We start from the raw sequence: 103,410 nt of genomic DNA, 5'->3' as shown, positions 1-103,410 counted from the left end.
TGAAAAAACCCTAAGGCTATAGCCTTTCCGTTTTTTCGATTTTTGGGGGTCAAAAAATCGAAGAAAAATCCGGTTTTCGGTGGGTTTTCGCCGGAATATTCCAGTTTCAAACTGGTTTTGACCGGTTTCTGCCTCCTACCGAACCTCCAAACCGGTTTAAACCGGTTTTGAAAATCGAAAATTTTGACCCGATTTTTGAAAAAACCCTAAGGCTATAGCCTTTCCGTTTTTTCGATTTTTGGGGGTCAAAAAATCGAAGAAAAATCCGGTTTTCGGTGGGTTTTCACCGGAATATTTTGGGGGTCAAAAAATCGAAGAAAAATCCGGTTTTCGGTGGGTTTTCGCCGGAATATTCCAGTTTCAAACTGGTTTTGACCGGTTTTTGCCTCCTACCGAACCTCCAAACCGGTTTAAACCGGTTTTGAAAATCGAAAATTTTGACCCGATTTTTGAAAAAACCCTAAGGCTATAGCCTTTCCGTTTTTTCGATTTTTGGGGGTCAAAAAATCGAAGAAAAATCCGGTTTTCGGTGGGTTTTCGCCGGAATATTCCAGTTTCAAACTGGTTTTGACCGGTTTCTGCCTCCTACCGAACCTCCAAACCGGTTTAAACCGGTTTTGAAAATCGAAAATTTTGACCCGATTTTTGAAAAAACCCTAAGGCTATAGCCTTTCCGTTTCTTCGATTTTTGGGGGTCAAAAAATCGAAGAAAAATCCGGTTTTCGGTTGGTTTTCGCCGGAATATTCCAGTTTCAAACTGGTTTTGACCGGTTTCTGCCTCCTACCGAACCTCCAAACCGGTTTAAACCGGTTTTGAAAATCGAAAATTTGACCCGATTTTTGAAAAAAACCTAAGGCTATAGCCTTTCCGTTTCTTCGATTTTTGGGGGTCAAAAAATCGAAGAAAAATCCGGTTTTCGGTGGGTTTTCGCCGGAATATTCCAGTTTCAAACTGGTTTTGACCGGTTTTTGCCTCCTACCGAACCTCCAAACCGGTTTAAACCGGTTTTGAAAATCGAAAATTTTGACCCGATTTTTGAAAAAACCCTAAGGCTATAGCCTTTCCGTTTTTTCGATTTTTGGGGGTCAAAAAATCGAAGAAAAATCCGGTTTTCGGTGGGTTTTCGCCGGAATATTCCAGTTTCAAACTGGTTTTGACCGGTTTCTGCCTCCTACCGAACCTCCAAACCGGTTTAAACCGGTTTTGAAAATCGAAAATTTTGACCCGATTTTTGAAAAAAACCTAAGGCTATAGCCTTTCCGTTTCTTCGATTTTTGGGGGTCAAAAAATCGAAGAAAAATCCGGTTTTCGGTGGGTTTTCGCCGGAATATTCCAGTTTCAAACTGGTTTTGACCGGTTTCTGCCTCCTACCGAACCTCCAAACCGGTTTAAACCGGTTTTGAAAATCGAAAATTTTGACCCGATTTTTGAAAAAACCCTAAGGCTATAGCCTTTCCGTTTTTTCGATTTTTGGGGGTCAAAATATCGAAGAAAAATCCGGTTTTCGGTGGGTTTTCGCCGGAATATTCCAGTTTCAAACTGGTTTTGACCGGTTTTTGCCTCCTACCGAACCTCCAAACCGGTTTAAACCGGTTTTGAAAATCGAAAATTTTGACCCGATTTTTGAAAAAACCCTAAGGCTATAGCCTTTCCGTTTCTTCGATTTTTGGGGGTCAAAAAATCGAAGAAAAATCCGGTTTTCGGTTGGTTTTCGCCGGAATATTCCAGTTTCAAACTGGTTTTGACCGGTTTCTGCCTCCTACCGAACCTCCAAACCGGTTTAAACCGGTTTTGAAAATCGAAAATTTGACCCGATTTTTGAAAAAAACCTAAGGCTATAGCCTTTCCGTTTCTTCGATTTTTGGGGGTCAAAAAATCGAAGAAAAATCCGGTTTTCGGTGGGTTTTCGCCGGAATATTCCAGTTTCAAACTGGTTTTGACCGGTTTTTGCCTCCTACCGAACCTCCAAACCGGTTTAAACCGGTTTTGAAAATCGAAAATTTTAACCCGATTTTTGAAAAAACCCTAAGGCTATAGCCTTTCCGTTTCTTCGATTTTTGGGGGTCAAAAAATCGAAGAAAAATCCGGTTTTCGGTTGGTTTTCGCCGGAATATTCCAGTTTCAAACTGGTTTTGACCGGTTTCTGCCTCCTACCGAACCTCCAAACCGGTTTAAACCGGTTTTGAAAATCGAAAATTTTGACCCGATTTTTGAAAAAACCCTAAGGCTATTGCCTTTCCGTTTCTTCGATTTTTGGGGGTCAAAAAATCGAAGAAAAATCCGGTTTTCGGTGGGTTTTCGCCGGAATATTCCAGTTTCAAACTGGTTTTGACCGGTTTTTGCCTCCTACCGAACCTCCAAACCGGTTTAAACCGGTTTTGAAAATCGAAAATTTTGACCCGATTTTTGAAAAAACCCTAAGGCTATAGCCTTTCCGTTTTTTCGATTTTTGGGGGTCAAAAAATCGAAGAAAAATCCGGTTTTCGGTGGGTTTTCGCCGGAATATTCTAGCTTCAAACTGGTTATGACCGGTTTCTGCCTCCTACCGAACCTCCAAACCGGTTCAAACCGGTTTTGAAAATCGAAAATTTTGACCCGATTTTTGAAAAAAACCTAAGGCTATAGCCTTTCCGTTTTTTCGATTTTTGGGGGTCAAAAAATCGAAGAAAAATCCGGTTTTCGGTGGGTTTTCGCCGGAATATTCCAGTTTCAAACTGGTTTTGACCGGTTTCTGCCTCCTACCGAACCTCCAAACCGGTTTAAACCGGTTTTGAAAATCGAAAATTTGACCCGATTTTTGAAAAAACCCTAAGGCTATAGCCTTTCCGTTTCTTCGATTTTTGGGGGTCAAAAAATCGAAGAAAAATCCGGTTTTCGGTGGGTTTTCGCCGGAATATTCCAGTTTCAAACTGGTTTTGACCGGTTTCTGCCTCCTACCGAACCTCCAAACCGGTTTAAACCGGTTTTGAAAATCGAAAATTTTGACCCGATTTTTGAAAAAACCCTAAGGCTATAGCCTTTCCGTTTTTTCGATTTTTGGGGGTCAAAAAATCGAAGAAAAATCCGGTTTTCGGTGGGTTTTCGCCGGAATATTCCAGTTTCAAACTGGTTTTGACCGGTTTTTGCCTCCTACCGAACCTCCAAACCGGTTTAAACCGGTTTTGAAAATCGAAAATTTTGACCCGATTTTTGAAAAAACCCTAAGGCTATAGCCTTTCCGTTTTTTCGATTTTTGGGGGTCAAAATATCGAAGAAAAATCCGGTTTTCAGTGGGTTTTCGCCGGAATATTCCAGTTTCAAACTGGTTTTGACCGGTTTCTGCCTCCTACCGAACCTCCAAACCGGTTTAAACCGGTTTTGAAAATCGAAAATTTGACCCGATTTTCGAAAAAAACCTAAGGCTATAGCCTTTCCGTTTCTTCGATTTTTGGGGGTCAAAAAATCGAAGAAAAATCCGGTTTTCGGTGGGTTTTCGCCGGAATATTCCAGTTTCAAACTGGTTTTGACCGGTTTCTGCCTCCTACCGAACCTCCAAACCGGTTTAAACCGGTTTTGAAAATCGAAAATTTTGACCCGATTTTTGAAAAAACCCTAAGGCTATAGCCTTTCCGTTTTTTCGATTTTTGGGGGTCAAAATATCGAAGAAAAATCCGGTTTTCGGTGGGTTTTCGCCGGAATATTCCAGTTTCAAACTGGTTTTGACCGGTTTTTGCCTCCTACCGAACCTCCAAACCGGTTTAAACCGGTTTTGAAAATCGAAAATTTTGACCCGATTTTTGAAAAAACCCTAAGGCTATAGCCTTTCCGTTTCTTCGATTTTTGGGGGTCAAAAAATCGAAGAAAAATCCGGTTTTCGGTTGGTTTTCGCCGGAATATTCCAGTTTCAAACTGGTTTTGACCGGTTTCTGCCTCCTACCGAACCTCCAAACCGGTTTAAACCGGTTTTGAAAATCGAAAATTTGACCCGATTTTTGAAAAAAACCTAAGGCTATAGCCTTTCCGTTTCTTCGATTTTTGGGGGTCAAAAAATCGAAGAAAAATCCGGTTTTCGGTGGGTTTTCGCCGGAATATTCCAGTTTCAAACTGGTTTTGACCGGTTTTTGCCTCCTACCGAACCTCCAAACCGGTTTAAACCGGTTTTGAAAATCGAAAATTTTGACCCGATTTTTGAAAAAACCCTAAGGCTATAGCCTTTCCGTTTTTTCGATTTTTGGGGGTCAAAAAATCGAAGAAAAATCCGGTTTTCGGTGGGTTTTCGCCGGAATATTCCAGTTTCAAACTGGTTTTGACCGGTTTCTGCCTCCTACCGAACCTCCAAACCGGTTTAAACCGGTTTTGAAAATCGAAAATTTGACCCGATTTTTGAAAAAAACCTAAGGCTATAGCCTTTCCGTTTCTTCGATTTTTGGGGGTCAAAAAATCGAAGAAAAATCCGGTTTTCGGTGGGTTTTCGCCGGAATATTCCAGTTTCAAACTGGTTTTGACCGGTTTCTGCCTCCTACCGAACCTCCAAACCGGTTTAAACCGGTTTTGAAAATCGAAAATTTTGACCCGATTTTTGAAAAAACCCTAAGGCTATAGCCTTTCCGTTTTTTCGATTTTTGGGGGTCAAAATATCGAAGAAAAATCCGGTTTTCGGTGGGTTTTCGCCGGAATATTCCAGTTTCAAACTGGTTTTGACCGGTTTTTGCCTCCTACCGAACCTCCAAACCGGTTTAAACCGGTTTTGAAAATCGAAAATTTTGACCCGATTTTTGAAAAAACCCTAAGGCTATAGCCTTTCCGTTTCTTCGATTTTTGGGGGTCAAAAAATCGAAGAAAAATCCGGTTTTCGGTTGGTTTTCGCCGGAATATTCCAGTTTCAAACTGGTTTTGACCGGTTTCTGCCTCCTACCGAACCTCCAAACCGGTTTAAACCGGTTTTGAAAATCGAAAATTTGACCCGATTTTTGAAAAAAACCTAAGGCTATAGCCTTTCCGTTTCTTCGATTTTTGGGGGTCAAAAAATCGAAGAAAAATCCGGTTTTCGGTGGGTTTTCGCCGGAATATTCCAGTTTCAAACTGGTTTTGACCGGTTTTTGCCTCCTACCGAACCTCCAAACCGGTTTAAACCGGTTTTGAAAATCGAAAATTTTAACCCGATTTTTGAAAAAACCCTAAGGCTATAGCCTTTCCGTTTCTTCGATTTTTGGGGGTCAAAAAATCGAAGAAAAATCCGGTTTTCGGTTGGTTTTCGCCGGAATATTCCAGTTTCAAACTGGTTTTGACCGGTTTCTGCCTCCTACCGAACCTCCAAACCGGTTTAAACCGGTTTTGAAAATCGAAAATTTTGACCCGATTTTTGAAAAAACCCTAAGGCTATTGCCTTTCCGTTTCTTCGATTTTTGGGGGTCAAAAAATCGAAGAAAAATCCGGTTTTCGGTGGGTTTTCGCCGGAATATTCCAGTTTCAAACTGGTTTTGACCGGTTTTTGCCTCCTACCGAACCTCCAAACCGGTTTAAACCGGTTTTGAAAATCGAAAATTTTGACCCGATTTTTGAAAAAACCCTAAGGCTATAGCCTTTCCGTTTTTTCGATTTTTGGGGGTCAAAAAATCGAAGAAAAATCCGGTTTTCGGTGGGTTTTCGCCGGAATATTCTAGCTTCAAACTGGTTATGACCGGTTTCTGCCTCCTACCGAACCTCCAAACCGGTTCAAACCGGTTTTGAAAATCGAAAATTTTGACCCGATTTTTGAAAAAACCCTAAGGCTATAGCCTTTCCGTTTTTTCGATTTTTGGGGGTCAAAAAATCGAAGAAAAATCCGGTTTTCGGTGGGTTTTCGCCGGAATATTCCAGTTTCAAACTGGTTTTGACCGGTTTCTGCCTCCTACCGAACCTCCAAACCGGTTTAAACCGGTTTTGAAAATCGAAAATTTGACCCGATTTTTGAAAAAACCCTAAGGCTATAGCCTTTCCGTTTCTTCGATTTTTGGGGGTCAAAAAATCGAAGAAAAATCCGGTTTTCGGTGGGTTTTCGCCGGAATATTCCAGTTTCAAACTGGTTTTGACCGGTTTCTGCCTCCTACCGAACCTCCAAACCGGTTTAAACCGGTTTTGAAAATCGAAAATTTTGACCCGATTTTTGAAAAAACCCTAAGGCTATAGCCTTTCCGTTTTTTCGATTTTTGGGGGTCAAAATATCGAAGAAAAATCCGGTTTTCGGTGGGTTTTCGCCGGAATATTCCAGTTTCAAACTGGTTTTGACCGGTTTTTGCCTCCTACCGAACCTCCAAACCGGTTTAAACCGGTTTTGAAAATCGAAAATTTTGACCCGATTTTTGAAAAAACCCTAAGGCTATAGCCTTTCCGTTTTTTCGATTTTTGGGGGTCAAAAAATCGAAGAAAAATCCGGTTTTCGGTGGGTTTTCGCCGGAATATTCCAGTTTCAAACTGGTTTTGACCGGTTTCTGCCTCCTACCGAACCTCCAAACCGGTTTAAACCGGTTTTGAAAATCGAAAATTTTGACCCGATTTTTGAAAAAACCCTAAGGCTATAGCCTTTCCGTTTTTTCGATTTTTGGGGGTCAAAATATCGAAGAAAAATCCGGTTTTCAGTGGGTTTTCGCCGGAATATTCCAGTTTCAAACTGGTTTTGACCGGTTTCTGCCTCCTACCGAACCTCCAAACCGGTTTAAACCGGTTTTGAAAATCGAAAATTTGACCCGATTTTCGAAAAAAACCTAAGGCTATAGCCTTTCCGTTTCTTCGATTTTTGGGGGTCAAAAAATCGAAGAAAAATCCGGTTTTCGGTGGGTTTTCGCCGGAATATTCCAGTTTCAAACTGGTTTTGACCGGTTTTTGCCTCCTACCGAACCTCCAAACCGGTTTAAACCGGTTTTGAAAATCGAAAATTTTAACCCGATTTTTGAAAAAACCCTAAGGCTATAGCCTTTCCGTTTCTTCGATTTTTGGGGGTCAAAAAATCGAAGAAAAATCCGGTTTTCGGTTGGTTTTCGCCGGAATATTCCAGTTTCAAACTGGTTTTGACCGGTTTCTGCCTCCTACCGAACCTCCAAACCGGTTTAAACCGGTTTTGAAAATCGAAAATTTTGACCCGATTTTTGAAAAAACCCTAAGGCTATTGCCTTTCCGTTTCTTCGATTTTTGGGGGTCAAAAAATCGAAGAAAAATCCGGTTTTCGGTGGGTTTTCGCCGGAATATTCCAGTTTCAAACTGGTTTTGACCGGTTTTTGCCTCCTACCGAACCTCCAAACCGGTTTAAACCGGTTTTGAAAATCGAAAATTTTGACCCGATTTTTGAAAAAACCCTAAGGCTATAGCCTTTCCGTTTTACCGATTTTGGGGGTCAAAAAATCGAAGAAAAATCCGGTTTTCGGTGGGTTTTCGCCGGAATATTCTAGTTTCAAACTGGTTATGACCGGTTTCTGCCTCCTACCGAACCTCCAAACCGGTTCAAACCGGTTTTGAAAATCGAAAATTTTGACCCGATTTTTGAAAAAACCCTAAGGCTATAGCCTTTCCGTTTTTTCGATTTTTGGGGGTCAAAAAATCGAAGAAAAATCCGGTTTTCGGTGGGTTTTCGCCGGAATATTCCAGTTTCAAACTGGTTTTGACCGGTTTCTGCATCCTACCGAACCTCCAAACCGGTTTAAACCGGTTTTGAAAATCGAAAATTTTGACCCGATTTTTGAAAAAACCCTAAGGCTATAGCCTTTCCGTTTTTTCGATTTTTGGGGGTCAAAATATCGAAGAAAAATCCGGTTTTCGGTGGGTTTTCGCCGGAATATTCCAGTTTCAAACTGGTTTTGACCGGTTTTTGCCTCCTACCGAACCTCCAAACCGGTTTAAACCGGTTTTGAAAATCGAAAATTTTGACCCGATTTTTGAAAAAACCCTAAGGCTATAGCCTTTCCGTTTTTTCGATTTTTGGGGGTCAAAAAATCGAAGAAAAATCCGGTTTTCGGTTGGTTTTCGCCGGAATATTCCAGTTTCAAACTGGTTTTGACCGGTTTCTGCCTCCTACCGAACCTCCAAACCGGTTTAAACCGGTTTTGAAAATCGAAAATTTTGACCCGATTTTTGAAAAAACCCTAAGGCAATAGCCTTTCTGTTTTTTCGATTTTTGGGGGTCAAAATATCGAAGAAAAATCCGGTTTTCGGTGGGTTTTCGCCGGAATATTCCAGTTTCAAACTGGTTTTGACCGGTTTCTGCCTCCTACCGAACCTCCAAACCGGTTTAAACCGGTTTTGAAAATCGAAAATTTGACCCGATTTTTGAAAAAAACCTAAGGCTATAGCCTTTCAGTTTCTTCGATTTTTGGGGGTCAAAAAATCGAAGAAAAATTCGGTTTTCGGTGGGTTTTCGCCGGAATATTCCAGTTTCAAACTGGTTTTGACCGGTTTCTGCCTCCTACCGAACCTCCAAACCGGTTTAAACCGGTTTTGAAAATCGAAAATTTTGACCCGATTTTTGAAAAAACCCTAAGGCTATAGCCTTTCCGTTTTTTCGATTTTTGGGGGTCAAAATATCGAAGAAAAATCCGGTTTTCGGTGGGTTTTCGCCGGAATATTCCAGTTTCAAACTGGTTTTGACCGGTTTTTGCCTCCTACCGAACCTCCAAACCGGTTTAAACCGGTTTTGAAAATCGAAAATTTTGACCCGATTTTTGAAAAAACCCTAAGGCTATAGCCTTTCCGTTTTTTCGATTTTTGGGGGTCAAAAAATCGAAGAAAAATCCGGTTTTCGGTTGGTTTTCGCCGGAATATTCCAGTTTCAAACTGGTTTTGACCGGTTTCTGCCTCCTACCGAACCTCCAAACCGGTTTAAACCGGTTTTGAAAATCGAAAATTTTGACCCGATTTTTGAAAAAACCCTAAGGCAATAGCCTTTCTGTTTTTTCGATTTTTGGGGGTCAAAATATCGAAGAAAAATCCGGTTTTCGGTGGGTTTTCGCCGGAATATTCCAGTTTCAAACTGGTTTTGACCGGTTTCTGCCTCCTACCGAACCTCCAAACCGGTTTAAACCGGTTTTGAAAATCGAAAATTTGACCCGATTTTTGAAAAAAACCTAAGGCTATAGCCTTTCAGTTTCTTCGATTTTTGGGGGTCAAAAAATCGAAGAAAAATCCGGTTTTCGGTGGGTTTTCGCCGGAATATTCCAGTTTCAAACTGGTTTTGACCGGTTTCTGCCTCCTACCGAACCTCCAAACCGGTTTAAACCGGTTTTGAAAATCGAAAATTTTGACCCGATTTTTGAAAAAACCCTAAGGCTATAGCCTTTCCGTTTTTTCGATTTTTGGGGGTCAAAATATCGAAGAAAAATCCGGTTTTCGGTGGGTTTTCGCCGGAATATTCCAGTTTCAAACTGGTTTTGACCGGTTTTTGCCTCCTACCGAACCTCCAAACCGGTTTAAACCGGTTTTGAAAATCGAAAATTTTGACCCGATTTTTGAAAAAACCCTAAGGCTATAGCCTTTCCGTTTTTTCGATTTTTGGGGGTCAAAAAATCGAAGAAAAATCCGGTTTTCGGTTGGTTTTCGCCGGAATATTCCAGTTTCAAACTGGTTTTGACCGGTTTCTGCCTCCTACCGAACCTCCAAACCGGTTTAAACCGGTTTTGAAAATCGAAAATTTTGACCCGATTTTTGAAAAAACCCTAAGGCAATAGCCTTTCTGTTTTTTCGATTTTTGGGGGTCAAAATATCGAAGAAAAATCCGGTTTTCGGTGGGTTTTCGCCGGAATATTCCAGTTTCAAACTGGTTTTGACCGGTTTCTGCCTCCTACCGAACCTCCAAACCGGTTTAAACCGGTTTTGAAAATCGAAAATTTGACCCGATTTTTGAAAAAAACCTAAGGCTATAGCCTTTCAGTTTCTTCGATTTTTGGGGGTCAAAAAATCGAAGAAAAATCCGGTTTTCGGTGGGTTTTCGCCGGAATATTCCAGTTTCAAACTGGTTTTGACCGGTTTCTGCCTCCTACCGAACCTCCAAACCGGTTTAAACCGGTTTTGAAAATCGAAAATTTTGACCCGATTTTTGAAAAAACCCTAAGGCTATAGCCTTTCCGTTTTTTCGATTTTTGGGGGTCAAAAAATCGAAGAAAAATCCGGTTTTCGGTTGGTTTTCGCCGGAATATTCCAGTTTCAAACTGGTTTTGACCGGTTTCTGCCTCCTACCGAACCTCCAAACCGGTTTAAACCGGTTTTGAAAATCGAAAATTTTGACCCGATTTTTGAAAAAACCCTAAGGCAATAGCCTTTCTGTTTTTTCGATTTTTGGGGGTCAAAATATCGAAGAAAAATCCGGTTTTCGGTGGGTTTTCGCCGGAATATTCCAGTTTCAAACTGGTTTTGACCGGTTTCTGCCTCCTACCGAACCTCCAAACCGGTTTAAACCGGTTTTGAAAATCGAAAATTTGACCCGATTTTTGAAAAAAACCTAAGGCTATAGCCTTTCAGTTTCTTCGATTTTTGGGGGTCAAAAAATCGAAGAAAAATCCGGTTTTCGGTGGGTTTTCGCCGGAATATTCCAGTTTCAAACTGGTTTTGACCGGTTTCTGCCTCCTACCGAACCTCCAAACCGGTTTAAACCGGTTTTGAAAATCGAAAATTTTGACCCGATTTTTGAAAAAACCCTAAGGCTATAGCCTTTCCGTTTTTTCGATTTTTGGGGGTCAAAATATCGAAGAAAAATCCGGTTTTCGGTGGGTTTTCGCCGGAATATTCCAGTTTCAAACTGGTTTTGACCGGTTTTTGCCTCCTACCGAACCTCCAAACCGGTTTAAACCGGTTTTGAAAATCGAAAATTTTGACCCGATTTTTGAAAAAACCCTAAGGCTATAGCCTTTCCGTTTTTTCGATTTTTGGGGGTCAAAAAATCGAAGAAAAATCCGGTTTTCGGTTGGTTTTCGCCGGAATATTCCAGTTTCAAACTGGTTTTGACCGGTTTCTGCCTCCTACCGAACCTCCAAACCGGTTTAAACCGGTTTTGAAAATCGAAAATTTTGACCCGATTTTTGAAAAAACCCTAAGGCAATAGCCTTTCTGTTTTTTCGATTTTTGGGGGTCAAAATATCGAAGAAAAATCCGGTTTTCGGTGGGTTTTCGCCGGAATATTCCAGTTTCAAACTGGTTTTGACCGGTTTCTGCCTCCTACCGAACCTCCAAACCGGTTTAAACCGGTTTTGAAAATCGAAAATTTGACCCGATTTTTGAAAAAAACCTAAGGCTATAGCCTTTCAGTTTCTTCGATTTTTGGGGGTCAAAAAATCGAAGAAAAATCCGGTTTTCGGTGGGTTTTCGCCGGAATATTCCAGTTTCAAACTGGTTTTGACCGGTTTCTGCCTCCTACCGAACCTCCAAACCGGTTTAAACCGGTTTTGAAAATCGAAAATTTTGACCCGATTTTTGAAAAAACCCTAAGGCTATAGCCTTTCCGTTTTTTCGATTTTTGGGGGTCAAAAAATCGAAGAAAAATCCGGTTTTCGGTGGGTTTTCGCCGGAATATTCCAGTTTCAAACTGGTTTTGACCGGTTTCTGCCTCCTACCGAACCTCCAAACCGGTTTAAACCGGTTTTGAAAATCGAAAATTTTGACCCGATTTTTGAAAAAACCCTAAGGCTATAGCCTTTCCGTTTTTTCGATTTTTGGGGGTCAAAATATCGAAGAAAAATCCGGTTTTCGGTTGGTTTTCGCCGGAATATTCCAGTTTCAAACTGGTTTTGACCGGTTTCTGCCTCCTACCGAACCTCCAAACCGGTTTAAACCGGTTTTGAAAATCGAAAATTTGACCCGATTTTTGAAAAAAACCTAAGGCTATAGCCTTTCCGTTTCTTCGATTTTTGGGGGTCAAAAAATCGAAGAAAAATCCGGTTTTCGGTGGGTTTTCGCCGGAATATTCCAGTTTCAAACTGGTTTTGACCGGTTTTTGCCTCCTACCGAACCTCCAAACCGGTTTAAACCGGTTTTGAAAATCGAAAATTTTGACCTGATTTTTGAAAAAACCCTAAGGCTATAGCCTTTCCGTTTTTTCGATTTTGGGGGGTCAAAATATCGAAGAAAAATCCGGTTTTCGGTGGGTTTTCGCCGGAATATTCCAGTTTCAAACTGGTTTTGACCGGTTTCTGCCTCCTGCCGAACCTCCAAACCGGTTTAAACCGGTTTTGAATATCGAAAATTTTGACCCGATTTTTGAAAAAAACCTAAGGCTATAGCCTTTCCGTTTTTTCGATTTTTGGGGGTCAAAAAATCGAAGAAAAATCCGGTTTTCGGTGGGTTTTCGCCGGAATATTCCAGTTTCAAACTGGTTTTGACCGGTTTCTGCCTCCTACCGAACCTCCGAACCTGTTTTGAAAATCGGAAATTTTGACCCGATTTTTGAAAAAAACCTAAGGCTTTCCGTTTTTTGGGGGTCAAAAAATCGAAGAAAAATCCGGTTTTTTTCAGTTTCAAGCTGGTTCTAGCCGGTATGGATCGAACTGCACAAGATCACCGATTTCGTTTATGGTTAAAGCTATTTGAATTGGTGTGAGATATTGTCATAAAAAATTGATTGTAAGTAACTGGAAATCTGTGCTAAACCTGCTAAGTTAAGAGTTTAGCTCTTTCCGCCACCCAGTGTTTTTTTAAGGTGACCGAAACGGTCCCACAAATTTCTCCAGCGGTTTCCCAAAATTTGGGTTTAAGCAAATATGGCTATTTTTTGGTATTTAAATGAAACACTTGCGGTCTCTTAAAACTACTTAGCGGTCACCCAAACCAAACCTTAAAAAAAACCTGCCGCCACCTACCAAAATTTAGCTAAATATGGAGCTGTCGTGAGGTACGGTGTTATGCGTCTATTTGAAAAGGTATTACCCCGTGATTTACAATCACAAGTATGTTTTTGGCAATGTAATGACGCAAAACAAGAAGACAAGCATTACAATCACTTGCTTCGAAACAAAATTCCCCAATTGGGGATTTCCCGACAAAACAAAACCGATTTATTGAAAAAAATTGACGTTGGCGTAAAACAAAAAACACAGTAAAAAAACGATTCTTTTTGACAAAATGATAAATTCGATGTCAAAAGCCAGCAACATGGGAAGTGATGCATAACAATAATAAAGCCAGCTGTTCGATAAAAAATGAAACAAAAATGGCGTTTCACACTTTTTACAATTAAATTATTTTAAACCAAAAATCAGTTTGTTGCAACAGGAGAAGAATGGAGAAAAGTACCAAGGTCGTACAAAAATCAGCAAAAACATTAAATGACCAATTACAAACCGTTATTGTACTCCTACAGTTCAGGTCAATGCAGCAAACTAATAATGCAGTTAAACAATAAATCGACTCAGAGTCAATGGTCGATATTTATGGAAATTATACAAGTTTGTAACATTTCATTCAACTGTTCAAATAAATTTTGAATTTGTTTATAATTGTTTAAGCTAAAATCATAACACCATTTAATTGTGTGGAAAACATTTTGAATTAGGAACAACAAAACACAGGAGCAAAATTCGTACATAATCCTTGCACCACCCACAATATACACTGGGCAACCCCACAAAATCCGCAAAAAATCTTTGGCACACAGATGGAAATTAGGAAGGGTTGACAAACAAATACGAGTCATGTAAATTATGAAGAATTTTTTAGGCGTATGCACGATTGAGGTGATTTTTTTTAATTTACAAACAAGTTTCTATTCGTTAAAGAACGGTACAAAATTTGAGCTGTACATTTTTCAAAGAAAAGTATCCTAGAAAGCAAATTTAACTGAAAATTTATGAGGTCTTTATGTTTCCTAAAAATTTTTGCCAGTAAAAGGTATTCGACACTAGAGCAACTAATTCTTGGAATTTAAAGTAACGCTTTTGAAAATTGATCGAAAATTTTAGGTTTTGGATCCGGTTTAAACCGGTTGTGAGGTTCCGAAAAAGATTACGACACTAGAGGAACTATATCTTTTCATTCAAAGGGACACTTTCATCCCCGGAAGAACGTCGTGGATAACCGGACGTCTTGAGGTGACGCCAAAAGAGCGCGGTCACCACGAACGAAAAGAGAGCAAAGCAGATGAGGAGCACAAACTGGATGTAGAGAGCAACCTGGGCTTCAGATGTGTCAAGCGACATTCCAAGGAATTCTGTAGCGATAATTGAGAGGGGGTTTTGCGTTGATTCCGAGTTGGCTGTTTCTGCAGAGTTGCTGTCATCGGATTCAGTGCAGTGATCACCCGATGTCTCGTCACCCAAACATGATGCGTATCTAAACATAGACATATATTCATAACTGGAACCAGCCCTGAAGCGTATGTGTAGACCAGCAATCACGGCACTTTCATATGTACATCACAGTACGCCATGACTTTCGACGGGTTTCCCGCTAAACCGTTGGTAGAGCGCGAGTCCCTTAAAGACTGCTGTCGTGGGTTCGAATCCCACCGCAGGCTAGATTTTTCTATCCTGTGTCTTGTCACATAGAAATGCTTGGTAACCGCTGAATCGGTATAACGTCTTTAATAGGCCTGGCGTACTGTGATTTAGTTAGTTTAAAATGTGAATATATAGTTGTATACCCGTTATATGTGTATTACAAGAGTTCCAAGCAGGTGTAAAATCAGCATTCAAAACCCTGTGGTACAAACCTGAATTTTGTCCGAATAAAAGATTAGACCGACCAATACGAAATTATAATACAAATGAGGCCGAAAATAACTGAGGGTGGTATATCTTATATCACGAGTCACCAGAGACTCAGTATGAGGGATTACGACAGTCGCCTATAATAACAGATACATGTGGCTCAGTGTTTTTTCAGTCAACTGATGCAAAGTGTGAACCCGAATTAGGCCCATGTTAATGAAACTTAGGTCTAAAACCCAACCAGAAACGCTCGCCCCAACATTTAACTCTATATGTATCATGTAATTGGAATGCATTATACAAAAATGTTATATTCAGTTGCATAAGATTTTGGTCTTTCATAAGATTACTTTGTAAAGGTAAGCATAACGTCACAACTGCAGTGCAACCATTCACCGAGCCAGAAATTATTTCATAGCGATTTTTTATGCTTTGGAAAAAACAGTCAGAGACTTAAAGAAGGTTTAGAAACACTGTACTATGACGATTCTAGCGATTCTTACCTCATAACCCTGGCAATATAGGTCTGGTCGTGAGTTCCATGGAAAAGATGAGCCATTGGCCCGAGAGCATAAACAGCCACATCTTCTCCTCCGTGTGATTCGGAATCAAGTGGAACTGCTGTCTGTTGAAGATATTCGGGCGATTCTGAAAAACAGTTTTGATTTTAAGGTGACATTCAAGCGGCCAGATTAGAATCACATGCTTAAGATTAAACCGACCGACCCTAAAACTTGGATGTGCAATCTGTCAATCTGTGGGCCAATTGTGGCTATTTTAGAGCTGACGAAATTCTAATCCAGTTTGGATTCTAAAAAGACTCGCAGTTACATATCGTTGGGTTATTTATATTTTCGCACGACCCTATCCTAAAACAATGACTAATACGATTTTCGTAAAAACTCTGTAAATGGGCCGGTCCTTCTTATTAAATTTAATTTTGTGGGTTTATTGTACTACAATAAACCTCCATTCGGTTTATCCGGATCTTTGTTTAATTCGGACAAAACTTGAGATACAAATGATTTGTAATGTGGTAAGGCTTTAACTAATCGAATCGGTCAATCCACGTCTTCGCCTAATCCGGACAAAACTAACACTTTCACTTCCTTTTAGTCACAAGCTTAATCACGAAATAATTGTACGTAGTTGTAACACCATGTGGAATTTCCCCCCAAAACGTCAAGAGCAATACCTAACACAGACGAATCTACTTAATCGCATAATCCGTTTAATTGCATAGAGATCATAAATCTTAATCATAAAGCCATTTGTTGCGAAAATCATCTAGTTAATCGCATAATCCGGATAATTGCATGAAAAGCCTGACAAGTTGGTAATGCCAGTGGTTCCCACCCAGTAAGGAATTGAAAACTTGGAGGAATTTACTGTAATTTTTTTTGTATTTTTCGACAATCAGGCGGCAGTCCGAGAACTGAAAATTGCCCTTTGTCGTTCACGGGGTTCGAACCCAGGACACTCCCGTGAGCGAATCCCGATCAGGTGTATTAGGTCAGGCGCGCCAGGCCATTCGGCCAAGTTCCCGCCCCATTTACTGTAATTTGTACATGTTTAAGCTTCCGGAACCTGTAAAATTGCTAAAATACCCAATTTTAAATGAAGTGTGGTTTAGCATCTACTATGTGGGAAGGAATGAAAATATTTTGAACTGCTAAGTGAGGAATTCGTCGAAAATGGTTTGAAACCGCTGGATTATGTGAATAATCGGATTGGTCAGTATATATACATCAACATTTGTGATCAAAACTTTCTAAAAAACTTTTTTAAACCTTACCAGTGATTTCTGTTGTTAGATTTTCCCTTCCTTGGCAACTTTCGTTGGTTTTTCCGCGAAAACCTGGTCCGTTTCCATACAACAACGTTGTGAAGGTTTTCCCGTCTTCAGCCAGTTGGATCATATGGTCGTTTTTACTAGAGGGCGCCAAACCTGCAAGATATTTATGAGCGGGGTATTTTTTAAAAAAAGAGTGCATTAAAAACGGCTAAAAATCTTTTTTTTTTCGAGTATACTAGTGGTTGTTTCATGCTGTTTTATTCTGATAATAATAATTAAATAAATAACTTTAATATCATGTTTCGAATTTGTAAAGTAAATTAGTATTCAACAGAATAAAGTTTCCAGCGCATGAAATATTATTTGAAACAGAGGTCGGCAATCTTTTAAACGCCGATTTACTTGTTACGTTAAGTGGTAATAAACTCGCGTGCTATTGCTGGTGTAATTTGTACCAGCTAATTAGAATAGCACTCAGAAATGAGACATATTCGTACGTATATAGGCTGCGTTTTAAGAGTATGAAATTATAACAAACTAGAAACAAGCGGTGCTATTTTTATAATTATGTGGAAAAGTATCAAATCGTCAATCACTTGCATGTCATGAACAGCCACAAATTGCCACTGATTTAGAAAATTAATGTTTTAATTGTTAATTTCACGGAATGGGCTCAATACTAAAGTAAGGGTGGAGCTACTAACACAAAAACTCACAGGTCAGGCCTGTTAATTTCCAAAAGGTGGCGCAACGGAGCATAGACTTTTGCTATGGCCATAATTGCTCAGTCAGACTCAACCGTTTACCAACTCACCCAGGATGGGGTTTCCCCTTTCACTGTAGCCACCCATCGTGAACACGTGACTGTGGTCGGCCGTCACAATCAGCAATGTGTCGGTTTGTGACGTCATCTTCAATGCTTGCGCGACCGCGTCATCAAAAGCCAAAGTATCGTGCAACGCGTCGTAGGCGCTGGTAGCGTGGTGGGCGTGATCTGAAACAAAAGATTATGTCAGAGGTTACTATAGGTCAACGTGAGTTAAAAAGGTCATTAAGAGTCAACGTAAAAAGGTCACTAAGGGTCAACGTAAAAAAGTCATTAAGAGTCAACGTAAAAAGGTAACTAAGGGTCAACGTAAAAAGGTCACTAAGGGTCAACGTGAATTAAAAAGGTCACTCAGGGTTAACGTGAAACCTAAGAAGTCATTGAGGATCATTGGAAAGCAATAAAGTTCACCTGATGAAAATCGGTTAAAACCGGTCTTAAGTGTGGCTGGTCGCCTAATTAAAATTTTTTTTTATTAAATTATAAATACAAAAAAGAAAAAGATTTTATTGAGCAAACGTTTCGACACAAACAATTTTATCATCAAAACCTGTTTTTTTTTCGAAACGTTTGCTCAGTAAAATGTCTACGTTTATTGAACATCTCTGGCAAAAAAGGTAATATTATCAAGAATAAAAATGTGAGATTATTGCTTTTATTTAAAAAAAAACAATTCAACCAACCGATTCTGCCTCCCTCCACAAGCAAGGCGAATCCATTCTCGTTTTTTTGTAGCATCTTAATGGCGGTTTCTGTCATTTCTGCAAGCGAAGGTTCTTTCGAATCTCCGGTTTTCTCCAACTTCCGGTCAGCATCGTATTTCATGTCTTCCGGCTCAAACATTCCTGAGAGTAAAACAGTGACGTCACAATACAGTTCTAGTGACGTAACAATACAGTGTTCTGTGACATAACCACAAACTTCAAAATTAGTTTGCAGGTTTTGGGAAGTAACACACTTTTCAGGTTCCCAAACACGGCAATGTTGACGTCATTAATAAGCGACGTCACAGTACAGTGACATCACGACAAAAAATGATGTGTGGCGCAGTGACGTGTTAACATTATTAAAGCCTCACAATTTTTTGTCGGTAATAGTAAGCATCACATTTTTCGATTCAAATCAACCCCACGTACCATTAAAGTTCATGAATTCGATGGTTAGATTATTAAGCAAGTAAACAAATGTGCTTACATGAAGCGTTGGGTTAAAGCGGATGAAACGTTTCCTGGTAATTGGTATCTATTACATGAAGCATTTAGTTAGGACTCCCTATATTGTGGAATGCCGATGCTCAGTGTGGGGAGACTTTTTACCGCAATGCATTGGACTTTGTTATGCTCGATTCAAGATTGCTACACAAATGCAATTATGAGCATACGTGAAATTTTGTGTTATTTCGCTTATTGTTCAAAATACACCTTTTGATGCACATAAAACGGTTTAAGTAAAACTAGGTATTTTCGAACTTAAATATAGGTGAACATGAGTTATAAGACAGCGAAACTGTTTATGACATAACTTTTACCATTTACGAACTATTTGTGGCAATGGCAAATAATGCCAAAAACACACAACCACTCAAAAAAATAAAAAAAATATTTCAAATGTTTTTTTTCACCTAGCAAAGTGTCTGTGCTTGCAAGATCGATTGCGTCAAGTCGGGTTTTGTTCCACACATACTGCGCTGATTTTCCCGCTGTTTCCTGCTTTTCCCGCCATTCCGCAATTAAATCTTTTCCGTCTTGTCGAACACCTAATTGATCCGGATATTCCGCATCAGATGTTGAGTTGGACCGGAAATATTTTCTTCCACCACCAAGCATAACCTGTTTACAAAAACATAAAGTTAAAATTTTAAAGCATAATTAAAACTAGTAAAGGGTCTTAAGAAAAATGAAAATTGAATCAACGGACTTGCAATAAAACAGGCACCTCGACGGCGGATTTATTGTGAGCATAACGCGTGCCGGTGTTGTCCGCCCACCAAGAATAAAAATGAAACATATAAAGTACGAAACAGACAGAGTTCTCAGTCGGGCCTAAGTTTGCATAAAACAAGCTTGATTTGGGCCTCAATTCACACTCGGCACTATATTTCTGTCGTGTATTTCAACAATTTTTGGTCCTAACCCTAGCCTATTTTATAAAAAACGAGTATGGCAAGGTTTGGGCTTATACTTTGGAGTTCGGGTCCACTTACAAATTGGGTATTAACTTTGAATTATGTACAAGTAAACAACTAATTACAACTAAATCGTGCATATGTAAGCTATTTTTATTCAATCAGTGTCTTATACAAAATTACATCAATTCGAAAGTCGGAAAATGTGTTTAATACACGATTATTAGTTGTTTAAAACCAGTTCTTGCAAGACGAAACTTCTTTTATGGCTAAAGTACGGGTTACCGTTTTTTTAATTACCAGCAATTTATTAATAGGCGGAGAAGAGTTTATGTTTTGTAAATTATAACATTAAACTGACATTACTATTTTTTCGTCCATTTCTAGGCAATCAAGCTTATGAAATTTAATGTGTTTAGACAACCACAGAGTATTAGGAGAGCTTCCACATTAAACAAAGAACTTTTCGACTGTTTGCCGTCGACAAACTCAGGTACACATTATTCCAATGCCGCCCAGTGGGAAGTATTAACCCAAGGACCGATTCCAGGAAAGGTAAAAGTTGCTCCTGAGTTTATCAAGCGATAAATTATCTGTCTGGCCTTGTGTTTGCAAAAAAAGCTTGCGCTATGGAGCTACAACATGGAAACCTCACTGCGGTGAAGATATACGAATCATGAATATCTTTAGAAAACACACAAACTCTAGACCAGTTTGACCACAAGCGTGTTCATTGCTTTTTAGCACTACAGAGAAGATCTTGTTTAAACATTAGAGTTGGAAATCGGGCCGGGTTCGGGCTTAGGTTTTTTTTTAAAAAGGCTTGATTCGGGCCTGACTTTACACTTTGTGTCAGTATTTTTTTTTTGAGTAAACTTAACTAGCTAAGGAGCTGGTTGTTGGACCTGAAGTAATGTCAAACAGCTTAGAACGCCTTGTTTAAGACCAATCGTCTATTATTGTCTATTGTCTGTCAATGAAACTTTTGGGATTTTAAAAAAAGATTCGGGCGTGGGCATGTACTTTCGGATTGGGGCCCGGTTCGGGCTCTGATTCCAGGCCCGTTTATAACTCTGCAGTGGCCACATAGGCGCCGTTCAACCGCAATAAAAGGGTTATTATCTTACCGTAAACTTGTGTGAATGGTCGACCAGTTGCTGAGCGATGTCTTTACATCCCAGGGTTTTAGCGTCTTCAGGCATATCAGCATCACTATACCACCTCCTCTGGGGGCAGTGAGCATAAGCTGCACTCGGTGTTGCGTGATTGAGACGAGTTGTCGTCACCACACCACTCGATTTACCTGCGAAAATGAATAGATTTTTATTCCGCAATTGTGTGCTGCTAAATTATTAGGGTATTTCAGCCTGTGTAGCTCAGTTGGTGGAGCGCAAGTCCCCGAAAGGCTGTTGTCGTGGGTTCGAATCCCACCGCAGGCTGGTTTTTGATAGAACACGCCTTGCCATACGTGGGAATGTTTAGTGATTTGGTATTACACCTTCAAAAGGCCTACCGTACTCTGCCTTTCTAGCTTATGCCTTGCTGCATAGAACTTTTTGGAAGATTGACTTGATTCGTTACTGCGCCGGTGTCTAGCATACTGTGAATATTTTATACCATTAAGGTTATTTAATTAAACAAATCAGAGGAACAACGTTTGTGAAAAACAGAAAGAAAGGGTGTTTTAATCTACCTCTTTTTGTCTAGTTCGAAACAATGTCATATTATACAGTTATCAAGTTGAACCATTTTCTTACAAAAATGCAGTTTGCGATAGCCAGTAGTAAACAGTTAAGTGTCCATTAATTGATTTGGAATATATCAGTGGAGAAAAATTTTGTGCAGCATGAGATTCTGCCTACCTAACTATTGGGCTCATGACTAAAAATGGTGTGAAACACTGGATTTTCCTAGTACACACCACAATTGTGCTTGTCGACGAAATTTTGTGAAACACTGGATTGTAAATACTTACCACTTTTGTATGCGTCGACGAAAATGGAATCAACAGATCTTTCAGGAGGCAAAGCACTGCTGCAGTTGCCCAGTTTAGCTGCAGCTGTGAGGCCCACAGTGAAGAAATTTGCCTTTACCCCACTAAGCATGGCTGTTGCTGTCGCCGCTGAATCCGATATCTGCCTGTCCACTGCATATGTCTGCAAAGTATGGTGATCGTTTTGTGAATTATATTGTGGAAAAGCATGTTCTAGTAAGGCTTAAAGTTGTACAATGACAAGATAAATCTGTTTTGGTCACAATATAACTGGAATTAAAGTAACAAAAATAACATATTGAAACATTTATTGTACTGTCATGTTAATATAGGCCAGTGGTTCTTAACCGGTGGGAAATGTATTCGGAGGGAAATTAGGTAAGCTTTCAATGAGCAGACTCGGGCATGAGGGTCAAATCCGGCTTTAAATTAACCGTTGAAAGTTACTTAGATTGATTTTATCAAGGTTTACAAGACACATTCAAATTCAAAGGCCGTTTGTTACATCACAGAGAAGACTAAAACCATCAATGACTTTGCTATTGTGCGTGAACAAAAGCCTTTCCTTTGTTGATTGTGATGCAACAAATGACTAATGCAAGCAGAGCAGACTCTTCAATATTCCAAAAAGTTTAATCTCTCACAGAAGCACTTTTTAAACTAACAAAATTATTTCATTTAAAGAATTTTTTTGTTAACGTAGGGCACAAAACATGATTATAAAAATAACAGAGGGTGAACTTCGAAGTTGGTAATTAACTTTAGTGGGAAACCACAGCAAAAAGGTTAAGAACCACTGATATAGGCTCACTGTTTGTAGTTTAGGTTGGCCAATTTAAATTTATAAAAGGTTAACCTAACTAACAATGAGTGTTTTCTATTAGTTTACTTTTTTACTGAAATGTTTGCTTAGAACAGAAAGTTCTGACATAGATACAAAAATTAGGTTTTTTTCTGCTGTAGCTGTAATTTTTAAAATTTCAAATCTGGCGTACATTAGTTGTTTGTAAAAAATTAAAATGTCTGGCATAATTGACAATGTCAATATCATTTATTTTAGTAAACAAATTTCATGCAACAAATTTGTCAGACCTTTAAACAGTTAAGGTCAATGCGTACAGATTTGCTCATAAATTTTATCAAGATTGCGTTTATCATTAACTTTCTTTTACCGACGATGATAAAAGTTTAAAAAAACAGACCCATGCTATTCGTAACGCAATATAGACCAGTTTATTTTCACTAAAACTGTTTTCTTTTGAAACAGCCTTTATTGTGGTTGACAGAAATAAGAGTCATTACACCAGAGGCAAAAAAATTGTTTGTTCTTTGCATCATTGTTAATTTCGTTCCCCCAGGAGTTAAACCAGCAGCAGACGGGATTAAAAAGCCGATTATGACCAACAATGAGTCAAGCGACAATCGCGACACCAAGGTTCTAAAAATCTTAGCGACTTTTCCCTGTTGGGTTTGATTGTCGACGACAAATGAATAACTTGGAAGACCGTTGGTGGTCGTTTCAAAGTAAAGTTAAGCATATGTTTTCAAAACGGGTTTTCACGACTCTTAATCTATTTTAAGCCACCGTTTGCGAGGCCTTTACGTGCTCACACATAGTAAATCTATATTATTTTACGGGTTTTGGAATAAATTTCCTATTGAAAAGGGGCATTTTTGCCTTCGAATTGGAAATCATTTGTTCCTATGCCCTTACTTTCAACCGGGCCATGTTTTGGGTTGTTGTTTCAAATAAAACTAAGTTGCCCATCATATTTAATGCTGGTTAACAACTCAATTCCGCTTCTTTCAGGACCTTAATGACTGTTATTAACCACAGTAACTAAAATATTACAATAAATAGTAAAGTTATGTATCATACTTAAACGAAAAAAACATTGACCATCGTTTTACCTTTATCAAAGCGGCGTTTGGAAACTTGTCAAATTCCAGAAGGGCTTCCTCCCCAGGTTGACCTTGGACTTGACCTTTCATGATTCTTCCCGCCGTTACCGTGGAAACGCCCATGCCGTCACCTGTTAAGAACAAAGTCAGTTACACGAGTGTAAGCTATGTTGAACAAAAATTATTACTGTGTTAAAAAAAATCTGTTTTATAAAAAAAGACACTGTTTCACATGTACAAGCAGAACGCCAAGAAAGATTGTACTTTCGTGAGGGGTTGGATACGTCAGAAATCGTTTAGGAAACTCCAAACAAGTGTATCATCCAGAAACAGTCCATCTTTTAGTTGTTAGTTAGAGTTGTACACAAGCTTAAGACTGGAACCCGAACCCCCAAGTTTAAGCCCGAAACCCGGCCCGAATTACACAAGCCTGATTGCAGTGGTCTGGTTTATTACCTATCATAATAATCACATTCTTGGCCTTGTTCAAGTTTTTCTTCACATTCAGCGCTGTATTCAGTTCCGTCTTGGTCGACTTTTCCCAAAATTCCGCCGTTTCCTCTACAAAATACATAACCCGTGGTTACTTTGTTTTTCGATATGTCTCGCCAAACCTGAAATTGTCCAGAGTCATTTAAATCGCTATCGTGCCATTTACTGTGGAAATCGTCTTGAAGTGATTGTGTACAATTTTTGTAACGCATTATTTAGTATCACAATAATACATGTGGACTGTAAAGGCTATGACATGAATTCCAAATAGGCCTGTTTTAATTTGCTTTAAAATCTCTTTTTCATGTCTTCTACATTAACTACATAAGATGTATTATGCTGTTAAATTCACAAAGTATTAACGGTTTATAAAATTTTCATATAAAACATATTGTCCAGTCAACAAATGAAACTTTGGTCCAAATGGACCCGAATAAATATTAACTAGTCTTACGGCCGTTTCAAATTCCTACCTGCCAAATCCCATACTGCGGCACTTGTAAAGCTAAAGCAAATAATTATAGCTACAAGCCGCAACATGCTTTCCGTTGTAATTACTAGTCAATGAAATTCTTATCTCAAGGACAATACCTGTACCTGCATGAAAAAAGTAGTGATTAGTTTTTTAAACAGCCACCGGCTTAGAAACGCAATTAGAATTGATTAGAAAGGTACATAATGCCAATACTACACCCTGTAGCTAATGTTCTGTAACTTATACATTAATGAAGTACTACTGCTGTTTTTGTTGCAGTTCTACATTAGTAAACATGCTTTGCATTCAATAGACTCTTTTTTTATTTACTTTGCAACAATAGCCATTGCAACGTCTGCGTTGACTAAATCGCACATAGTAATTGTCCGCGTTAATTGCAAAAGTTCCTTTTTTGACTTGGCGTTTCTGTTTTTCTAACTTACATGTCATTAGGCCTAGCTCATGATTTGTTGTGCCAAACTGAAAATGTGCAACAATACAGTGATTGTTTCGTGGTTAATATGTCACTAACTTTAAACAAACACAAACGACGTTTTTAGAACATTTTATCAAAACAAGTGTCTACCTACCAAACAACACTACAAACATAGCTGCTTTCTAAGCACTTATAAACAGAACACCTTTTAAACTTGTAACAACACAGCCTAAAAAACCAACTACACTTTGCAGCAAGCACTAGTCCTTCATACTACCTCAAGGCCTTTTTACGTTCAAATAAATTCCAACCTTTTTGCGCCAGGCCGTGTGCTGTAGGCGGGACCCGTAGCCTTTCAAAACACGTGCTTCTATCAAGCCGCAGTTTCCCGCTATTGTAACCTTACACCTTCGGTTTACTATAAGTTGGGAAGGAAAAATGAACGCACACAGTGTTTTATAAGTGAGTAATTAATGACTTAGAGATGAAATCAATTTCTTTTTAGCGGTGCAGCAGTTACATTGGAAAATTGTAAACAGTTATTGCAAAACGCATAATCTTTGTGGCGCAGTACCGCGAATTAGTTATTGTGCCTTTTTCCTGAAAAATTGATTTGACCCGAGAAAAACTTCGTAGTTTTTCGCGCTACTATTTGTTTAATATCACGTATTGAGAAAGTAACCTCGATTCAAGTGCAGTCATCTGTATCATAGCAAGTTCCTTTGCCACAATAAAATTTCTCATCTTGGCTAGTAGCCTATTACCATTTTCTTTTGTTCAGAGTAAGTTAAGTAAAAACAACTGTTAACACATCTGGTTATCAAGTTTAATCCAGTTATTATTCTGTGTTCTGCATATAAATGACCTTGAATCGACCTTCCTACAAATATGATCTTCAAAAAAGGTCTTGCTTATAAGTCACCGCCAAACTAGTATCCTGCTCTGCGGCGTTGCTTATATACCTTTGAAACTTTTTCATCTGGCATTTGACTTTCATTGACCTTGTCCGCCCATCACAAGCAAAACACGAACAATAACGTGCCCCTGATCTGGCCTGCCACGTTGTTTGTCAAACCAGTCCACGCGAAAGCCTTGTTCTGGAACACGCGGGTTTTTTGCGTAAAGTAAACAATACCTTCTGCCGGTTAGACATAAAATTGGACAGAAAAAAGGTTTTACAACATCGGCAAAAGTTCCAAAATAGTTTTTTGACTAAGTACACAGTGTGCACTATCTGCAGCCTGCTTATCAATCATTGGCTTTATGTTTTTTTAGGTTTTGACTGATTTGGTAGTCATAAAAAGACTTAAATAGATTCAAATATAATACTTTTTTTCCAGTCACAATTGATATTATATGACAACATAATTCTGTAGGCTATTCAAGAGTCCAAGAAATCAAGAAAATTACCTTTATGACCGAGCCACTGTATCCAGACTGTCTGATCAGAGCTATGAAACCTGATGTTTGCCATAATTTGACCACAAGGTTGTAAAAAAACTTTACGAGGTTAAAGGTAAATACGACTGCTCTGCTAGGTTGGATACGTAGAAGTAAATTTAATACAAAAGATCCAACACTGTACATCTTAGACCTGTGGTTCTCAACCTTTTAGCCTTCGCGGACCCTTTTCGGTGCTGTAATCTAATTGCGGGCCCCTTGGAAGTATTAGGTATTTTTGTCTTTTTTTATTTACAAGCAACCAAAACATGGTGCATAAAATAACAACCACATTCGGTCCAGGACCAACATTTTAATCGCTTTTTCTGGGTTGCGACATCGGGAATCAACAAGAAAGAGCCATTACAGTGTAATGTGACGTTGTTCTCCACTGACAATTTACGTCTGTTGCATCACAATGGGGTTTAGATGTCATAATGCACTGTGGTTGGTCGCCTACGAAGAATGTTTTCAAACAAGTTTCATGTTTTAAACGCCAAAGCGTTTTTTTTGTCAAATCGCGATTTATTAATCTCGTTTTGCGAGAAATAAGAAGTTGTCGCGGACCCCCGGTTGAGAACCACTGTCTTAGACTACCCCTGCCTCGTTTAACTGATAACATTCGATTTTTAAAATGTCTAATAAAGCATCATTATGACCTAACAATAGGTAAAACAAACCAATGTCAGATTATTTTCTTAAGGTCTCTGCGTGTTTTGAGCCGGTAGCAACTTCTTTTAAAGTTAAATAACTAGAAATGTCAGCTACCTAAACTCGTATCTTTGCAATTACAAGGGAAAATTTTCTATGTTCTTCCTGTTAATCTAATGTAAATGTAAAATTTTGCTCTAAAATGCCACTGGTACAGCTGACCAACTACTAGCAGACTGGTCTTGATAACAGATATACTTAATTTCGCTCTAATCGCTGTCTAATGTCAAAACCACAATATTTTCAGAACGTAACTGTGTTCACATCACGCTGTAGACGAGCAGGGTAACATAAAGGCAAAAAGAAATCGCCCAATTTCTCCCAAACATCACGCAACACAAATGAAGAATCAAGATTCGTCTGCAACACCACTGTGACGTAACACATACGGTGTGTGACGTTCAACTACGACACAAACAAAGCGATACTACTACTGCTAAAGGATTCTTGGGGGCAGTTTTGTGGAGTTTAGAGGGTAACAATTAAACCCCTTAGTTAATTATTCAAGTTGCCCTAATTATGCACGGTTGCTTCGTTATAAAAGTATCATTTAATTTCAAGCATGAGAATAAATTCCTCGATTTGGTAATTTTCCAAAAAAACTGCAACGAAATGTGATGTCATTTCAAAATTGCCGAAACTGCATAAACTCGAGTAAAAAATGTAATACTTCTTAATGCAGCGCAGTTCCTTAGTGAAGTTCATCTAAAGACGTTTCAAAAAAGTATGAAGCTCGAAAAATCCGCACTACATAGTGATAAGTAAGAAACTAAAAAACATTACAGCATTTTTTCTACTCATGCCTTATTAAAAGATAAAGTACAAATGAAAAGCTTAAAGCGGGTTCACCAACGAGCTTTATGCAGTCAAGTAAAGCTTTATATTCAGTCATTAAAAGTGCTTGAAAATCCGGTTTCAGCCTAAACTCTTCACGTTTTTGAAAAAAAAGGCGGGAAACGTATGAACCGATCACACAGCGCAAATGTGATTGGTCGTTAGGTAATTGTATAACCCGCTAGCCGTTACGAATCGAAAGCGTTTGGACAACAGCGATCGCCTTTGCGACAGAAAGCACTACAAACGTACAACAACAAGAACAACATACAGTACAATAAAAGAACACGATTCTTTGACTGATGTCCGGAAAAATCTACATAGAAACAAATATAGTGATACAAAAATTCAATACAAAAGGCGCAGAAACTATCAGAAGAAATTCCATTCGTAAAACTTGGACCTAAAAGTTGCTTTAAGTTCCATAGAAACAATAAAGAAGATGTTCCGTTGCTGAAATTGCCATTTTTAATATATGTTCCCTCTTACGTATTTATGAATGAAGATAAAATCATATGATGGGAAAAATATTATATTAATGGTGGAGGTCTTATTTTGTGAAAACCAAATATGTTTTTGTCACGAGAACCATGTTTTCTAGGGTTCAAACAGGCTTCATTTACTGCTATAATTATCAGTATTTCATGCAACTAATTTATTATTTATAAGTCAATTTGTCAGATATAGCGAAGAGAACAGAAAAAAAAATTTAAAGACCCTAAAATTCGGTTGTCATTTTGAGAAATTCATGATTTGCCAAAGTTTGGAACAATTTCAAAAATCCCACAATTTGGAGGTTTAATCACCTAAACCGAGACAAATCCGCAAAAAAATATCGTTTTGTGACAAAAACAGCAGCAAAATTTCGGCCGTTAGGTATCAGAGACGAGCCCTGGTGCGACATAAAGATAATTGTGACGTCACAAGTTTGTCAAAGTGTGTGTATGTGTTAACGTCATCATGGAACGTCGACTCGCGGAAATACAACAAAGGTGCTGAGTCATCATCAAACCTCCATGAATCGCTGAGTCACCGCTTTGAATGGGGTGTTCCACATTTGCTTCAGGTCGCCCTGCCGAAAAAAATACTTTTTTGTTGACAGACATAAAGCATTTGTTTGCTTTTGAAAGGTCTTGATAGTATTTATTAAGTTTATCACTTTAAAACACATCTTGCGCTTTAAAATGTCTTAAATGGGAAGCAGTTGTCATGTGAATTCGCTATATGATAAGCCTAAACTTGGTAAAGGTCTTTTATCAAAGGCGGTATTGCTGAGTTTAGAAGGATTTAGGTAACGTTTTTTTAACCGGGTCCAATACCCCCGCCCCTTCAATATCATACGCCTCAAGTACTGGCCAAAATCGAAAAACAGCAATTTTGGCCTCAATGTTTTGGCCCAGTGGACGACAACCGTCGGTCCGCGAGGAGTTCGTTACCGGACCGTATACTTTTTCTGGTTAAATGCCTTTAAACATTTTGTCCATGTATCCCGGGGATGATAAACTAATTTATGTGTTTTCATTGCTAAATATTTGTAGTTTTCTTAAGACCGGACCGGGACAAAATTTCACTTTCAAAAATGGTCCGCAGTGCCAAAAAGGTTGCCGATCCCTGTTTTAGCCAACTTAGACTTCAGTGTGTCACTAATTTAAGCCTTCGTTTTAAAGAAATTATTACTAACTATTACTAATATTACTTAGAAAATATATATGTATATATACCTAATACCTGTAGGTTATGCATTGTCGATTATGTACGTAACAATAGCAATCACCAAAATGAAGCTTGATCAAGATCGCTCCTGCAATGGTATTTAACTCGAGTTAACTCACCTTTATATAAGCCATAGTGATGAGCGGCAGTAATGTGAAGGGCACCAGATACAGCAGGGCAGGTTGGGCACTGCTGTTCACCTCTGATGCTATCGTGGCAGTCACCAAACCTGCACGAAAAAGTGACACGTGATTAAAAGTGACATCACAAATGTTGTTTATGACGTCACCATCTACAAACAATTGCAGTTTACAATTTACCAAAAAAAATTTGAAAACCAAATTGAAAAAAGGGGGTTTATACGGATTTTTATCTGAATTACGTCACAAGTTATGACGTGATTCGAACGTCACACATACGAAAAGCGATAGCGCTGGACTAATAGTGACGTGAGAATCAATATTTCTATTTTTAAAAATGCGTAAACCCTAACATACATAGATTGGGTGGTTTATTGCTTGGCGTGAAAAAATACATTAATGTGAACTGTGAACTTTTTGGAACGAAAGGTCGACGGATCGAATCCCATCCTTGTCAATAATTCGTTTTGTCCTTGTACTGGCAGTGGTAGCATGTAATCCGCGTATCGATTGCATGTTATTTCACGGTTAAACAAGACATTGCTTTTTGCACTGAGCGACGGCTTAATCAATACTTGAAACCGTTCACAGTAGCCAGTAATGCAATGTATAGGAAACTTTAAAAGTAGATCAATGTGTTGGAAACAAATTCGTTTTTGCCAAGAGTGTCCCAACGTGCCAGACGATATTACTTATAGCAAAACAATAATAACTTGGATTAAAATGTAAAACAACGCACAAAGTAGTTATGGGTGAAACTGCCAGCGGTATGGCAGCAATTTTTTTTCTTTGGTGGCCTATATTGATTAATACAACACAAAAATATTATGTGAAAAGGTATACTTAGTGTTGTAAAGCAGTGGTTCTGAAACTTTTCAAACATGCTGTGCATTACCTAACTAAATATTCATTCTGCTGCAGGCAAACAATATAAAGTTGTTTAAAGAAAGTTAATGTACAACTCTATTGTGATGGGAAAAGGTTACTTTTTATGACCAATAACAAAACTTTGTGCTTTCAAACATTGTCATGTACACTTGCATTTTGTCATTAAGTCCTAAAACACCAGATGTATATGTTTGCATTTTCAACAGCAAATGTTACGCATCACACATTTGGAAATCTCTCGTAGTGCACTAGGGCACACTGTTTGAAAACCACTGCTGTAAAGTGATAACATTACAAATCGAGGTAGGACTATTGTCCCCCTTGGTTACGTGAAGCTATTTCATAAGGATATGATTTTGGCATCTAAAACCACCACATAATATACCTAGCACTGTATGGAGCTTACAGTATAGAAAGTGTGCTTCTATTAATCAACTGACAAAACCATTTCCACCTGCTATATTGCATTTACTTGTCATAATCTATATCATATCATGTGGGGTTTTTGCTCAGATGTGTGTGTCATTTTAAAATGCATAATGAATGTCATTTAAGTTTAAAATAGTTGGATTGATGATATTTGACTTGCTAATTTCCTTTAAAGGGAAGTAAGAACTTTGGTCTTTATTCAGTAGTGAACTGCAATTATTGTGCACCACACAACTACTGGTATACTGGCATACAATTGCAATAGCAAAGCATACAATAACTGATGTATGAACCTAATAGAATAATATGACAATTTTCAAGTGTTTACACTTCAAACCATAAATCCAGAAAAACAATGTTTTTGTCAAAAGCCACTATTTCATAGCATACATATATTCGGTTTATGTAAATAGTAGAAAATTCAAAGAAAAACTAGAATAGTGGTTTTCCTATATATTGCCGGGTTATATATACTACATCATATTTAATGATGTATCACATATTCCATTTACTATATTTATAATGGATATATATTTGGCACCTACATTTTATTGGGTCCCTATCTTTTTCCTGGCACTTTATAACCTAATTGTTTCTGCAAGCATAATCTAATGGGTCCCCATACATATGCATATGCGATTTGGTAACAGTAAAAATAGGGCACAATCACTGTTAGATATTTACCAATTTACTATACACATCATTTGATCTACACATATGATTGTTTTTGCAAGCAAAAACGAATGGGTCCCCACACGCGCGTTTGTGTGGATTTATGGTAAACAAACACCCTGGTTATTTTTAGATTCGTAAGGACAAACTTAACCAACTTTAGCCTTAACCCAAAAAGTTAAAATGTGCTTGATAACTTAATAAAACGACATAGCATAGCTGCGCAAAAACAGCTGATTTCTAATCACCGACACGACGGCCTCATAAAACGTCGGTCCGGACGTCAAGCTGAGCACTCCCGCTGCATTCACTCGCCTTAATCGTAAACAAGTGAATTACTCCCTTGAGAGTTGAGACTTCTATCTGACTGAGAAAATGGTCACGTAACGACTGCGTTCATGCGTGAAGCAGAGGCATTTTTTTCTATGAGCCACTATGGTCAATCACTCCCATTGCGTCAGCTGTGCACTGAACGACAGGCAAATACGGTCATGACGTCATACGCATCGCCTGTCCCTGCCGTGACCCCGCAGCGTTTACAGCGCAATATCACTAACACCATATCATCTTAATTCCAACCAGTGAGAAAATGGTCAAGTGACGACTGCGTTCATGCGTGAAGCAGAGGCATTTTTTCCAAGTGCCACTATCGTCAATCACTCCCATTGCGTCAGCTGTGCACTGAGCGAGCACAAATATGACATAAGACAGCATGTAAAAACATATTTTTACCATTACTGAGCCGATTGCACTGAAATTTTTACCAGCCAACAAGGAGCACCCTATCCACAGCTGTTAAAAATTTCAGCAGGTTAAATCTTGTATTTCTGGCCTCATTAACATGTGAACAAACAAACAAATACTTGGGGGTAAAGGGGTGAAAATGGATATGTACAACTTCAAGTTACAAAATAGTTTAAAATACGCTGCAATGTACCAATCAAAAACTCCAGAAACATCTGCTTTAGCAAGTATAGCCGTTTTAAAAATTTCACGTTTTGGGGGGCTGTGGGTGAACCGAGGGGTCAAACGGGGCCAAAATTCACATGGACCATCTTTAGACCAATATCTATAATGTGTGTAAATTTGAAAAAGTTTGAACCATTCTTTCTTGACCAAAACGTGGGAACAAATGCGCGTTAGAAAGAAAAAAAGAAAAAAGAAAAAAAATATAGACAAAAACAATATGTGTCCCCTTCAGGGAAGGGGACCCACAAAAACATGCAACGATATGTAATATTTTCAGCACCATAAAAATGTTGCTGTAATGATAAAACAGTGTTGTAACAATGCATTTTCAGTTTCTATTGGTCATAGATGTAAGTGCCCATTTAAGCTGTTGCTATGCCTTGTAATTAAAAAAAACATTAGATAAAGCTTGTAATTCAATGAGCTTTAACTTTAGTAGAAGGAATATGCAAATAGTAAATGTACTCTACAAATTCACAAAATACTTATATTCGACAAACTTTCTTTGACAGTTTGCATTAAGTAAAAAAGCAAAACAATCACTTACCAATAAAATATCCAATCAGTGTACAGTGAAAGTATCGGACTCTGTAGATAAGATTACCGGGTGACGAAGGTGCGTACATCTCTCCCTCCAGTTTTCTCTTTTTGTAGTTGTCATAGCGAAGCACGAAGCACAACAGGAGTCCGGGCATTACTATGTCACCCAAACCCAGCATGGAAAAATGTTCGGACCCAAAACCTGACTCCATGCTGCTATAAGAGAAAAAATCATTAGCTCAAAAAAAGATATTTAATTGTAAAACAATACCAGGTCTTCCTAGAAAGGATACAAACAACTAGATGTTAAATACAAAGAAAATAGTTTGTTTTTACTGTGTTGAAAATGTATATAACTGTATTAGGAAAGGTTTGTGTATTTTGTCATTGAAGTTATACTAGTCACTAGTATAACCCTGTAGGTAGAACCGCCAAACCCTAGTAAACTAATTCTGAGCATTATTTCCCATTCTATTGCACTATTTATAATGATTTCCATCTATTGTACCTTCGCCCATAACAAGACGCCTTTGTAGCAAAATATATTTGTCTTTACCATGAAAGCTAACATATTTTAACCTGCTTGTTGAGAAAAACACCTCATTGCAGTAAAACATATTATTATTACTATGCTACTTTGATTTTGAGAAATGATTTGAAATAAACTTGCATTAACCTAACATTTTGTTGTTGATTTATCCAAAGTCAGTTTGTAGTACAGTTTATGTATTGCTGTAATGTACCCTTAACATTAGTACCATACATAATTTGTGGTACAGCTCTGTTAAAAATGACTTCCAAGCACACAATCCCTTATGTGTTTGTATAGCACTGCCAGCACAATAGCTGACAAATGAACAATGAGTTTAAACTGCCAAAACAAAACATACAACACATTCATTTCGTTCATTGTGGTACGAAAAGCATTTGGTACTAGAAAATGATTTATATTTAGTTTCATAAAGTCTCATTTTCTAGTGTTTTAGTGGAATTAACAAACTGGTTAAGGCAGGGGTGCAAAAATGTTTTCGGAGTTTGGTAGCGTGCCGTAATTTTTAGTAGCGCATTTGTTTTGGCCTTATCTACACCATCAGTGTGGAGCCTAATATAACATACATATATGTCCTTACCACTTCATATTAACAATATTGTTAGATTGTGTGCTGGCTGTATATTTAGCATTGTTTGCACACACATATTAACAATTAAATCAACTCACAGCCACCAGCACATTCGAATCCCACAGTGCCTTGCTATGTGGGAATGTTTGATGATCGGCTAAATCGGTATGCCGCCTTCAACATGCCTAGCATAAACTATTACACACCAAACCGTCGGCATAGACAAAAATTTCCTCTACACACGTTCATTGCGACCGAACAAAAATGTCTGCAATACGACAACAACGTATGATCTGTGTTTTTTTCCGACGCACCACACGAGGACTGGAAAAAAGGGACTTTAGCTTGTTTGTTGTGGTATACGCGATGTTCTGTTAACTTAGCATTTACTGGATAAAACACAAGTGTAAGTTAAACAAACGTAAAAACGATCAAAGCGAACCATTGTAGCTTGATACGAGAAAGGTACTTTTCACAGGTTGCCGAAAAATTGCGCTGTGAGCCACGAATCCGTAAGATATGTATGTGCGGCGTGTGTGACGTTTTGTTAAGTGGATGCGCGTTGCAAACCATTTTAAAAACACGTGACCGATTGCGCCAACGGCGCTTAGCATGGGTGACGCCACATTCTTCGCCTGAGGTGTGGGAATGGATTTTGTTCTGAGAGATTAAATATTCTCGGTTATAAAAGAGAGGAAGTAAGTCACTTCTTATTACGACGGTCACTACTGTTAAGCTACGTCAATTGATGATTGCAGAATCAGCACTTTATGCGCAGTTTGCATAGCATCGCGACAGTGCCTCAAAAGTGTGGCAAATTTAAAAGTTCTACATGCGACCAACCTATTGTAGTAGCGGGCTGATCCATGCGTGTTTTTATGGAAAAGGCAATATTGGTTGATCGTTGTCGGAAAGTTATTTTTTTTCTCAAGTGGGGCTATTCCTTCAGTGTTTTAGCACTATCTTAGTAAATTAGTTCTAAAAATATATACCACATCCAAGTAGGTGGCAAGAAATTACAGTCGCACTCGCCGATTTTATGGTCGCGCGGCGCGACCACGCTACCGCATTTTTGCACCCCTGGGTTAAGGAAGTCAGTGTCTTATGCACCTTTTACACATTCAAAACAAGCTTGGATGCGCTAATGATTTTAAAAGCAACTTCATGGTCAGCTGGGACTCAATACATGACATGGTGGCACTCCTAAAACATTTTCTGCCTTATGAACGGGTAACAAAAGACGGTCAATTGTTTCTTTAGAGCAGGTTTTAGTGGTGAATTGTCCATATTAATGTGGATTAAATCAAGTGGGTAAATAAGTAAAGGAGTGTGTTTGTGTTGTTTAAACATTCAAGGAGGTCATATTTTAATAAGACCTTTTAAATGTCATTCATAGTACGCTTGGCAAACAACTTTGGGTTATTTAAGAAACCAAACAATGCTATGATGGTATAAACCAGTGGTGGACAACTTACATAGATCTGACTGTGAGCCAAAATTTCTAGTACATTCTTGCAATGGGCCAGACTATGTCCATGTAATTGCATGTACACAAGAAAAGTCTTTTTGGCATGTCCTTTTAACAAACCGCTATTTTTTGTCTGAGCACAATGAACAAACTGTAAAATGCATTTTAAGGGATATGTAGAGATTTCAAAATATTGTTAGTACGTTACAGTTACTGACAGACCTAATACATGCCATTTTCAACCTATAGATACCCCAGTTTAAAAGCATTTTGCATGTTGACATGCACAATAAAACTTTTCCCTAAGGTCTAAATCCGTAAATCTCAACCGGGGCTTTCAGGGCCGCATGCGGCTCCCAACTACTTATTTTGCGGCTCGCACCAGACCTCAGAAAACCACCAAAGATTGCTATTTTAGCTTTTAAGGTAATAAGGTAATCTTTAGTGATTGGTTTGTTTTTTGTGGCTTCTTACACACTGAAAAAACTACCATTTGGCCCCGTAAATAAAAAAGTTTGAGAACCACTGGTCTTAATAAAGACATTTAGACTGTTCAAATGATAGATTTACTAAAATGGTAAAGTAGTTTAATGAAATACTAATCAAGTAGGGATACAGCTCAGTTTTTAAAATAAAACTTCTAATATTTCATGCAAATTAAAGTTACAGCCAGACTTTTCCTGTTTGTAGTCAAACTTATGAGAAAAAAGCCCATTCACAGACGTTTCTTTTCCTAGAGTGAATTAAGTGCCAATGGTTGCTTCTGGAATGATTTGCAAAAATAGGGAGAAACTCTTAAACAAGGGGAAATGACCCATTTTCAAAAAGAATTGCCAAATCAATACGAAGCAATTCTTTGTATTTTTGAAGTAAGTAAGGAAAAAGGGGTGATGATTTTCTGTTTAATTTCGAATTGCTGAAAAGTGCCCTAATTATCTTGAATATGCTAATAAAAAGTAAACAAGTGACAGATTGGTTTAAACCAACATAGATCCCTAGAGTTGCATTATCATCAAAACACTGTCAAACTGAATTACACTTTACTGATATGTACAGCAGCTGCAGATAGTTCTTAAAATCAAATCTGATAACAGAAATTGACAGCAACATAAAACAAACGAATATTTACAAGCAAACATAAAAAAACATTTCCAGCTTTGCTATATATATGTTTATAAAATTTAAAAAAACAAAAAAAACATTAAAAATATAATTTTCCACAATTCGTTTAATGCATAAAAGAGTTTTAATCAGGAATTTAAGAGCCTTAATACATATAAGAAAAAACATGACTCATTGTTCAGACATTTCTGTAATAAAGTATGCCTCTTCTATGCAAATTTGGTCATTATATTACTCATTAAACTTTGAACAGATCAGTGTTCAGCCTAAAAAAGTTTCCTTACTTGGGAAAAACAAGTTTTCCTGGCAGGGACAACTGAGGCGCATCTTTTGCTACTGCAAAGTTGAACTTTCGTGCGAGGACTCCAACCTAAACAGTAAGAAGTAATGTCGGCAACTCTTTATTTATTGTATTACAACTTAGGATCTTTTTTATGCAATGAAGGGCTGTTGCGATTTTGTACTCCATAATATAACTTTTGGCCATAGTAATAAAGTTAAAATTGCTTGAACATCACCAGTTAAGAGATTCACTACATAAATTTGCTGTTTCAATTTATATTTTACAGATTTTATTTTACATGTATTTAAACTTTAAACAATCCTAGAAACCTTGTAAACTTTAAGTACACAACTGCAAAAATGTTCAAAAACTTGTGTGAGTTAAGCAAAGTCCTGTTTAACGATCAAACAGTCTGCATTAATAAATAGTCGGTCATTAATCAACAGGCATTGAGTTCGGCGACAGTGTGTAGCAAATCGTGCAATGACACTCCATCCTCTATGTATCAGGCATAATAAGTGGAAAAGCGGCAACACTACACTCTACATGCCAACTATTGTGGGAAACAACTTTATGTGGAAATAAGAGGACAGGATATTTGACACCAACTTAAGCACCCTGCAAAATGTTAACCATTAACCAATATTAGTAGTATAGCAAATCTTTGTGTGGCATTTAAAGCTGGGTGTTATATATAACAGAAGGCTTTCATGTACAAAATACAGTAAACCTTGGTTAAACCGCATTGGGCTATTAAGGATCTTTGCCTCGTACGAACAAAGGTTGAGTGACAAATGACTTGTAATGTGGTAAAGTTTTAACAAAATGACATCAGTTAATCCAGATCGTTGCCTTATCTGGAATATGAACATTTTTTTGGGTCCAAATGGGTCCGAAGAGGTTTAGCGTAGTTTATTTTTGTCAATTTCTATCTTAAAACGATAAATTTTAATAGAAATCATAGTGTAACAAAACTCAAAATTTAAAGTTGGTCTACTTACAGGGTTTTCTGCTTGAGCTGTGGCAACCTGTACCATGACGTTCGCATTGAATATGTACGATGAGAAGAACACCCAAAACACATCATATATGAGGAGGCCAGACAAAAGCAGGCATGAAACTTTAAGACTGGGTAATCTCAGCAGGGCAATCATCGAGACACATAATCCCATACTGAGAGCTGTAAATAAAAGTGTACAGTTAGTAAACATGGTTTAGTTGTTTTGGGGGGCTGGTAACTTTACTTGATGCTTGTAGCTTATATTTGCACATTTTATCACAAAAATTTTAACTTTGTCTATTCAAAGCTGCCCCCGAATAAAGTTAGCATGTTGCAATTAAGTAAGTTTACATCAAAACCCAATATTTGTTATCTGGGTTTTTGGATGACTTAGGCTGTCATTGCCTGCTTGCAAATGAGTTACATCAGTGATTTTGACCAGTGTTCAAAACATAGTGTTGCATGAAAGATTGTCAGGCGTTCCGTAAAAAAATATTTTGTTTGACTAGTGTTCTGTGTAATACTGGTAGAAAGTCACTGGTTTAACACAATGGGCATAAATAGCTTTTCTTTTATGAAAGTATTACTATCACCAGTTTGAATACTTCATTGAGATTTGCTTCATTTATTGTCTAACAACAAGAACATAATTTGGTTGGACATATTGCTGCTAAGTACAATACAGTAGTTGAATGTCAGCTTGTTTAGTTTATTGCATCATTATCAAATTTTATTTGGTGCTCCGCAAATTTTTTTAAAAAGTATTCCATGGCTCAAAAACTAGTTCATATCCTGGACAATGTTTAAAATGCATTTAAGGATTCATTTTTTAACTTTATTTGAGTTTTTTTATTGAAGTCAAATAGATAACCTAATCATAACATAACCTTGTCATTTGTAACCTATTGTACACTTATATATAAACACAGTTTAACTAAATATTTATGTTGAGAACATGTAGAGCAAAGTACAAAGCCCTTTAGTGAAGCAAAAGGCAGACGGTTGCTTAAATAAATAATGTGTGGTAGTGTTCGTGTTACAATGTGTAACCTTTCAGCACAACTACAAATGAAGGCTATGATGCCACCCACGTTACTACTGTTGTAAGAATATAAATAGACCAGGCACAAATCATAGTTTACAGAAAATTATGAATAAATGTGTTTTTTTACAAGAAAAAGATATAATTGCCAAAATTGTAGGCTATAGAACAATTTTTTAGTCAGTGTGGAAATTCATTTGCATTTTATAGTTACAATGCCATATGTGTAATAAAACACTTAAAATTTAAATAATTTACATCTAGGTAGTAAAGTGCCTAATTTTGTACTAGGCCATGTTTTTCGTGTATGTTACAATGATGGATAATTCTGTAATCAGGGTAAACAAACAAACGTAGAGCAGGAAAAAGCTATATAAATAGACGAAACTTTTTTAAATTCAAATGTAAAAAGTAATGATACTTAATGTACAAACGCAAGTTACATGTCATGTTTAAAGTCAATTCATTCACTTACCGTCCATAAGCAGCCAATGGCCTGTGAATACCCATATTGAAACAAACAGAATGGACAGGGAAAGTGAAAGAAGCTCAGCGGGAGTGAAACGGCCACAGAAACCTAACGACAACCTGCGAAGTACACAAATATCTTGCACTCCATTGACCTGACATCCACATCCTCTTTCATTGTTCAACTTTGGTGCATAATAAGCTTTACATAACCATCAATACAGTACTAGCTTTTCGAATACAGACTTTACTACATATTTTTACAGGGCTTAAAACTGGATAGTAATACTATCATACAATTTTGCTACTAAGACATTTTACTCGTTATTAATTAGGGTTGGGCATTTGACCGGTCAAATAAAATCTGGTCAATTGACCGGTCAAATACTTGTCAAATAGGTCAAATATCGGTCAAATACTATTCCCAGTGTTAAATTGCAATTTTAGTTAAAAGTTGGAAGTTTAATCTTCTTCTAAACCATAAGTAATGGAAATGAAGGTTTCAACTCATGTAAATTTGTTTGTGAAATAGGAAATGTTCAGTTTATATTATATTACAGACTTTTCCGACTGCATTGCATGCTTCATTTCATCAATGGCCCCACCTGTGTGTCTGTAATTTTCATTCAGTAATCACATTTGTGAACTGGATTCTCATAATATTCTATATACATCAGATTAAAGTCTAATTTTGACTGAGATTTAACTGCAAAACTCGCTTATCCTGCTTAAAATCGTAATTTATGCTGTTAAGCTGTTGTCCATTCATGACAAAAAAGGAATATACAAAAGCTTGATATGTACGTACTTTATCCCAATAAGTACTGAACAGTAACTTATCTACAAAAATCTATTCTGGGCAATTATAAGCTAAATATATAGCTACAAACAATTTTTGGATCAACTATAGAAAAAAGGACTGTGGGCCTACAAGTTTACACAGATGGTTTAAATTACTTAGATTTTTTATCTGTCAGTAAAAATGTGCAACATTTGCAAAATGCCTAAGTAAATACCAATGAACTAACTTCCCCTCATGGACCTATCACACTCAAATTTATTAAGATAAAACTGTGCTAGAAGTGATCCATGTTTTTTAATTGCATTGGAAACCTTGCAAAGTTTGCCATAACGTAAATCAGATCTTAATTTCAAATGTAAAGTATATCCTAATTGTTATGGGATTTTTTTCAAATGAACAAAACACATCTACATTAGCTTAAAAATCACTTATTAATACAAGAGTATGTCCTAAACTGTTCTACCTGAGGGTTATTAGAAATAAATTACCCTTTTCAACAACCAAAAAGCAAGTCCAAGAAAATTTACCAAATTTTATTTTTGAAATTAAAAATAGTATTTGACCGGTTAAATAAAGTGCTGTCAATTGACCGGTCAATTGACCGTATTTGACCGGTCAATTGACCGGCTTGCCAACCCTATTATTAATGTATACATATATAACCAATAAGGTGTTTTTGTTGTAAACACTAGTGCAGTGTTTCTTGACCACAAAGCTAGGTACAAATCAGAGTCAAAAAACTGGTTAAATGTGTTCATTTGCAAGTTTTTTAGCTGAACTGATTCACTGCAAAAATAAAACTTGATAACAATGTACAACAAGATTAAAATGAGGAAGCATGTTATGTTTGCAAAATAGTAAGTCACAAGATTTTAAACTGACATTATCTGGACCACAACAGAATAAATGTTGGAAACACTGCACTTGTGTAGTGACTTACTTGTTAGGAGATGAACAGGGTCGCATAATATACTGACACATGGGCAGCATCAAAAAAGCAAAAGCAGAAGCAGCAAGCACTGTAACAAAATGGGAATATTTCAGTTTTATATTATATTTAACAAAGAAAAAGATATGCAATGACAACATTTTTCTCATGTCTGTATAAAATATGGTTGTCTAACTGCTAGTGATGGGACGGGTACCCGGTACTCGGTACTCGGTATCGATGGTATCGAACGATTTCAGTGGTATCGATACTCGTACTCGGTATCGAAATTTTTTGTCTCAGTTTTCGATACCAACGTGCGAGTACCGAAGGTCCATTTACACCATAAGAATACGGGCAACTTTATGCCAATATTTGCTTCGGACAGCATAAAATTGGAAAAAAGTTCCGCCAGGTTACGTATATTTTTTTTCAATATCGTATGGAGATTACATTTTTCTGCATGTGTGTGTGCACGCCTGTACCCCGGCCATGACAGATAAATTAGTCAGTGATATACAACTAAGTACAACACTGTACTTAAGTACTCGGTAATCGTACTCGGTACTCGGTATCGAAGGTATATACATGTGGTACTCGTACTCGGTATCGGTACTCGCTTCAAAAACTGGTATCGTCCCATCACTACTAACTGCATCAATAAAATGTATTTATTTACTACTTAAAATTGGCCCTATAAAGTTGGTAAATTTATTACATCTTTGGGCAGCCTCAGTGAAAAGGTAAATAGATGACACTAGAAATGTGACTGAAAGATTAAGGTATTTAAACTTTTATTACTCAGAGCTCTGTGGTAATTAGGATCACTTTTCTTACCAGCAGTACAAATGGCAAAAACAAGTTGCATGGAATCAAAAAAGAAGAACATAATAAGAAGAGAAACAGACGCTCCGATGGGAAGGCAAACAGCCTGTGTTGAGTTGATCATTTGAAACGTTGCTGAAAAAAAAGGTAAAATATTTACATGTCAAAAAAGTGTAATGCTTGGTTTGCAAGTCAGATTAAACCAGCGATTACTATTCTTCCTACTTGTCAAAACACATTTAAGCGACTCAACCAGATCATGCACCTCCTGTAGTATTTTTCTTGAAGTCAAAAAAATCCATTACTCTATTTGATTAGCATTATAACACACCCTAGAATTAGGCCTCTTTCCCCCCTTAAACAAGCAGTATGTATAGAAATTGCTATGTCAAACTAATATGCAGGGCAATTAAACACATTGCAGCTAAAAATAGCACAATATCCTATAGCCAGAAATATTACTGGAAGATTCTTTTTTAGATTTTTAATTGCTTGAACATTCCATACAGACAGAATCGTTTTAAGTAGCAGACTGAATAAACAACTAAATTGCTAGGTAATTTTCAGGTCAATCACATCACAAAACAAGTGTTCATTGTACATACATTGGTCACTATTTGTTCCATCCACCGATTTGTCCTTGCCTCCTACTTCATTTTCCATGTTTAGGGACCTAAAAAGTGCAAAATATTTTGTCAGGTTTGCAAAAAAAACAAAAAACAAAACTTTTCAAACACAAAATTTTGCACTTGTTTACCAACAGAGCAGAATATAGATTAGAGCAATAGAGTGATCTAAGTTATTTACTTGCATAGTTTGGGAAATGTGAATATTTGGACTCGTGTAAGGTAAATGTATGTGACAAAACCCACAAGCAGTATTAAATGTTAAGCATGACATTTGATAATGCTATTGTTTGAACAATGCCTGTACAATGCAAGAGCAATATTACAGGTTGCATTTCCTGTTTAGTGTTTACATACAACAATGAAAAGCGCACGCCTTGTCATTTATGTAAACAATTTAGTACTGTTCTTTACTAAGTGAACAGTGCTACAGCATAAGTTAGCACAAACCAATGATTACACCAAGAGACTCGTCTACCATTTAATTTAAACTACAGCAAATGTCATGAACACACACTTAAATATGCACACAAAACATTGTACCAAAGAATTTATGTGATTCTAAAAGGCACGGACGTATGATAAAACCATAGTCCTACCCTCAATTACATAGTAAAGCCCACATCCAAAATCAAATTGTTTTATCAACACAACATTTTGTTATGTTACAGTTGTGCCAAGTTTATCAACACAATAAATCATACAAATTATATATGGAACTTACTGATTGCAGAGGCTTTAACAGTTACTATTTTAGACATCAACATATAGTGCTAGTGGAGTTTAAACATATTCACTTGCAAAAAGCATCAGTTACCTGAAACTGCCATAAACAATCAGCAGAATAGCAATCACAAAGGTGGAGATTCTTGATGAATCCATCAAGGAGAAAGCCCTAAAAAACAAACACAAGTTAAAACAGTGTTGCCATGTTATTTTAACATTGCATCTAGCATAGATCCATAAAACAATCTTTCCTGAACTTTAATGAATTCCTTACATGCCGTGATGTGCCGAATTATTTGGATCATAATCAAGTCTGATTTGGTTTGATGCATATAATGTGACAGTTTAATGCTGTTGGAAATTAAAAGGCAACAAAAACAAAGTCCAAAGCAGCTCTTACTAAAACAGGCAACCCAAAAGAGTTTTAAGGTGCCATGACCCATATCACTGCTTTAAACACAGGACATGCTTGGGGATCTGTAATTGTTGTATTTCATAGAATTAGTATATTAGGTTATTTACGTAGAATGCTTTGCTTTTTTTCACTTGTTAAAGTTTGGCTTTTCAAAACATATGTCATACAAAAAACCTACCATTGGTAGTCGCCTTTTGGAAATGAAACAGACACAGGGATTCCTTTTACATTATTCCCATTTATCTGTTTTGCTCTCAGATTGTTTTGCTGTTGTGGCGGTATTCGGCCAATTTCATCCACAGCCAGTGCTTGGACATCGTCTTGTGCAGATGCTTGTTGTATCAAAAGTAGTACAAAAATCAAACACAGCAAATAGCCAACGCATCGCATATTGAAAAATGATGATGAGCGACGTTGCCTTGAACACCGACAACAACTTTCATGTACAGGTTTAAAAGACATTGTCTTCTTGTACGCAACACAGCTAGCTAAATTTGCAATAACTGAGCCTACAACACAAAGGCTTCACCCTAGTGCTGTTAGGTTCCTGTTGAAAGAGTTATTAGTCAGATTATATGGTAACACAAACACACAGCACCAGTAAATATATATGACAAGTATGAGCTGGCCATAAACTGTACATAAACATTATGTCTCACTCTAGCTGGGTAAAAACGGAAACAAACAATGGGTTTAGTATCAACATGAAAGAGTTGTTTGTACACAATGTAACTGGAGCATAAACAAACACAAAACTTCGTTAAGTACTCAAACTTGTTTTCAACATACTGCAACTTTTTACTAATTTAAACAGCTTATGTCCTCAACAACTTTAACAACTAAACCCAGTTAAAACATGTACAATTTGCCTTTCCCAATTTCAAAAGCCCTATTTAGTTAAACCAACCACTAAAAACAGCGTTTTAATGAACTGGACTATTCAACGCTATTACCATTGATAACTGACAATCTATCTGCTTCAGTCAAGCTCCGGAAACAAAACTACGGTAGGCAAACAAAGTTAAAACAACAAAAGAACTGCATAATTCATGGCCCATAGGCATGCCAGTGGTGGTATTCAGCTTTGCATTAAATATTAAGGAACATGCTTTATAAGACCATCATTTGACTAATGCCAAAACCTGATACATACACAGCTGCATTTAGAGGAAACTGAATTGGATTGGACTTTAAAATTAATATTGCAAAACACAGGAAACGGTGGCTGCTATTAAGTGCAGGGGAATTTGAACAGATGTCTATGAATGATTTGAACTGCCATTTGCTTAACTCTGGTCCTTAACTTTTGCCTGATGAAGCAAACCATTTTATTTACCGAATATGTTTTTTATTAACCAAGATATAAAACCGTCCGTTGTTGTAAAATAAACAGTACACATCTGTTCGAAGGTGCACATACTAAATCACTTTGCCAAAACACAGATAAGATAAAAAACATTAGAGTGGAGCACTCCATTTTGTTTTCTTTGAGCACACAGTATTTTAATTTTTAAAAGTACTAACAAGTAGAAACAAACATCAGGTTTAAATTCTAACAACATCTTCTATTTGTAGCCTGACAACTGATATTTATAGAAATAAGTAGGATATATTTAGATTAAGAGGAAAATTAGGCAAAAAGGCTATTTAATTAAATAGTGAATATCTTAAGACTGGGAAAAAACTTGAAAATCAGCAACACAATACAAAAATACATGTTGATCATCATTTTGTTAATTTGAGTTAAATTAGCTTTGGTAAAAAATAACTACCCAACATTTCACTGTTAACATCATTAAATGAAAGTAAATTTATGAAAAAGGGTTTTAGGTGCAGATTAATTGTGGTTTTTAAGGTCACATGGTAAAATATCGATCTATGTTTTTAGTTTATTAGCACAGCAGCTCCAGCACCCGAATCGAAATTACTTAAGAAACAGCTTTTAGTAAAACTGTTAAAATGTGTTGCACTACTTGCACACAGCAATTAAATTTTAATTTAAGAATATTTGCATGTGGCTTTTTTATTTCATTTACTTAGGGCAGCAGAATTGGTTTAGAATAAATACAAAAAATGTTGGGGTATTGTTGTTAATACTATACTGCCACAACCGGTAAATATTATTATTACACTTTAAAATGTCTACCAATGTCATCATATTATTTGGTTTAATACTTTAGGCAGCTTGGATAGCTTTGCCTTTTGATACAGACAAAATGAAATGCACCAAAAATAAAATCTCTGCAACTGCTACAAAAGTTATTAAAACATCCTAAAATTGAGGGATTTAGTAATGATTTCATCTTTTCACAGTTGCAACAAAATCCACAAAAGCTTTTTCAAAATAAAAAAACACAATAAAAAACTTAAATACCAATAATATTGCAAAACAAACATTTCAGATTATATAATATTACAAAAGACTTTCAATGCTTTACCCAAATACGTTTATGCTAAACTGCGTGCAATAATATACGCTTTCGAAATGTCTTAAAACGCAAGTTAGCACACTAGAGTTAATGGGAAAAAGTTAAATACTCGGCAATAGCTTGGCGCACTTGACAAATATTTTTCTTCCTTCGCCGTCATGTTGGTAAACAGAAAGACATTATTACTCCGCCTCAGCCAATCAAAATGCGCGAATTTTTTTACAAAAAGGGGCACATCTTTTTACGCAAAACTTGGCTTACGTGCTAAATTATGTAAAACAAATATTCGAAATCAATGTTATAAACAAATATAAATTATGTAAAATAAATATTCGAAATCATTTGTTGTTTATAACCAGAAATTTCAATTGCAGCAAACCTTTTTGGAAATTATACATAATTTCTAAACAAAAGGAATTCAGAAAATGTGTAGCATGAAAACGTACGCTATTGACTTGTTTATTAAATTATAACATAAGCAACAGTGGCAATTAATCAAAACAAATGTTAGCGTTGCATGCAAACAAAACTTGCCAGCAGCAGCAGGTAACAACAACATACATTTGTATTGCCGTGTTTGGATTTATTACTCATCGCTTGCACATTCACTGCAATGAGATCAGACAATTAAAAACCATACCAAGATGTCATGGGACTTGATGATTAGGTCTCATTACGGAACTTCAAATTATCTTGCAACATACTTGGATGGTAGGACGAAGGCTGTTATAAAATAAAGTGTTGTGAATGTATGTAAGTCTTTAAAATTTGTCGTGACACAGGAATAAAAACTATGCAGTCTCCAAGAGGTCCTACAAACTAATCACCCCTTGTGTATTTACACCAATCATTTGGTATTATTTGGCAAATTAGACTAATTATGTGACTGTAAATAGTTTGGTTAGCGAGCTTGAAGGGACATTAGACAATAAAAAACAAAACATTAACTGCTGTTGTTTTATGCAAGCGTTTTGGCACGTGTTTTTCAGTAACACTTTTAGTTTTTTTTGCTTGATTAATGTGATTCTAAAATTTCAAGTCCCAGATCAAGACCAGTTGGATAATTTCCAGCAAAGTCCAGCTCAAGAAGCCAAGGCCAAAAGTATGAAGAAGATATTACGTAGACTCGGGGTAAGTGTAGCCTACACATAGCGCTGGTTTAATGGGCTCAGAAATTAGAAATAACTGAAAGAGATACATATTTAAAGCGTTAAAAACAATGTTTTGTTTATTAAATCATATTGCTGAAAACTTTGCTGGGTGCAAAAACAAAGCCATAAAAATATATTCAGGTAATTAATTCTATTGTATGTTTTTGCTGCAACACTTATTACGTTTTTAGTGTTTTAACGTGGAACAAAATAACTGGTTTCCGAACCTAATTTTTTGTACACTGACAGATAACTGAAGCAATTATTGGAATGATATGCTGCGTCATGGGAATTTTGCTGATGGCGAATGTTTTTGGTCAACCACATTACCGCAATGATCTCAACGTCAATACTGGGTAGGCTACCCGTATAACGGACCAAAGTTTGTCTTAGTGCCGGAAAGAGTCTACTTGTTTAATTTGGGTGAAGGGTGGTGGGCAGGAATTCGGGTGAGTCTTATGATTAAGCTGCGGTATAATAACTCATTTAATGTTTTTTTGGAACCATTTATTCACGTTTTTGGTATATGTTTGTTTATTGATTTTGCTCTCTTTGCAATGGGGTTCTCGTGAATGAATGGCAACAATGTTTGCTTACTGTTGCATTATTGACTGCAACAGCGAGAAACAGTCGATGGTTTCGAAACTTTCGATTTTGCACTGACTAGATGCGAGCTTTTTCAAAAAACTATGCATTGTTCCAAAGAAAACAAGGTTCGATAACGTCAAAGCACATGAAACCTCATAGTTCCTAACCATTGCGTTTTTATATTTTTTATGTGGCGGATAGGTCAGAACATAACTTCATTTAGAAAAAGCTTTACTCGAAAAACAACTAATATGTTTGCTTGTTTTAGATCTTTATAGCTGGAGTTATAGGGATCGCTTGTGGCAAGAAGACAGTCACGCCGTGTTTGGTGAGAACAAATTAGAACTGTACATGATTTATCTACCTAAACAACAACACTTTGTCTCATTTTTGCAGCTCAACTCATACTTGGCTTTCTCCATCGTAGGATCTATATTCGCTGCAGCCATGTTTGGAACCAACGTCCCCTTCGCACTGATATACACCAATCGTTTTCAAGTAGGCCCTTGCGCACAATTTCATTACCTAAACGTGACTTACATTGGTGTTTCGAGGACACATGTTGGAAATCTAAAAAGAAACAGCCCAAACAACCTGTAATCATGAATAAAAACTTTAACGCCTTGTCATAAAACTGATATTTTGCAGTGGTATCCGTTTGGTGTCGGTGTTGAGGCAACATTAGCTTTCCTGAGCTTCACGGCGTTCGTTACATGCATTGTGAGCGCCTGTTACTGTTGCTGTGCTTCAGTGGTTTTCACCAATTTGCCTGCTTGCTGCGGAAGCTGTTGTGGGGTGAGAATGAACCAAACATAACCAGTCTTGGCCCGACTTTTTAAATCTGCTTTATATGGTACCCACAAAATACAACACTAGGTTCCAGGTCAAAATATTTTAAGAAGTTTTTATATAAAGTTGCTTTATTTTTTACACACCAGATACAACCAACCGGATGGTACGTGGTTTCAACTGCTGGAACAAACGCTGGAATGCAACCAGTTGTTCAAGGAAGTCCAATGATTGTGCAAGGTTAGACACTGTATAGATCACCAAGTAGTTTTTCGTCCAGCTGATGTAAAGTTATACAGTATTTTGTGTGTCTTTACAGCAGCTGAAAGACAAATTACCAAACACAAACTTCATGTGTTTCTTTACAAATATAGAGATCAACTTTATTTGACATGAAATAAAACAGACTTGATTAAATCTATTTTAGGGCAAGTTAGTCCACAACAAGACACAATAATCTACGTGAACCAACCACTACCGATGACAACCCATGAGCACCCTCAAGTGGTAATGCAACAACCTTCATCAAGCCACGACGTGGCGCAACAGAGTCCTTTACCTAAACACGATCAAGAAAAACAGACCAATGGACCTCCAGCATATGAAATATATCAAAATTAGTAATTTTTTTTTGAAAGTTTGTGCCCTAGTACATTAGTGATTTTCTTATTTATTTTTTTCTGTTAAAAATGCCTGTGACAAAAGAGCAAGGTCTGTATTATACCTTTTTGAGTTTTGCTTGATGACGTGTCGTTCTTATAGAAACGTAACACAAATTACAAAACCCTATATACACCCAAAACCTTAATATACACCCAGTGAGAATCACACTTTCAACCATTTTACATATAAATTGTAGCTTAGCTTTGTAGTCAAACGTTTCTGTGAATTTGTGTTGTAGTGATGCCCTATTAAGGTGGCGACTTGGCAGCAAGTTCTTGCGAACAATCGGTTTTTGTTATATTTCAACTTTCTTCGTGTGTGTTTGTTGCCTGTTTTTTATCAACTTCATTTGTTTCGAAAATGAATTATCTTTTTTAACGGCGTCGTTTTTATCGCAAAAAATAACTGAAAAAGTTGATTCGAAGTAAAATTGTCCGTATATGCAAACAACTTGAATGAAAAACTACAAGTTCAATAGATACAACAATAACGCAGTCACACAAAAATTTACATTAAAAATAGTAGATAGTTTTGGAAACTTTAGTATTTAGCCTTAAACATGATTTGAAACCAAAGACAATTTTATTTTAAGTTGAATTGTTGTTGTTTTAATCTAAATGAATCTGATTTGTTTTGGCAATTTTTCGGTTTATTTAATTAAGTGTAAGCAAGGGACGTAATTAGTCAAAACAAGTGTTACAGTTGAATCAAAACAAGACTTGCTAGCAGATAACAACCACATAGCTTTGTGGTGCCTTGTTTGTATTCGGTATTTGGTGCTTACGCATTCAATGGTAGAATATAGACAAGGATGATTATTAAGTAAAGTTAGTCACATCGTCTAGTTTGGATTGGATGATTAGGAACCTCAACTCGTCTTGCGATATTACGTGGATGATAGCTGACGATAAGCTGTTAAAGAATTGCAAGTCGGGTCGAGGTTTTCGGTTTGTGTTCGTACTTGGTTTCTTCATAAAAACGGGCGTGATTCGGGCATGACTTTACACTCTGTGTCAGTATTGTTTTGCATAAATTTAACTAGCTAAGTACCTCGTTACTGAAACAGACCTAAGTCCAATTGTCTATTGTTTATTGTGTCTAGGTATTTCCAGGGGCTTCAATGTATGGGCCTGTCAGCCATACTTTCGGGCCTAAACGGCTTCTCAAAAACGATTCGGGTTCGGGCCGGGTTTCGGGCTCCCATTATAGGTTAGTTTACAACACTGGGCTGTTACGGCTGCAAAACAAATATTGTATGCTCATTGAAATTTTGTGGTGATATTTTTCAGAACATACTTTGAGTGATCTTTTCATTCCCGGGTTCCACTTGTTTGAATTAATGAATAACCCTCACATACAATCACCCGCTGTATACACCGGAAATAATCGTCAATGCATTCACCGGATATGATGGTTTGTTTGTTGTTTAAATCCACATAGACTATGGGATATGGAAGGCCTTCGTGTCTTAGTCGACATCGTTATATATATTCAGTATTACCACAAACAGTTTGTTCAGCTTTATTTTAATGTGGGCTTTAATTTGTTGGTAAAAGTTGTCAAATCGTTGTATTCAGTGGTGGGATTCAGCTGATTCGCAACGGTACGATATTTTATGAGATCAGCGAATCGGTTAGCATTACTGGTCACTGTCAATGGACTTTTTGTAACAGAACCGGCTAAAAATATGACTTTTGTAATAGAACCAGCTAAAAAAAAAAATTAAAAAAAAAAATTTGAATCCCGCCACTGGTCGCATTGTTTACAAAACGTACAAACCCAAAGCGTACCGACACTTCTGCGTTCAAGATTGTTTGTCAGTTGTATATAGGTACATTTCAGGTGAACTGAAAAATCATAAAAACTTGGGCGGCTTTTAAAACTAGCTGATTTTTACAGTGAAGACACTTATTTTGGACGAAACTTACGTCGTTGGTAAAAATGCCACTATGTTTATTAAACTTTTTTGCAGTTCGGAGTTTTGTTTGTAATTGTGAAGTTAGTTGTGTGAAAGATGCAGACCCAAGTTCAAGTTCAGTCGTTCAATGTCCAGCAAACTTCACCTCAAGAAGGAAGAGAAGCGGCAAAAATGAAAAAGATTCTGCGTGGATTTGGGGTAAGAGTTGATGAGTTTAACACTTATTGCGACAAATTTAATGCACATTTCGAAATTCTTTTAATTTTTAAGGGTTGACAAAATGTTGTTTGTCAGGCGTATTTCTAAACACTTTTTTTATACCGACAGATAACTGAAGCAGTTATTGGACTGATTTGCTGCGTCATGGGAATTTTGCTGATGGCGAATGTTTATGGCCAACCAATTTATTACAAATACAATGACTACTATTACAGTGGCAGCTCATATTCTTCTTCAAGTTCCCGCACAAGCCTAGGAAGATTGTATCTGTTCAATCTGGGTGAAGGATTATGGTGTGGGATTTGGGTAGGATCTTGTGATTTGTCAATATGTAAAACACAAATTTGTTAAATTTGTAAATCCAAGATCAATATCAAGTTGAATGTTATACAAATCTTAAGAATAGCAGACGCGAAAAAACGTTGTAATGGAATTTTTATGTAAACTAAATTTTTCGTTATGAACAAACAAAAAAAATCTACAAAACCCAAAACATGCCATGATAAACAAGGAAAAAACAAGAAGTAATGTAATAAACAACTAATGTGTGTGACAGGTTTTTATAGCGGGATGTTTAGGGGCGGCTTGTGGCAAAAAGACAGTGACACCATGTTTGGTAAGAACAATTAAAAGTAAAAATTAACTTTGTTTACTCCAATAACAATATGTTTTCAATTACAGCTGAACGCATACTTGGCTTTTTCCATTGTAGCGTCTGTATTCGCTATAACGATGTTTGGAATCAATGTTCCCTTCGCATTGATATACAGAGTAAGTGATCCTAACATTAGATTCACCTCCATGGCACGCGTAAAGTGTGTTCTGTGACCAATAACTGCTAAAAATCACAAAGTCCAAGCCACATAACGCTTGTAGTGAGGTGTAGCTGCAGTTCGTTTACACATCTATCTACAAATTAAGTACCATACTTTGTCGCGCTTTAGAAAGTGTTAACGTTGCGCAGCTGTTTTCAGCTTGTTGAATGTTTAGCGCAATTGTTCTGCGATTCGTTTCATCGGGAGAAATAAACTCAACTTAAAATAATGAATTTATGTTGCATTTTGATGAAATATATTCCTTTGTTGACTTAAGAAGCCCCACCGTCCTGGTGGGTGAAACGTCAACAAATATACAAGTTCTTGAAAAACAACCAGTAATTTTGTTTGACATTATACCAGTTGGATGACAATTAGCATAACACCAGTTGAATATGTTAAAAAATATGCAATCGATATTTTGCAGAGATATTCGTTTGGTGTCGGTGTTGAGGGTACATTGGCTTTCCTGAGCTTCACAGCGTTCGTTATATGCATTGTGAGCGCCTGCTACTGTTGCTGTGCTTCAGTTGTTATCACCAAATCACCTTCTTGTTGTGGAACCTGCTGTGAATCTGGGGTAAGGACTATAGTAATAGCCCTGTGGTAGTAATATAGGCTATGGGTTTAACGCACGAGTCAAAATAGGCCATTTTTCTCCGGTTCCGTCAAAAGTAAGAAAGAAGCGCTGGATTAGACAAAGAATTACGAGTTATGCCAGGGTAGCGATTTTTACTCAATCGGGTCAGTTCGTAAAGTTGCGCGTATTTAGGATTGTATAGGTTGCCGCTGTTTGAGAATTGCTTTATTTCGTTAGCTGTTTTCTATGTGGATTGTGTACTGAATTTTTTAAAGTTCATGAAAACGATATAAAATCACAGCAAACAAACAAAAAATAACTGTTTTTATTCACCTTAATTAGGCGTTTCGGGTGGTCATTAAAAATGTGTTTAGCATTCCAGAAAATAAGTCACTCAGGAACAAAAATGACTGAAAACAATATGTAAGTTAGGTTTACAAATTTGAAAAAAGTTAGTTCGCCAATGTTCATCATACGAATCAACTTATCCAACCTGTTTTGATTTGGTAACATTGCTATCTTCAAAACAATATGCTTGCGACAGGGTATACAAGTCAAAAAGTAGCAAATTACTTATTTCTACATTTTTTAACATACCAGATACAACCAACCGGAGGGTACGTGGTTTCAACTGTTGGAACAAATGCTGGAATGCAACCAGTTGTTCAAGGAAGTCCAATGTTTGTGCAAGGTTCGATTTTTTAATAAATCACCAACTTCGAAAATAGACAATGACATAATTCACAGTACGCTTCGGTGCAACGCCTTCATAGGGCCTGACGTACTGTGATTTATATTTGGGTGTGCCTTGATTGCTGGTCGGCATAGACGCTTCAGGTCTGATTTAGTTTAATGATATGCTTAAATATATTCAAACAAATACTAAACAAACAGTAGGTTGAAAGTTTACGATACTCGTTTTTAGTTTCAAATCTTGTGTTTTTGGTAAAAAGATTTTGTATACTTTTAAACCAGTGGGACGGAAAACTTATAAGCAAACACTAAAATAGCCATATTCATACTTGATTACTTTTATTTGAAAAAAAAAACAGACTTGATTAATTATATTTTAGGGCAAGTTAGTCCACAACAAGGTACAACGATGTACATGAACCACACACCACAGATGACGACTCATCAGTGTCCTCAAGTGGCAATGCAACAACCGTCATCCAGCCACGGTGTGGCGCAACAGAGTCCACAGGGAGCAGGACCCAGATGCGATCAAAAAAAACAGGCCGATGGGCCTCCAGCATATGAAATATATCAAAATTAAAAACTTCTATTTGAAAAGTTTGTTCCCTAGGGCCTAGACGAGTTCGTTAGCGCGAGTTGTATAATTTTTCAGTTTAAATGCTTTAAAACAATTTGCCCATGTATCCCGGGCATGATAAACCAATTTATGCGTTTTCATTTTTTAATATTTGTAGTTTTTTGAAGACCGGTCCGCGATAAAATTTCAGTTTCAAAAACGGCCCGCAGAAGAAAAAAGGTTGCGACCACTGCCTCAGTAGTTGCATCAGTAGTTTTCTAATTTAATTTTCTGTTGAAAATGCCTGTGACAAAAGTGTAAGGCCTGCGTAATATCTTTTTCAGTGTTATTTGTAAGCATGTTCCTTCAGCAACGTAACGCTTCACAGAACTGTGATACACCCAATGAGAACCACACTTTCAACATGTAAAGTGCAAACGACATAAAAGCTACCATTGTTTGAATTTGTGTTTTAATGATCTATTGTAAACGTATTGGATTTAAAACTTATGCAAACAATGTGAAACTTTTTTAGGGTGGCAGGCGTTTTTCAATGGTACAACAAACCAAGGCACCTAATATTTGTTTCGTTAAAATTCAGTTACATTTTGTTTGTTTTTATGGTTATACTTTGCCAGTTGGTTTTCAAAAATAAATTATACTTGGATTTACACGCGTGGTTTCAATAACAAAGATTTGTAATATTATGGGAAAGATCGGCTGAAATTAAGTGGAATTTTCCTCACTTAAAACAAAATATTTAAGAAACTGCTACTGAACAAGAACCGAAAAAAACATGAGTACTCCAAAACCGCTTAAATAGATTATCCAACAAACAATGCAATGATAAAAAAATATACATATCTTTCAGCTTAAAACACCTTAAATTACACACAAATGACAAGTTTTTTCACAGAAACTGATCTATTTTGTCAAGCTAATACTATGAAACACCTGTTTATTTCCGGATTCTAATCGGTTCGTCTTAATGGATGATCATCTCATACGCCCACCTGTACACAAAGGATGACATCGTCATCACATTTACCGGAACATGTCGGTGCTGGTTTGTTGTTTTCATTGAGAATGCAAAGAGGCTTTATTTTTTTAGTCCACAACGCTAGATGTGTTCGATATGACTACAGACAGCTTACTCAGCAAGCTTTATTTTGATACGTGCTCCAAATTGTTTATAAAAGGTGTGAAGTCAATGCACTGTTTACTATATCTACAAACCCAAATAGATGGATTGTTGCTTAGGGATTTGTAAGTTGTTTTAGATACATTTCAGTTGGATTGCAATCATATAGGAACATCAGGGGTTTTGAAACTGGCTGATCTGATACAAAAGCAAAATGTTTCGCGGTTTTATGAAGACAAAGGCTCAACATCAATGGTACCCAACAGGAGAGAAAGGTCTAGGAATATAACCTGTGAAGTTGATAAAGGACCTTTTTCTAACTGAGTTTTGTGTGGTTATCATTTACTATATGATGTATTAGGGAGGACTGATTTTTTTAGATATTTAAGTGAGGAACTCGTCAAAGAAGGTTGGGAACCATTGCTATACATCGTATGGCAATATTGTATGTCTGTTTGTTACACTTTTTTCATTAAGGAGTTTTGTTTGTAATTGTGAAGTTAGTTGTGTAAAAGATGCAGACCCAAGTTCAAGTTCAGTCGTTCAATGTCCAGCAAACTTCACCTCAAGAAGGAAGAGAAGCGGCAAAAATGAAAAAGATTCTACGTGGACTCGGGGTAAGAATTAATCAGTTCAACACTTCTTGTAAACAGAAATCATAGTACGTTAGACCCATTCAAGGCGTTTAGCGGGTCACCAAGCATTCACCATATTGCAAGGCGTAGGCTAGAAAAATCTAGTCTGCGGTGAGATTCGAACCCACGATACGAGTCTTTTGTTATAAACTGGCCCTTTAAAACTGAAATATAACTGTAGGAATCGGAAACCATGCGAGGCGTTGACAAAAAGTTTGTTTATGTAAGATTTGGATTTAAATGTAAACTACGACACAAAAGTGTGAATTCAGACCCGAATACACCCTTTTTTAATAAACTGGAGCCCGAACCAGAGTCCGGCCCGATTTACAACTCATAAGCGGAAAACTCCTTAAAAAGCTCAGCCATCCTGAAATAAGCTCAGCCTGAAAATAAAAACTAAGAGAAACGCTTCTTTAAAAAGAGACAGAAGTTTTACGTTTTTTTGCAATATCATTTCCAATAGTGCATAACCACCCCGAACAAATTTATGGCATTCTTTAGGGAATTTGTTACAGAGCATCAGAGCTGGTTTCTAAACACTTTTTACATGACAGATAACTGAAGCAGTTATTGGAATGATTTGCTGCATCATGGGTATTTTGCTGATGGCGAATGTTTATAGTCAACCACATTATGCATACGTCTCCAGCTACTATTATGGTAGCTACCCATCTTATACTTCAGGCTACCGCTCAAGTCTTAAGAGATTGTATTTGGTCAATCTGGGTGAAGGATTATGGTCAGGAATTTGGGTAAGTCAATTTGAAACCCTAAAGTGATATTTGTTTGATGTAATATTTGAAATTAGCAACCCGTTAAGTTAAGAAGTGGGGTGTATAGTATTGTTTATGCGGTTTATTACTGGAGTAAAGGCAAAACAGCAACTGCTGGAGTTTTTAAAATTGCAATTCACATATTGATGCGAATCAAAATTGTTATCTGCGCTAAAGAACGCTTAATAAGATTAAAACTAATTTGTTTGTTTCAGATTCTTATAGCGGGGATTTTATGGGCGGCTTGTGGCAAAAAGACAGTGACACCATGTTTGGTAAGAACAAATTAAAACTTACATGATTTTTTACTCCAACAACAATCTTTCTTTATTTCCAGCTGAACTCATACTTGGCTTTTTCCATTGTAGCATCTATTTTTGCCATTAACATGTTTGGAATCAATCTTCCTTTTGCAATGATATACTCTAGCCCATATCAAGTAAGTGTGAGGTTTGTTTTAAACATTGGGTTTTAGGCTTATAGATGTAATTTTTTTTAAATAAACAGCCGACTTTTCATTTTCTGTAATAATTCTTTCTTTACAACTGATGGTTTGCAGAGATATTCGTTTGGTGTCGGTGTTGAGGCAACATTGGCTATCCTCAGTTTTTCGTCGTTTGTTATATGCATTGTGAGCGCCTGCTACTGTTGCTGTGCTTCAATGGTTATCACCAAATCACCTTCATGCTGTGGAACCTGCTGTGGATCTGGGGTAAGGACTAGCATTAGTTTTGCATTTATGGTTGGATATTTAGGTCAAACCGAACAACTAAAGCCTTATTCAAAGTTAGAAACAATCGAGCTAAGCTTAATAGTAATATTAGAAGGAAGTGGCGTTAAAAATGTGACAGTTTTCTCGCCCATGGGTCAGTCCCACCGGGCATCCTGGCATATAAATTACTCATAGTAAACTTATTAGAAACGTTTTGTTAAGGCATTTAGGGACTTTGGGAAATCTTATGATATTTTGTAAAATCTCGGCTTGATGCAATATTGACACTGTTAGAACAAAAGTTTTGAATTGTTACGATTCATACTATTATACAAAACTATACTATAAGCTTCTAAATTCTGCTGTTTTTTTTTTCACATACCAGATACAACCAACCGGAGGGTACGTGGTTTCAACTGTTGGAACAAATGCAGGAATGCAACCAGTTGTTCAAGGAAGTCCAATGTTCGTGCAAGGTTAGACTTCTAACTAGATCAACAAAGAAAACAGACAATAGATCAACAACATAAACCACAATACGTTTCGGTGGGAACGCCTTTAATGGGCCTGGCGTACTGTGATTTATGTATGAGTGTGCCGTGATTGCTGGTCGGTTCAGACTCTTCAGGATTGATCTAGTTGAGTGATATGCTTAAATATACTCAAAACAATTCTGAACAAACGTGTCGTCCATCAGGTTGCAAATTTACAATACTCGTTTTCAGTTTCAAATTTTGTGTTTTTGTTGAACAGATTTTGAAAACTTTTAAACCAGTGGGACGGAAAACTTATAAGCAAACACTAAAATAGCCATATGCATACGTGATTACTTTTATTTGGAGTAAAAACAGACTTGATTAATTATACTTTAGGGCAAGTTAGTCCACAACAAGGTACAACAATGTACGTTAACCACACACCACAGATGACAACTCATCAGCACCCTCAAGTGTCAATACAACAACCATCATCCAGCCACGGTGTAGCGCAACAGAGTCCACAGCAAGCAGGGCCCAAATATAATCAAGAAAAACTGGCTGATGGACCTCCAGCATATGAAATATATCAAAATTAATAACTTTTATTTGAAAAGTTTGAGTTCGTTAACGGACCGTGTATTTTTCAGGTTAAATGCTATGAAACATTTTGCCCATGTATCCCGGGGATGATAAACTAATTCATACATTTTCATTGTTAAATATTTGTAGTGTTTTGAAGCCCGGTCCGCGATAAAATTTCAGATTCAAGAACGGTCCGCAGAAGAAAAAAGGTTGCGACCACTGCCTCAGTAGTTGCATTCGTAGTTTTCTTATTTAATTTTCCGTCAAAACTGCCTGTGACAAAAAGGTAAGGTCTGGGTAATATCTTTTTCAGTGTTATTTGTAATGTTCCTTCAGCAACGTAACTCGATTCACAAAACCCTTATACACCCAGTGAGAACCACACTTTCAACATTTAAAGTGCAAACGGCATGGAAGCTACCATTGTTTGAATTTGTGTTTTAATGATGTATTGTAAACGTATTGGATTTAAAACTTATGCAAACAATGTGAAACTTTTTTAGGGTGGCAGGCGTTTTTCAATGGTACAACAAACCAAGGCACCTAATATTTGTTTCGTTAAAATTCAGTTACATTTTGTTTGTTTTTATGGTTATACTTTGCGAGTTGGTTTTCAAAAATAAATTATACTTGGATTTACACGCGTGGTTTCAATAACAAAGATTTGTAATATTATGGGAAAGATCGGCTGAAATTAAATGGAATTTTTCTCACTTAAAACAAAATATTTAAGAAACTGCTACTGAAGGACCGAAAAACTATGAGTAATAGCCTACTCCAAAACCGCTTGAATATATTATCCAACATACAACGCAATGATAAAAAAAATATATCTTTCAGCTTAAAACACCTTAAAATGACACACAAATGACAAGTTTTTTACAGAAACTGATCTATTTTTTCAAGCTAATACTATGAAACACCTGTTTATTTCAGGGTTCTAATAGGTTCGTCTTAACAGATGATCATCTCATACGCCTACCTGTACACAAGGGATGTCATCGTCATCAGATTCACCGGAACATGTCGGTGGTTTGTTGTTTCAAAATCCACACAGACTCGATAATGCAAAGAAGTTTTATTTTTTTAGTACACAACGCTAGATGCGTTCGATATGACTACAGACAGCTTACTCAGCAAGCTTTATTTTGATACGGGAGCCAAATTGTTTATAAAAGGCGTGAAGTCATTGCACAGTTTACTATACTTACAAACCCAAATAGATGGATTGTTGCTTAAGGATTCGTAAGTTGTTTTGGATACTTTTCAGTTGGATTGCAATCATATAGGAACATCAGGGGTTTTGAAACTAGCTGATTTGATACAAAAGCAAAATGTTCCGCGGTTTTATGAAAACAATGACTCAACAGGGAAGAAAGCTCTGGAAATATAAACTTTGAAGTTGACAAAAGATCCATTGCTTAATGAGATTTGCGTAGTTATCATTTACTATGTAATTTATTAGGGAGGAATAATTTTTTTTAATTTTTGTAAGTACAAGAAAGTCGTTAGAAAGGTTGGGAATCATTTCTATATATCGCGTGGCAACACTGTATGTCTGTTTGTTAAACTTTTTTCATTAAGGAGTTTTGTTTGTAATTGTGAAGTTAGTTGTGTGAAAGATGCAGACCGAAGTCCACGTTCAGTCGTTCAATGTCCAGCAAACTTCACCTCAAGAAGGAAGAGAAGCGGCAAAAATGAAAAAGATTCTACGTGGACTCGGGGTAAGAATTCATGAGTTCAAACTTCTAATACAGAAATCATAGTACGCTAGGCCCGTTGAAGGCGTTTAGTCGGTGATCAAGCATTCGCCATCTGGAACAGCATAAGCTAGAAAAATCTAGCCTGCGATGGGATTCGAACCCACGATACGAGTCTTTTCTTATAAACAGGTTCAATGCACTCTTTGAAACTGAAATATAACTGTAGGAATCGGAAACAATATTAGCCGTTGACAAAATGTTTGCATATTGAAGACTTAGATTTACATGAAAACACAAAAGAAAAGTGACCAAGTGAGAAATCAGGCCCGAACACATCTTTTTTAATAAACTGGAGCCCGCACCGGGAAAGTCCGTCCCGATTTACAACTCATGAGCAAAAAACTCCGTAAAAGAGAAACAATGCCTGAATGAGATATAGAAATTTTGCTTTTGCAATATCATTCCCATAGTTTATATAACGACCTCAAAATTGACGGCATTCTTTAAGGAATTTGTTACAGAGCATCAGAGCCAGTTTCTTAACATTGTTTTTATACATGACAGATAACTGAAGCAGTTATTGGAATGATTTGCTGCATCATGGGTATCTTACTGATGGCGAATGTTTATGGTCAACCACATTACGGATATTTATATGGCTACTATTCCAGCAGTAGCTACCCTTATACTTCAAGTTATGGCTCAAGCCTAAGAAGATTGTATGTATTCAATCTGGGTGAAGGATTATGGTCAGGAATTTGGGTAAGATCTTGTGTTTTGTAAAAAAGTCAAAATCAAAACTTAATGACATTTGTGCCTTATTATACCCCTTTGCAAACTTTAAAAACGGAAAACAATAAATACATTATGGAGTTATGGCATGTTGGCTTATTTGAGTCTACGTAATTGGGAAAAATATGGTAAGTTATAAATTCTTAATTTATACAACGACGGAATTACAATTACCCCGAAATTAGCACCCGTTAAGTGGGGTGTATATGATTGGTTATGTTGTTTAGCACCATAGTAAAGTCAAAACAGCAACTGCTGGACTTTATAAAATTTACATATTGACGTGAATCGAGATTATCATATTTGCACTAAACGACACCTAATGAGATAAATTTGTTTGTTTCAGATTCTTATAGCGGGATGTTTGGGGGCGGCTTGTGGCAAAAAAACTGTGACACCATGTTTGGTAAGAACAAATTAAAACTTACATGATTTTTTACCCCAACAAATTTTTTTGTTTCATTACAGCTGAATTCCTACTTGGCTTTCTCCATTGTAGCGTCTATTTTTGCTATTAACATGTTCGGAATCAATGTTCCTTTTGCAATTATATACTCCAGTCCTTATCAAGTAAGAGTGAGGTCTGCTTTAAACACCACAACTAAGTTAAGTTTATGCAGAACACAAAATTACGTGCCGAGCCTGACTGGAATTTGAACAAAATTGGCTTTGGTTTTGTAACACAATGACACATTATTAAATCAATTTTTTTTTAAATCGAGTTTGGGTTGGGTTTGGGCTTGTACTTTTGCTGCCCGTTGCCACCAGAGTTTTTCGGGTCGTGACAGGTTAAATAAAACGCTTGCGACAAGCTGCTTGCATATATGCATTTATAAATGTATTTTTTGCAAAAACAGCCAACTACCCATTCTCTGTGGTGATTATTTTTTACAACTCACGGTTTGCAGAGCTATCCGTTTGGTGTCGGTGTTGAGGCAACCTTGGCTTTCCTGAGCTTCACAGCGTTCGTAATATGCATTGTGAGCGCCTGCTACTGTTGCTGTGCTTCAATGGTTATCACCAAATCACCTTCTTGTTGTGGAACCTGCTGCGGATCAGGGGTAAGAACTGTATTAGTTTTACGTTTAAGGTAGAATATTTCCATCAAACCGAACGACTGAAGCTTGATTTAAAGTTACAACCAATCGAGCTAAGCTTAGCACTAATATTAGAAGGAAGTGACGTTAAAATGTGGCAGTTTTCTCGCCCACAGGTCGGTTCTACCATGCATCCTGACAATTAAACCTCCATAGTAAATTCACAAGTGAAAAGAAAAAGAACCGTTTTGTTTCACCTTGTTGAAACCTTTTCGGGTCTTTTATGGCATAAAATTAGTGGTAGGATTCAACCGGTTCTATAAAACCGTCTCGCGAAATTTTATGAGATCAGCGAACCGGTTAGCATTATGGTTACTGTCAATGGACTTTTTGTATCAGAACCGGCTGAAAAATATGACTTTTGTGATAGAACCGGCAGACAAAAATTTTGATAAAATAAATTTATAAAATTTAGACTTGATGTAATATCGACACGGTTAGAACACAACTTGTTTAACGTTATGAGTCAAAACATCATACAAAACTACTAACTTATAAGCATCTGAATTCTGCTGATTTTTTCACACACCAGATACAACCAACCGGAGGGTACGTGGTTTCAACTGTTGGAACAAATGCTGGAATGCAACCAGTTGTTCAAGGAAGTCCCATGTTTGTGCAAGGTTAGACTTTAAATCAGCTGTTGCAAAGCAGAATGTTACTTGCGTTTTCCAAGAGTGTTGCTAAGCACTTTTCCATTTCCGCAATAATTGTTAACTGAACTGTTATCAACAACCCACTGTAATCGAAAACAACCAAAAAAAGTTACTCTAAGTCAGTGGTTCTTAACCTTTTTATAACGGCTGAACCCCTACGATATTCTTCAGCCGTTGGTCGAACCCCAAAGTTACATCCTAGGTTTTTAACCCATTATGTTTGGTGGGTCGTAATTAGTTTTTGCTTCAACGTGCTGTGGCAACAGTTACTGTTTGTCATTTTTGTCAACAAAGAGCACGCGCACAGTAGTCTTTGTTACGTCAAAAAAAGAAAATAACACCTTAGTGCAGGGGTGCACAACATTATGCCAGGACGGCCGCATTGCAGATTCTTATTTCACCAACGTCCGCCATTTACCCGCTTTTTTTGTATTAAAATACTTGGTTTATGCCATATATATTAGCTATATTAGAATATAGCCCAAAAAACCCAGATTAATATCTAGCTTGGTGCACAGATTGAGCTGCACAGCGTGGAGTTCAGTCTTAAGTGTTTATGATGTCATAATCTATATTGTGATGCTTGCGGTACCTGTTTTGTTCGCATTGTTTGCACACAATAGGCGTACAAAAAGTGTGACGCATATGGTTATTAGGCTGGTAATCTTCTTTTTAGTACCACAAAAACTGTCAGAGCAGTTTAAAAATCAAAATATTTAGCAAACGAGTTTTATTTACGTCACGGCCGCCTGTACATATATTTTAATAAACATGTTCACGGCTGCACAGACTCGACTCTGCGGCCGTACGGTCGCAGGTTGTGCACCCCTGCCTTAGTGCAAGCTTCGAGCGTTTTGATATTTGGCAAATAGAAATGCCAATTTTAGCGACTGTAGACCCTAAAGTTTGATGAAAACGAGTATTTGTATTGTACTTCAAAAAGACCTTCGTCGAACCCCTGATTCGGCTTTGCCGAACCCCTGGGGTTCGATCGAACCCCGGTTAAGAACCACTGCTCTAAGTAGTAACTCAACTGCTGCAGTTCGCAGATGGAAACGGTTAAAGTGACTTGTTGGGTGCCACGTGAAGTTTTTCTCGCTTTTCGGTTGCCTGTCAGCAAAAAAAAAAAACTCTGGAAAACACTGCCTGTATTTTTTTGGCTTTTGTTTTTTTAGCAACAGTAGTAACCTATCTTTAAATGTAATTTTAAAGATAGGCCAGACTAGCTTTAAAAAAGACATGAATAACATTTTCTGTAGGACAAGCAAGCGCCCAACAAGGCACAGTAATGTACATCAATCAACCACCAACGGTGACAACTCACCAGCATCCTCAAGTGACAATACAACAACCTTCATCAAGCCACAATGTGGCGCAAGAGAGTCCACAGGGCGCAGGGCCTAGATATGGTGCAGAAAAACAAGCTGGTGGACCACCATCCTATGAAAGAATAGAATAACACTTTTGTACTTTTATAATGAATATATCCATGTACACGCTGTTCCTGCCAGACATGATATCAAGTTTGTAGAGCTCTTCTGGTAATTGTATTTTCATACCGACGTTTCGACGTCTTATACAAGTCGCCTGCATCAGGATAAATAACACTGTGCAGAGCACGATAAACAAAGTAAAAAAAATAACGAATGATTAGGCATCTAATCTTTGAGCAGGTGCCTGTATCACGCTGAAAGCACCACGTCTGTTTTGTTGTGCATTTGTTTTTCCCCGTTGATATTTCATAACTCAAGAAACAGTATTTTCCTGTAGTGATAGCTTGAGGGATTATATCCATCAAAAACTTTACGACATTTAGGATCAGCCATATGAACATGTTAAAAAATGAACTTTGAAACACTGAAAACTTTGCTGATTTTTGCATTTTTTGTCACAATATGTATGTTTTCGAAAATAAATTATACTTGGGTTTCAGGGTGTTGTTTCTGTCTTTCTTTTGTTGTAATCTATTTGTTGGTCACATAATCTTACTGCAACATTGATTTGTTAACTTGTCGAGAAAGCATTATTTTTATTGTTGAGGTTCAAAAAACTTAAGTATATAGTAACTGTTGTGGCCACATAATGCACATTTACCTGATGTTTGTTGAAACTGCTTGAAGCTTTCAAAACAGGTTAGCTGGTATCATATCAGCAAAATCACCCAAAGTTCCATAAATGAAGTCCAAAAGAACGATTGCAACTTGTGATTCCTTTTACCTAGCTGTACTTACTACGTCATAAACTCAATGTCAGTTTTCTCAAGCAAACACTTAATCCAACAACAACAGCTTCCAAACAGTTAAAGGATCGAATCGTATCGTTGATGCGCATTGTGTGACGTCACGATTTCGATTCGCTAAAGCGAAAAATTACATGGTTGCCGAACCGAATCGCATTCAAGGTTTTCAGCTTTGCGCAAAAACGATATGGTGGTCATTGTAAAGTGATATACAAACATAAGGCCGGATGATTGTTAATTTTAAAGTATTTTTAGACTTTTAGTCTATTCTTCCGAAAAAATCTGAATTAATTTGTGTGCAGCAGTTGTTTGCGTCGAGTTTAGACATACCAAATGTATGAATTTGTTTATTGTGAACAGTTAAACCCTCAGGAATAGTTGAAAGAAATATTCGAAGTGTATAGATCACTCTGACTTCATTGTCCAATAATAATAAGTGCTGATTTCTAAGTTGTACGTACTAAACCTGTTTTACATTTCCAGGCCATGTAGCACATTAAACAAATTCTTTATATGACTGTACAAATTTATTAAATTTGTTTCATTAGAGTCTATTGTGGGTTATATGTATAAAAAACACGACTAATTTGTATAAATTTGCACCAGTTGGACGAAAAACTCGATTAAATATGTAACTTGGTGTATGGAACGTTCGTTCAGTATTAGCTACAAATTTCCCCGTTATTTTCGGCATCAAATTAAACAAACAACATATGGTTTCAAGTTGACGTAACTGTTCACAAACGTGTTCTCCTAAGCGTATTGCCAAAAATTATTCGCGGGCAAATTTACGCGCCGACGCTTTTAAAGGAAAACCTTTGTTATTGAAACTTAAAGGGGATCTCACCGACAACTATCTTTAATTCAGTACAACTTTTTTTTAGATTAATACAACGCTTAAATGACGTAACACTAAAGTGACGTCTTAGTTCCATTGTTAATCTTTCAACTGTTTTGTCGATGTTTCGGTTTCGGCCACGACTTTTTCAAAAATTCGGCCGATACTTATTCCTTTTGGTATTTTTTATTTATTATATTGGATTTTAAAAGCGTGGTTTCAACAACGAAAGTTTGTAATATTATAGAATAGCTAGATCTTTAGTGGGATTGGATAAAGCAAGTTAGCTAGTAAACCACGAATTCAAAAACGACAACTTAGTGACACTACAAACCGTTGAAAAGACTATTCAACAAGAATGACAATGGTTTGAGCAAGAAGCTATATCTTTAAGCTTATAGCATATCAAATGAGACTTGCGAGTTGAAGAGCGAGTTTTTCCGAAAAATATTTCCTGATTTTAATTTTCTAACCCGAATGGATTTGTTAAACCGCTTTTTAATTTCCGGGTTCTTCTTAACTTCTTAACAATATGCAGCCTACGCCCATCTCTATATCCACCGGACACCAAAGCAAGCGGATTTACCGGAATATGTAGGCAGTTTGTCGTTTCAATTCTTACATAGACTTAAGTATTTGGAGGCGTTCACAGTTTATTCGCCCACAAAACTAAATGTATTACACATGAATACAGTTGGCTCGTTGAGCTATCTTCATTTCATACGGGTTTCAATTCGCTTATAAAAGGCGTGAAGTCGATGCAATATTTCTGGACTCCATTGCGTTTAAGATTTTGCAAGTTGTTTTCGAAAATTTTTGGCTGGATTAAAAATACACAGGAACATAGGTGGCTTTTGAAACCAACTAATTCGGGTAAAGTTACAGTAAATGGTTACGGTTATATAAAGACACGAATACATATCCTACGACAAAATTACCAGTTTGTTTACGATACAGTTTTTGTGTTCAAGGTTTATTGTTTGGAACTCTGGAAGTTAGTTGTGTTAAAGATGCTGACCTTAGTAAAAGTTCGGCAACCCAACGACAATCTAACTCCAGCTCAAGAAGCAAGCAAGGCGAAAAAAATTAAGAAAATTTTGCGTGGACTAGGGGTAAGAATTTGTTAGTCGGGCCCGGTTCGGGCTTAGGTTTCTTCAAAAAAACGGGTCTGACTTTACACTCTGTGTCAGTATTTTTTTTGAATAAATTTAATTACCTAGTAGCCAGTTGCTGGGCCTGACCTAACGTCAAACAGCCCTAAAACGGCTTGTTCAAGGCCAATTGTCTATTGTGTTGTCTTGGTCTTTCTAATCATTTTGACAGATAACTCAAGCAGTTATTGGGCTGATTTGCTGCATCATGGGAATTTTGCTGATGGCGAATGTTTATGGTCAACCACATTACGACACATACACTTACACTTACTACAATGACGATTGGCCTTATAATTCAGAATCTCGCACAGGTCTAAAAATATTGATTTTGGTCAATCTGGGAGAAGGATTATGGTGCGGTATTTGGGTAAGATTTTGTGATTTGTTAACTGAGCCAAGCCAAGTTGAATATCAATTTCAAGGCGTAATTGTGTTATTTTTAGTCTTAGTAAAACTTTTTGCGGAACCAATAAATGTGCATAATGAATATAGTATGAGAAAAATATAAGTCTACGAATTAGGACTTGTAAACTATTCTTTTTATCAATTTATAGAGCGACGGGGTCGTTGGAAAAAAATATAAACACAACCCCGATATAGAAGTGAATAAAACCGTTTTTTTCCCAGCACCGATGGGAAAAAAAGGTTATATCAGAAACCGTCAAAGTCTGTAAAGATATAGTCCACAACTCGTTTAATCAAGGTTGCAGAACTGTTTAACCAGCACATGATTTTTAGTGGCAAATGGCTGTTCTATTTATAAAATTGGCAAACAATAGTACAATTGTTTTAATCCTGTTCTGCGCTATTGCAAAGAAAACGACAAAAGGGTCTTTTTAGTCACTAGATTTGAGCAGTTTAGTCACTAGATTTGACCCCTGCAAATGATTGCATCATTATTAATTTTAGGAAAACGCTTTACCCGTAAAAGACAAAAATAAAAGATATCGTCGATAAAAAAAACTGTTGTAATTACTAAAACAAATACTGCTCGACTCAACCTCATCTGCGCTTAACATCACCAAATAATGAAATTATAACTGTTTGTTTTGTTTCAGATTTTGACCGCGGGGATTTTCGGGATTGCTTGTGGCAAAAAGACAGTCACGCTGCGTTTGGTAAAAAACAAATCGAAACCTTACATGATTTTTTTACTCCAACAGTCTTATTATTTTCATTTACAGCTCAACGCCTACTTGACTATCTCCCTTATTGCGTGTGTGTTTGCAGTAGGCATGTTTGGAGTCAATTATGCTTTTGCAGATATGTACGCTGGTAAAGTAATTCTATGACTTGCAACAGCATGTGGGACTTGTACTACCTCAAAATAATCTAAATAAACTTGACAGTTGTTTTAACGCTTTGAAACAGATTGACATAATTCTTGTGTTCATTTCATACCATCTAAAAGCTTTATGTATACACAAATCGTTTTACTGTTTTTGGGGGCGATAATAAGAAACGTAAAGTGAACAAACCAGGGAGTCGAAATGCTTGTCATATTGGTTCACTTGGTTTTGTTTTTAATGGTTCGGGTTCGGTTCAGGTTTTAAAAAATGTATATTTTCGGGTTCGGGTTTGTTCCGGTTTGGGCAAATTATCCGGTCTGGATCCAAAGGTTTGCGGTTGTTAAACCGGTTCAAATTTTTATTCGTTTTAATTTCATTCTACCCATCATCTACCTGGCCTTATCCAACTACAAAAGAATTTTGACTGTGCACTATTATTATTGACACACCCTATAACTGTTATCTCGCGTATTCTTCATTGCGCTGTTTTGAAAAAAATCATAAGTTATAAAACAGACTGCATTTTTACTGGTTCGTTTCCGGTTCCGGTCCAACGCCATAAAAAATATGGGGTTCAACTCCGGTTCGGGTTTTAAGAAAATCGTAATTAGCGGTTCGGGTTCGGTTCGGGTTTAATGAAATTAACCGCTCAAACCGGTTCGCGGGTTCGGGTTCAGTTCCGGTTCGACTCCCTGGAACAAACAGGCGTAGATTATTCAAAAAAGTAGTTGAGATCCCAAAATAATTTCATTACGCTTAAAACGAGCTGCTTAAGAACATAGGAGTAAGATCAACTTGAAAAAATGAGACAAAAACCTATCTGCATATTTAAAACCCAGCCGAGAAGGCAATTTCTGTAATGATTTTCTCTTCACAAATCATAGTACGCCAGGCCTATGTATAGCGTTACACCGTTTTTTAGCCTGTCGAGCGGTAACGCTTGGTGACCGGCAGATTCGGTATAACACATGTAAAAGGCCTGGTGTACTATGATTTAGAAATAAGTGTGCCATGATTGCTGGCCTGTATCGGCGCTTTAGGACTAACTAATAAGTATTTACGAGTAATGTTTTTCAGAAATATCCATTTGGTGTCGGTGTTGAGCGAACCTTGGCTTCCTTGGCTGTAACTGCGGCCGGCATATGCATTATGAGCGCCTGCTACTGTGTCACTTCTTCTATGGTTATCACCAAATCACCATCATGCTGTGCTCCTTTTGTAATAATTAGTATTATAGGATATAGCAGTGGTTCCCAACCGTGTCATAACATTAATCTCTTACTGATTGTCTGTGCTATGTGTTATTGCTGCATTTGCCATATACAAGCTGAGAAAAAGAAAGTTCTTATATAATCGATTAAAAGAGGAATATTAAAGGGTATATATTTACAGAGCTTATAATCGGGAGTTTAATTCCTGTTAAAAATGACATTAAAATGTTAATGTAAACGATATTTTAGCAAACTAAATTTGTAGGGGGGAGTTAGATTTGAATACCGACTAAAAGGGTGCACAGGACAAAAAAGGGTGGGAACCACTGCGATATGGCGTTTATGGTTCGGTATTTTGACCCAATCAATCAACCTAAGCCTAAGTTAATGTTAGAAGGAGGTCACGCTCCTAATGTAGTGGTTTTCGCGCCCACCAGCCGGTGTGCTGGTTGTGGGTGGCATTTTTTTGACGAGTGGTTCTGTTTACCATGCAACCCGACATTACAGTTAAAAGTAAAGTTACAATAGTCTTAATTCTTCTTGTTAAGGCCTTTTTAGACTTTTGGGCGTTCAAAAAGTCTCGACTTACAGGCTACATTGTAATGTATCACTGAATGGAAAGTACAACATGATGTACTAACGCACCACTTTTTATAATCGTAAAATTAAGAAAGTAAATGCAAACTTAAAAGAGTTCACTTTATCCATTTTTTACACTTTGTAACAAACAAAACTAGCTAATTTTATCTTATAGTAACATTAACATTTTCCAAACGATAACCACTGCTTGTTGTTTCACATACCAGTGCAAACCACCCGACCGGTACGTGATTGCAACAGTTCCAATAAGTGCTGGAATACAACCAGTTGTTCAAGGAAGACCAATAGTTGTTAAAGGTTGGATTTGTGCGATCATTGTGAACTAAATCAGGGGTCGGCAACCTTTTTTGTACTGCGGACCGCTTATGAAAGTGAAACTTTATCACGGACCGGCTCTCAAAAAACTACAAATATTTAGGAACAAAAACGCTTAAATTAGTTTATCATCCCCGGGATACATGAGGGAAAGCATTTAAACCTGAAAATTACACGGCCCGGTAACGAACTCCTCGCGGACCAGCGGTTGCCGACCACTGTACTTAACCATTACCGGTGTTTTACTTTAATTAGTCAAAAACAACAAGTAAAATAAACTAATTCATCCAATTCTAAATAATATTATATCTTTACAGGCATTTCACCACAGTTTGTCTAAGTCTAAATTGTAAATAAAGTAGACTAGATGGTTTAAGTTATTTGCTGGAGTTTCGCGAAATTCTTGTGTCACTTCAAAGGGTGCCTTAAGCAAAAAACTTTAGGAAATACTGCTTGTGTTGGCAACTGATTGTTTTAACAATATCGGTAAATTATATTTAACCGAATATTCACCAACCAGATTATAACATAATTAGCGGAAAAACAAACTTTTTCTGCAGGAGAAACAAGCGACCAACAAGGCACATCAACCAACATAAACGAACCACAAATAAAGACTCACCAGCACACTCAAGTGGCGATACATGAACCCTCATCCAGCCACGGTGTAGCGCAAGAGAGTCCACACGAAGCAGTGTCCACAGACAGTAAAGAAGAAATAGATGATAGACCGCCATCCTATGATAGAGTGAATTAACTTATAATCGTATTTAAATAGTGAATATATCCATAGTTCAAGTAAAATGGACTTGTTTCAAATTTGTTGATTTGCACTTTTTGTCAAACATGTATGTTTGTGAAAATAGATTATACTCGGATTTTAGGTTTTTTTTTTTTTTAAGTTATCTGCAAATACACATGCAACCAATTGTTTACGGAAATTCCTATGATTGTGCAAGGTTAGACACTTGGTAGATAACCCATTAAGAAAAATGACAAATTTGCTTTTGGTTTCATTATTTTTTGTTTTTCTTACTGAGATTTTTTCGGTGATTTTCCGGTTAATTTCTGAAAATAGAAGCGACAGACGCAACTATTTAATGCAAACGTTTGTGTTGGATCCACAACAATACATGGAACATTGCCGGTTTTATCAGCAAAGTTGACGAACTCCTTTAAGTGGGGTGTACAAGTCTGCCGTGAAGAGCAAAGCTTACAAGTTGCAAACAGAGGCGACTGTTTGCACACAATTTTTTTTGGTTGTGTTTGTGAACTTTATTGTGGTGGGAATACGTTTTTGAAAGAAGCATATTAACTTGGTTACATAAAATTTCTTTTTGAAAAAAGTACAAGTTTAAATGTTTTCGAAAGTTCAACAAAAGTACTTATCAAAGTTGAAAATGAAATACCTGAATTATGCGGTCTTAAAGAGTATCATGCGATAATAATTACTAGGAAAGCTATTTTTTGTACATTATTTTTGCTTTCACATCGAATGCTCGAAAAAGCTACGAGGGTTGGGAAAGTCGTTTCAAAAACACTTCGAGCTGATCGACTGTAATGAAAGAAAAACAACACAAATGTGATAAAATGTACCCAAACGTTTCATGCCTAATCGCTATCAGATTTCAATAACGTTCTTATTCAGTGAGCAACTCGTCTTAACCCGTATTTACATATTGTGACGTCATTACGTTTTTAACAATTGATTGACGTCATCAAATTAAACAACTTCATGGGAATTTTGCTGATGGCGAATGTTTATATTCAGCCACCCAGATACTATTACTCCACTAGCTATTATTCAGGATACGAAACACGAATTACAACGATCCTGATCAATCTCGGTGAAGGATTATGGTCGGGCATTTGGGTAAGGCCTTGTGATTTGTATTGAAGTTAAATACCCAATTCAAGGCCTTGTGTTATTAAAGCCTTAATCAGTGGTGGAATTCAAATTTTTGTCAGTCGGTTCAATCCCAAAGTCATTTTTTAGGCGGTTTTGTCACAAAAAGTCCATTGACAGTAACCAGTAATGCTAACCGGTTTGATGATCTTATAAAATTTCGTGAGACGGTTCCATAGAACCGGTGCGAACCGGTTGAATCCTACCACTGGCCCTAATATAACCTTTTGCGGATTTTAAAAATGTCAATTAAATACAGTATGAAGTTAAACTCTTTTGTAAGCAAGGATTACAAATACCTTTTACAGACTATTTTCATGAGTCCGAGAAATTCGGGTTGAAAAATACTTTTTAAATTATGAATTTATGTAGCGACAAATTTGCCCAAATTCGTAACCAGTTCAGTTCAAAAAATAATAAGTAAGTTAGTTGGAATTATATTGTTTCTATTAATATATTTTAGGTTAGAACAAAACCTCCCGAGTTTTTGTAAAGACAAAATTAACGTATTGATGTAAATTAAAATTAACATCTGAGCGCTAAAATACGCCGAACAGAACTAAAGTCAATTTGTTTGTTTCAGATTCTTATAGCGGGATGTTTAGGGGCGGCTTGTGGCAAAAAGACTGTGACACCATGTTTGGTAAGAACTTGAACATAAAGCGTTGTTTTAATTTAAACATAAAGTGTTTTTTACCCAACACAATGTTTCTATCAATTACAGCTGAACGCTTACTTGGCTTTCTCCATTGTAGCATCTATTTTTGCCATTAACATGTTTGGAATCAATGTTCCTTTTGCAATGATATACTCACACCCTTATCAAGTAAGTGTGAGGTTTGTACTGTGTTTTAAACATCAGAACCAAGTTAAACTTATGCAGAACACAAAATTACGTGTCGAGCCTGACTATAGTCTAAATAAAATCGACTTCGCACCTCAATTTCACCTTCGCAAAACCTGGTCGACAAGGCATTTTCTGTAATGATTCTTTCTTTACAACTGATGCTTTATAGAAATATTGGTTTGGTGTCGGTATTGAGGCAACATTGGCTATCCTCAGTTTTTCGTCGTTTGTTATATGCATTGTGAGCGCATGCTACTGTTGCTGTGCTTCAATGGTTATCACCAAATCACCTTCTTGTTGTGGAACCTGCTGTGGATCAGGGGTAAGGACTAGTGTTAGTATATTGCGTTTATGGTTTGGTATTTTGAGCGAACAACTAAGCTTAATTTAAATGTAGAACCAAGAACTAAGTTTATCAGCAATATTAGAAGGAAGTAACGATGCCAATGATGCGGTTTTCTCGCCCACGGGCCAGTCTGTTTTAAGCGCGTATTTTAAGAGTTTAATAACATCCTATAATATTAACATACCCTTCAGATGATGTTTTTGTATAAATAAACAGCGTTTCGAAGTCCTATAGGAGACGCCTTCATCGGGACAATGGCACCTCGAAAATCTAACTTCTTTTAAAGCAACGAAAGCTTTTCTTTTTCAAGATATGCCATTAACTCAGGGGGGGGAACTTCTCCAGTCGGCGGGCCTGATATGGGAAAATGAAGTACTTGGCGGGCCGGATTCGTGAATCGATACATTAATCGCGTATTTATCCAGTGATTTAAAACGGATTTTTGACCACCTAAATTAAATACAATCAAGAACGTCGCAATTACAATACAGTCCAAACAAAATTATTCATCACAGCCAATTTAATGCATACACCACAGACTCAGATACTGCTGAAACACTAACCACACTACACGTGGGGAAACAAAGGAAACCGTGAAAGCAGGCCACACGCAAGGTTGGCAGTTATGTCGTAACAATGGATGTATGGTGCAATGGTAACAACGGCGGGAAAGTTTTTTTGTTATTGGGGAGCGTTACTGTTTGTTACAACTATAATTTGACGTAGTAAGCAAGTAGTGGGGGATTCGGCAGACTGTGGCCGCGGGCCACGTTATATCATGTAATACCAGAAACTGTCTGCGGGCCGTTCACAATCCCGTCGCGGGCCGGATCCGGCCCGCGGGCCGTATGTTGCCCGCCCCTGCATTAACTGATGAAGGCGTCTTGCATGGGACGTCGAAACGTCGGTTAATAATATAAAACTACTGGAAGCGCAATACTCGTTTATACATAATGCCTGGCTGCCACAGCTTATTTTTTGATATATCTTGTAGGGTAAAGTTACAGTTAAAAAAATATCGTTTAATTCATCGTATTGAGGCGTTTTGGGGACTGAACATTTGGGGCATTTTATAATTTCAGACCTGGTGAAAACATAAATGAAGACCCTGGATAAAGCAAGCTCGTAAAAACATTGTGTAGCCGAATTTAAAAAGCAAATGCCACATAACGCTTTTAGTAACGGTATAGCTGCAGCGCGTTTATCATCTTTCCACCAATTGTGCCCTTAACTTTGCCGCGCTTTATAATTCCCAACGTTCCGCAGCTACTTCCGGCTTGGTGAATATATTAGCGCAATTGTGCTGCTACGATTTGTAGCACCTGCGAAATAAACTCAACTCAAATGCATATTTAAAAGAAAATATAAACATTTTATACACTTTGCAACAACTTAACCACCTTTTTCTACCTCGGTAAAATCCACATTGTGCAAACAATACCATTGGTAAGGTTACGAGTCAAAATACCATGCGAAAACTACTAAAAGCTTTATAATGCAGCTTGTATATTTTACATACCATAGATAGAACCAACCGGAGGGTACGTGGTTTCCACCGTTTCAACTGGAATGCAACCAGTTGTTCAAGGAAGTCCAATGACTGTGCAAGGTTCGACTTTAAATCAGTTATCTGAAAATATGAGCTGAAATATATTCAAGGCGAAATATATATTTCTGTTTTTGAAGAAATGATTTATGCTTTGTACCTGTTCGACATGAAACAGTCTAAATATATTACTGATAAGAAGCAAGAATCTTTCTTTTTACATTCTATTGTGTGGGGGAGATTCCTTAGGTGACAAAAGTTTTTCAGCTGAAATATCATTTGTAATTTTATAGGTGTAAGTATCTGGGGGAAATTTTTGTATCGCTATAGTGCATAGGGAGTCGAACCGCTTGTCTAATGGGTTCAGGCTCGGTTCGGGTTCACTTGGTTTTGTTTTTAAGGGTTCGGGTTAGGTTCTGGTTTTAAAAATGTATATGTTCGGGTTTTGTTCCGGTTCGGGCAAATTATCCGGTCCAAACCGGTTTGCGGTTTTTAAACCGGTTTAAATTTTTATTCATTTTATCCATCATCTACCAGGCCTTATAAAACTTCAAAAGAATTTTGCCCGTGCACTGTTATTTTTGACACGCCCTATAAGTGTTATCTTTTGTATTCTTCAGTGCGGTGTTTTGAAAAAAAAACGCAAAATATAAAACAGACTCAATTTTTTACTGGTTCGGTTCCGGTTCAACGCTAAACAAAATTCGGGGTTCAACTCCGGTTCGGGTTTTTAGAAAATCGTAATTAGCGGTTCGGGTGCGGCTCGGGTTTAATGAAATTAACCGCTCAAACCGGTTCGCGGGTTCGGGTTCAGTTCCGGTTCGACTCCCTGGTTATGCTGCTACAAGAAAAAAATATTTCGTGAAACACTGCTTGTATTGCCATCATGCATTTATTTTTTGTCAATATAGGTGAATTAAATTTATGTTTTGCTAGCTAAATAAATGCTATTTTTATGATGTGATTATAGGTAATCTACTTACTTAAATGAGCTTTTCTGCAGGACAAATGGGCACCCAGCAATACACAACAATGGCACCTCAAGTGACAACACAACCACATTCATCCAGCCACAGCGGGGCGCAACAGGGTCCACTGGGAGCACCGCCCAGATAGGGTGAAGAAAAAAAATCGGGTAGAGCCCCATCCTATGATAAATTAACACTGCCATAATTTTTGTATATTTAATAGTGCTTTGTGCTGATATCAATAGTTTCATTATTACCACTTTAAGATAAGTCAAAAGTTGAAAAATACACTTTTGACACATTTGAATTTTGTTGATTTGTGCATTGTTTTATCCAACTATTTATGTTTGTGAAAATAAATTGTACTCGGATTTTAGGGCTCTGTTTCTTTTTATTTTTTGCTGTAGTCTACACCAGTGTTTCATACCGGAACGGAACGTTATACCGGAACGAAATAAATAATTTTTGGCTCAAATACCGGAACGAAATACCGAAATAAAAAATATTCAAAATACCGGAACGGACCGAAATACCGTTATTTTTTATTCCGGTATTTCGTTCTGGACATTTGACATGATACAATTGCTGAAAATTTTGCGCCGTTAAGCTATGATAAAAATTGAAGTTCCTACAATTTACATCCGTTTGACCATCATTGACAAATGTTATGTGACGTAACAACTACCGACAATAATTCTTGTGTGTTGCAACTTTCTTCCTTTTTTCGCTTAATAGTTGCAAAGACCACAAAGAAATGTCCGTTTGTTAAGACCGAAATACCGAAAAATACCGTTATAAATTTATTTCGGCCAGACCGGAACGAAATGAAAATATCGGTCCAGAACGAAATAAATAATTTTCTCAGAACGAATAACGTTATTTGGTTTCGTTCCGTTCCGACACTGGTCTACACAAATTATCCGCAAATACGTGTCGTAAAAAATGGATAGCCTACTAGCAAAATAACAACGTAACGAACGCAAGAAAACAAGCCTCTTTTTGTCTTTTGAGATCATAAGGTATGCAAAAGAGATACCATAGCAAAATATGTAATCATATTTTCACATATTTATTTCTATGTGAAAGGTCTCGGAACAACTGTGTTGCAAAGAACATGTGTGCACCTCTGGCCGGGTGTCTGTAATTACCACTTGACCGCTATGACCACTGCGGCCAACCTGTTAATAACGCGTGACCGATGTGGCCAGCCTGTATAGGTAAATGAGACCCAATTGAAGTGTTATTTCCAACATAAACCCTCACCCTAACCCAAATAGCTCTAGCCGTCAACGCTTGTGTTAAAAAAAATTGGCCACAACGGTCATGCAATTTATACAGGTTGGTAGAGCTACTAACGTAAGAACTGACAGTAGCCAGGTTTGCTGGGTAGGGCAATGGAGCGTAGGCGTTTTTGTTGACAATAATTGCTGAGTCACCAATCAACACTTATTGTCCCATAAACGCCTATGTTTCCATTGCGTCACCCAGCGGAAATACCCAAACCTGGCTACTGTCAGTTCTTACGTTAGTAGTTCTACCATACAGGTTGGCCACAGCGGTCACGGAGCGTTTACAGGCTGGCCAGAGCAGCAATCAGAAAGTGTGTACAGACTGACCACAGCTGTCACAGCGGTTAAGTGGTATTTACATGCAACCCCTTCTGGCCAATTAACCAGACTTTTTGCTAGGACTGTTTATGCTGCTTTTTTGCTTGTTATGTGGCCAATTATCCAAATTAAACTAACTGCTTTAAAAATTATGGCTCTTCCAGCAGATTTGTATTGTAAAGTAACCGACGTTCGCCAACGCTTCAACTACAACCCAAAAACGTTCAAAAAACATCATGTTATGCAAAACTTCACATCATGTGGGATATGCTATAAATAATGTAGTCCCAGTAGTGAAATTAAGCTTTTATGTGAATTTAATTTTTTCTAATAAAGCAACAAAAGCAGCTATAACAAGCTGTGTGGCTACAAACGGGCAAATAAATGGTTTGAAATTTAAACAAAGGCTTCAATTCCATTTTATACCACATAATGCACATTTACCTAATGCTTTGTTAAAACTGCTAGAAGCTTCCAAAACAAGTTAGCTGGTATCATATCAGCAAAATCACCCAAAGTTCCACAAACGAAGTCCAAAAAGGAATATTGCAACCTGGTATTCTTTTATAAAAGCAGCACTACTAACTCTAAAACTCTTTCTCAGTTTTATTGTGCAATCTTTTTATCCAACAACAGCAGCTTGCAAACAGTTCAAGCCACCCAAACCAGTACTATTCTGTTTTGGTTCAGAGCAACAAAACGCCAAATCACGAAATATTGGCGGGCAAATTTACGCGCCGGCGAGTTTAAAGGAAAACGCTTGCCATTAAAAATAAAAGAGGATCCTAATCTCACCGAACACTGACTTTAATTTCGAACAACTACCTTTAGACTTAACGCAACGCTTAACAAGTACAATAACAAAGTGATGTCTTTGTTTCATTCTCATATTGTTGAGTCACTAATAAAAAATAATAGATAAAAAAGTGGACATTTTTTTTAAAACAAACCTATTGCTTTATAATAACTTTGCCCGAGACATGCCACTTTTTTACTGTACCTCATCTGATTTACTAAGCAACCTTTAAACTGCTCACAGCTTCTACTTAGGAGGTCTCTAACCTTGTTTCGATCATTTACAGCAGATTTAAAGGCAGGATTTTCTCTCTGGTTTTGTTAACACGCCATTTCCCAATGTCAAAACATGTTTGCAGATTAAAATCCCCTAATAAAGTCAAATTAACGGTAGAACACCTCCTCGGCCTATTGGGGGGATCTGATATTATGTGAGCTCCCTATTTTGACGCTTCCAGGGTCAGGACACAAATTCAAACAATGCTGAAAGCTCATTATTACATCAGACCTTGTCATAGTAATCAGCCGTTATTTAAATACATAAACACAGTTGTTGTGCTAAAACTTGGCTTCAAAATCTTTCATTTCTGCCCACCCAAAACACGCCAATATAACTTCTTTGGGTAAGATTGTTCCTCACTTGAAAATATCCGCACTAACATAACACACAGTCAACTTATCAAAAACATCTAAACCACTGTGATGAACCCTAAGTGGGGTTCGAACGAATAATCTCGTTCAAATCTACTCTAAACTCACAGACGACTTCTCGTAGTCACGTTTTCGCATGGCATGATTCCTAACCGGGTTTGTACACGAAAAAAAACACACGAAAAATGTTGATATAATAGAAGATAAGAGAGGGAGAAGATGCGAGTAAATGAAATAGTACAACAACGACGGCTTGGTGATTCAGTTCCACCGCTTGGGGACCCTCTAGTTTGGCAGGAGACGTTTTCTTTTTGTGTGAAACACCGTTATTTGAGTTGGGTGAAGGATATGCACCAATGGGGTTACGCGTGAAATATATCTTTTGCAGTTTTTTTGTACATAGTGCGGAATAAATATTTTGTAATGTCTCTATTAAAGACGAATAGCGAAAATAATATGTAAGGTACGGTCGCGAATTAACGACAATTGAGTGAATTCAGTCTTAGCTGTAAGTGATTCGGCTTGGCTTAAGTGTTACATATCACTCATACTCAAGTCGAGAGTATAGCAGGTACAGCTACAAATAAGAGCGAATATAGGTGGAGAAACCTTACTTTAATAAGTCTTAAATGTGAGTGGTCCGATTTGAGTGAAGAAAAAACACTCAAAGACAGATAGATACCCTTAAAAAGGGACATTATAGGTACTGGTGCAAAATTAATTAAATTTTAAAACCAAAATTACCCAAAGCACAAGAATTGTAAATCGCTTATACAAAGTTGTTGGAGACAGTTTGAGGGGTCACCTAGCGGAAAATAGAAAAGTTACGACGCCCAATTCGGCAGCAAGCATTCTCTAATAAGAAAGTCGTTCAGTGACGTCACTACGTGTAAATAGAAATCATAGGATATTTTTGAACGTCATTTATAGGTTAGTAGTGGTGCAATTGGGAAAATTAAAATTAGGAAACATCATATGCAGGTAAAGAATCGACATTTTTTTCCATACTTGACATTAACTTTTATATTTTAAGTATTAATAAACGTGAAATAAAGAAACCTCTTGCCAAAAAAGAAACGTTTGTTGAGCTAATATGTCTCGCAAAAGAAATGTTTTTGGTCAGTGAAAATGCCAAAAACTTTGGTCCTTTAATCTTACCATTACCAGAAATTCACTTTATGCGCACGCAGGGATGGCAAATGCCCCCCTAACCCACGACGACCGTAATACAAGGTCACATACGGGGCATAGATCGTAACAATATATATGAAAAAGGGGTGCAAGGGGTAAAATTGGGGGCAGATGGGTTTTTGTAGGGCGCATACTTTCACATACACGAAAACAAACAAACGAAAGCATATATAGATAGAATAGATATAAATGTCGTCGAATATCTAATACACGAAACCTCTATAATGTTGATGATTGTTATTGAGGCGCTTCCGCAAAATACGTTCGTGACGTTAGGGGGCAGTACCCGAAGGTGTCTCCCCACCGATAAGCATTTGCGGGCAAAATGTAATTGTGGAGCAGGGTGAATCAAAAAGTGTCACAATGAATCAATTGCATTTGTTAAATTAGAGGCCAAAGTCGTTATAGTTAAGGTAGCTCCCAAATTCGGGATCAAGTTCTAGAAGCACATTTTTTCCTCCGATGTCTATTAAAATGTTCAGCAAGAAAAGTGAAAAACCATCACCCAGCAGTTTGAGCATCACCAAGAATTTCACATTTAAAAAGAATATGACCGGAATCGTGAGGTCATCAGGAAGAATTGTGACGTCAGCAGAATAAAAAAACGACATTTTTTCCCCAAAGCAAACGAGACCTTCCGTTTTACTACTACGCAAAGCAGATAAATCGCAAAGTTTGCCCACATGGGGGCGCTCCGGTGGCGAGTTTTTTTCAGCTGGGGTTCACATGCTTGGCACTGTCTTGGGGATTAAAATTGGTCTTCCAGGAGATCGCATAGCGTTTGGGAGAGAACGCCATTGCTTGCGCGGATAGTAAGACGGTACATCTGCAGAAACAAAGAAAACTAGAATGGTGGCTTTCTGATATACTTCCATATTATATATTCTATACGATATTTATCCATTTTACTATACACATCATTTGATCTACACATATGATTGTTTTTGTAAACAAAAACTAATGGGTCCCCACACGCGTGTTTGTGCGGATTTACGGTAAACAAATGTTGCGGTGATTTTTTAATTCTTAAGAACAAATTTTTACAAACATTAACCCAACAATAAAAAAATTTGTTTGTATTTTTTTGCACTATTATTGTCGTATAATTACAAAAACATTAAAAAAGAACGAAACAAATACTTTCAATTTAATCTCTTGCTTTGACCCAGATGTTGTCGTCCAAGGTCGGGTTTTAAACACAATTTTTTTCTAGAAAGCTGTAACAGTTGTGTTACAGACACTTTAAATTAAAAAGCGATTTGCTGCAAGTGTATACATAACAAATTGTTTTTCATTTAACTTTGTTTCGCAAAACGAGTACCATTGACCTGTAGTAACCTTTTAGGGTGCACACACCAAACGACTGTTTGGCCTTTTGACACCGTTTTCAATAGCACGCCGTCCTTAGTGTTCAACAACACTGTTTCACCTAATTTATACATGCCTTGAGTATTTGATTAAAAAAAACGCTACGTTATGACGAAAGAAAGTTCTGAACTGTGTTAGTAATACCTACTAATTGACCTTAAGTAACTCGTGGTCATGCAGCAGCCAACCTGACAACGAGCATTTAAAAAAAATTATCTTCCAAAAAAGTCAAGTTTATTTTTTCATATTTAGTCTGATTAACAAAGTTTTGCTTGACATATACGAAACCGAAGCACGGTTATTAGGTTTAAATCACGTCATAGGTGTGAAACCTTTGCCAAAACTGAAAATGTGAGTGATAACTTAATAAAACGACATAGCATTGCTGTGCAAAACAGCTGATATCTAATCACCGAAACGACCTCTCGTAAAACGTCTGTCCGACGTCAAGCCGAGCCCTCCCGCTCTGCCCTATTATTCGTAAACGTACTCTCTTGGGACTTCTGCCTACAGTGTCTTTCTTGACCAAACGAGCGTTAGACACATTTACGTTTCGGGGGCCTGTGGGTGTACCGCTGGGTCATTCGGGGTCAAACTTTTGGAGGATCAAGTTCAGATTAATAACTAACATCTGTCCAAATTTCAATAAATTTATAGCACGCTTTCTTGACCAAACGAGCGTTTAAACATTTTACGTTTTGGGGGTCTGTGGGTGAACCGCTGGGTCATTTGGGGTCAAATTTCACGGGGACCAAACTCGGATTAATAACTAACATCTGTGCAAATTTGAATAAATTTGAAACACTCTTTCTTAACCAAACGCGTCTAACAAGCCAGCGTTAGACAGAAAAAAGAAAAAAGAAAAAAAAAATACGGACAAAAACAATATGTGTCCCCTTCAGGGAAGGGGACCCATAATAAAGCATGAAATTGGGTAGCAACTTACAACATACCCCACGGCGGCAAAACTACTAACACAGGAACTCACAAGACGCCTGGATTGGGAATTTCCGGTAGGGGGCACAACGGAGTGTGGGCGTTTACGGCGACAATAATAGTCAGCATGTTGCAAATTGCTGTATCATTGTCACTATAAACGCAAATGCTCCGTTGCTCCAGCTACTGCAAATTCCTAAACTGGGCGTATTGTGAGTTCCTGTGTTATTAGTTTTACCCCTCACGACAGACCCGCTTTGAGCTAAATTTCGATAAGTGGCGCAAAGAGCTGAACTATTTATTTAGCAGCCTGAGGGGGATAGTACGATAAGGAAGTCAGTTTTTTAAAAAAAAATTAGTTAGGAAGTAGGTTTTAATTGGAGTGTAGTGAAATAGGGAGTATTTAAGTTTCAAAAACTTCGACTAATCGATTTGTTACGTAATGAGTGTGACGTAACCACCACCCTCTTGATCAAAAACAGCGCACAAATATAAAACACAAATTGTCCAACACATTGTTACGCGATAGCGCCTCATGGACCCATTATGTGTCCAAAATAATACAGGTATTAATGAAAACACATAAATTGCCTGATTTTTAGAAACTGAAGAGCTTTAACGTAAATTTGATTTGACAAAATGTTAGAACCCAAAAGTTTCAATTCGCGTTAAACCACATTGGTTTGCAAAAATCAGACATTTTTTGTCTTTTTTACCCTATATCCGCTGTGTTACTTTGGACTCAAGACAGCGTCTATTACAAATTGGCTTCATTGCGTAATGTATTGGACGACTTGTGTTTTACATGAATTTCAGTCTGTACAGTGCGAAAATTTTGCCAGGTGATTTTGAGACACCGTTACAATTTATAACATGTACAAAGACGTTAAGAATAGGAGATTGTGTTAAACGGGAGATCCTTACCCTGGCAGCTTGGTTCGGCTCGAGACGAAGAAGACAGCCAACTTGCAAATCTTTGGTTTTCACAATTCCAGCTCCAACCATGTTTTCTGGGTTCGGATCAATTCCGCTTAAACAAGCAATTCCAAAACCTGAACAGAATGAAAAAAATAAATTGAAAAGATTAAATTGTGATGATGTCTGCATTTTATTTTATTTATGTTTTTAAACACCTTAAAAAAATATTTTTTAATGACTTAAGTGGGCTGCATATAGCTGAATTATGCCCCATAGATTCTCTAAGCACTTAATTAAAACTTTGGTAAGCCGACAATATAGATGTATTATTACAATATTTACATTCACAGAAGATGCCACAGCATGTAACCAAATAAAATCCGGCATGTAAAAATTTCCAAATACTAACATGGCTGCCAATTTGTTTATTCGACAAGGTGTTTTTATGCTTGTCAAATAACAAAACCTATTAGGAGGATTAAACACACAACGCTTACCAGTAAGTTTGAGTTTGGTGGAACTGGCATCAATGGGAAATTTCGCTTGGAAGATTTTCTGGCATTCCTGCGCTGGTCTGCGAAAATCAAAAAAATATTTCAGTCACATAACCAGATCAAATATTTTTAAACCACTAACGTCAATGTGACATGAAACTAAAAACTGGTAAAAAAAAGTTTGTTTGTTTTTCGCCTTTTAAGGTTTTTATTTTTCGTGCGTTTCTTTCATAGTTTAAAAGGTTAAACCCTCATGCGTTGTGTTCTATTTGTACAACGAAAAACGCGAGATCTTTACTACAGGGTTATATAGGAGAGTTTGAATTGTTGTGATCTTACTGGCCCAGTTGTTTCCATCTGCCGAAAAAGTTAGTTGCATCCATATCGGTTCCCTCGAAGAACTTGTTGATCAGCACGGGTAGCTTTAGCGACACCGAGTGGGGAGCCCCTTGGTGGTTGTATCTGAGATTAGAAAATATCAATTTAAACTTTGTCCATTTACTCAAAAACTTGTTGTAATAACCAAGGCACGCTGAAATTATAGTTCTACGATTCTACCCAACTTATTTGTAACCCCAAAGTTACGACACAAATGTGGCCAAGTGTAAAGTCAGTCCCGAATCCAGTCCGTTTTATTTAAACCCAAGCCCAAACCCGCCCCAAAATGCTCGGACACACGACTCTGGCCCGAGGTTTGCATCTACCCGGTACAGAGCTTTGATAATAATTGCAAAGGCTTTAGATTAGATGATATCGACCTATTCTAACACCGGACTTTAAAGATGGGCATCGAGTAAAATGTTTTCGTGCGTTTTGCTGACGCATTTCTTCTGGAGATAATAACACCAAGTCAATGAAATAGAAGAACGAAGTAAAAAACGTCCTGCATTTTCGGCCACACAACGAAGTACACATAAAACATTTCCACATGACATTACTGACCTGATCCGCAGCACCGGGGCGTCAGAGAATAGACTCACACATTCCATGTTAAGGAAATGTTGAACCTGAGCACCACCGTCGATTTGTGATGGAGCTTCCTTCTGTGTTGCTACGACCAACTGGCGAAAGAAAAACAAAATCGAAATGAAGATTTTAAGCAAAGGCAGATGAGGGACTTTTCAGGGTTTAATTTTTGTTGAGTGACATCATAAACGTATAACAGTAAACTTTGTAACGTCACAATCAGCCTTAACACAACTTTGCAGCCTTACATCTATAAAAACAGTTTTGTGACGTCAATAGTCTTTTATCACGATCAAATGAAATAACATTTTTTGCAACGGTCAAATGACGTCATAATATTAAAAATATGTGACGTCACAACTTTTTTACTAAGCTTTGAGAAGATGCAACTTTTTCGCGAGAAGAAAAAGTTGCAGAACTATTTGACCTTGAGTAAATACCACCTGCTGAACTTAAAAGGTTTAAACCAGCTTGTATTTAATTAAGTGTTGAAAAACGTAGACTTACTTTTCCCTGTTGGTCATCGGTGAGAGTAACTGAAGCCGAGAAATGGTTGAGTTGGGTCGGAGTTTTGTTGCCGAAGAATAAACCGACACGACCTGCAGAAAAAAGACTTTAAATGCTTTGCAAACCAGCACCACGTTAGATGTCATACAATGACACTTATCAGAAAGCACGTTTCAAAAACAAAAAAGAAACAATGCGAACTACATATTCGCGTGTGTAAACATTTTCTTCAAAGCTATAAGCGAAGCTGAATCAAGTCCGTTTTGTTGAAACTTAGGTCCAACGCAAACACGACCTACAACTCTGCAGGAAATACATTTTATCGCAGACATTTTAGCAATCCATGTCGTCATTATTAGTGAAACATTTATGTGAGCTGTCTGGCTATTCTGTCTTCTACAGTTAAATCACGGTACGTCAGGCCCATTGGCGTCACACCAAATCAGCAGGTCACCAAGAATTTCCCGGCAATGCCAAGGTACAGGCTAGGAAAATTCAAACCCACGACAGGAGTCTTTTCGGGACTCGCGCTGTACCGACTAAGATACACAGGCTTAGCGGTAAAACCGTCGAAAGTCGAATCACAAGCACTGTTGCCTGCCTCGTATGCTGCACAAGACAGTTGTTTAGCAGTAGGGGTGATCCCCTACCAAATCACTGTCTCCCACATTTGTTATACTGGATAGCAAGAGTATAATACAACATACCGTACTGATCTTTGAATTCGCATTTTACTCCGATTTGAAGCAAGTCGTTCTCGAACAAAACTCCGCTGTTTTTGAAAAGGAACCTAAAAAAACAAAGAAAGAGTTAAAACAATAAAAAAACATGTTTCTTCAAATGTAAGAAGTTGAGGTTTCTACCTAAACCATGAGTTACACAACCAACTGTGAAATTATGTTCAATACTGACCCAAAAACACAAGTATGTGAGTTGTGATAGGGTTTTTTTGTAAACAGCAATACAAACGTGTTTAAAAGCCATAGTTAAACGTGAAGTTACTAAACGCAGGCATTGTTTCAAACTGTTTCTAATTTGAAAACAGTAAAGTGTGAAAATTGAATACAAAACCTCGGTTAATCCGGATCTTCGCCTATTTCGGACAAAACTCGAGGTACAAATGATTTGTTATGTGGTAAGGCTTGAACTAATCGACATCGGTTAATCCGGATCTTCGCCTAATCGGGACAAAGTTTTTGGTCTAAACGGGTCCGGATTAACCGAGGTTTACTGTATATTCTACATACGGAATAAATTGCATTCCAGACGATTCAATCGCAACAATGGCTATTGTCTTTAACAATGCACAGTGAATTTAATGTGTTATGCAAGGCCCTTTGACAGTTGCTGATTGATTGCAATTTTCGCGGATAATTAATTAATTGCTTATGGTTTCAAATGCTAATTTCGACGTCACGATATGACGTCACTTTGCATGGTTTGCCCGATGATGAAACAAAATCGGAAGAAATTAAAATAAATTGGAAAATTCCATTTTGTTGATAAATGATAAATCTTAAATTAAGCACGTTAGTAACAGCTTGTTCGAATATATGTATTGTGGACAGTTACTGACATGACAGAAATTACAATGGTATAAATTGCTATAGCAGTAACTGTCCTACTATATTTGATGTGATAAAAAGGATTTTCGTCCCATTTGCCCCAAACAATATCTAACAGTAGAACGGACAGAAACATAAACACTATTATTTTATGGTGTTTAATACTGTTGAAATATTTAAAGATGATATGTCGAAACATCAAAAAACGTAGGCTATTGGAATTTAACTGTATAAATTTATTGCGTTTTAAACGTATTAAATTCCATCCAAAAAGTTTGTAATTTTAAAAAACAGTTACTAAACTGGACCTATGACTTAAAATAACAACTGGCTTAACAAGTTTCTTTAGACTACAACAATTTGTCATTACAGTATACCAAAATCCAAATTTAGACTTCCAGTTATTCTTCTAAGCAAGCATTGAGAATGTTTAATGGACTTACAAGAGAAGGGCATTTGTTAAATATCAGTCTACTAAGTCTCAATAGTAGTAACATTTAACACTTTCTGAACATAAAACAGTTACCGAAGCATAAACCTTTGTAAGTTATTTATCAAATCTACAACTAAGGTCTACTGGACAAACTACAAATACTGGACTAACAACAGGGACAGAGAACAAATGGAGATCGAAACCAAACCTGGGACACCACAACAACAAGAATGAAGACATGTCTTGCTCTGAACTACCCTTACTTTTCAAACCAATCAGAATCAGAAACGTCAGCACAAACATCAGACCCAACTTGGCTTGTTTGGGCAAAATCTATGTCACCAATCCCAGATATAAGCTCTGGTGCTGGCTGGGTAACTAGTGTACCTTCATCGAATGTGTTAGACCCAATATTAAGTAGTTCAACTGCTGGTGGTTGTTCAGAAGACAATTGGTTTGGGATATCAAATCCAGGCAGCAATGATTCAATGCTAAGCCAAAGATATGAGTTAATTTAGTTTCTTTTTTGCTTAAGAATGCCTGAGAGATAAATTTGCAGTGACAAAAGCAGCTACAACTTAAAAGTTTTCATTTTATGAATGAAATGTACCTCGAACTGAATTTTTGGTTGGTTAAAATAAACATTTTGCTCAAAAACCTTGATAAAGCAAAGCATAGTTCAAACTTTCAGGTTGATATTCTAGAATCTTTACCAAAATCAATTTTGCCAATTTACATTCGCAGATCACATATTTAAAAATGGAAAAAATTTAAAATTTGCAAAAACTGCACAAAAATGAAGTTGATTCAAATTATCTGACAACCTCAATATTCCTATTGCAGCGCAGAAATCACATTTTAAAAACGGGCAAAAGCCTCTGTTTTGTTTTTTGCCACCCCACCACACAAAAAGCCATTCCTTACTTTGTCAGATATTGGGTCTCATTTGCTGCGGTAGTTGGGGGCTCTGATCCGGCCGCTGGAACCCCAGGGTTCTCCTCAGTTCTTAGGGGTCAAAAGTAAAGAGTGGGGTTTAAAACACAACCCCAAGTGGGGTCGGGGGATTTTTTTGTGGTGTTAAGACCCATTTTCAAACATGACTGATATAGTTTTGTACAAGACAAATAAAAAATTTATTAAAAAGAAGTATCCATGCTGAATAATTTTAAATATAAAAAAATTGGGAAGTCTTATAAAAAAACAAATACATTGTCACTATATACTGGCCTGGAAGTATGCTCAATAAAATTAAATATAAACTGAAACGTTTGGAAATCTTATAAAACAAAAACACAAATAAATAGTCGCTATATTCTGGAAGTCACCAATAAAAATCCTTAATTGTAAATGGTAAAATTCAATTTACTTGCTCATGTTCACATCAATGACTTGCTCTTCAGGAGCGGGACTTCCCCCAAATACGTCCCACAATGCATTAGTGTTGTTGGTTTCTGGTGCAGCCGCTGGAGTCCCAAGACCGAGAAGGTCAACGGAGTTTGAATTCTGGTAAAGTTAAAAATTCAATCAAAAAAGGTGTATTCTATCAACTTTCACCCAATTCAGACACTGTTTGAAAAATTTATGCATTCTTAGGGGGCTAGTGAGGTTACAGAGGGGCTATAGAAAAAACACATCAACTGACACCTAAATTTTTTTCCATAAACTGTTCTATTTTATCCAAATCCAGCCTTGTTTAAAACTTCACCTATTTTAAGGGATAGTAGGGTAAACAGGGTTACAGAGTGAAACACAGAATCAAAGTTGCAAGTGGGCCCGAAATCTGAGCCCGAACCCGAAACGTTTTGGAGAAGCCCATTTAGGCCCAAAATTTTGATTGACACGCCTACGAAAGCCTTGCAACAAAAGACGAGAAAGAAAAAAGAGAAAGACAACAAACACAACGAACAATAGTAGACAATGGGGTAAACAATACTTTTTAAAGTAGGGTGGGTATTAGGTCAAAGCAAGAGACTTGTTACTTAGTTGAGGGAATTTTTTCAAAAAAAACAACACACGACAGACAGGGAACGTAAAGTCAGGCCCGTTTTCTCAAAAATACCTAAGCCCGAACCCGGCCCAACTTGCAACTCTGCACAGAATGATTTAATACTCAATTGCATAATATTTTAAGATTTTTCTACAAGTAACTGCTACTACTGTTTTGCATGATGGTTTAATCTGAATGCAAAACTAAAAGAGTTAACTTCTTACTGTAATAGGTGGTGGTGTTTCTTTAGTTTCAACGTGATTTTCGACACTTGCTGGAGATTTTTTATGTTTCTCTTCATCTTTTTCAAGTGCCTGAAAAATTAGTTTTCTCTGTAAATCTACTGTTGGTTATATAAAGTTCACACAGATGAATCCACTTAATCGCAAAATCAGTTTAATTGCATGGGGTATGTGAATTTCATACAAGTTGTTTGTAAAGTAAAAATTCTGGCATATTTTTGCTTATTTTAGCGTTTTACAACATTGTCTCTTTGAACAGAAATAATAACACATGTATATATTTATAACAATTACAGTGCAAAGTGCAAAAAATATTTGATGAAGCAAACCTCGATTAAACCAAATTCAGTTAATCGGGTTAACTCTTTGCCCAAGTTGGTTAAAACTTGATTTACAAATGATTTGTAATGTGGTAAGGCTTTAACCCAGTGGTTCCCAACCGGGGAGGATTTCCCCCCTAGGGAGGAATGTTATGATTTAAGGGGAGGAATTTTTAAAAGCTGTAAAACAATTACATTGAAAATGTTACAGAATATTTGTAAAGGATTCTAAAATAGGCATCCCTAATTATAAGGACTATTTCAAATTGCTATAATTTTTTATGTTATATTTGTTTTTCGTCTTATGGGGAGGAATGAATAGTTCAAAAATAGGGAAAGGGAGGAATGTGACAAAAAAGGTTGAGAACCACTGCTTTAACCAATTGCATCAGTAAATCCGGATATTCGTATATTCCGGACAAATCGTTCGATCCGAACGGGTCTGGGTTAACTGAGGTTCACTGCAGAACAAATTGAAAAATCAATCAGGTCATACTTGTGCAGATGCTGGTTTCTTCTTTTTAAGCTTTGCCAATATTGAGGATTCCCTTTCAGGGAACGGAGGCATTTCTTCGAGCACAGTGGCCAGCACATCTTGTGACGTTATTGAACTTAACTGGGAATACTCTAGCGCCCTCTGCTGGAGCTCTACGTCAGCATTTCGCAGCTGGTTGTTGTTTCGGAGAACATTCTGACAATCACAAAACGTTTAGACATGTGAATGTAAAATATTAACCAGACTTTGTCCAACTGCTGTTAAAGGCATTGAGTACGCAGTTGTGCTTACAATAACATGTTAATTCAATGTCCTAAGATTTTTTGAAATGTTTAAGCACTTTAAAAAAAAACTGATTTACAATTGTGTTTGCTAGCAACCTAGCATGACAATAGTAGAGTGCTGCGACTAAGTAATAAAAAGAAACAATTAAAAAGGGAATGTATACACAAGCTTTACTTTTACTACATGAGTCAATATTTATATTTTTTAAAAGAAAAATATAGCAACAAGATCACACAAGCATGTCATGGAAATCATTTTTCAGAACACACCTAAAATCATTGGAGTACAATTTGATAATTTTTATAATTTGACTTTCTAACCCCCAACTCAGACTCAATGTAGTTATTCAAACACAACCCTTAAACAAGAATCTTGAAATTACAAAACAAACCTGAATGGTTGGCTTGATCTCAGGAAACAGGTTGATAAATTTTATGTAAGTTGAAAGTAGGAGAGCTCGCGTTGCGGGGGAGCAAAGATGAAACTTGGAATGAAGAAGATTGAACTGAACAAGGGGAGACGAACGGGAATCCCCTGCTATGAGATTGCCAAATTCCCCAAGAATGTAACCTCCAACTTTTACCATGTTCTCATGACATGCAGGGGCTTGAAGATTCTACAATATAGAGAATATTTTTTAAAAAGGATTTTATTTAGACTGGGTTCGCAGAGAAAATCACAAAAACTTCAAAAGTTAGTAAATTTAAACTTATTGCGTATCAGTGTTATGATATATGTGTGTAAAAGTTTGAAACAACTGAATTTGTTGCTATTTTAGGGACCTCAGGTCTTTGAATTTTGAATTCTTGTAGATGTATTTTTGACTGGATTTGATTTAAGAAGTTCACCTTTTGAAATTTGAAAGACCAAAACAATGGAATGAACTTATTTTAAACATGAAAAAATATTTGTATGTTTTTTTAGACAATTTTGTTATTCATACAGATTGTAAATCCCTATAGTAGCTCTTAAGAAAATGTCTTTGCATATGCATTGGCAAATCGCCTTGACAAATTGGTTAAGAGATTATTTAGATTTGTTTGTATTGGAGGGGATTCATAATCACATACACACCAATATTGATTTAATCACTGGTTAGGGTTTTTTATTTTTCATGTTTCTACCTCGAAAACAGTTTTTGCTGCATAGCCTTGTGCGTCGTCACGGTTGATGACAATCTGAATAACTCGATGCCAAACTTCCTCCGATACGTAATCACCAGCGACTCGAATCAGTTGCAGAATTGTATCGACATACCAAGTATAGTCGGAAGCATACTTCTCAGACAGAATCGCAACTTTTAACACCTAAAAATCAAAGTTTTCACTGAAACAATGACCGAAAACTGTCAAATTTAGGTAAATACATAAGAAAAGACATACAGTAATAGTAAGGCTGTACAACTGTGTAACACAGCTAGTAACACAACAGCTCCTTAAAGTTTAATCATTTGACACACATAAGAGTCAGTGTTTCTTAGCCGTTATCATCACACCAAACCCCAATAATTTCTCTTCAGCCATTGGTTGAACATTAGTAAGGTAAATCTAGGCACATAACCTCTTTTTTAATGTTGCATATCATATTTAACTTTCTGAACTTTATGCAAGACATATAAATTTATTCTTGCAAACTTTATATAATTAAAAAGTCAAAGTAGATAACAAATTGGTAGAGGTTACTTTAGTTCTTAATGTCATGTTTTACCATCATAACTAGTAGAACTTGTTAACTTGGTCAAACATACAGTAACCTCGGTTAAATCGGATCTTTGTCTAATTCAGACAAAACTCGAGGTACTAATAATTTGTCATGTGATATAGCCTTAACTACTTGAGATCAGTTAATCCATATTTTCACTTAAATCTGACAATTTTTTTAGTCCTAATGGGTCTAGATCAGGGGTCGGCAACCTTTTTGGCGACGCATGCCAATTTACTTGTTATTTCCATGTGTTAATGGCCTCGCGTGCCAACGTTTTTCAAAATAATTGTGGTTCGTGCCAGCAGATATCAATAATAAAGAGAAAGCAGAGTGTTTTGCGCATGTAAGGCTGAATTTTAAGACAATGGCATGATAAAAAGCATAAACAACCAGTGTAACAGGGTAAATTGTTATTTCATATGAACACGCAAATCTGTTGGCGTGCCATGAAAAACCACCTCGCGTGCCAACCTTGGCACGCGTGCCAGGGGTTGCCGAGCCTTGGTCTAGATTAACCAAGGTTTACTGTATAGACTGTATAATTGTATTTCACTACTTTTGCTTTCACAATAGTCAGTGTATGAAAACATAGATACAAATGATAGTAATTATTTTAAAAGGCATTGTCTGGCATGTAGAATGTAACCTCTGCACAGCAAATTATTGATCACTGTATCTGTGCCAAAATACAACTTGCCAGAGCAGATATTGATTTTTTTCTAAACACAAGCCAGGCTTTACAAATCACTGAAAGGTCAGAGCCACTAGCATAAGGCAAATTATGCTAATAAAGGATGTAAAGTTATAATGGACCATTTGAATTCAATTCTCCTGTCTGTCTCAATAGAGTCAACTCATTTATAAAGAAACTGCAGTTTTTAGGCACCAAAATTATACAATCAAAACAAATAGACAAAAAGCAGTTTACTTTCTAACACTGAAACTATTCAAAGGCACTCATTTAAGTCATTAGGTAATAAATCTTTCCATATCTGTCAATAAACTAGTTTTTGCAACAGCAAAAATCAATTGTAACGATAACTTCTAAAGTTGCATGTTCATTCTACACAGCAATAAATACATGGCAAGGATAAATATCTTTAGGGCTTCCTACAAACAAGTTTCACTCAGAAAAAAGCTCAATGTGGTGCCCAATGAAATTCCAGTTTAGAACAGATTTTCATAACCTATTCTAACTGCATGCGAAAGCTTGGCAAAACACCAGTTCCATATTATGCTTTGGCAGATTAACAGTGTCCATCTAGACCAGGGCTACTCAAACTTTCTTGCTCTGCGACCCTATTTTATAACAGAAATTTCTATGTGACCATTTATTTTGACTCACATAATAACCCATAATGTTTCGCTACTCCAAAATTATTTCTCAACCCCAATTGGACCCACAGTTTGAGAAGCCCTAATCTAGACAAGTATTCATTGCAAAACATGGAAAAGACAATAGAGTGCTTACCATTTCTTCTCGAATGGCATAATCTGCGATTTTTAGGTAATCCAACATTTCAGCGACAATTTCTTCAGAGTTAGTTTTGTCGCACATTGCATAAAGTAAGTCCACTGCTCGTTGTCGGACGCTAACATCTCGTTCCGTCTGAAACACAATTTTAACTGATCAGTATTTGCACACAAAGGCTACTGATATTTCAGTATTTTGTGAAAGGTAACAACAAAAACTGATAACCCAATAAACAATTTGCCAAGTTTTTTATGCAAATAACTAGGGAAGGGACAAGCTAAGCCAGAACCAGAGTACTCAGTACCGAGCATTGCTGTTTTTGATGTTCGGTGCTCGGCCGAGCAGTTGCACAAACTGACCCGGGCATTAGTTTTGCATATTTAAGCCCTGGTAACATACAAAACTAGCATTTAAAAGAATATCCAAGAACATAAATGACTGTTTTTTAAATGTGTTAGATGGGGGAAAAACATATACTTTTGGGGCTCTACAGCTTAAAACACTGCAGCTTAATACTCTAACCAATTTACCCAGCTTTTTATGCAAATAACTGGATTACGTGAGTATCTGGGCAATTTTCCTGACAAATGCCTACAATGAGGATGGGCCGAGCCGAGCCAGAACCCGGATACTCGGTACCGAGCATCGCTGTTTTTGATGCTTAGTGCTCGGCCGAGCAGTTGCACAAACTGAACCGAGCATTAAATTTGCATATTTTATGCCCTGTATACAAATCTGGTCTTCGAAAGGGTATCCAAGAACAAAAATCAATGTTTTATTAAATGTGTCAGATGTTGGAATAATGCGTATTTCTGGGGTCTGTATAGCTTAACACACCGCTGGTAAGGACCTTGAAAGCTGTGTTTATGACGTCACAATACACCGAGCGTGCTCAGTGCTCGACCAAACAGAACATTTCCAAGTTTTGGCACATCCCTATTAAGGACCCTATGCTAATAACCGTTATATGCAATTAATCAAATGCCTCGGTAGCAGTAAATGAAAAGGCACAAACAAACCTTTAGTGCATTGATGACTGTTTCACGATGTTTCTTGACCGCATCGGCAGAAAATTCGGATCCAGCTAAGAGACACATACTCTCTAGCGCCAGGTAGCGGAGATTTGTCTCTCTGTGTTGAAGAAATTGGCCGAGCTGATTGCACGCACGAACAAGAAGATTAGGTTCACTGTAAAACCAAAGTAGTGATTTTTAAAACTTAGATTAGAGAGAATAAAAAATGTAGCATAGTAAAATGATCTGGAAATTTTAGTTGTAGTACCAAATGTACAGGTAAAATATAAGAGCACCGAATGTTCTGTATTATAATGGAATTCAAAAACAATGTCCACTTTAAGAAGCCAAAATAAAAACTTTGTTTTGGGCTGACATTTGCATTCACTGGAGTACAAACAATCATCAAGTAAATCAGCCTAAAGAGTATGAAAGGATATTTCATCAAAATATAAATGAAATATTTCCTTTTAAAGTAGATATACATAAAAACAACTGTTTTTATTAAAAATGTATGCAAGTTCGGCACATCTTTTCACATTACCTGAAGCAATTTAACCTTTACATGTATCACATTCATAATTTATAAATACACCATTTTGATAGCAACATATGTCAAACGACTGCAATGAAACTATCATTTGTATAGTATAACTTAGCTGTTAAAGATCATGTGCCGAAAATCTTGTAAAAAAAATTAATATCTGTAATATCATAGGTTTACTATGCTGTGTGTTTAAGACAGCAATTTAAACAACCAGTTATATAAAGTGGACTTGGTGTTTATCATTTCTAACAGAATGTTTAAGGTAAGTGAAACTTTTGTGTTTGTCAAATTTGAAGATTAAAATATTCACAATTTTAACAATAGTGTGGGAAACACAAAATTATGGTATTTTACAGTTTCATGGCACTGTTGACAAGCTTTTTAATCCTTCAAGCAACACCAAAACAGTTTTGGTGGTAAAACATTTACAAGGGAGTGGATAGGAGTTAGTCACAATACAAAGTCCAATTCTCCTTACTCCAAAGTGGCATTGTCATTCCACCACGCAATATAAAGCCAGTTCCTGTGTTTGAATATGAAACTTAATGTAGAGTTTCGTATTTGTTTGCAGCAAACTATCATTATTTTCACATGACTAATTAAGTAACACAGATCTTTAAAAGTATTAAGTTGATCCAATGTCAAAAAATAAAATTACATTTGCAGATAAATTGTGTGGAGATAGTCCAAAATTACAAACTATGTTAGTCTTTTTATGTTAACTGACTTCGAAATACATTCTGAGCACAATATATGAAAAGGATTTAGAAAAATTCAACAGACAAAAAAATTGTAAGCAATAAACCCAAGCATTTCATTTTTATGCGTAATGCAGTCAATGTGTTCAAGTACAGCAGATAAGTATTCAGCACTTAAACCAGTCTTTCACCTGTCAATATGAATGATTAGATTAATAGCTTCGAACAAGACAGCATTTTTTGCATTGGAATGTTGCACTTTCTTGGACTTCGGTGGTTCCTGACATTTGTTAAGAATCGTTTCAAGACATTCGACCAGACGTCCTCGAATTGCTGGCTCGTCTGAAATAAAAACAAAAACATACATGAGTTTGTAGCGTGCAATGTAAAATGAAACACATATTCTGCAAAATGTCTGAAATTCTTATATTGTTTATACATACAGCAGTTCATGCAGTCCAATATGAAATAACTTAAATTCTGATTTAGTTGCAAAATTGCTTTTTTGTAGGATACGATTTTTTATAAAATGACCTATTTCATATTTAATAGAAAACAAAAATAATAAAATTAAGGGTAATTGTTAAAAACTTCTGGAATTTGGATTTTGAGATTGAAATGATTCATAATTTAATCGGTTAAAAATGTGTCTATCTATTCGAATAAAGTGTTGTTATGTTTTCACATAGGAAATTTTGTACAGCACACAGAATATTGCCCGGAATAATAATGACCAATTTCGATGACATGTTTTTACCTGGAACAGGGTAGCACTGCAGGAGTCTTAGCAGCTTGACACTAAGCCATGGGGCAGGTACAAAATAGTAGGTGTAGTCCTGAAGAAAATCACAAAGTTAAGCAATAACTTAACACACACTTCGGCTGCGATATTTACACCTGGGGGCCGAACCAGAACGAAACCTTGACAGGCTAGTTTTAATTCATCAAACCCAAACAGTACCCCAATCAGACCATACCCAGTAAAAATGCAACCTGTCTAATTTTTGTGATCGCTACCACAAAAATTATTCATTTCAGAACAACAAGCAGGGCTTGTTATGCACAGAACAGTCAAAATCTTTTCAATTTTAATGGGGCCATGAAGATGATGGGTAGAATAAAAAATAAAAAAGGGGCTTGAACCATGTTAACTTGGTAAATTCCTAAACCCAAGGCTAAAACTTTTCATGCTTTAAAATCTCAATCCCAAACCCTTCTAAACAAAAAAGTGAACCCAAAACTATACAATAGGTGGTTGACTCTCTAATTTGCAGAAAATTTTATAATCTACCAACTTATCTCATTAAAATAAACTGTTACCCTAACCATGTTTTCTTCATTGCAGATTACAAATTCCCCATAATAGAGAAACAAACCCAAAATCCAACCTACCAGCAAGTCGGTGTATGTTGATGTGACAATTCGACTGAGTCTTGAAACAGCAAGGGAAACACATCCCTTGTAGTCGTTCGGACTGTGTTGTGATAGCGAGTGTATTAAACTTACAGCAGCTGTTACCACTCCCTGGAAAATTTCAAAAAAATCAAGATCCTAAAAAACTGAACAAGCTAAAGTGTAACACAACATGTATATTCTTGCCAAAAATTTACCAACATGCCTCAACCTGCATTAAATTTTACCACATATTTCATATACAACAGTATTTACTGTTTTATGATTAAGTATTTCACTGAGTGATAATATTGAGTAAAATAAACAACTTTAAATACTTCAATGTGTAAAATTATTTTGGTCACTACTTGGAAATCGTACTGGCAAAAGTAGTTTGAAACGATGGTCAATGATTGATACCAGTTTAAAAAGTAACCAAGCTAAATTTGTTCTTACAAAACAAAAGTATTCAGTCAACCAATATTTAACAGAAGATTAAAGTGAAATATCGAAACAGCAAGTCAGAACTTACCATGTGCTGATCGTTAAGTAAGTGAATCACTCTAGAAGCCCACTCTGCATAGGTCATGGAGTCGGGCATTGTTCGGAAAAGACGGAGCAAACACAATGCAGCACTCTGCTTTACTGACTCATTTGCTTGTCTGCAAGGCACAGTAAAGTTTTATACAAGTGGAAACACAATTTGTACACACTAGGTTATATGTGGACAGGTGCCTGTTGTGATTAATTAATGATCAGAATGCTTATCTTGTTACATAAGTGTGTCGTAAAATTGACAACATGTCTCAGTCAAAATGTGCCCCATTGAAGTTGATAGTTAGATATAGGCTTGAATGTATGTAGGTTAGCAAATGGAACAAGGCTTTAGGGATCAAAAACATAACACACCAAACTGGCAAAGACAGTCAAATTGAACGCATTATTTAAATCAGGGCCTCTTAACCTTTTGACTTGCAGAACAAATTTAAAGCAGGTGTTAATCACCATGCAACAAAATCACATCTTATTTTGTCATAATGCCGCATACCACTCTGAATTTTCCGATTCAAAAAACAAGTAAAGAGAATATAAAGTCTATCACATTTTATTCTGTTTATAGTAAAATTTATTCACAGTCTCCATGAATATGAACTCACGCTGAAACAAGTAGCTTTGGTACTTCGGAACCGAATGCCTCGGCCATTTCAACAGATCCGATGTTTGCGATGCAGTGAAGAGCGAGGTTAACATGGACAGGTTTGGGTGATGAAATATCGTTCTTGATGTTCTGGATGATTAATTTCATCAAGTCCGAGTTCGAACTTACCAACACAGAAATAAACAGGTAGCCCTGGTGTAACAAAAAATTGTTTACAATGTGATAAATGAACAAAAAGGTACATGACAGCTATACAAGAACATTTAACAGTTTACAGTATACAGTATACTTTTCCTAAACATTAACTTATCTATCTCAAAAACTTAATACACATATAAATAAAAAACAGTTTTGTAACCCCAAAATCACAAACCTTTGCAAAACATTTTTTACACATTACACTTCTTTACCAGAGCACTGGTTTGTATGAAAAGCACTTTAGAATCCAGTCATATTAGATTTTTCTATGCCTTTAACAAGTATATATATGTGTCACTCACAATCTGTTTTTCTGTGTATTTATTTGAACTGAGCAGATTGACTGCCTCCATGTGGCCAAAATCAATGTCATGGCCGAGCAGGAAAATGAAAAGTAATTTGCAAACATATTTCTTCTTGCTGTAACCATCCAAGGTTTTGTCACCTGGAAAAACATTTTTACACATTAATAGCTTAGTATCAAACAACCAATCATGTGGGGTCAATTTACGGTCTATCCCAGGGGTGTCCAACCTTTTTGGCCACAGGGCCACATGCGGTTTACGAATGATTGCGCGGGCCACTTGAGTGTTTACTGCTAATTTGTAATCTGTAAATGTATGTCCACATGTCCACTTTTCTCAGAATATACTGTTAGCATTTCTTGCTTTTTGTTTCTTATTTGGCATAATCTATATCACTGCAGAGTGTGGAAGATATTTCACCGCTAAATGCATTTTTGGCGAGTGTTTGATATCAGATGTACATCAATGAAGCAAGAAATATTACTGACTGACTCTTGAAGCAAGAGTAAGATTGTGACGTAACAATGCAGAAATTGTGATGCGTAACAATGTGCATTGTAATGTAATAAAAGTAACTTGAACAGTTGTGTAATACTCTATTGACAAATAAATAAAGCAAACAATAAATGCCAATCCTCGGAATGTAAGATCGTCATAAATTGAGCAAGCGTTAAAGTTCATAATATAAGTCTTTTCGAAAAATATCGCGCGGGCCACTGAGAACCTTCGCCCGCGGGCCACGGGTTGGACACCCCTGGTCTATCCCCTATAAAATATTGTCAAAAAGATCACATACATGACTCTGGGTTACCCCAGTTCAGTTGTTTGTAATTTTAAAGGTCAGTTGTTTGTATTTTTGAAGGTCATAGTTACGATAAACGCTAAAATTACGATAAAAGTGTTTGTGGTTTGTTGCACAAAGCAAAAAGTAAGAATTGCTATTGCCAAAGGACATGTTTCTTAAACCTTGATAGGTCACCCCTAAAATTTTGCAAATAATCAAAAACTCCACGCCTTTGTTGCCAACACTAGCAAAACTTAAAATTTACAACACAAAAAAGGTATTGCCAACATTTCTCAATCAGTAAATATATAAACATATGGCAACAACCTAGGTTTAGGCTGTTTGCATTTTTCAATTAAGTCATGTCCCTCAGAATAAGAATACAATGCTCAATGGTATTGTGGCTGTTTATATTGATTTACTTCAAAGTCAAAACCATTGACGATTTCATTGCTGCTATCCAGACACAGACAGGCACTTACTCATTGATTTTTCTTTTAGTACTTCTGGGAAATACACCAACCTCAACCATTCCAACACACACAACACTGGCAAAGGATGAGATTGGGAAAAAGCAAGCTTTCTTGGACAATTTTTCAATGTATATACTTAATACACATTTTATAACCAACCAATATTGCAAAATGTGAAGAACATCTTTATTAATGCATCAGTGTAGTAAAAACGATTTGTTTAAGTATTAAACTGCTTAAAGTTTTATGAATATAGTTGAATGTGTGTATATTGAGGTGGTTTGTGTCGTAAATTAACTCTCTTTGATTTAGCATTTGAACACAACCACAATAAATTGAATTTAACAGGATTTTAGTAGGTGGAATTTAGTGATGCACTGGTCTGGTACCAGCCTGTACCACTAGTCAATAATTGCCCACCAATGCTCAATATGAAGGCAGTGTGACCTGTCAGTTAAATGACACAGTAAATCAAATAATGCACTGCACTGTTGCCTGAAAAGTACACAATGCATCATGGCCATTCTTGCTGTAACTAAAAGTTGTTCTTTCGTCAGGCTGTAACTTCAAGCATAAAGGTTGCTACGGTGTTTTGAATATATATATGGGGCTCCAAACTTTTTTATGAATGAAGTAAAAAATGTTGATGCATATAGGATACAAAACTTTAAAATAGATATGCAGTTTAATTGTATTTTGTTCTTACAGAGAACAAAACAATAAAATTGAGTGGTTCAAATGTCCCAGACATATTTTGTTAGTTCTAAATAGTCCAGGCACTATGGACTACTTTGTAACTCAAAGAACACTTAGCTGTGAGTGGGTTTTGTGGCTATAAAAGCTGGCGACAAAGAATAAAATCCACTAATTTTGGGCAAATAATATGTTCAAATGGTATTGCAGAAAATTAAGACATAGAAATGTCAGTTAGACACAGTACCCATATCCACATATGGTTGTATTAACAGTCAAAAAAGGTTTCTTGCTACACGGTCTCGTACCAGTACCTATGCAGTAGGTGGGCACTGTAAGCATATTAATGACTTCCCAATGTCCAAAAGGGCGCAAGTCCCAAAGCACCGCGACAGGAAACAAAGTGTGCGTTGACGTAACTACATTTTTTCTCTGCTCTACTCTGTTGATGGCGTCTCGAGTATAAGACGTGACCACATGTAATTATGTCAACAGGCGATCCACTGCACATTAGCTAATCGACTAATGTCACATTTATCTCTTTAATTCTTCTTAATGCATGATAAATAAAAAAGGGTTTGACAAACTTTTAGGCTATTGCAAGTTAGCTTTTTGGGAGTCAATTCATTTTATTATTGTAAGATACTCTCAAGTGTTGTTTGAAAGTGTTTCAAAATATACATAAAAAAACTAAAAAAATATATTTGTAGTATTCTTTAAAAGGTCAAGTTCCAGGCATTTTATAGAAATAAAATTCACCTTTAAACTTGGATCTGATGTTTGCAAGTTCTTTGTTAATTCTCTTGCTTTCTGCTTCTTTACTTTTGCCTGCACAAAAAATAAACTTGTCACAAGAGAAATTCCTTTTCACAAAACAAGTGAAATAGAAAAATGTGCTATAGAACACAAGCCGATTTACAAATGCTGACTAAAATAATTTGCAGAGAGAAAAATCTCACAACACATTTACTTACAGTTTCGAATGTCAGATATGAAAACAGCGAGGCCTCTCATGGCATCTCCCCTCGAAACTGCCGGCATCTTGCACTTGAAATACTTTGCCCAACAGTTGAAAAAATTAGCAGTGCACCAACAAATATATAGACACAATCTACAAGAATAGATTAAACACCATTTATACTAAAAACTTTTAGTTAACGGAAAGTGAAAGTGCAAGCCAACATTTGTGTATCAAACAACATAATCTTTTTGTCTTTTTTTTAAATCTTTTTTAACAGAAGGAACGTAACTTGGTACCACATAACATATTATCTTGCTGCAAATATTTTTAACCTTCTAATGCAATGAACATAACCTTATGTGGCTCATAGATTACAAAATATAAATCCTAGCCTTTACAGTTTTACACAACAATAAAACAGTACAAATATTGAAGGGTTTGTTTATTTCTCGACTTTTTCGTTCTCGAGAAACAAGAAATTAAAAATCCTAGAAATTTGAGTCTCGAAATTTTTATTTCAGCCGATTTTCTAACAAAAACAAACAAAAAAAATTCCGATTATATGTTTTTTCGTAGTGATTCGGTGGCAAAACAGCAAAAACCGAAGCAACTTATAGATCTTACTAAACCAGGCGTGACTACTACCTGGGAAAGGTGAATGTTTAGTGGCAACGCACATTAAAAATTGCTGTTTTGTAAGCAAAACAAGAAAGTAATGTGCCCAGTGCACTCTAGATGCGAGTTGAAATGAAAAATACACGTGATAAGAGCTGTCACATTTACTTTTTGTCTATGATTGTGACATAATTTTTCTCGAGAAATTCTTATTTATTTCTCAAGAATCGAGACTCAATTTTTTCAAAAGAATTTCGCGACAAGAACGACGAGAATTTCTCAAGAAGGAACTCTAGTTCAATTCAAATTAACATCTACCATTCATAGCACAAAATAATTTTTTACAGCTTCAGAAAAACTACAGATGCAACTCATTTAAGTTGTACCATCAATGTTGGGTTAGACTCAGAGCGTAAGTCTCAACACTCAATACATATTCATTAATATGTATCCGGCTACAGCCATTTAACACTAAATCATATCATAACTGACAAATCTACCTAACGATGCAAATTTATTACGATACTCCATTAGGACACAGGATACTCCATTAA

General features: G+C 36.8%; 9 protein-coding genes and 1 non-coding gene across 14 annotated transcripts; 7 read left to right on the top strand and 3 right to left on the bottom strand.

Moving 5' to 3' along the window:
• Positions 1-12,970: 12,970 nt before the first annotated feature.
• On the bottom strand, positions 12,971-24,365 carry LOC145214321 (alkaline phosphatase-like). Its single transcript, XM_080082830.1, has 11 exons — positions 24,244-24,365; positions 23,735-23,839; positions 23,288-23,409; positions 21,359-21,539; positions 20,511-20,686; positions 18,880-19,087; positions 17,942-18,103; positions 17,247-17,426; positions 16,433-16,585; positions 15,141-15,285; positions 12,971-14,260 (listed from the first exon to the last, which is right to left on the bottom strand). The coding sequence occupies exons 1-11, from the start codon at positions 24,308-24,310 to the stop codon at positions 13,951-13,953; spliced, it is 1,809 nt and encodes a 602-aa protein (XP_079938956.1). The 5' UTR covers positions 24,311-24,365; the 3' UTR covers positions 12,971-13,950.
• Positions 20,749-20,822, top strand: Trnas-cga (transfer RNA serine (anticodon CGA)). Its single transcript has one exon. It is a non-coding gene; the product is annotated as a tRNA-Ser (tRNA).
• Positions 24,366-27,072: 2,707 nt separating the features above from the next.
• On the bottom strand, positions 27,073-44,415 carry LOC145213364 (signal peptide peptidase-like 3). Of its 2 annotated transcripts, none has more exons than XM_080081612.1 (11): positions 44,022-44,415; positions 43,520-43,597; positions 42,682-42,749; positions 42,089-42,211; positions 41,264-41,342; positions 39,529-39,641; positions 38,013-38,191; positions 37,013-37,098; positions 33,025-33,230; positions 29,499-29,608; positions 27,073-28,738 (listed from the first exon to the last, which is right to left on the bottom strand). In XM_080081612.1, the coding sequence occupies exons 1-11, from the start codon at positions 44,303-44,305 to the stop codon at positions 28,673-28,675; spliced, it is 1,392 nt and encodes a 463-aa protein (XP_079937738.1). In that variant the 5' UTR covers positions 44,306-44,415; the 3' UTR covers positions 27,073-28,672. The 2 variants fall into 2 exon arrangements, with proteins under 2 accessions (XP_079937738.1, XP_079937737.1); XM_080081611.1 differs by having other exon boundaries at positions 33,025-33,233; positions 44,022-44,414.
• A 3,351-nt stretch (positions 44,416-47,766) lies between these two features.
• Positions 47,767-49,454, top strand: LOC145214625 (uncharacterized). The gene is made up of 6 exons (XM_080083184.1): positions 47,767-47,872; positions 48,280-48,339; positions 48,408-48,509; positions 48,660-48,806; positions 48,950-49,040; positions 49,228-49,454. Exons 3-6 carry the CDS (start codon positions 48,459-48,461, stop codon positions 49,419-49,421), a joined length of 483 nt encoding a protein of 160 aa, XP_079939310.1. The 5' UTR covers positions 47,767-47,872; positions 48,280-48,339; positions 48,408-48,458; the 3' UTR covers positions 49,422-49,454.
• A 1,989-nt stretch (positions 49,455-51,443) lies between these two features.
• Positions 51,444-55,015, top strand: LOC145215431 (uncharacterized). Its single transcript, XM_080084137.1, has 7 exons — positions 51,444-51,579; positions 51,709-51,906; positions 52,157-52,216; positions 52,282-52,371; positions 52,843-52,995; positions 53,596-53,686; positions 54,069-55,015. The coding sequence occupies exons 1-7, from the start codon at positions 51,478-51,480 to the stop codon at positions 54,269-54,271; spliced, it is 897 nt and encodes a 298-aa protein (XP_079940263.1). The 5' UTR covers positions 51,444-51,477; the 3' UTR covers positions 54,272-55,015.
• Positions 55,016-55,796: 781 nt separating this feature from the next.
• On the top strand, positions 55,797-59,211 carry LOC145215428 (uncharacterized). 2 transcript variants are annotated; one of them, XM_080084132.1, is made up of 7 exons: positions 55,797-56,005; positions 56,581-56,778; positions 57,015-57,074; positions 57,137-57,238; positions 57,359-57,511; positions 57,897-57,987; positions 58,384-59,211. In XM_080084132.1, exons 1-7 carry the CDS (start codon positions 55,904-55,906, stop codon positions 58,584-58,586), a joined length of 909 nt encoding a protein of 302 aa, XP_079940258.1. In that variant the 5' UTR covers positions 55,797-55,903; the 3' UTR covers positions 58,587-59,211. The 2 variants fall into 2 exon arrangements, with proteins under 2 accessions (XP_079940258.1, XP_079940259.1); XM_080084133.1 differs by lacking the exon at positions 58,384-59,211 and having other exon boundaries at positions 57,897-57,992.
• On the top strand, positions 58,805-64,752 carry LOC145215429 (uncharacterized). The gene is made up of 8 exons (XM_080084134.1): positions 58,805-58,858; positions 59,509-60,296; positions 60,840-61,037; positions 61,414-61,473; positions 61,536-61,637; positions 61,976-62,128; positions 62,697-62,787; positions 64,080-64,752. Exons 2-8 carry the CDS (start codon positions 60,195-60,197, stop codon positions 64,277-64,279), a joined length of 906 nt encoding a protein of 301 aa, XP_079940260.1. The 5' UTR covers positions 58,805-58,858; positions 59,509-60,194; the 3' UTR covers positions 64,280-64,752.
• A 2,155-nt stretch (positions 64,753-66,907) lies between these two features.
• LOC145213275 (uncharacterized) lies at positions 66,908-69,693 on the top strand. Its single transcript, XM_080081506.1, has 5 exons — positions 66,908-67,009; positions 67,221-67,418; positions 68,110-68,169; positions 68,236-68,326; positions 69,395-69,693. The coding sequence occupies exons 1-5, from the start codon at positions 66,908-66,910 to the stop codon at positions 69,691-69,693; spliced, it is 750 nt and encodes a 249-aa protein (XP_079937632.1).
• A 2,508-nt stretch (positions 69,694-72,201) lies between these two features.
• LOC145215430 (uncharacterized) lies at positions 72,202-75,220 on the top strand. The gene is made up of 5 exons (XM_080084135.1): positions 72,202-72,339; positions 72,956-73,015; positions 73,097-73,198; positions 73,389-73,541; positions 75,090-75,220. Exons 1-5 carry the CDS (start codon positions 72,202-72,204, stop codon positions 75,210-75,212), a joined length of 576 nt encoding a protein of 191 aa, XP_079940261.1. The 3' UTR covers positions 75,213-75,220.
• A 4,036-nt stretch (positions 75,221-79,256) lies between these two features.
• On the bottom strand, positions 79,257-102,409 carry LOC145215427 (AP-2 complex subunit alpha-2-like). Of its 3 annotated transcripts, XM_080084129.1 has the most exons (24): positions 102,255-102,409; positions 102,040-102,108; positions 99,328-99,470; positions 98,826-99,019; positions 98,201-98,330; positions 97,669-97,800; positions 97,034-97,112; positions 96,468-96,618; positions 95,038-95,206; positions 94,016-94,153; positions 91,965-92,147; positions 91,232-91,456; positions 90,556-90,750; positions 89,722-89,811; positions 88,877-89,013; positions 88,435-88,515; positions 87,774-88,001; positions 86,220-86,302; positions 85,513-85,604; positions 84,982-85,100; positions 84,379-84,501; positions 84,043-84,119; positions 83,552-83,679; positions 79,257-81,149 (listed from the first exon to the last, which is right to left on the bottom strand). In XM_080084129.1, the coding sequence occupies exons 1-24, from the start codon at positions 102,319-102,321 to the stop codon at positions 81,072-81,074; spliced, it is 3,111 nt and encodes a 1,036-aa protein (XP_079940255.1). In that variant the 5' UTR covers positions 102,322-102,409; the 3' UTR covers positions 79,257-81,071. The 3 variants fall into 3 exon arrangements, with proteins under 3 accessions (XP_079940255.1, XP_079940256.1, XP_079940257.1); XM_080084130.1 differs by lacking the exon at positions 87,774-88,001; XM_080084131.1 differs by lacking the exons at positions 87,774-88,001; positions 88,435-88,515.
• Positions 102,410-103,410: the final 1,001 nt, after the last annotated feature.

This window comes from Phallusia mammillata, chromosome 2 (assembly GCF_965637545.1).
Source record: "Phallusia mammillata chromosome 2, kaPhaMamm4.hap1.1, whole genome shotgun sequence".
Lineage (NCBI taxonomy): Eukaryota > Metazoa > Chordata > Ascidiacea > Phlebobranchia > Ascidiidae > Phallusia > Phallusia mammillata.
This window is presented reverse-complemented; position numbering and strand designations above follow the sequence as displayed.

Coding starts and splice junctions, on each gene's coding strand:
- LOC145214321 (XM_080082830.1), bottom strand. CDS start 24,310: ATGTTGCGGCTTGTAGCTATAATTATTTGCTTTAGCTTTACAAGTGCC. Junction 23,410..23,734: donor GAATGTGATTATTATGATAG/GTAATAAACCAG, acceptor TGTTCTTAACAG/GTGACGGCATGGGCGTTTCC. Junction 14,261..15,140: donor TATATTGCCAGGGTTATGAG/GTAAGAATCGCT, acceptor GTCTATGTTTAG/ATACGCATCATGTTTGGGTG.
- LOC145213364 (XM_080081611.1), bottom strand. CDS start 44,305: ATGTCTTTTAAACCTGTACATGAAAGTTGTTGTCGGTGTTCAAGGCAA. Junction 39,642..41,263: donor CCCTGTTCATCTCCTAACAA/GTAAGTCACTAC, acceptor TGTACTTCGCAG/GTTGTCGTTAGGTTTCTGTG. Junction 33,234..37,012: donor GGAAAACTTGTTTTTCCCAA/GTAAGGAAACTT, acceptor TTTCTCTTATAG/CAGCATGGAGTCAGGTTTTG.
- LOC145214625 (XM_080083184.1), top strand. CDS start 48,459: ATGTTTGGAACCAACGTCCCCTTCGCACTGATATACACCAATCGTTTT. Junction 48,510..48,659: donor TATACACCAATCGTTTTCAA/GTAGGCCCTTGC, acceptor GATATTTTGCAG/TGGTATCCGTTTGGTGTCGG. Junction 48,807..48,949: donor GCTGCGGAAGCTGTTGTGGG/GTGAGAATGAAC, acceptor TTTACACACCAG/ATACAACCAACCGGATGGTA.
- LOC145215431 (XM_080084137.1), top strand. CDS start 51,478: ATGCAGACCCAAGTTCAAGTTCAGTCGTTCAATGTCCAGCAAACTTCA. Junction 52,217..52,281: donor AGACAGTGACACCATGTTTG/GTAAGAACAATT, acceptor TTTCAATTACAG/CTGAACGCATACTTGGCTTT. Junction 52,996..53,595: donor GAACCTGCTGTGAATCTGGG/GTAAGGACTATA, acceptor TTAACATACCAG/ATACAACCAACCGGAGGGTA.
- LOC145215428 (XM_080084132.1), top strand. CDS start 55,904: ATGCAGACCCAAGTTCAAGTTCAGTCGTTCAATGTCCAGCAAACTTCA. Junction 57,075..57,136: donor AGACAGTGACACCATGTTTG/GTAAGAACAAAT, acceptor CTTTATTTCCAG/CTGAACTCATACTTGGCTTT. Junction 57,239..57,358: donor TATACTCTAGCCCATATCAA/GTAAGTGTGAGG, acceptor GATGGTTTGCAG/AGATATTCGTTTGGTGTCGG.
- LOC145215429 (XM_080084134.1), top strand. CDS start 60,195: ATGCAGACCGAAGTCCACGTTCAGTCGTTCAATGTCCAGCAAACTTCA. Junction 60,297..60,839: donor AGATTCTACGTGGACTCGGG/GTAAGAATTCAT, acceptor TATACATGACAG/ATAACTGAAGCAGTTATTGG. Junction 62,788..64,079: donor AAGTCCCATGTTTGTGCAAG/GTTAGACTTTAA, acceptor CATTTTCTGTAG/GACAAGCAAGCGCCCAACAA.
- LOC145213275 (XM_080081506.1), top strand. CDS start 66,908: ATGCTGACCTTAGTAAAAGTTCGGCAACCCAACGACAATCTAACTCCA. Junction 67,010..67,220: donor AAATTTTGCGTGGACTAGGG/GTAAGAATTTGT, acceptor TCATTTTGACAG/ATAACTCAAGCAGTTATTGG. Junction 68,327..69,394: donor TTTTGCAGATATGTACGCTG/GTAAAGTAATTC, acceptor CTAACTAATAAG/TATTTACGAGTAATGTTTTT.
- LOC145215430 (XM_080084135.1), top strand. CDS start 72,202: ATGGGAATTTTGCTGATGGCGAATGTTTATATTCAGCCACCCAGATAC. Junction 73,199..73,388: donor TATACTCACACCCTTATCAA/GTAAGTGTGAGG, acceptor GATGCTTTATAG/AAATATTGGTTTGGTGTCGG. Junction 73,542..75,089: donor GAACCTGCTGTGGATCAGGG/GTAAGGACTAGT, acceptor TACATACCATAG/ATAGAACCAACCGGAGGGTA.
- LOC145215427 (XM_080084129.1), bottom strand. CDS start 102,321: ATGCCGGCAGTTTCGAGGGGAGATGCCATGAGAGGCCTCGCTGTTTTC. Junction 90,751..91,231: donor AGATCAAGCCAACCATTCAG/GTTTGTTTTGTA, acceptor TGTGATTGTCAG/AATGTTCTCCGAAACAACAA. Junction 85,101..85,512: donor CCGATGACCAACAGGGAAAA/GTAAGTCTACGT, acceptor TTCTTTCGCCAG/TTGGTCGTAGCAACACAGAA.